We start from the raw sequence: 144,179 nt of genomic DNA, 5'->3' as shown, positions 1-144,179 counted from the left end.
CTTTATTTCTTGCAAATGGAAATAAAACCTAGTGTCCTTATATCACCCCGCATCATCAGGTTTTGTGCTGCAGTGGTCATTGTCACCCCTATTGTTCCGAGTCTATCTGCAACCACTGGAAGACCTGAATCACAAGTTTGTCTTTAAATTCTACAATTATGGCGACATTCACAAAATCCCTCCAGATGTGATACCTGAAAGCCCCATCATGACACTGAGGGAAACCTTTAGAGAATCTCCCCTCACTGTAGATCTCTGGATGAGTCAAAATTTGTTGAAGGAAAACCCATACTAAGTACGAGTATAAATTACAGATCCCCTCAAGCTTGTTTTTTAACACTGTCTAGCAACCTTTTCTAGGAATTTGTCCAACATCAGCTTCAATAAAAAGAATTCCCATAATCTTAGATAATAAACAATCCTCATAACCACAAGTAAACTAATTTCTCAAGATGGTCTTTTATTATCTCAGTATGCTAAGGCAAGTATTCATATATTTGAACAAACTCTTCAACCTCAAACACTCATTTCTTTGGCTCTTTGCGGTCTTGACTACTAAAATTGCTTCTATGCAGGGATTCACAATCACATGACAAAAAAACATTAAAGACTACAAAATGCGGCAGCTATACTACTTATGAACGATTATTTTAAAGAGCACATCCCTCCGGTACTCAAAGAACTTTGCTGGCTTCCTGTGGAAAACAAGTACATTATACCAGTTCTGTGCTTAGCTCAAAAAACCTTCTAGGGATTTTTCCCCTCAATTCTTTACTCTCGACCCAACAAATATCATTCAAATACATCTTTGAGGAATGTCGAATGATCTTAATATTTCAAGAAGTAACAACAGTCGTTCGCGAGGCTGATCATTCTCCTATATGGCACCCCACCTGCACCATCACATCACAATAGAACTTTGAAATAGAGGATGTGATTTCCCTATTAGAAATGTTCTGAAAACATGGGACTTCCATTGCCCTTTTACTTACCCTACCCAGGCCTAGCCAGAAACCTGGTGATATGGTATTTTTATAGCACCATTCCTCCCAGCGCCAAGACGCCCCTTGTGTCCTACATCACACTTTTAAAATAACTACATAACACAATGTAACAGACGTCTGCACAGGCACCTTTTTCCTTATTGTGCGCCTATGAAATGAACTCAGAGAGCAACGAAACTCAAACAGAGCTGGAAGTGAACCCATCTCTATAGTTCTGAATGTGCCAGAGATGATCATAATTGAGGTCATTGAGTTCGTACTACAGTCTTGCATTATGATGCAGAAACAAAATCTATAGAGCTGCTGAGCGTAGTTGCATTGGCGATCGATAGGGTGTGCGAGTTGGGGTTAGATAAGGTGGTGATATTTTCAGATTTATTGAGTGGGCTGCAGGCGATTATGGCGGGGGATGGTGATAGGAAGGACGTGATTATGGACATCAGGAGGAAGATTGATCGGTGCGTACATGGGGGAATGGATTTGGAGTTGGCGTGGGTCCCCAGTCACAGTGGTATTTTGGGTAATGAGTTAGTGGATCTGGCGGCAGGTGAGGGTATGAGAAGGGGAGCGGTTGATGTGATATTACCTTTGAATGTGGATGAGGTGAAGGCGGTGGTGGTGAGACGGGTCATAGATGAGTGGCAGGAGGGGTGGGTGAGTAGGGTGAAGGGCAGGTGGATGTTTGGTGTTCGTGGGAAAGTGTCTGTGAAGGTGGATGCGGGGAGTCTGGAATGGAGGAGAGGGGAGGAGGTGATGCTGAATCGGTTGAGGATAGGACATGCAGGACTGAATGATTGTCTGTTTCAAGTGGGGAAACGTGAGTTGAGAGATTGTGCGGTGTGTGGTGTGCCTGAGACTGTGGGACATTTTCTGCTTAGGTGTGAGAGACATGTTGAGGAGAGAGAATTGATGAGGGTTCAATTGTCTGCGCTGGGTGTGGCTGAGCTGAGTGGGAAGACTTTGCTAGGAGGTAAAGGGGAGAGAGGCAGGAGGAGGAATAGTGTGATGTTGGATTTTGTGAGGCAAACGGGGCGGTGGGAGGAGTTGTGAGTTTATGTAAGCTAAGTATTGATTGGTGGGTCTGGTGCACATCATCCTTTAGGATGGAGAACCGCCTGCGTGGGTCCACCCATGCATCCGATAATTAAGAAGAAGAAGCAGCGCAGGCAAATGAAACTCGTTTGACAAGAGGGAAGCGTGGAGTCCAAGAGGTTTCCAAGCATGCACAGAAATTGCCAGATACGCATCGCAGCTCCTTTTGAGCTGGGCGGAATGTAAATGAAAGGGTTGTCATGTATCTCAATGACTAAACGAAAATGTGTACTGCAGCATTCAATGTCCCATAGGACTCCACAGGAATGGGATCACGGAAGCCAGAACTGTTGCTAACGGTGCCGGTGCTTCCATGATAAGTCTGTGGGTGGGTGCCATTGCGCCCGACAGGTCAGACCTACCGGGCGTAACGGCCCCTGCCCACAGAGTCGGAGTGTGGTGTTCCAGAAAGGGTGCTGGTACATTGCTACCAGCACCCTTATTACCAGACCACCACACTCATCATGAGGCCAATGGGCCTCATTACGAGGATGACGGTAACCCGCTAGTGCAAAAAGCGGTTTGGCAACATCCTCATAACATCAAATCCACCACCTGACTTCCAGGCGCCACCGGGACATTACAAGTCCTGGCAGTGTGGGAAGTCAGTTGGCGGATTTGATATGTGCCCATTCCCGTGGAGTCACGTAGTACTCCACAGGAATGGGTTCATGGAAGCGCAGGCACCATTCTTAATAGTGCCAGTGGTTCTGTGACAATTCCGTGGGGGGGGGTGCCATTGCGCCCGGCAGGTCAGACCTGCCAGGGGTAACGGCCCCGGCCCACAGAGTCGGAGTGTGGCAGTCAGGAAAAAAGGGTGCCGCTTCATTGCTACCTGCGCAAAACAGAAAGGTGATGGCTAGAAGGTTTTGAATTAATCATAACCACGGGCAAAGCTCTGGGCAACCCTCCAGACAATCGTTTTTCAACCTGCCAAGCCATTACAGAAGGGGAAAAACCATATGCAAATCAGGCTTGGTCCTACCCCAAAAGGGGCAGTCCAGCCCGAACTGCTAGGTCACATCCCTTCTGCACGAGACCACAAGCATCCCCAGACATGTTTCAGCCTTGTTGGGCATCATCAGTGAGGAGTAGCTTGGGTCTCTAGGCCCGGCAGACTCCGGACCCACGTCTGGGCATACCCGTCCCACTCGGGGTGACTTTTGCAAAACAGAAAGGTGATGGCTGGAAGGTTTTGAATTAATCATAACCACGGGCAAAGCTCTGGGCAACCCTCCAGACCATTGTTTTTCAACCTGCCAAGCCATTACAGAAGGGGAAAAACCATATGCAAATCAGGCTTGGTCCTACCCCAAAAGGGCAGTCCAGCCCGAACTGCTAGGTCCCATCCCTTCTGCCCGAGACCACAAGCATGCCCAGACATGTTTCAGCCTTGTTGGGCGTCATCACTGAGGAGTAGCTTGGGTCTCTAGGCCAGGCAGACTCGGGACCTACGTCTGGGCATACCCGTCCCACTCGGGGTGACTTTTGCAAAACAGAAAGGTGATGGCTGGAAGGTTTTGAATTAATCATAACCACGGGCAAAGCTCTGGGCAACCCTCCAGACCATCGTTTTTCAGCCTGCCAAGCCATTACAGAAGGGGAAAAACCATATGCAAATCAGGCTTGGTCCTACCCCAAAAGGGGCAGTCCAGCCCGAACTGCTAGGTCACATCCCTTCTGCGCGAGACCACAAGCATCCCCAGACATGTTTCAGCCTTGTTGGGCATCATCAGTGAGGAGTAGCTTGGGTCTCTAGGCCCGGCAGACTCGGGAACCACGTCTGGGCATACCTGTCCCACTCGGGGTGACTTTTGCAAAACAGAAAGGTGATGGCTGGAAGGTTTTGAATTAATCATAACCACGGGCAAAGCTCTGGGCAACCCTCCATACCATCGTTTTTCAGCCTGCCAAGCCATTACAGAAGGGGAAAAACCATATGCAAATCAGGCTTGGTCCTACCCCAAAAGGGGCAGTCCAGCACAAACTGCTAGGTCACATCCCTTATGCACGAGACCACAAGCATCCCCAGACATGTTTCAGCCTTGTTGGGCGTCATCAGTGAGGAGTAGCTGGTGTCTCTATGCCCAGCAGACTGCGGACCCACGTCTGGGCATACCCGTCCCACTCGGGGTGACTTTTGCAAAACAGAAAGGTGATGGCTGGAAGGTTTTGAATTAATCATAACCACGGGCAAAGCTCTGGGCAACCCTCCAGACCATCGTTTTTCAGCCTGCCAAGCCATTACAGAAGGGGAAAAACCATATGTAAATCAGGCTTGGTCCTACCCCAAAAGGGGCAGTCTAGCCCGAACTGCTAGGTCACATCCCTTCTGAACGAGACCACAAGCATCCCCAGACATGTTTCAGCCTTGTTGGGCGTCATCAGTGAGGAGTAGCGTGGGTCTCTAGGCCCAGCAGACTCGGGACCCACGTCTGGGCATACCCGTCCCACTCGGGGTGACTTTTGCAAAACAGAAAGGTGATGGCTGGAAGGTTTTGAATTAATCATAACCACGGGCAAAGCTCTGGGCAACCCTCCAGACCATCGTTTTTCAGCCTGCCAAGCCATTACAGAAGGGGAAAAACCATATGCAAATCAGGCTTGGTCCTACCCCAAAAGGGGCAGTCCAGCCCGAACTGCTAGGTCACATCCCTTCTGCACGAGACCACAAGCATCCCCAGACATGTTTCAGCCTTGTTGGGCGTCATCAGTAAGGAGTAGCTGGTGTCTCTAGGCCCAGCAGACTGCGGACCCTCGTCTGGGCATACCCGTCCCACTCGGGGTGACTTTTGCAAAACAGAAAGGTGATGGCTGGAAGGTTTTGAATTAATCATAACCACAGGCAAAGCTCTGGGCAACCCTCCAGACCATCGTTTTTCAGCCTGCCAAGCCATTACAGAAGGGGAAAAACCATATGTAAATCAGGCTTGGTCCTACCCCAAAAGGGGCAGTCCAGCCCGAACTGCTAGGTCACATCCCTTCTGAACGAGACCACAAGCATCCCCAGACATGTTTCAGCCTTGTTGGGCGTCATCAGTGAGGAGTAGCTTGGGTCTCTAGGCCCGGCAGACTCGGGACCCACGTCTGGGCATACCCGTCCCACTCGGGGTGACTTTTGCAAAACAGAAAGGTGATGGCTGGAAGGTTTTGAATTAATCATAACCACAGGCAAAGCTCTGGGCAACCCTCCAGACCATCGTTTTTCAGCCTGCCAAGCCATTAAAGAAGGGGAAAAACCATATGCAAATCAGGCTTGGTCCTACCCCAAAAGGGGCAGTCCAGCCCGAACTGCTAGGTCACATCCCTTCTGCACGAGACCACAAGCATCCCCAGACATGTTTCAGCCTTGTTGGGCGTCATCAGTGAGGAGTAGCTTGGGTCTCTAGGCCCAGCAGACTCGGGACCCACGTCTGAGCATACCCGCCCCACTCGGGGTGACTTTTGCAAAACAGAAAGGTGATGGCTGGAAGGTTTTGAATTAATCGTAACCACGGGCAAAGCTCTGGGCAACCGTCCAGACCATCGTTTTTCAGCCTGCCAAGCCATTACAGAAGGGGAAAAACCATATGCAAATCAGGCTTGGTCCTACCCCAAAAGGGGCAGTCCAGCCCGAACTGCTAGGTCACATCCCTTCTGCAAGGGACCACAAGCATCCCCAGACATGTTTCAGCCTTGTTGGGCGTCATCAGTGAGGAGTAGCTTGGGTCTCTAGGCCCGGCAGACTCAGGACCCACGTCTGGGCATACCCATCCCACTCGGGGTGACTTTTGCAAAACAGAAAGGTGATGGCTGGAAGGTGTTGAATTAATCATAACCACGGGCAAAGCTCTGGGCAACCCTCCAGACCATTGTTTTTCAGCCTGCCAAGCCATTACAGAAGGGGAAAAACCATATGCAAATCAGGCTTGGTCCAGCACCTACCAAGGAGAGCATTGGGGGGCCTGATCCCCCGGAGGAGCGATCCGCCTGGCAGGCGCCCCCACAGTGAGGGGCTGTGTGGACATAGACTGCCTCTCTGTCCTTGGCCTCGATCCACCACCCGACCCGGCCCAGCAAAACCAGCAAGCGTCCGCCCATGCCGGAGGGCGACAGGAGGATCAGCCCCCCACGGAGGACGACATGGGCAGCCCGCGGCAAACATCAAGATAATCGGTCTATGGTGTGGGGGCTGTGACATACTGACCAGCGCCTCAGGCTCCATTAGCCCCACTGCTTCCAGCCTGCAGAGCCTTCATAGATGCGGGAGAAAAAAGAACATACCAGAACTGAACCACTAGACCCCCATTTACCAGTACAATGGGTAGACGCCCCGGAACATCTCCCCCAAGCACCCCCAGCATAAGGGCCGACCCCGCGGAATGCTAAGAGGTCCCCACATTACCTCGAGACTCAAAACCCAGGGACACATCGGGGGGCAATGTGCAAGGCTCCACTCCTCACAACGAACTGCCACTGTCAAGACACCCCTCACTGAGCTCCCCCGCGAAATTTCTAACAGGAGGAAGGGGGCACCAAGTGCCCAGCAAGTGCAAGATCGGCGAGACAGTCCAGGAGAGCCCCTCCACGCCCTCACCCATGGACTGATCTGCTGCACTCCAAAAATACAAATTTGCAGTGTCCCCCAGCCCAGCAATAGAGGGAAAGCCACACCAGATCCAACCATGTCGGAAGATGTGCTCTCAATGCAGCAATACATGGCAGCAATACTTGAGGAACTCAAGGGCTTCATGTCCGATATCAGTCGTAGACTGGATGGCCTGGATTTGAAGGTGGACAACATGGACGATAGAATTCAGGGGCTAGAGCCCAACCAGTCCTCTGTGGATGTCCTAGAGACCCAACTCGATATGAGGATCTCGGAACTGGAGAGAAGAGAGGAGGAATGTACCTTAAAAACTGATGATTTTGAGGATATTGAGCACTGCAACAACTTTAGATTCTTCAATTTTTCTGGAAAAAGAGGCAGAGACCCAGAGAGACATTATAGCAGCGATCAACAAAATCATCAGACATCTCTTTGAGGAAGACATGACCACAGACCAACCATAGACAGGGCACACAGAGCCGGTGGTGGAGGTAAGTGCCCATGCTCCATTCTGACAAGGTTCCATTACTATGCGGAGAAAGCAAAGATCTTGAAAAAGGGTAGGTCAGTGGGTCAGATGCAGTGGGGGTCTTCCCGCATCACCATCTACCAAGACCTCTCTTCTTTTACTTTGTTGAGGTGAAGACTCTGTCCCCCACTGACAAAGGCTGACTGACAAGGGCACCAGATCCGATGGGGGTTCCCCTTCTCCCTAAACTTCGAATGCCAAGGGTACAAGTACAACTTAGTGACAGAGGATGACGTCAACAGGGTCTCCCGAGAACTGATGGGTGAAACGTCTGTAAACTCAGTGGCTCGTCCCGCAGAAGAGGTGCAGGGACGAATCACGAAGAATGAAATGTCAAAGCCTTAAAGATCGACCGAAAGGAGACACATTAGGGGGGTTTGTAAATACAAGAAGCTTAACCCAACCTCCCCCACCCAAACATAAAGATTGGTGCCGAGTACTACACTCAAAGGAAAATGGAACCATGCCCAAGCACCCAGCAACACCAAAGGCGGGAGAAACCAGCTGATCTCGCTCTGTGCCTCAGTGGCGGGGCTTAGTGGGATTGATGGCTGGGGTTGATATTCCTGTGTGTGAAGCTGGGTGGAAGCCCATTAAAAGTGGTAATGGGTGGGGGGGTGTGTGGGTGTGAAGGGGAGGGAAGGGATAATAATTTGATTGGGGGCTATACAGGGGAGTTTTGAGGTGAATCAATTCCCGCAGAAGAAGGGTAGGTTGGTGGTCTGGCCTGATGGTGAAGGACGCATAAACAAAGGTCCAGGGTGGATGGGGGAGGCAGTTAAAAAACTCATGACAGTTGGGGACGTTTCCAGGGGGAAGGTTTTCAAAAATGTTTACACTGTTACAAGCTGCACAGGCACTTCACTGAGCTGTCACACCCAGGGCAAGGGTTTACACAGGGCCCATGGCAGGACCGCGAAGAGCAAGGACAGTTCTATTGTTAACAAACGAGGTCCCAAATGGCTGACTTAAATGTTGTCTCAGTCCTAGGTTCTCTCAATGTCAGGTTCTAAATTCCCTGCTCAAGAGATCCTTGTTGCTGTCCGAATTCAACAGGCTTAAAGCAGACTTGCTGTTCATACAAGAGACCCTTTGGCAGAGAGGGAGGTAACCATCGCTTAGGTCAAAGTCGATGGCAATGATTCCCCATGCCTCTAGTGCAACCAAGAAAAAGGGAGTGGCCATCATTAGAGCTAACAAGCTGGGATTCATGGCTGAGTCAACCCTTATAGACCCCCGAAGGGCACTTTTTATTAGTCAAAGGGTGGATAAAGGGTCAAAAAGTAACACTGACTTCAGTTAATTGCCACAGTGAGGGACAAGAACAGCACTGGGACATGGTAAAGGGGAAAATCCAGACCTTTGTGGAGGGGCATCTGATCATTGGGGGTGACTTTAATATGGTCTTGGACCCAGTAATGGTCAGGAAAAGAGCTAAAGCAGATGAGGCCTCCCGTGCCCAGCTCAACAGATTAAGACGCTTCTGCCTAATCAATAAGGAGCTCGAGGTAGCAGACTCGCTCATATAGGGTTCCCCTATTTACGATCTACTCCTCAGTCCATGATGCGCACTCTCGCATTGACTATGTCCTCCCAGGCACATCAGTGATTAAAAAGGTAACCAAAACCACCACCAAGCCCAATCTATGGTCGGACCACGACCTAGTTAGAGTCGAGTTGGGAAACTGGACTGGGGTGACCCGGAGAGGTAGATGGATATGCAGTGACCTGCTGTTGAAAGACAACACAACAGCCCAGGGGCTGTTAAAATTGATAAAATAATTCTTCCAGTTGAACGATTATAGGGAGGTGGGTCTGCCGACAGTTTGGGAGGCATTCAAGGCTTCGATGCGGGGGGAGCTGATGCGGCTTGGGGCGAGGGAAAAAAAGGGAGAAGGAGATGGTGGAGTCTAATCTAAGAGGGAAGATAGATGCCCTAAAACTCAAGGGGACCCTGAGATCCCAAGTCTCACTGACAAACTTTGCAAAAGTGCAGCAGTATGAAAGGCAGCTGAAGGCTCTATTGGTATACCAGACGGAGCGAAAGCTTGCTTTCCTCAAACAAAAATATATGGAAAAGGGGGAGAGTGCAGACAGGATACTGGCATGGAGACTGCATGAGCAAAGAAATGCTAGGAGGGTGGGGGAAAAACAACAGGCAGGGACCAAGAGGGTCTATGAGGACAATAGCATAGCAGAGGAATTCTCGATATACTGTGAAATCCTCTATAAAAGCGATTTCAAGGGAGACGGAAAGCAGATAGATAACTTCCTGTTTGGACTACCTATACCGAGCATATCCAAGGACAGCACAGTCATGCTTGATGCTCCAATTTCAGCAGAAGAAATAAACTTGATGATCAGGAATATGAAGGGAGAATGACACTGGGTGACAACGGATTTACTGTGTGCTGCTTCATATTGTTTTGTTCGACCCTAGCTCCGTTCATGGCTGAAATGTTTAATCAAACCCTAAACAAAGGAATGCTGCCTGACTCCCTACTGGGGCCTTAATAGTAGTACTCCCAAAGGACGTAAGAGACCCGATGCAATGCCAATCATATCGACCGATCTCCCTATTAAATACAGATGTGAAAATCTTCACCAAAGTGTTGGGATAAAGGTTAGAGATGCTGATGCTGTCACTTATTCATGGGGACCAAGTGGGGTTTATGCTAGGGCAGCAAGGAGCTGACAATGTCAGAAAAACATTTTACTTAATAGATATGGCGCAAGAGCAGATCTTGGAAGGATACGTAATCTCCATTGACTCAGATAAAGCGTTTGATCAAGTGGAATGGGCATACATTGGGAACGTTTTAAATAGAATGGGATTCGGCTCCAACTTTCAGAGATGGATCTCAGCCCTCTATAGAGACCCAACGGCCAAAGCATTACTCAATGGTACCATCTCCACTCCCTTCCAGCTAACCAAAGGCACCAGGCAGGGCTGCCCCATCTCTCCTCTCCTGTATGCAATTACGATGGAACCCCTGTCAATTGCGATCCGAGCTGACCCCGGCATCCAGGGAATAAATGACGGTGAAGTCGAATTCAAATTGCCCCTTTATGTAGACGACTTTCTATGCTACCTAACAAACATCGGCCGCTCCCTCCTCTGGCTGTTAGACCTTATATCCTCCTTTGGGTCATTCTCGGGCCTGGAAATCAACACATCCAAGTCCAGTGTCATGCCACTAAGCGCAGAGCCCTCCCCCACAATAGACTCAAACCCCCTGAGAGGGATGCGACTTGAACCCAGCAAGACCACCTACCTAGGTATCTGGGTTCCCAGGGACCTGGACCGGTTGACTGATATCAATCACAGGCTCGCATTGCACAAACATTGCTCAGATTTGACTTGTTGGACACCCCTGACCCTCTCATGGTACAGCAGAAAGACGTCAATCAAAGTGACGGCCTCCCACATTTCCTATTCCTGTTAACAGCCATACCCTCTCCCCTCCCAGATACCTTCTTTGCACAACTTCACTCCATGTTGTCCCAATTCATGTGGCCAGGGAAACATCCCAGAATAAAAAAAACTTCCCTAAACCTCCCCAAAGACCTAGGAGGGTTCAGCCTCACAGATTTCTTCCTCTGTTACAAAGCTGCCCAACTACGCATTTGGCTAGAACACATAACGTACGACATGGGCATGTATTGAGCTTACCTGGAGGATATCTATTTGCACCCTAAGAAATGTAAAGATCTAATAGGGTCCCCACTTAAATCTCTCCTGGCAAAGATTAAGCACCAAGAAAGAAAATAGGGTGACACCACCCTATTAGAATTGGCGCTCTCAGTTTGTCCCCAAAGGGACTGAAAAAAATAATAGAAAGTTCAAAATATAGTTATTCTGATTCTTAGGTAACTCAAAATTTGTTTCTTTCCAAGATTTCCCCTTAAAGGCATGGTCTAGTAAAATTTTTTATTGTCCCTACGGGTCGGCCATGTTTTTTTAAGCCTAAGTGGCTCGATTTTAGAAAACTTTCCTATGGACCTTACCCGAGTTTTCGTCCATTAAACGCACGCGAAAACAAGCTCCAGGGAGCTGCCATTTTGTGATAATCCTATCATTTCCCCCATCGCCCTGGCTGACCTGCTTTTGCGGCACTAACTCATATCCCCCGCCCCTGAGCCTGTCATCAGCAGACTCGTACCGCCCATTTCCCAACGCCAAAGCACGTCTTGTGTCAACATTCGCTGCGCTTCAGCTAATGACGTGTCGCCATGGAAATGGCAGGACGCCTCTTTCCTCAATAAGTATAAACAGACCGTTTCACAACACACAGCAGCAGATTTTCGATTCCATTCCTCTCTCTGTGTTACTTAGAGTATTCTGTGACTCGTTTCTGTGCTCTGGTCAGCTACCTTCGCCGCTTGTAGCCCGTGTGAACACCTGTACCATCTTGGTAAATTATTTTACTTTGTTTACCACACAATGGCTACAATAATGCCCTACATGTACGAGCCCGAGTTTACCGAGGAGGAACTACTGGAAAGGGAAGCACGCGTAAACGATGGGGATTCGGACGGCAGTTGGCAGGACGAATCAACAGATGAAGAGCCTGGGCCTAGTCGCATGGACGGCGTCTCCACCTGGTGCACATGCAATCGGTGCAAGCTAATGCCAACCGAGGACGAGAACTGCTGCTGCCGAGAAAACTCAGGATGCCTGGCCTACATTTCGGAAGGCGAGCCACGACCGCAATGCATCACCAAGCTGCCAGACTTCAGGGCAGCCTGCCTCACACGGGCCATGTTGAGAATAATGATGGTGCTTATGCACGAACTTCGCGCAACTGTTCGTCCTCGTAATCCGAGTAACAGTAAGTATACTCTGCTTGTCATTCCACTCCTATTTCATATTCTTCTACTATATCCAAAATTACATCTACATATCATTGTAACGCATGTTAGTCGTTCAATAGTGTGCATTGTCTAGATAGCATTTGTCCGTGCAGAATGCCATTAGTTACAAGAATTGTCATTGACAACACACGTTTATTAAACTTATCTTGGTCATTTAAAAACAGTTTGTTTCATTCCTTTTCACAGGTGGTACAGGCTGGTGGCCTATCGTTCCTTTACATGGTGGCTCCACGGGAGGCTTGGACACCGCGTTCGAAGAGTGATATCCGCCTGTGCCGTTCGTGCCATTAGAGAAATGTTCCCGAGTGGCAGCGATCAGTACAGTGGATTTTCTCTCGCTGTGCTGCAACCTGACCTGTATAATCTTTAAAGTCTTGTATTTTTGTGTCATGAAAATAAGATACAAAATAAAACACCACATATATTTTAACAACGGTTGTTTCGATTTTTTAAATGAATCAAGTGTGTCTCCATTCAAGGATGGACGTCAGACATCTGTTCTCCGAATGGGTGAAGGTCTGGTCTCTGTGAAGCAGGATGTCACTATCTATCTAAGCTAACATAACATATTCTCGATAATGCATGCACTAAATAACACTTGTTCAAAGTCTTTCAGTAGGTTATGTCTCTATAAAAGTCACACATATATCTATACTAACAATTACCATTGGATTATACAGGCCTTAGGGTCTTGACCACTATAATACACCGGTTGAAGTGTGGGTCTGTGCTCACAAGAATCTCCGGTATGTGGCATTTGTTATTGATAAGCAACGATATACTATCAAAGGCGGTTCACACCCGGGGATGAGCGCTGGCATGGGGGGCTGTCAGGGGCGCGAAAGGCCAAGGTGCCAAACTGTATGTACACTTCAAAAGGTATCCCACGCCAAGGGGCCATTGCTCACATGGCCTCCTCAGACCCCGTGTCTCCAGCCAGGCCTCCCCTTGAAGCAGGCCGCCCCCCTGCAATCCACATAAGTGTGTCTCCATTCAGCAGTCTTCCTGTGCCTTATCTGCACGCCCCAGGCCCATCCATCCCACCCCCCTCTATCAAAGGCAGTTCACAACCGGGGATGAGCGCTGGCATGGGGGGCTGTCAGGGGCACGAAAGGCCAAGGTGCCAAACTGCATGTAAACTTCAAAAGGTATCCCACGCCAAGGGGCCATTGCTCACATGGCCTCCTCAGACCCCATGACTCCAGCCAGGCCTCCCCTTGAAGCAGGCCGCCCCCCTGCAATCCACATAAGTGTGTCTCCATTCAGCAGTCTTCCTGTGCCTTATCTGCACGCCCCAGGCCCATCCATCCCACCCCCCTCTATCAAAGGCGGGTCACACCCGGGGATGAGCGCTGGCATGGGGGGCTGTCAGGGGCGCGAAAGGCCAAGGTACCAAACTGCATGTACACTTCAAAAGGTATCCCACGCCAAGGGGCCATTGCTCACATGGCCTCCTCAGACCCTGTGTCTCCAGCCAGGCCTCCCCTTGAAGCAGGCCGCCCCCCTGCAATCCACATAAGTGTGTCTCCATTCAGCAGTCTTCCTGTGCCTTATCTGCACGCCCCAGGCACCTCCATTCCACCCACCCTCTATCAAAGGCGGTTCGCGCCAGTGGATGCGCGCTGTCAGGGGCGCGAAAGGCCAAGGTGCCAAACTGCATGTACACTTCAAAAGGTATCCCACGCCAAGGTGCCATTGCTCACATGGCCTCCTCAGACCCCGTGTCTCCAGCCAGGCCTCCCCTTGAAGCAGGCCGCCCCCCTGCAATCCACATAAGTGTGTCCCCATTCAGCAGTCGTCCTGTGCCATATCTGCACGCCCCAGGCCCATCCATCCCACCCCCCTCTATCAAAGGCAGTTCACAACCGGGGATGAGCGCTGGCATGGGGGGCTGTCAGGGGCACGAAAGGCCAAGGTGCCAAACTGCATGTAAACTTCAAAAGGTATCCCACGCCAAGGGGCCATTGCTCACATGGCCTCCTCAGACCCCATGACTCCAGCCAGGCCTCCCCTTGAAGCAGGCCGCCCCCCTGCAATCCACATAAGTGTGTCTCCATTCAGCAGTCTTCCTGTGCCTTATCTGCACGCCCCAGGCCCATCCATCCCACCCCCCTCTATCAAAGGCGGGTCACACCCGGGGATGAGCGCTGGCATGGGGGGCTGTCAGGGGCGCGAAAGGCCAAGGTACCAAACTGCATGTACACTTCAAAAGGTATCCCACGCCAAGGGGCCATTGCTCACATGGCCTCCTCAGACCCTGTGTCTCCAGCAAGGCCTTCCCTTGAAGCAGGCCGCCCCGCTGCAATCCACATAAGTGTGTCTCCATTCAGCAGTCTTCCTGTGCCTTATCTGCACGCCCCAGGCACCTCCATCCCACCCACCCTCTATCAAAGGCGGTTCGCGCCAGTGGATGCGCGCTGTCAGGGGTGCGAAAGGCCAAGGTGCCAAACTGCATGTACACTTCAAAAGGTATCCCACGCCAAGGTGCCATTGCTCACATGGCCTCCTCAGACCCCGTGTCTCCAGCCAGGCCTCCCCTTGAAGCAGGCCGCCCCCCTGCAATCCACATAAGTGTGTCCCCATTCAGCAGTCGTCCTGTGCCATATCTGCACGCCCCAGGCCCATCCATCCCACCCCCCTCTATCAAAGGCGGTTCGCACCCGGGGATGAGCGCTGGCATGGGGGGCTGTGACGGGCGCAAACAGACAAGGTGCCAAACAGCATGTACACTTCAAAAGGTATCCCACACCAAGGGGCCATCGGTCACATGGCCTCCTCAGACCCCACGCCTCCAGCCAGGCCTCCCCTTGAAGCAGGTCGCCCCCCCTAAGACCACGACATACATACGTCATTCATTCACAAACACACCCCTGTTTCTAATACTTTATAAACCACTTGATATGTCTCATGAGAACATCTTTGTGCTTTGCAAGTCAACTCCTGAACGTGTTACCTGGCAACCACTGAGATCTACGCTAATCTGCTCGTCGTCGTGCTATCCGTGAACTTCTGTGACCGCTTAGAGCAAACCCATCAGTGTGCTACCTGTGGCCACCCACCTATTCTCCTGCAATATACTGCTCTGCTTCCTGAATCCAACTGTTTGTTGGTCAAGGTAACGCCATGTATCCTAGTCATATTTCGCAGATTTTTAAATTTCTCTCTATTTGCGAGTAGAGTACACAATAGTGCTATGTTCATTGGTCTCATTGCTATTGACTTGAGTTTCCATTGCTATGCTATCAATAGATCTATTTATTTTCATCTGTGTCTATTGTCATCGAATTGCATCCTTCGGGGGTCCAGTCTATAATGTAAGCATGTTTCCTTCTCGTGCAAGACAGAACATCCAAGGGACGAGTCACATGTTCAGATTTTAGTCACATCATTTATACATTTCTGCAACTTATGCAAATACTAAGCTGCACATAATGAACTGGTATAGTTCCTGCGACCAAAACAAACCTTGCATTGATCATTGTATGATTCATTTACTTTTGCATCAAATCTTTATTCCTGAAGATTGTATAATAATGTCGATATTTACTTTTCAGATTTATCAACAATGCCTGCCTGTTCGATTAGCGGTTGCCCTTCGAAGACCCATGCGAAATCTGAAGGCACTACAATGCATGTATTCCCGAAAACTATTGATCGAATAAGAGAATGGGTCAGACATTGCGGATATCCACTGGATGAGCTGAAAAGTGGAGTCCAACAAGTCTTACAGGACAAGAGGGGTGATCGATACCGCATCTGCAGCCGGCACTTTTCCTTGGACATGTACACAACATCTTGGGTAACAAAGAAGAATAAACGGCGAACGACACGGGAATTGCTCAAAAACGCTATTCCCACTCTATTCGTCCACATTCCGCCACCGGTGAGTCAAGTGTCCGGATTTAGCTTTAGGCCTTGCGGTAGTGTGTAGGTAGCCGAACGGATTAATTGATATTGTAGGTGTTCTATCCCTTGTAATACTTTCGATATTGATATGAGTGTATAGTTTTTTGAATAATGAGATTTATCAATATATTCTTTTTCGATTTCATAACCCACAAACGCAATGTATATATATGGGAACAGGGAACTGTGCTGTATTGAGCATTTTTCAAGTATTCTGTCGCCTTACATGGCTATTTTTAATATTGGCATTTCATTATCAATCATTAATTTACCTTTACAACTTCTTGACTATCCCTTGAATCTGAAGCAAGAACATTCTACATCCTTGACGTGGTCGCAGTTATCAACCACTTCTAGCGCGTATCAGGTAATCTTACTAGGCTAATCCGCTACAAACTTGTTTTATGCATGTCAAGTAATAGTTTTATTTTATTGTGTAATTATTTTACCGAATGTTTGGTTAGTGCTTTCCAATTGATATACACCTTCGTTATCGTCCACTGGTGTTTGTTTTCAGTTATAATTAGTGTTATCCATACTAATGCAAGTACTGTCTTTCAGGGAGATGCTGAAGCGTCGCCACATCTACAACATTTCTAGATGTTCTTCACCAGCAGGGGGTATGGATACTGACGGCTCCATCGAGCGTCATCATCAGAGCTGGAATTCTTGTCGTTTGATTGTTCTACACAATGTTTCCTTCGTGGTTAGCCGTTGATATGTACCTGTGCTGTCGACCCCAGGTGTGTGTTACGTTTTCACTATTGTAATCCTCACTAATGCAAGTATTATGTCTCAGGCAGTTGATGGAGCGTCAACCCCTGCACTTGATGCAGAGCCTGACATTCAAGTAATTCCAGGGGAAGTGGAAGCGGGACCATGTGTATACGAATCGGCGCAACAGCTTTCGGAAGTGCGCACTACATTTGCAACATCCATAGATATTCTTCAGCAGCACGAGGTATGGATACTGACAGCTCCATCATGCGTGATCATATAACGTGATTCCATTTGCTATACTTTCTTCCCTATTAACGCAAGTGCTGTGTTTCAGGGAGACGACAAAGCTTCCACTACAATCACAACATCCAATTTAGATGATGCAGATGTAAATAAATCAGAGAAATAAGTCGATGGAATGTGATCATATTTAGATTTTCCTTGATTCTTTTGGACAATGCATCATTTGTGGTTATCTCTTTATATGTACCTGTACGTTCGACCCCAAGTGTGTGTTATGTTTCCAATATTGAAAACCATACTAATCCAAGTACTGTGTTTCAGGGAGACGATGGAGCTTCCACTACAATCACAACATCTCATTTAGATGATGCAGATGTAAAGGAATCGGAGAAATAAGTCGATGAAATCTGTCTAATTAAATTTTCCTTGATTGTTTTAGACAATGCATCATTTGTGGTTATCTCTTTATATGTACCTGTGCCGTCGACCCCAAGTGTGTGTTATGTTTCCAATATTGAAAAGCATACTAATGCAAGTACTGTGTTTCAGGGAGATGCGGATGCCTCCTCTCCAATACAACCATTCATGGCAGTCCATGCAGAGCCAGAGGTATGGATACTGACAGCTCCATCGAAATAGATCATCACTGGTCGAATACTTGTCGTTTGATTGTTGCACCCAATGTTTAAATCGTGTTTGGCTATTGAGATGTACCTGTGTGTTCGTCCTCACGTGTGTTTTATGCTAACAATATTTTGATACATAGTAATGAAAGTACTATGTTTCAGGGAGACGATGGAGCCTCATTCCGTGCTGTCTATGCGGATACAGAAAATATAGTCGTTGCAGCTCAAGTGGAAGGGAGGACATACGGAAACGAATCGGAGCTACAGCGTGCAGATGTTGAAGGTCGAGTCAAAAAAGTTGCAAAGAAAAAAAACAAAAAAGGTTAGTTACAAACAGTTCATAACTTTAGAATTTTTTTTGTGCTGGGGACTATTTTATGTTTTTTTCCAGTCAATTGTACTATACTTTATCTTGTGTTTAAACTGAACATCCCTTTTCCGATCTGTCCTCTAGTTACCTGTGGGTCTACGAACTATACATACACAGACAGTGAAGCAAATGAGAGATGTTGCTTGCCAGACCATGTACACTATGGAGGAACTATTAAGTGAGGCGAGGCGTGTTCAGGCTCGAGATGCTCATGTCCAATGGCCAGAACATGAATTAACTGTGTTTGGAGACTACAGCAAAGTTGCATTGGACCATAGCTACAGTGCGACCGAACCACCACAAGAAGATGTTATTGAATGTATTGAAGATAGCTCTGAAGTAGTTGCAGATCAATTCACACAATCTACACCCGCCAAACATTTGCCACCAAAAAACCTGTCGACATTGTTGTGTTCTCCCATCAATGTTGAAGTAATAGATGTCGAAATGACAGAGAATGAACCAGCCGCAGCATCCATAGACGCATCAGAACTTGATATCAGCGATATTACTTTCCAATGTGTTAAAATCTCTACAACGTCACAGGCTGAAACAACGTTGATGCAGGATGACAGTCTAATGAAAGAGAGCAAATACATTGTATTCGACAGTTGTTTGATGGAAATTATAAGTATGCTGAAATGTGTGCATTCCATTTGAGGGAAAGTATGTGGGAATCCATTGATTAATGTGACTCATCAAATAAAAGGCAGTAATGTCAAAATAAATGCCGCCTGTAGATTAAATCATAGGTTCTCATGGTCTGCACAACCGATGCTGGGGAAACTGCCAGTAAGCAATCTACTGTGTGCAGCTGCATCACTTTTTAGTGGCTCCAGTTTTAGAAAGTTAGAGGCTTTCTTTCAGTTTGTGGGACTCCATTTCATTTCTAAAGCGCTGTACTCCATATACCAACGTGATTATCTGTTTCCGGCCATTAGTGATGCTTGGAAAATTGAACAATTGTCTCTAGCAAGTACATTCGAAGGCAACCGATTCAGGCTAGCCGGCAATGGACAGTGCGACAGCCCTGGATTTTCTGCCAAGTACTGCACCTACCACTTTCAGGACATGGATAGTAAGAAAATTGTGAGTTTGGTGGTCGTGCAGGTAACACAATGTACATCGTCAGTGGCCATGGAGAAACTAGGATTTATAAAATCAGTGGAATATCTACAATCAAGGGGAATGCACATCGACCTCATAGCCATGGACAGACACGTTTCAATTGCCAAGACAATGAGAGAGCAGTTCCCACATATTAAACATCAATTTGACGTATGGCATCTTGCTAAATCAATCAATAAGAAAATCTCGGCTGCAGGGAAAAAAAAAGGTCTTGAAAGTATTTTGCAGTAGTCCCATTCTATCACCAACCATCTTTGGTGGAGCTCAAAAACTTGTGAAGGGTCAGAGGAAATACTACTTGAAAAATGGCAGTCACTGATGCACCACTGTACCAACGTTCACCGCTGGACAGCAAATCAACATTTCCACCAATGTGAACATGGCCCTTTGTCCCCAGAGGAGGCACGGAAAAAGAAGTGGTTGATTCCATCTTCACCGACACACAAAGCCATTGAGAAGATGGTTTTCGACAAAACTCTATCAAGAGATTTGAGAGGAGGTGTTCCACAATATGTGCCTAAAGTACAGGCCAAAGCACTTGCATTTTAGCTTTCGGGGCATGAAACATCGCACTCTACTAGCGGTCTTGGCCCATAACAGCAATGTCGGACGTGAACAATCTAGGACTAGGGGTAAAGTAAGGATGCCTCGCTACACTAAGGTGTTTTCAAAACGAAGTAAGCAATGGGTGATCAAACCAGTCTATGATGAAATGCAGTTCGACTTTGTGAAAGGCCTTATTGTTGCTGTGTTAGAGAAGCACAGATATGGAATTTTGGACGTTTCTGTGCAGAGCAGTGATCCATTGCCACCGAACATTGCGACTGTGCCATGCCCACCCGAAGCACAGCTGGTTGTGAAGTACAAATCCCGGTTTAAATAATTGCAATACGATTGTCTTTTTGTAAATAAATGTTATTGTACAGTGTACCTGTAACCCTAACCCCTACCTTCACCATCATGGGTGGCGAACAAGCTGGATGTCATCTTTGAATTCTCTCTATTCACCTCATATATGTGTATGCATATATTTTTCTCATGTCTCATCTCATGTAAATGTAAATGCTGTGCACTGTTAACGGAGGGGAGGCGTGCGTATTGCAAATAATAAAACAAACAAACAAACAATAAATCTCACTTTTAACTCAACTCCTGTGGTACTTTATACTTTCCCTGACCTTCCGCCAAAAATTAAATGTCTCAATTTGGGCTGTAAAGCTCGCAGACAACGGGGACAAAATTGGGGCACTTAAAACGCGCCAAGCGGGCCGTGACATTTGGGAGAGAAGCCAGTTTGCATTTGCACATTGAGGCGCACTACATAGACGGATTCTAAACTTCAAGTTCTCACAGATGTCTATACTACGTGATGTTGCAAATAAAGAATGCGAAGGACAGCGGCTTTGATTTTCAGCTCGCGCCCAGATGAGGCCCACAAGTCGCACTGGAAGTATAACGGTCTATTGTTTTTTGACCTTGAGCCAGGGACCATGCCGAAAGAACTACATTTGAAGGGGGTGCGCAATAACGTAAGAGACGATAAGGCAGAAAATTCAGAAACTAGACCAAGTTTCATTTTAGTTCAGTATATGAAAAATCGTTGTCAAGAGCACGGTCCGTTTTTCAGACTGCATTACGAAGAGACACAATGGAAATTTCAAATATAATGTAAGTAAATCTTTACACGCTTTTATACCGGAATGAAAATTTAATGAATGGATGCATGAATAAATGAATGAATGAAGAGCTAGGAAAAACAAGGAAAATGTGTTCGTAGTGGGCACATGGGCATGCAAGTCCACTGGTCTCACCGATCTCGGTCCTTGGCCCAGCCACTTTTCCCTGCACTGCCTACCTGCACTACGGGACTGTCTCTGTATCCTTCAGCCCCTTCTCCTGGCATTTACCTTGCACTTGCCACCAGCTGGCCCTATTATTTAATTTGTATTCAACTAACCATGTACAGCACTTTTACCCCCACTTTCCCCCTTCCCCATGCGCGATCAGAAAGACACCTGGCCTAGTAGGATCGTTGTCTGTCTGCCCTTGTTCCCCACCTGCCTCGTCGCGCCTAGAAACACTTGAGTATAGGTGCATTACAAATGCCATATCATATATCATACCATTCCTCACGCATGTAGACTAACTGTCGTTTATCATTGTGTGTTGGCCTTGATTTATTTCGTTACTTTTCGCATTGATTTTAGAGCCGAACATACTCCATTGAACTATCCTTGCAAGCAAATAGTTTCTGATCGGCTGTAATAAATAAAATGAGTAATATTAATGAAGATCGGCTGGCGAGACTAATTATAATTTTTTTGTTTTCATAACAGGTATTTGCTCCCCTTCTGCCATCGGTTTGAGCCACCAGCAGATGGCTTTTACAGTAGACACCTACAGCTTCGTGTGAACAACTGGAGCACACTGACAATTTTATGGGACGATCGCCAAGGGCCCACATGCCCTTACGCTGTACTAGTGGCTAGAAGCAACATATCAACATTTACGATGGACTAGTGCCTAGTTGATGGAACAGCCTTGCGGTTCACCGTGCTTCCAAAGTGCTTCTTTTAACGAAAAGCAACACCCTGTGTACCATGGCGGATACAGATAAAAGAAAATAAATTGCTTCCGGAGTTCATATGGCAATTGCTGAATATTCTCTAAACATTTAATGTCAAATAAATGTACTTTACCAAATGTACCATGTTACTGTTTGATTTTAAAGTACAGTTTCATATTCCGAATTGTGGCGCGCTGTGTTGTGAGATGGTCTGTGTTGGTTTCCGGGTTCTGTGTGGAGTCGCGTAGAAGACGACTGGGCGTGTTTGCCTATGCAGCACAGTAACGTCACGGAGAGAGGCGGGGAATATGAATGTTTGGATAATGTCAGGCTCAGGGGTGGGGGAATTGATTTAGTGCCGCAGAAGCAGGTCAGCCAGGGCGATGCGGCAAGTGATTGTTTTCGCGTGCGTTTAATGGATGAAAACTCGGGTAAGGTCCATAGGAAAGTTTTCTAAAATCGAGCCACTTAGGCTTAAAAAAACATGGCCGACCCGTAGGGACAATAAACATTTTTACTAGACCATGCCTTTAAGGTTCCCTCTAGTACTAATGGGAACACGTCCTTATAGAGAAATAAAAGGAACTCCTTGCGTATATATCAGAAATTGTTTAATTCACAATCCTTAAAAAATGTGCTTTTGATAATGAGGCAAACAAAAATAGCAATAGGCCATTAAGTATACATGTGGCAATGCATTTTGGTAAAAACCATCTTCAGGGCTGTACACTTATCATGCTATAATTTGCAAACCGTTATTAATTTGCTATTGTATAGATATCACAGAGGGCTTGGCACCAGGAAGTTACTTTTGTAACTTTTAGTTCAACCATTGAATTTGGTTGAGATTACCCTGATTTCATACATGCTGATACGGCACTTCTTTGAATGATTTGCGTACAGCCCATTACGCTCACCAAGACGTCCACATGTTGCCATGGAGACTTGATATTTAGAATTTGAAATTCCAACATTTTTGAAAAAACGAACACTATAAAGATTAAGCACCACCCAGTATTAGGAGTAGTGTGGTCCCTATGGAAGAAGAATAGCCTCAACGAGAAGCTTTCATCCTGGCTCTACCCAGTGAGCTCTCCATGGGGTACGCCCTTAGACCTGGGGAAAAAGGGATTCAAAAGGGTTTCAAACACGCTCAAACATGATCTGATAGGGGGTTTCAAAGGGCAGAACAACTCTTCCAGGAAGGGGAATTCAAAGATTATGAAACATTGAGAGAAGCACTGGGAGGAGATGTCTTTAGTGTATTCGACTATCTGCATTTGAAAGGTATCTATGCAAATCCCAAACTTTTCCCCAATCTAGCTCGCCCCTTTACAGCCATTGAGAAGGTCATTAATGAGGCCACTACCAGGAAAGGGATTATATCCAAGATGTACAGGGTGCTGGTGACAGCTGACCTCTTGGGGAGACAAAACTTCAAACAAAAATGAGCTTCACAGATAGGCAGGGAAATACCCGAGGACACATGGGGGAAGGTTTATGAAATATTGTTCCATGACAATCTTATCACTGCCACAATAGAGCACAACTTTAAAATTGTACATGAGTGGCATTTATCCCCGCAGAGACTATAGAAGATGTTTCTGGAGTTTCCACGTTCTGCCCCAGGGCGTGCAGTCAACAGGCTTCATCGTACCATCTTTGTTGGTCATGCCCCAAGATCCAGATGTATTGGGTGGAGGTCCTTAGCTGGATAAAGGAGGTCGCAGGAGTAGCCCTACACCTAGACCCCCTGCAAATGCTATTAGGTGTCCCGGCAGAGGAAAGGGAGGAACACTGGCTACCAAGAATGTGCAAGGCCATGTTAAGAGCCGGAAGGGTGGCAATATCCAAGAGATGGAAGAGCAACTCTGCCCCCACGAAAGCGGACTGCATAAATAAACTTTTATAATGGAAAAGCTCATGGCAGTGGTAAATGATGGCTTGGAGGCCTTCCACACAGACTGGGGTATGCTGATTTTTAAGTGGGCTAACACCAAAACTAGCCCTTAAACTGGCGTCATGGGCAGGCAAGAGGCTGGTGTATGTAGTCCAGTAATATGTATGTTACCAAGGTGGGATTTGTGAAAGGAGACCTAGGCACCTGATATGGAGCGCCCTCGCATTCCATACGTTGACACGCACCTTGCATGTTTTAATTATTCGCGGGCCCTGTGACATATACCCTATCCACCCTGTCTAGTGCAAGTTTATTTCCCGGGGAGAGGGGTGGGAGGAGGGGCGGGGTGGTTGGGCATGGAACTCAAGTGATGATGTAAATGCTTTTGTATTTTGATCTGTGGTCCTGCTATTTACAAAAACATTAATAAAATCCAAGTTTAAAAAAATAAAGTTGGGGCCTGCAACTCGAGTCTCTCAAGATGCTTTGGACTGCAACTCCTAACATAATGCTAGCTATGACTGATAGGAGCAATTGTCCAAAACATCTACACTTATTGGTTTTCAACTTTTAATGTTGGATTAGACTATAATTAATTACATGGGAGTAAAGACCATTAAACAAACCACTCTAGTCTGTAATTGATCAACTTGTAATGTCGTAATGTTCATGGAAATGCCTTGTCCACCCCAAACGCACAACTCCCTCTGAGATCTTCAGAAGTTGGCTGCGAGCAGGCAACAAACACCCATTGAGCAGCTGATTAGTATCCACACAACCTCTGTGTCTTGGGGGGCAGGGTAACAATCCCTTTCATGGAACACTATCGTGGAAGTGAAGGCACAAATCTCATAGCAGTTGCCTCTGGTGGGGAAGGTCAAAGTCTATGGTGCCTGGTCCCCAATCATCCATTATCTAGAGTCCCATTAAAGAGCCATTAATGCCAGTGGAGCAATTTAGTTAGTTGTGAATGTGACTCTCTGCTAACAGAGTACTCAGAGAACATTCATGGGAAACAGTTGAGGGGAGGACAAGAGACAATAAGAGTGTGTCACCGTCTAAGTCATGCTATAACTACGTAAAAACACACCAGAATAATTCTGAATGTGTTACTGTCTGAGCGACATGGGGGTATGTGATGTACTGTAACATGGGGTGCTGGCAAAACTGTATTGTTACTGTATTATCCAGATTTCAGGCACAGCCAGTGATAAGTGACATATCAGCCAATACACAAGACACGTTGTTTCAGTGACTGAAATCTGGTTTCTGACCAGGTGCAGAGCGTGTGGGTGGTGTAATAAACAAAAACTATAAATTAAAACAAATCACATGGGCAGATTTATGATATAACAACTAAAAATACAGTGGCTACATTGTATGTGGGTATGGTAGCTCTCACAAGAGTCACACACGTTGATAACCTGTCTGTGAGGTTTATGGAATCATGGTCATAGCAACCTCAGATAGATCATGTTGCCTGCAGTTTAAAAGAATGGAACATGGTATTTTTTGCATTGCTTTACTAAATATGGTGGTCAGGCTGTTATTCCAGCTTTAAAAGGCTATGAGGCTAAAAGTGTGGGTCTTGCAATATATGGTTATGGAGTGTGGGCTATTAGTGGCCTTGATCAGATAGCACTTACAGGAGTGAACATTTCCAAAAGCTATTTTGGGAGTTTCCCCAGCAACGGCAGAGGAATTGTTAGACTACAGTTTCTTTAAACTTCATGTTGCGCCCCCACGTTTATGGGTTTCTGTATGGAGCAATGAACACACAACATTAAATACATTTATTTTAATTTTAAGGGGCGTTCCGAGCTTAGGAAATGCCCAGAACATTCCCTGGTTGTGAAAAGCACTTTTTCAGATATTGATCTGTCTCATTTGTTTTCAGAACCCGACTTGACCGCAAGAGTTCTGAGTGTGTGCTCAGCAAAGCTATATGTTTAAATAAACATGCGATTTTCATGTGTTCGGGGACCTGACACTAGCAGTCAGTGCTTATCTTCCGCAGCAACATGAAGTGGAAGCGGCAAGGGTGAATTATGTATCACTTGTATCTAATAGTTATGCAAGAATTAATCACTAAACCTGGGTTTCACCCGCTTCCCCTTGCCACTAACACAAGGGTTTGGAATACGTTGAAAGCGAATGTTTGTGCACGCGATAATATGTCTATAGATTCTAAGATGCACACGTTATTTTTTGTAAGTGATATGGATTACTGCAAAAACGTTACTTGATCCCTCTTCTGAATTGTAAATATTGTCGAGCATCATGTTTCTACGTTATGCAAGCTCAAGATTTTGGCGTCTGTGTAGCGTTGGGATGTTTTTTAATTAATGTAATGTATATTAGTAAAATGTTGTCTGTTTTGGTATAGTTTTATTTATTTAATATTTTCCTTGATCTAAACCGTTGGCAATATGCTGTGTCTATCACACGTGTAAGCCACTTGCTGGCTGAACTTGTGGGTTAACTGCACTTCCACCTTCCCCTCCCCCCTGGCTCTTCTCCCCTTCTCTCTTCCACACACTTGCACGATCTGAATGACAAAAGACCTAGTAAGATCGTTATTTTGTTCTCCATTGTTTTCCCCCTCCTTGTCTTGTCGCGCCTAGAAACACTTGTGAACAGGCGTGTTATAAATGCCATATCATATCATATGCCGATACTCTATAGGATATTGATTTTTATTATGTGCTTTGTAAAGTTGTATGAATTTTATATTCCAAATGAACTTAATGATAATGAACATGGATGGATGGAGCAGCAATGAGCCTTACATAATGTCGTATGGTACAATGTGATTGCCACTTTTGTAGCCAAGTACATTGTGATGCCCAGGGATGTATTGATGTTCTCTGATGCTTTGCTGGGCATCATCCTCATGGCATTGGTTTTGCCTCCGGTGACAAGAAGTCAATGCCGATGATTTTCGACTGTCACCACCACCAACACTTTCAGGAATAGACTTTTTTAAAACATGCATGTTGGTGTTTTTGTTTTGATTGCTTAAAAAAATGAAAATACAAAGAAATTATGGAGCAAATGAATGTGTATAATATGGTGCATACAGACACCACAGTTTGGGTTGCCATTTGTAACCATTCTCACAGAATGTCTAACTTGTTGGTATATTGGCTACCTGTTTGGAAGCATAATGCAATGTTAACATCCAGCAAAGTGCTCAACACCACCTCTGGCCACTTGCAAGGTATTACTGTGTGAAGTAAATGGTCCCTCTAATTAATTTTCCCTACATGTGGACATTGTTTGTTGTCTTTCACACATTGTTTCCAGTGTGAGCAATTGATTAATGAGGTAATGAGGTAAGCCACTTTGTGAAAATGCGTAGTGAGCTATCTTCTCTGCACTTCTCGGAAAATCGTATGAAAAGTGCATTTTACAGCCTTTGTCTTTCCAAATATATTGGCTAAAAAACAAATGTGTTGTAGTTCGTTCTACGAGAGATCATTAACCAATCCAAGACCTCATGGCCTGCCACAGTACCTAGAAAAAGTGCACCCGTAAAGAGAAATATATGTTTGTTCTAAAAGAAATCATTGCATGCTCAATATTTATAATTCGGGGTTTACCCTTGTTTCTTTATTTTTGTCCAATTCCCAAATACTGCTCAGAGACTATGCACACCTGTTTATGCCACTGGGAAAACAGACAATGTTTTATCACTTATCATAACTCGTGTGGCTGTCAAAATTCAGATATGCTACTTTTTTGCCATAAGAATGGAAAGCAAAGGGAGTATACCAGAACACATGCCAATAACGGTACCCTTGCCTTTGAAATAGAGTAATTTGGAGGCCAGAGAACATGCCTCTTATGTGTCAGGCAAATACTTGCATCAGAAGAGCAGCCCACATGCTAGCTACCCACACTCTGTACAGTGCTCCGCTGCTCTCGAGCTAGGACCGCGCTTTAAACAATCAAAACAGAGGCGTGGCAAAATGCACTTGTAACCAGCAATACGGATGTGAACCATACCAGTTACATTTCTCCCGAAAATCAGGCAAATACTCCCAACATAGAAGATTGGGAGTAAAAATATGTCCAACAAAAAATGGACACATACTGGTGCTCCAGCAGAGCAATGGTATGTGGTAAAGTGGTTTAATAATGCTACTGCCTAATCTGAATAGGAACCTTAAGGAAATAAACATTTTTAATAAACACAAATTAAAAGGTGCAAAGAAGTTTGGATTACCAAAAGCTATCAGTTGTAGAGTTACAATGTATTTCCACTCACCTAAACAGTACCTCGAATGGCAACGTGAATTACGTTTTTAGTTCCTGAGAAGTCATTTGATTCCATACTGCCAAGAATGTGAAGTAAAATATTATGAGAGCCATGCTTGTAACCCTGTTATGGGAAGTAAAATGACTGAACACAGAATGTAGCCTATAGTTGGTTGTTTTCCCACCCTTCCTCACCCCCAGCTTGAACAAAATTAAACAAATACCCAAGGGACACCCCGTTAAAGAAATCACAAAGGTTTGCCCTGTAAGTTTAAAGGAACACCACTCAGAGAAATAACACATAAATGCCTTGCCTTGTAACTAGGTGTCTGTCTTCTGTAATTCACTGTTAACTGTTTGTTAGGGAGATTTATCATTTTTATGCTTCATCCTCTCACTTTGTGAGACCCCAAACCCTTTTTGCAGAACCTCTGGACTTTTTTCTTTAATCCTGAATTAGTGGAGCATTTTTCCACTCATTCATTCTTCTAGGCTCTGTCTTTTGGAACTCTATCCTTTTTATTCTACCTGCACTATGGAGTCTATTTTTCACCATTGCTGTTAACGGGATCTGTACTTTACTATTGCAGCAGGCAGCCCCGTATGGGCAATATTGCTGGGGACCCTTGGGGTCCTCCTTTTGTGATTCTTTTATTTTTCTTAGAGGAACTACAGTTCTTACTTAGTTTATCTCCCAAAACTTTGTAGTCTAAGAGATTTGCATACCTTATGTAGAGGGTTCCATGTCATTTCATCGCAGGATGTTTTTTTGCAGGGTTTTTAACTGCAATTTCTTTTTAACGAAAAAATCCATCAATTTTTTTAACAATTATTTTTGGGGGGGTGACCCAACCCCCCCATTTTCTTTAATTTGTATTTATCCCCAAACACCCACACCCCATATATATAATTTACTAACTTCCCCTGAAAAATTCGATGGGTTTTTTCAAAAATAAATTTGCGGCAAAAAACCCTGCGAAAAAACATCCGCGATGAAAGGACGTCGTACCATGTGGAGTACCAAAGAGATACCTAGTATCCCCCTTCTCTCTGCGCCTGTGACTTTTTAGTTACATAGACAATTTTCTAGTTATGGCTGGTGGCAGTGGACATGTTCTACCAACTATTGTGTAAGGTTTATACAGCAGGCTATGTCTATAGCCTCAGTAGTGCACAATAGGGGCATCCAAGTACCAACTTCGGGCCTGTGTTCTTTTTTTCGCAATTACTAGTGTAGTTGTTCTTTGCTAGCTCTTCTTCTACCCTTCTGGGGGGGAGGCCTGTGGGTGTGCTTTGCCTTTTGCGACGAACCCTTGGGTGTCCCTGCCTAGGCTCCAGAGTGTCTGGGCAGGCAGGAAGTGGGGGAGGAGTTTTCCACCCCTTGTCCTTTGTCTGCCCGAGGGCCTGAATAGAGCCAGCTTCCACTGGTGGTCTGTCTGTCCTGATTGGACAGCCAAACGCTGCTTTCTGTAAAATGCTGAGAGAGATTGCAGAGAAGTGTGTGCTGGGATTGTATAAAAGGTGCGGCTTCTGGAGTGAAAAGCAAGTCGACCACTGGAAGCTGAAATAACCAAAGAAGAAGACAAGCACAGATGCCTGCAGACTCTTTCCAGCAATGTGAAGTGTCCACTGATGTCCTGACTCCATTTTCTGTGCAACAGAGGAGCTCTGAACAGGATGTCTCCTTCCCTTTGCCTAGTGGAAACAACTAGTCCCAAGTCAATCTTTGATTTGAGCCATTTCCCAAGGTCCTGTGAGTTTCCAGAGCTGTGGAACCCCAATCCCAGGAGACCTGCTGTCCATATTGAGTGCATTATTGTGGAAAGGCCAAATCCATCCAAATCTTTGCTGAGCCCTCAAGGAAACTCCACAGATCTGATCAAACTCAACCAGACCACCTCATCTGAGGGCGGGACTGCAGGAAGCTAAGAAGATTGACCTGGTGAATTGCGTCCTTTGTTGGTGCTGCACAAAAGGCAACAAAAACACTGATAGACCAGAGCAGTTGCTGAAAGCTGTGCCAGACAGCCTCCCTCAAGACCGCTGCTGAAAAACCACATCCATTTTCCTTCCTTCAGTAATCAGACCAAGGAATGCGGACGTCAGGCCCAGAGCTGCAACATCACAGAGCATCCATCACAAACGTTTTCTTCTAACCAAAGGTAGTGTGTGCAAAAAGGTATTGCTTACCTGATTCCAGAAAGTCACTCCAGAGCTTTGAGCCACCCCTCTTATCTCTGACTGAAGTCGCTGCATGTGTCCCTTCAGTGAGTCCTTTAACAGGGTCTCCAACATTGTTTAAGCCTTCTTGTATTTTCCTTCCTAGAGAGTAGAAAGTTTCCACAGGAACTTTTGATTTCAACTGCTTTGCATAACTTTAAGCGAGCTGCCTTTTAGCTAGGGTTGCGTTTTTGACTTTAAAAGACTTGCTTTGCTGCAAAACAGCCTCTAGAAACTGAAGCTCTAAAACACAGACATATTTAAAGGCTCAACGTGTTATGTATTTGGTGTTAAATAATGTAATGAATCTGTATATGCATAATTATTTTGTTGAGCAAATAGTATTCTTTGCAATATACCCTCACCCGATTATTGTTTAGTGAAACCATACATTTAAAGTTCTGAGTTACCAAAGCATTCATTAAAATGTATGCAGATTTCCTGAACAACAATGTAGATATATGAATATCTGCGGGCCAAGTTCTATGTATGAGTAGTTAGAAGAATATGTTCATATCCATAATACTTTGCAGGCCATGACAATGATATTGCAAAGTTGCCCTCCCCTTGTAGGCTACTGTTAGCACTGTTAAAATAGGAGAGGCTGAGCATTAAATATTTCTGCCCATTAAATTTAAAGGCCAAATGAATAGTTTTGCAAGATCGCCCTCATATAATTGGGCTAATGAAAATAGAGCTGAATGAAAATATTTACGAATTTAGATTTGCTAAAAGAGAAAGCAAAAGCGGGTATCTGCTGTGGCGTGTGCCATAATGATTGAGAAGACAACCTCTACCCATCCTAAACTCCATAATATGGGCCATACATTCTCATGAGCATTCTCCACAAAGTCTTTGGCGGCTCCATATTCAAAAGTTCTTTCCCTAAAGCCTGCATTTCTTTTTACTTATTTATTTTTACTTATTTGGGCTGTCAGGGGCCACAGGTGTATTTACCCCTCACTTCTAGTGTTTCACTGTTGATTCACAGTCCTAGGTGTATTTTTTCCAATTTGCTCCTTGTTGTGCTTCCTGGAGGATTGGATTTGCTGAGACCCTTTTGTTCAGCACTAGGGTGCTCAATGTGCAGCCCCCCAGTGCCCCATTCTGAGTGGATGCTTAGTTGCTAGGTTAAAAGTTATATGTTAGCCTTGCAAATATCATGTCTGCTCCCCACTTGTTCCACTGTGTTTGATATGTGGACCACTTGATAAATTATTGTTGATTTTGTAGGGTCTAATTGCTAGGTGGTGGGTAGGGTGATTTTTCTCACATTATAACATCTTTGTGATGCAACTGAGATATGTTGTACCTAGCCTAGTTGCTTACTGGGCTATATTATATGTACGGTGCTTCTCTCAATTAAAAAGAAAACATGGAAATAGACTGTGTGCACCGCCAATGCTGTTCTGACTGGCACTCACTGGCAAGCTCACATGTGCACAGCTTAGAGTGAACATAGCCACGCACCCTTTCAAATGGGCTCCATCGCTATTATGTGCGAATGATCAACACGCCTTGGCATTGTCGAACACTCTTACCGAACTAGGCCTTATGCAAAGAGTTAATCAGCCTACTCATGATAAAGGCAGAACCCTAGACGGGTCACTGATCTTAACTTGAGACAGCTATCACTTCCATTGAACCTCAGACTTGGACAGACCATTACTTACTGTCCTTCACTACACTAGCAAGTATACAGACTATCAGGTCTAACCTAATAGCTCCTTCACTCCTCACCAGGAATAAACTGAACATTACAGTGGACAAGTTATTGCCACATGTGTTCCCTATCCTAAACTGCATGCTGGCCACCTCTGACCCAGCCATGCTCTACAATACGATTCTTCTATAACACAAGCATTCAATATTATTGCCCCGCTTAAAATGTGTAGAGGTAAACCCAGAGCTCACCTGAATTCTTGTTTTACACCTAAACTAAAAGCCTTGCAGGCAGAAAAAGAAGAGCAGATAGCCCCGGAGACGGCACATCAGCCAGACACCCTGCTGGGGTTAATTATGAGGGTCGTAAGGTAGCTCGGAGGAGCAATAACTCTTTGACCCCCCCGAGCAACTTGGAAAGGGAGGATACTGCTCCCCAGGGAACAAGCGACCCTGTCGCCAGGCTAAAAAGAGCCTTCCTGGAAAAGAAAAAAGAATGCCAGGACAGACCCCCGGCCCCAGGGGTGAATAATCCAGGGGGCAATGATGAAGGCTACATGCCTGATGATGAGGGAGAAGAGGAGATAGACTCTTGTCAACAGATCGATGAGGAGGCCGACCCTCAAGAGGGATATAACACGGCTGACATGTTTGACCAGGAGGCCATCCGGCACCCGAAATCCTCTGGGTGGGTGCCACCCCCCAGAGTAGCGACGTACATGGCACAGCACATACAAAACCCGCTAGAGCGAGAAGTAAGATCTTGGATGAGAGCAGAATGCCCCAGGCCAGACCTACCGTGGAAGCCAGCAGAGATACCAGATCTAGACCCTAAGATGGTCACATTTGTAACTAAGACTGCACAAGACATTAGAAAACGAATTGACCGTGCATGGCGAGGGTGCCAGGACAAGCTCCTCGATATGGCAGGTCCCTTAGCCAAAATAATGGATCTGGCAGAGAGGGCGAAAAATACAGGTTCCCCAGTGGACGTTCCTGCGCTGGCAAACTGGGCCCAAAGAGCGGTTTGTCTCCTCGGGAACGCAAATTGTGCGATGTCATCAGAAAGGAGAAGAGGTGTTTTGCTTAAAATTGACAACAAACTAAGCGACCTAGCCTCGTACGAAGCGGGGGAGAACTCCAAAGGCCAATTATTTGGCGAAGCATTCGCTAAGGAAATGTCCCAGTTTGTGGGCACTTATTCAGCGCTGGAAAGAGCCCAAAGTTCTATAAAGAATTTTTTTCCAGGGCGAGTTTTTTACGGGACCGGACGACAGAGGGGTCGTGCGTCTGGTCATTTCAATTACAACCGCAGACCCCAGGGGCTGCGCGCCCAGTACTGGGAAGGGAAACAAGACACCTTCTTCCCGACCAGATCCAGGTTCCCCAGGGGTTGTAGAGGAAGAGGATTCTAGCGCTAACCTAGTGCATCAGGAGGTGAGTGCAGTGTGCATGAGAGTAGGAGGGAGAACCCTTAATTTTCTGGATGCATGGAAAGTGTTGTCGCACGATGCATGGGTGTTGCAAGCAGTAGCAGGGCTTCAGCTAGAATTTGTGGGAACCCCCTTTCAGACTTCAGAGCCACGTCCCATTCACATGGCAAGCAAAGAGTCAATACTTTTGCACAGCGAACTGCTCAAATTGAAAGACAAAAACGCTATAGAGCGAGAGTCGCAGGGCGAACCAGGGTTCCTCAGCAACCTGTTCCTCGTTCACAGAGGGGACAGGATACGGCCAGTAATAAATTTGAAAAATTTGAACGAGTGGCTAGTATACAACCACTTCAAGATGGAGGGTATCCATTTGCTTCGGGATCTATTCCGATAGCTCGGGAATATCGGAAGTATCTCCGATTCCGATGGAACGGCGAAACATGGCGCTTCTCATGTCTACCATTCGGCCTGGCATCGGCTCCCTGGGCATTCACAAAAGTGATGAAACCCGTGGCAGCTGCCATAAGAGAGAGAGGTATCCGTATTATAATTTATCTAGATGATATTCTCGTCCTAGGTGCGGATAGAATGTCTCTCACCAGGAGTGTCCAGTGGATCTTCTCGCTCCGGTCATCACTAGGATTTGTAGTGAACTTAGACAAATCCCAATTGACACCCGTCCAGTTCATAGAATTCCTGGGGCTCGAACTTCCACAGTGCAAAGTAAGAGCTATATAGAGGGAGTTCAAGCTCATGATAGCGAAGAAAGTAATTTCGCTCAGGAACCTGGCCAGAGTAGTGGGTCTGCTTGCATCCTCTATTCAGGTGATTTTTCCTGGTCCCCTTCACTATCGAGCCCTTCAGAGGCTAAAAATACGGCACCTACAAGGAGGACTGGGTTATCATCAATTGGTGACGCTAGATGCCGAAGCCATTACAGAGCTGCACTGGTGGCTCAAGAATATGGAAGCCTGGAACGGCTGAGCTATTTTCGGAGACTCCCCAGACCTCATCATAGAGTCAGGTGCGAGCAGATCAGGCTGGGGAGCCCGATGCGAGAACTTAGAGACAGGAGGGAAATGGTCTGAACAGGAATCTGCGCCTCCACATAAATTGTCTCGACTTGTTAGCAGGCTCCTTCACGGTCCACGCTTTCACGAAGGACAGAGTAAAGTGTTGCGTGCTGCTCAAGATGGACAACATCTCGGCAGTACGGTATATCAACAAATTAGGGGGAACAAAGTCCAAACTCCTCGCAGAATTGGCGAAGGACTTCTGGCATTATTGCCGCCTGAATCAGATATCAGTCTCAGCCTAATACCTACCAGGCGCTCTCAACGAAGTGGCGGACTGGAACTCACGATATCTTGTGGATTCCAGCGACTGGATGCTACATCCTCGAATATTCAAGGAGCTACAGAATCTCTGGAGTCCCTTTCATATAGATCTATTTGCGTCCAGACTGAACGCACAGATTCTGATTTACTTCAGCTGGAGAATAGACCCGGGTGCAGCTGGCACGGATGCGTTCCTTCAGCCATGGCACGGAGCAATACACTATGCCTTCCCTCCGTTTCTCATGATCACAAGGGCATTAGCGAAGATCCTAAGAGAATAGGCGCAAGTAATGATCATACTCCCCATTTGGAGATCGCAGCCCTGGTTTCCAGTAGCGATAGAACTTTCTATTGATTTTCCGAGGACAGTTCCTCATTGACCAGACCTTCTTCTCAACCCAGCCGGACAGAGCCACCCGCTAATAACGGAGGGCAAGTTGAGGCTGATGGCCTGCAAGGTTTCAGGAGAAAATGGGACTTGCCAGGCATTTCGCAACTCACTCCAGATAGCTTCAGAGACTCCTGGGCACCTTCCACCATCAGGAGCTACAATGCTGCTTGGAATAGTTGGACCCAGTGGTGTTCAGAGCAGAGTCTGGATCCCGTTTCTGCCCCTGTAGTGCAGATACTCAATTTCTTAGGGAAAAAATTTCAGGAAGGTAGCACCTTTAGAACCATAGGAGTATTCAGATCAGCTATTTCAGCAGGACACAACAGAATAGAGAATGCCGCCGTTGTCGAGCACCCCACAGTACTGGAATTATTGAAAGGAATGAAGCTTAAGAGGCCTCCCGAACCAAAATACGCAGTACTGTGGGACGTCAGGCATGTTTTCTCTCTGTTCCTCGCATGGCCCGAGAACAAGCACCTTTCTCGATCCCAGTTGTCAGGGAAATTGGCCATGCTGTTATACCTCACGGCGTGCCGTAGAGTTTCCGATGTCAAAGCACTAGAGATAGATAGGAAAATATTCTACCCAGAGGGAGTGGCCTTTACTATCGCTAAACGAACAAAAACAGATTCTAAAATGACATCCTATCCTTATTTTGTGGAGAATAAGAAGCTGTGCATAGCGCAATGCATTAAGGATTATGAAACCGCGACGGCGCATTTAAGACCGAGGGGAGTTATCCAGTTGCAACCGTGACAATTGCCAGATGGGTGCGAGAGGTTATGCATTGGGCAGGGATTGACCTAACCCTCTTTGGCGCACATTCTGCTAGGGGCACGATGGCTTCCAAGGGCTTTTCAGCAGGGATGTCCCTTCAAGATATCATGAAATCAGCGGATTGGTCCTCCAAGTCCACCTTTAAGACATTTTATTTCAAACCAGTGTCAGACATAACTAATAGAGTGGTGGCGAGCTTTGACCAAGCATAATGCGAGCCTCCTGTCTTGTCATAGAATAAAGATTGCCCACGCTTACAGGTCAGGAAGTCTTCATTCTATTAAAGACAAGGAGGCGAGCATTATATCCAACCCAAAGTAAAGACAAAAGTTTAATTTATATGTGATGCTTGACATGTTCATCTCTGTCCACTACCCTCCCTGATGTATTATTATATGTTCCTCGCAGGAGACGACCAAAAGGCGACCTGATCAGAAGCTAATGATTGAGACAAGTACATCTGTCAGTAGTTCGAGAGGTTCAGAGACAAGTCTGCCGGAGGCCCAGTTACAGTTCTGTTGAAAAGACTTTTGTTGATGGACATTAAGGTTGTTCAAGTTCTTTTCGAAGTTGCATGGAAAAAGAAAGAGGAAAGCACCTGGAGAGAGGGGTTCTTATCGGATGACCTGCAGGCTGATAGGTGCAGGTTGGGAGGTCAGGACTACATAGACCCGAAGGATCATGGGTTCGGTAGTTTCAGCAGGACTCTAGAACCTTCCTGGTTTTACAGAACTTTAAAATTCAAATTTACACATCTTTGTGTTCCAAATGGACAGAAAAAAGTTATAAATGTTGTATTTTCAAAAGTTATAGTTGAAACGCTGTCGTGGCAGTAACAAAGAAAGAAAATTATGATGCTCGCCTCCTTGTCTTTAATAGAATGAAGACTTCCTGAGCTGTAAGCGTGGACAATCTTTATTGGCCTAGTGTTTAAACATATTCAACAATAAGTCCATCATCCAAAATACTGTTTCTAGGTCTTTAGGTTTAATGAAGGTGCACAACCTCTGGCATGTAATATGATACATTAGTACCCTTGGACGGGTGTGCAGCCAAACAGGATGTTTGGAAAGTGGGCTGTATTCACTAGTTAAAACCCCTATTCCGGGCTCCCTGTGTGCTGCAAGCACCTTCTCATCACCACATTTACCCTTCTCACATTTCCCTGTAGCTTGAATATTCACCCATCCATAGCATGGGTGTGGTGGGCTATGAAAAATCACTGTTGGGCTGTTATGAATTGCTGACATATATTTCCTGTACTGATAAACACAGAGAAAGACTTCAGGGCAATCCTGGGGCTGACCTTTGCAAACATGTGTTAATTTTCTTAATTAAAAATAGCCCTCATCATCTGCATGGTTGATGGAAGGGCTAACAGCATTTTTCCCCTCCACGGCTGGCTGACCCTCTCTTTACCAGCACTGTTGATCAAGGGACCCTTGATTCAATCAGGCACTTAATTTAGACAGTGGGATAATGTCAACATAGTTGACCTTCTCTATTGGGGAGTGATGCCTCATTGTCACATATAATGGGAATTCTTATCAAATGTTTTTGTCGTGACCTGGGAGTCTATAGACCACAGCACAGAGAAATGTAGTGTTTAGACATCTTATACATGTTAGCTTTAGCAGGGTTTTGATTTCAGCTATTTGTATGATAATGGTTTAGTCCGATTGGGATGTCCCTTCCCCTGGTGTATTGGTTGTCTTATTTGTTAAAATGTTGATACACCAGTAGAGAAGGAAGTATAAAGAAGGAAGAAGGAAGAAGGTGATGCTAATAATGAGAATAATGGTTAATCCTGGCACCTTATATATTAGTGAGATGTCCATATTATCGAAACACATTCTTCTCTATATCCTGATTAAGTCCAGTAAATCATGTATCCATGTTCTGCATATTTTTGGCTTCTTTTTGTAGCAACAATAATTCTCGTTTGACTTCCATAAGGGGTAAATGTACTTCTCCCAGGCCCATGAATTTGATTTCTTGTACCAGATCTTTCTGATGTTCTGTGGTCCAATGAATGGCTAATGGGTATTCCAACTTAATTTTCTTTATGTCTCTAATTGCTCCTAACTTCATAGACATCTGCCTAATCAGATATAATGATGAACTATTTGAATCGTTATTATTCGTTTCTCTATTTTATTTGTACTTCACTGTAAAAAGTCAGATTGTTCTGTATGGACATAGAGAAAGTCTTTAACATTCAGTTGACACATTCATATTTATAATATGTACATTTACAAAAGCATTGCAATTACTAATGCTTCCAAATAAAGAATGATATTTAACTGAAGAGATATCTCAAGTAAACTAAACAAAAAAACATTATGCTATTTGCGACTTTGGGCCTCATTACAAGGTTGCTGGTCCGGTAAAATTGATGCCGGTAGAGTAATACTGGCATCGTTTACCAGACCGGAGCATTACGAGCCGCAATGCCAGTGTCACCACCTCACCCTTGCCGGAATGAGCGTCGACCCGCGGATGCCATGCCAGTGACACTGGCATGCTGCAGTTAAGTGCACATTAAGAGGTGCATGGACATGCAATTACCGGCACGGCCATGCCGGTAATAAGGGATTCAATGATGCCGGTAACACCGGCATTGCAGTGCAGGCTTTAACAGTAATCAGGTGTGTACAAGCCTACCACAGATGCACACAATGAGCACACGTGGAAGCCATGGAGTATGGGACAGCACAAAAGGAGCACTCCCATCCACAATGCTACCGTTAGCACTTGCAGTACTGGAGCTGGAGGACATGCCAGTACTGCTACTCATTGTCGAGGCAGAGACGCAGAGAAGGCAGTGGAGGCGCAGGAGGAGAAGGAGGGTGAGAATGAGCCAGCACATACCCATTGTGCAGGCAGTTGTACCCCACAAGCAGCCAATCCCTCGCCTAAGGGCCGGCCCATTCAACCTAACCCCTGCTCAGACCCACACCCTGTACTGGCTGGACAGGGACACAATCACCACAATGGTGGACCTCATTCATGATGACCTGGTGAGCCTGATCAATATCCGGAGAGCCACCCCCCTAACCCCTCCTCCTTGCTGAAGGTTTTCTCTGTGCTACACTTCTTTGCCACAGGCACATATCAGCACACAGTGGGGCGGCTGCAAGTAATCTCACAACCCCGTTTCTCCCGTGTACTGACGCAGGTGGCAGATGCACTCCTGAAACACACAAGCAACCACATCAAGTTACCAGGGACTGCAATGAGGTGAATGCAACCAAAATAGTATTCTATGCACTGTAAGGCATGCCAAATGTAATCGGTGCCCTCGACTGCACACATGTGGAGCTAGTTGTGCGGCATGCTGTGGAGGTACTGTACCACAAAAGGAAACTGTACCATTCCCTCAATGTACAGATGGTGTGCGCTGCATGCAAAATCATCACTCATTGCTGTGCTAGATTCCCTGGCTCCACACATGATGCCATGGTGCTCCACAACTCCACGCTTCCCTGCTACATGGCACGACACGCTGCAGAATGTACCTGACTGCTGGGTGAGTGTAACCACAGGGCCATGCGGGGTGTTGAGTGGGGGGTGGGATTCCTAAGCATAGTGAACATGTCTTCTGGCTGGGATATGAGGGGTGGTCATTGGGGGGGGGGGATTCCCAAGCATAGTGAACGTGTCTGCTGGCTGGGATATGAGGTGTGTTCATTGGGGGGGGGATTCCCAAGCATTGTGAATGTGCCTGTTGGCTGGGACCTGAGGGGTGTTGGAAGATAGCATAGGATTGCATGCATGAGGAGCACAAGTGCACACAGCATGCATTAATCCATCATCACTCCTGCAAATAGGCGTAAACATTACCAGGCACTGGGTCGGGCAATAGAAGACAAAGTTGGATGAGGAATCAGATCTTGCAACCTTCACATTCCCGACCAGCACAACAACAACCACACACAATAGAATGGAAGAACACCACACACAGCATCCTGGGTGACACCAACTGTGACCTCAGAAAATTAAACAGAATGTGCATCACAGCCAATACCTGCAGATGTACAATGCCTACACAGCTGTGTGCACATGCAATGAACAGACACATTGTACACACCAGCACATGCATCAGGCACATCAGAAAACATGGCCCACGTTTACCACAATGCACCACCGTGTAGTGACAAAGCATGAATTACATGATCTCAGCAAAGGAATCATGAGTCATGCTGCCCTGCCTGAGAGAAACACATCTGCCACACCGAATAATATCAGTCACACCACTCAGTCCACTGGCACACTACAGATCCGTATGCCCGTCACGCCATTTTAAGGGATATCTCCAAGTACAATGGGTCATGTATGATGAAGATTAGAACCAGCTATTATTGACTACCACCAGTATATATCTGATAGGAGCAGGACTCATCCAAAGTCCCTTTGTTCCACTGCTAGGACAGTTTTTCTGAAGTCCAACTAAGGGCTTAGTAAAACTATTCTACTGCGGCAGTACAAGACTCCACTCTTAGTATAAGGCTATACCACCTGAGTTCGGGGTAGCGTAGACAGAGCAGCCAGGCTTACCTTAGGAGGGAGAGAGGGCAGTAGATACAGTATGAGTGAAATTGTAATACAAATGATCCAAAGAAACACTGAAACACTATGTATTGTAAAAAATAAAGGATTTATTTAAATACAGGTAGGCCCAGATACATCTAAGAGTTAAGTAAGTACTAACACATTATATGAAATCACAATATAAAACACAACACTATACTTGAAAGTACACAGACCCAAGTATAGACCCTATTTGGAACACCTAACAGTAGTTCTAGGGAAGTCAAAACCTTGTTATACACATTTAGTATAGGTCAAGCCTAATCTTTGGGAGTAAAAGACGAATGGTTACTTTCAGATTACTTTTGGTAATACAAGGGCAGTAGGCCCTTCCATTTGTACAGTGACTCTTGGAACAAATCATATAAACAGTCAACTGGACAATACTTATTCTAGGTGCAGTAGAAACCTATAACCACTTTTGTCATAACACATAGTTATACAAAGTGAGTAAAACCTACAGATGTAATATACAATTACAGGGTTGTAGGTCAATTGGTGGAATATAAATGGTCGACAGGACAAATGGTCGACACCAAAAGGTCGACAGGTCAAATGATCGAATTATTTATTTTTTTTTTACTTTTTTTTAAATTTTGGGTGTGTCCCCCCTTTTTTTTTTTTTTATAAAAACCCCTTTTTTCCTAAACGAAAACCTAAAAAATATATATATAAATAAAAAAAAATCAAACATTTGTCCTGTCGACCATTTGTCTGTCGACCATTTGACTAGACACCCAATTACAGATGCTTTGGAAATCAGGGAACCCCAGATTGAGGCAAGCAATAACTCTGGTAACTTCTTTTGGATGGCACACAGCTAACAAAAGTTAAGAAAAACCCACATACTTTAACTTCACAATGAAGGGGAAAGTAAAACCCAATGTCACATTTTACTGAATATTTATTCTAGGTAGGCAACAACCTAATGTAGACTTATTAAGGACAAGCTAGCAGCAAGTCAGGGGAAGCAAGACCCAGTTGGGGGACACTCATACAGTTATCCTAACAGGACTAACCTGGTGATACCAACAGTTGGAGGACACTCATACAATTACCCTTCAGGAATAATCTGGTGAAACCAACACATTACTTTTGTAAAGAGGCATGACCTAATCACAGGAGAGTAAAATACCTTTACATCTACTTTCTTTTAGACTGGTAAAACAGTGGCTAAGGAAGAAAAGATGTTAACCATACTTTTAAGAATAGTGCATCACACATTCAAGGTCAGTAAGAACTTTTGTAACTGTTCACTCTGAGAATTACAGTTACCCACCAACTCTTTACAAGTAAGTAAAACGCTTGATTTCTTTTCTAGGCAGAAGTCCCAATCCCTTCAAAGTCTTTCCCTTATTCTTGGAGCATGAGTGTTCTCAGTGGCGGAAGGGGGGGTCACTAGGTCTAGTGACCAACAGGCAGTGTTAGAATATTTTCATTAGTAGCAAAAGTCAGAGTTTCCTTAGGGAAACTGGCAAACAGGTGAGTACTTTACTTCTAGGGTTAGAAGAGGGTCCAAGGGCTTCACAGAAGACACCCCAGCAGGATTCTAGCAGTGGGAGTGGGTGCACTGGATGAGTGACCTCCCAATCACAGAAAACACCCCAGGACTACACAGAAATCCCAACAGGCTTAAGGTAAGTATATACCAAAGCCAACATAGTACCTCAGCAATGAAGAAGATTGCAGCAGGAGAACTTCAGGGACTGCAGCCAAATACCCGGTCAGTGGATTCCTTGTCCTGGAGACTGAACACAAGACCTCAGAAGGGACTTTGCAGCAGGGATCGATGAAGAAGGCTCTAGGCAAGATTTCTCTCATGGCTGAATGAGGTTCTGTGGGTTTTCCTCCTTTCCAAGGAGCACAGAAGAAGACAGAACATTGTGGTTGAATTCTCGTTGTTTAAAAGGTCCAGCACTCTTGTGAGGGGACTTTTTGGACTTAATTTGTGTCTCTGGAGACACACCAGGAGACCCACAAAGTTTTAGCGAGGTTTGGAATTCGGAAGACCGTGCACCGCACAGTGGCTGGAGGTCGCAGGGTATTGAGGTATTGCAACAACACAAGGTTGCAGCAACCGTGGGATGACTCAAAATGCAGGTGTTCTTGAATCTAGTTAGTCTCACCAGGCTGTAGGTTCGGGTTGTTGTTTTCGAAGACCCCAGGTCAATTGGAAGGATGGGCTGCAGCAGGCTCTGGTTACACAGCAGGCTCTCCGATCGCTGGAAATCATTCCTGCCGCTTTTCCTTTGTCATCCTCTTTGGTTTTCTGTTCAGTGGTCGACATGACTTCAGCTTCCAGATTTCCAGTATTTATAAGGAAATACAGTACAACCTCTGCATTCTCTCCCCGCATTTTACAAGTAAGGGGCGTTTGGTTGTCCAATCAGGACAGCCAGCCCCCCACTGGGATTTGGCCCAGTTGAAGGAAGGCGTAAGACAAAGGAGGGGGAAGTTTTGGACTCCTCCCCCACTTCCTGTACTTACAGACTGACTGGAGCATGGGCTCAAACAAAGGAATTTCCCACCCTGGATGTCAGGGGAAGGAACAAGAAACGACAAGAAACACTAAAATGACAGAAAAAGAAGACAGGGCCATTTTGGTAAAATGAGCACCCTTGGGTGCCTTTACTGCAGCTGTGATTACAGCCTGCGGTAAAGGTGCACCAAATTAGTAAAAGTCACTGCCACCAGCCATTAAAGGTAAGCTTGTCACTGTAACAGAATTGTTAATGAGAAATAGTTTTAATGTGAAAGGGGATACATTTTATCTCCCCAGCACTCTGCATAAGGTGGGGTGTGCTGGTTTCACAGAATAAATTGTTAATGAGAAATAGTTTTAATGTGAAAGGGGATACATTTTATCTCCCCAGCACTCTGCATAAGGTGGGGTGTGCTGGTTTCACAGAATAAATTGTAAAAGGGATCCAAAGATCCGTTCTACCCTTGGGAACTGTAGTTCACTAAAGGTTAGCACAAGAAAGTTAAATGGGGAGCCCCTAGGGCAACCCAGCAACAACAGGCACTTATTGCCAGTAAGTTGTTAGACATGATAACTTTAAAAAGACACTATGGAGAGTCTTAAAAATGACACCCATAAAAGAGTGAAAAATTAGGTGAGTGTGGAAAAAGGTTCCCACTCACTGAGGTATTAATGAAAAATATCCCACTAGAAAAGCAAAAAAGTTCTGGAGTTGAACCAGGAAAGGAAGATTTAGTAGCTCTGTGGAAATCTTACCTAACATTCACCATGCCAAACACCACCAATGCGTATTACAGAAACGTAATCCTTCATCGTGGGCCATACCAGCAATGTAAATGTAACCAACTCATATGGGGGAGGGTGTCGATAGACATGTAAATGGATACCTGCATGAGTAGAATGCATACTGGGGAGACCATTGTGTGACATGAAGCCAATTAGGCCAATGTGTGATTGTACACTGTACATGCACAGTCCATTTCCATTGGTAACACATCAATTGAATCTGATCCCATCTTGGACATTTGGAATAGACATGTGAGAGTTTCGGTTCACATTGAGAGGTCTTTGGAACCCCAACTGCACCCATCCCCACCACCCATGCTTCACCCCTAAGCACACCTACCTGGCTCATTGTAAAATGGACATGTCATGTACAGTAATGCATCCTTAGGAGCTCTTGATGATGAACCCTGTGCAGGCAGTACCAACATGGGATTAGCAAAATAACCACAAGTATCCATACTCTTCCTCCCTTGCGGGTGATACCAGGTATCCCCAGAAGTGCTGGCTCATGACCCCCATCAGGCAACCAGCAAACAGGCACGAAGAGGACTACAACCATGCACACGTATGCACTTGTGTCACCATTGAGCAGACATTTGGCATGTTGAAGGCCTGGGACCACTGACTCAGCAGGTCGGGCGGGAGCCCTCATGTATGGCCCTGAGAAGGTGGGAAGAATTGTGTTGGTTGTGCCATGCTACACAACATGTGCATCTGGTGCAACGTCCACTTGCCCCCTGACATAGACATGATACCCCCTGAGGATGATGATGATGATGAGGAAGATGGTGGAATTCCCATGTAAATGAAGGACGTGCAATACAGCAAGATTTAATTGCCCTCTACTTCTGATGGGTCACACTGGGCACTATACACAATTAAATAGAAACACACTCAAGAATCAATTTCCAGTCATGTGTTTTTCTTTTTCACACCAGTTGTATTGAAGAATGTATAACTATTTACAAATGTGAATTACTATCTATCAATATTGACCCCACAACCCCTCCCCCACTACCCCCACACCCAACACCCCAACACTGCCTCCCCCACCACCCCAACACCCCAACACCCCCTCCCCACCACCCTCATGCCCAATACCCCAACACCCCCGCCCCACCACCCCCACACCCAATACCCCAACACCCCCTCCCCATTACCCGCACAACACCTCCACAACTACTCCATCCCCACGTGCACTGCTGATTAGTCCTATTCACACCCCCTTTTTGGAGGACGGAGTTCAGCATCTGTGTGGCGAATGAGTGGCTGTGAGCGTGGCACAGTTCTTCTTTGGGTTGAACTGGCTGGTGTTGTGCTGGTGGATGGTGCAGGTTGTGGGGTTGGGCTGGCGTTGCACTGTCCGGTCAGTTACCCCTCGAGGTCCCTGATGCCCTGTAGACCAGGTACTGGCAGGAAAGGTGGGCTATGAAGGCTTGTGCTGCTGAACCCAGCATCTTCGCTGTGGGTGTCAGGCCCACTGGCCTCCACTGTACCGTGTGCACCAGAGCCTTCTTCCGGTGTGCCAACTGTGCTTAACTGCCTGGGTGGCGTCGAGTTGGGATCCTCATGCTGGCTGTGGCCTAGGGGCACTGCCTCCTCCTCCTCACTATGGTGTGCTGATTGAACAGCCTCACCCTGCTCACTGTGCACTGCAGATAGTGCCTCCTCCTGATCACAGGCGATGGGGGATTCTGGCTATTCCAATGGAAGTGACACCTGTGGCTCAGGTGTAGGTGTTTGCCCAGGTGAAACATGGCAGCAGTGGATGTGCACCGGGGGCATTTCTGGACGCTGATGGTGGCTGATGTGTAGCTTGTGCATCATGTTGGTGGGGGGGGGCTGTGCCATGGATGTCGTTCCACGCTTCTGTCTTCCCATGGAGGTTGACGACTCTTGGCTGGAAGTGGTGTCTTGTCCACGGCGGTGACATGCAGCGGCTCTCTGTGAAGCTATGGCATGTTCACCCTCACTGTCTGTTCCTATGCCTGTGGGGGACAGTGAAGCAGGGAATTAGTTATGGGTGTGCATCCATCTGACATACATCAATGCTAGTACATACCGAGTGATGCGCATTCTCATGGTCATGTGTGAGGGACTGGCATGGTCCACACAGGAATGGGGGGTGGATGCAGGGTGGGTGCATCCTTCTGGTGCTGCCCTGTTGTGCACGTTGTCTGTTGGGTGGAGTACAAGTATGTAGTGGCTTGCGTATTGTGGCCATGCCACAGGGGCTGTATGGCATGTGCTATTTCAGTATGGGACCGATGTGCTCGCATTCAGTAGGTTGATGCATTCATGTTTACTCTGTGTGCATGCACATGGTGGGTGTGACAGGTGTGCAACAGGTGGTGATGATGTGTGAACCTTGCCATGAGGTGACATGGTGGTGACTCCTGCAGTTGTACATTGAAGTGTGTGTGTGTTTGTGTGTGCATGCAGATGGTGCTTGTGTTGGCAATACTGGGGTCATGTGTGGTGTTTCAGTGGGGTTTGTTTAATGTGTTTGTGGCAGGGACATTGCAGTTGTGTGGGAGGTGGCTTTTGGTGGGTGCAAATGCTACAGGAATCTGGTGCTGCCTACTTGGCTATTGTACTTCACCATTGCCATTGGGGATGATGGTGTGTGGTGTGCATTTGGGATAATGTTAAGGGACACTCAACATCATCTTCTTTTGTTGGAGCTCCCATCTCCGCATTCCCGCCACCCTTGATTACTTCCATATGGATCACTGTGCTACAGGTCTCCTAGCAGGATATCAATTTGAGGGGTTATGGCGGTCTGCCTCCGGTGGCCATTCTGTGGCTGCGCTCTGAAGCAAGGAGGATTCTGACCCGCAGACGAAGGTCATCCCATCGCTTGCGGCAATCACGGACTGTCCACAGTGTTGCCCCCACTGCCGACACCTTGCGGGCCATCTCCTCTCATATGGCTTTCTTTCGAAGTTGTGCTGGCCGCTGCAGAAGATCACATCTGCATGTTCGACCAGTGAGTCGCCAACATGTTGAGCTCTACGTTGCTGAACCGATGGTGCCTTGCCTGGATGCCATGTTCCTCAGGATACTTGCTGCCTACTCAATTCTCCAGTTGTACTGCTGTAGACTGAGGGTTGCAATGGATTGCGTTTTTAAAGATGACACTGGTGCATTTGCCGTTCCGACGCAATGATGTTGCTTCCGATGCCAGTATTTCTGGCTTCGGAATATCAGTAATCACAGCATCGTAGGTGCCAGTGCCTGCGGCATCGTGGATGCCGGTATCAAGGGTTTGGGGGCTGTTAGCGGCATGCCGGTGCTATGGTCACCGGCATGCCGGTATGCGCATGCACACTGACTCAGAATCTTCTGTAGATTCCGGCAGCAGTACTAAACGGACACAGTAGCACCGGCATGCAGGTAATTTCCTTTTTTTACCAGCTAACTCGTAATGAGGCCCATTATCTCTAAGAAACAATTCAACATAATTGAATGTTTGTAATCAATTAAGTGAATGAGAGCGTATCATATTTCTCAGTCAATGCTATTAGGTTTCGAGACAATAGAAAACGGACATCTTTCAAAATCAATATTACACAATATTGTTTAGTAATGGGCACTCGTTGTTTTTGATTCAAATAAGCAATATTTTAAAGTATGTTTCACTATTGAATTAACAAGCATGGCCTTTCTGTTACTGTTAAAATGTTTAACCCATGAGGAAGAAGGAAGAGAAACTAATAATAAAGAGAATGTATGACAGCATCATTGCACAAAATGCAATTTGGTGACATCATATGTCACATTAAATAGACACCATCTTGGAACCATCAGACACAAGGTTGTTGGCTTGTTCATCATGCGTCCTGAGAGGGGAGCCACTAAACTGCCAACATGAACGTTTTTTAAAATTCATAGACAATTATTTGATAGCAATTTGTTCATAGTTCTGCATCTCTAAACCTTTTTTGTGTTATGGCATAACTTGATTGAGTAACACTTGCAATAACTATTACCTTTTTCACTCCATATAATTTGTTCTATGTTCTGTTTTACATTTATGGAAGTAAAGTTCCCTAGTTTGGGAACTCGCTTCCCCTGCACATTGTAATTGGCTCAGTTAATAAGCCCAACTTTCAAGAATAACTTCACCCTGGTATAGGATTATTTATTGTCCACATACAACCTATGGGGTTGTTTTTTGAATGTTCAAATTCCTGCGATTCCAAAACAAACACTTACAAGTTGCTTTTTTCTTTAATACTCAATGCATTTCGAGACAGGTTATCTCTTCTTCAGGGGCTATTTAATCTATAAACAATAATTTAAAAAATCATAATCAGCAAATTAACTAAACTTGGTAATATTCAGAACATTTATGCAATCGTTACAAGGTAATTCACATTCTTGCAGGATTATAAATTCAAATTAAACCCATGTGACTGGTCATGCTTTGTTTTATAGGAGAACAACATAAGTCTTATAGTTTTGGTCACCACTAATCATTAATATGTGTATCTTTAGGACTTGCCAATCATAAATCAAGAAAAAAGTTCTGATTTAATTATTCACCACTGTGCTTCAAAAAAAAATCAGTTTTGTTGATATCATTGAAGTACATTAACATAAAGCACTGACCTGTGTTTTTCTTTTCAGTTTCTATCTGAAATAAAGATTCTGATCCTTTCCATTCCTTTACGATAGGGCTGGAGTGTCCATCCCCTTAAACCCCCATTGTGTCATCTCCTTTGTCCGCATATTCCCTGTAAGGATTGTATGAGATATTGCACAATTTGTAATAGTCTGACACTATTTAATATGTGAAGTCTAAAAGTCATTTTCCAACTAATTGACTACTTATATAAATAAAGGTTATCCAATATAAACTTGATAGTTGTGTCTAATCATAAATCCCTCAATTTCCACAAGTGGCTTTCTTTTTTCATGGATGGTCGGTAAATGTCACCTGGATCTGTCAAAAATATATATGTGATATTCAAACTCCATGCTATAAGACATTAAATAAAGATATCTCATCTTTAAGGTATCTGGTTGTTAAGTGTGTCAAAATTTCAAGCAGTATAATGTGATGAGGAGATTCTGTATTAGGCTGTAGCTCGTGGTATTAGCTGGAGCAATCCTCGGGCTGCTCTGAAATTAAGTATGATTCTATTTCAGTAAAGAACTGATTTCTAAATTCAAGTTCCAAATATTTGAAGGATGTTGTCTGATTCACAAGGATTTCTTACCGGGAGAAGTCAATCCTAATAGTATCCGATTTTCTGGAGATTTCTCTTCAGTGTAATTTCGGCATCATTAAGTATTAATGACGGCATCGCGTTACGCATGACGCGCGTGACGTCATTCATGTAAACAATACTCCATGTGACTGTGATTCGTTACGAGTTCAGATTATTCTATTTATGCATTCAAATAATGAGAATATTTAGAATATTAAGATGGTATATTTGCATGGTGTCACCATTATACAGTAATGGGTCATGTCCATCATTTATGGTTGATTAAAAGTTCTCATATATACCAGCCCATGTGTAATGCAACAAGTACATTCTGAATATATTATTTAAAATCAGTAGTAAATGGTCCACCCATAACCTCTGCATTCCCTATTGTAAGAAAATCGTGAAAGTCAGTCATCTGAATGAATTACCAGGTGAAGACTGATTTTGTGGTGCATCTTTGGCAGATGGGCCTATGTAGACCCAAAGTGCCTATTGTAAATGGAACTAAATAGGCATGTACATGATCCCATGCATTACACTTGTACAGATTTGAGTTCTAATTCATTAGTTGTCTATATTCCAAAATCATCTCATTATTCACCATTACTGTACCGGATTCCAACTATTAAGTTGTCAAAATGTTAAGATCATATCCTGATTACCCTTTTCTAACTTAAATCATATATAAGTGTTATCAGATTTCTATACACTAAGTCGTGCATAACTGTATGCTGTAGTGAAGGAACATATGTAATCAAATTAGGTATTGTCAATTGTGTGTTCCATAAACAACCAAAGATATGATATTTAAGATTACTAATCAATGTATCTGGTCCAGCAAGGGGTTGTTATTAAATGTTACAATCGATAAGAATGATAATAATTGCACAAATTTAGGGGCATCATCATGAGTCTGGTGTTAAGCCTTAAATGCGGCGGTAGCACTATTACCGCTGCATTTAAGGGTCTGCCAGATCATGACCTTGGCGGATTTCCCCCCAGCTATGAGCTGGGGGGAAAACTGTGGCAAATTTGCCGATTTTTGGCACGTTTACCAGCGGCGGGAAATCCGCCGGCGGTAATAGCGCACATTTTCCCGATTTGGCCCAATGGGAAATGAAGAATTCCTGAATGGACCCAATGGGGAATGGGCAATAATCGTTCTGCCAAACTTGTGATCTGGCATTAAAAGCCCAGCTCGTGATGAGGTCCTAAGTAATATAATGAAATACCATGTGTTTTCACGTGTCATCATTGTGTACACATGTTCAAAGTGTCAGGATTGAAAATCTATGCAACAAGGTTCATAATAGCTTATTTTTCAATGGTTGAGATGTTGTCCTGAAACTAGATCATCACATTCAGGTAGTTTTCTACCTATATAACTGAAGAGTTATATTGTGTTTGACAGGAATACGCTTATTAGTTAGGGTGTACTCGAATATATGAGACCAGGTAGAACATTGTCCAATGGCTTTGTGCTGTCGCACATATTCTTGTTGGTAGACTAATTTAGAAGTACGGCCCTAAATAATACTCCTCATTTAATCCCAAAGAAAACGGCCTCATTATGAGACCGGCGGTAGCCGGGCTGGTAAATCCGGGATGGCTGCCGCGGTACCCTTTTTTTTCCGGTGCCCGCAAATGGGCAAATACCAGGTCATTATGGCCCTGCCAAACCCGGTAATTGCCCACTCGCGGGCATCGGAATGAAATGCTCCCCATTCCCTTTTGAGCCCCATAGGGCTCAATGGGGCGGTCGAATGCACCGGCACCATTCGTGAATGGTGCCGGTGCATCTGACATGCTCTGCTCTAGGGTGCCGGTAAGCCCGCCAGCTCAGACCTGAGCAGAACTCATAGTTTTCCGGTCCAGTAACAATGGTACCAGCAAGCTTACCGGTACTGTTGGTACCGGACCGGAAAACTTATAATGAGGTCTAATTTGTGGTTCCAGTACAATTCTCTTTGGGAAAGTATTTTGGAGCTGTTGCCACCTCTCGGTAGAGGGTGCAGTACTTCAAAAATTAAGCATCTCAGTTGAGCTATTGTGTGTTTGTTGTCACGGAAGTGTCTGTAGATAGGAGATTTAATCTTATTTGTCCTGATGTTTGATTTATGCTCTGTACAGCGTTCCTTTGCTTCCCTCACTGTTTTACCTACAATTATTGAGATAACTGTGAAATTCATGAAGTTCTTCTTCTGTGACGATGCTGCTGATGAACCCATTGAGGTGCCGGATATTTGTAGGTAGTATTTGTCATTTTACCTGAAGTAGTTATTGTATAAGATTATATTTAATAGTTCAATGGCAAACACTTTTTGAATGGCGCAATTCTCTTAGGTTTGAAACAGTCATTCCATTGCCTCTATTCCTTATCCATGTGTAATTGAAGTATAAAGACTGGTGTCATCCAGTGTGAAGAGTATAAGTGCAGAGTCTGTCAAATTTAATTCACTGAGTAATTGTAAAAATGTTTAAGTATCCTTAAGATATGTTTCAGTGGCTTATATGAGAGGTTGTATTACTGCATCCAAGTTAATGGCTAAAGGTTGCAATATGCTTTCCGTTCCAGCTACTATCGGTCTGAATGGTGGTTTTGTTGGATGTCTGTGGATTTCTGGTAAAGGGTAAAATACCGGTGTTATGGGAGTCTTGTTTATGAGAAATTCCATGGTGCGTTCTGAGATCCATTCTGAGTCAGATGCTTTCATTACTGTGTTTTCAACCAACATTTTTATTTCCATTATTGGATCTTGACCCAATTGTAGATAGGTTTGGAATCTACAGTTTTACATTTATAACAGAAGACAAATCTTGTCTCATCTCTCATCTGGCCCACATCATCTGTGGTCCACATATCCCCTTTCCCATTCAAACATTACAATGGTGAACTTTATCTGTTACCTGGCTCACTTCCACTTTAAGCTGGGCCAAATTATCAGCACTGTCATTAAGCAATATGCCCTGAGCGGCGTGGGCATTACTGAGTCCGATAATGTCCTGGGGCCCATAGTTATAGCCCATAGTTACTTAAAGAAGGCCCCGAGGCATTACCTGACTCGGTAAAGCCCCTTCCGCTCCGGGCATATCGCTATTAGTACTCTGGGTCGCAAGATCTGCGTGACCAGGTTACTAAAAGCAGTTTTTTCTGCCCCGAAATGGGACAGAAAAAAAAGACCCATAAAATGGCTGCCGGGGAAAGGGAAAACGGAGTCTGTTTCCCCTTTCCATAGCAGCCATCGGGAGCTGACGAGTTGGGAACAGAAGTGTTCCCAGCGCGTTCGCTCTCGAAAGACGACAGAGAAGAAGGTAAGTGGGGCTGGGAGGGCATGGGAGGTGGGGAGCGGGAGGGAAAAGAAAAAAAAATAGATGTACCTGAATCCCTGGTGGGGGGTGAAGGCAGCTTCTCAGCCGTGTGGAGGCTCGGAGCGGGGATAGCCCAGCTTCAAGCCTTCTTGTTGGCTGAGGGGCTGCAGCGTTTCATTCTGATTGAGCCCTCGCCGGGTACTAATTTCCTATATTGTCAGAATCCCTTTTGATTCAGCCCCCTTTATTCCTCAGAAATAGCATCCCTATAGCACCGTCCAGTGTCAGCACCCATGTATTCTTCATTGTCAGAATCTCTCTACTCATAAGGCCAAATACCCCCTATTTAATTGGACCAACCCCCATGCTTTTCATCATTACCTTTACTGTTCTATTGGCACGAATGAACACAGTTCAATTTGTAGGGTCAAACATACAACTTTTCCTCAATTCCATCATCCCCATGTTTTCCAGTTTCACCATCTCTATTATGCCTGGATGAACTTCTGTAATTCTGCTCCATGTTAGTGGACAAATCAGATGCTAACGAATCTTCGCCAAGTTTGCGGTGGGTTTCCCTGATGCTGCCCACTTCCTGTTTCTTTGTGTGGTGTGCTTTGTTGTGAGAAAATAAGTAACACATGACAGACTTAACCTTGGAGGGTCCTTCAGTATTTTGTAATTTTGTATGTTTTAAATACAAGTTTATTTTCCTCTTTGACTGAGTGTTTGCTCAGTGTGTGTTAATGCTTCTGTTCGTTTCTATTTTCCTCGTGTGCCTCCCTACTTGCGTCTTTCTTTATAAATTATAAATAAAATCCCACATATGTGTGCTAATACAAAAACACCAATAACACAAAAAATACACTTTCGTCTATTTATTTCTTGTGTAACTGTATTGTACTGTGTTGCAGTAGTTGTAGATTGCTGTTGCATTTGTAATTATACGTTGTAGTTGTAAGTTGTAGTTGTACATAGTGATTTGAAATGTACATTGTGGTTGTAGAACTTCGTAGTAGGTTGCACCCATAGGATTGTTTTCTTTGTTGTATTGTTGTTATCAGGGATCTCAGGGACCTCTGGCTCACTTGGTTCACATGGTTCTCAGCCTGTGTGGTTCTTTCAAAGGCTCAGAGTCTGCCACATGGCGTAGGGGAAGAGGAAGAATTCTGGGGCCGAGGAGGATATGCAAGAGGATTCCCCTTTGATTGATGATGTGTGGGGAATTCTAATTCTCTTTTCAGATGCCAGTTCTTGCACCGGTACCACAAAGCACTGCCAATCCTCAGAGTCAGTGGGGGAAATGGTGGCATCAGGAGAAGCCTCATGAGTGGGAAAGGCGGGGGACCAACAGAGGAGGACCTGGTAGATACAAGGACAGAGGCAGGGGATTGAGGACCACTTGTAGGTGTACCTAATGAGGTAGTAAAGGAGCATCCAGTCTTATCTGTCCTGTGGGATGCATGGACTACTGCAAGTACCCGTGTGGATAGGTTTGGATTTAGTAATGTCTGGGTGGAGGGCACAGAGGAGGATGTTGTCTCCAATTAGCAACATGAGGGTGCAGCTGTCATTAAGAGGCAGGACTGTCAGTATGAGGTGCAGAAGGGTGACCAGCCTGCAGAGGTACAGCAAGAGGAGATGGACCGACTTGATGGAGGAATAGAAGGGGCAGGTACAGGAAGAGGTTGTGATCGAGGAATGTCTTCCAGATGCAGCAGAGGGGTACATCTAGGTGTGACCTCAACAACCCCATCTTAATAGGGTCCTGGGTATAAGACTAATTTGGCTTGCCAACAGGCAAGAACATGAGAGGATAGGAGCCTGAGGTCTTCTGCATGATCGAGGGCTCTGGGAAGAGGATCAAACAGGGGCAAAAGGACAACGCCTGGGGACCCATACCATAAGGACCATGACAGTAAGCAACCTTGTGCACTGGTTGCACAGGAGTGTGTACTAGGTTGTTGTGCACTCTGATTCTCCGAGTCTAGATACCAGGTAGCCATGGCCGCTGCCCCATCCAGTGTGGTGAGGATGAGTAAGTGAGTCCTAGCACTTCCCAGGGTTGGCGAACAGCACAGATGGGACATTGTGAATGCGATGGCCAACTGCCTACAACCACCCAGCCTGCCCAATCAGGTATCTAGGCACCGTCTCTGGAAGTTATAGCTCCAACCATCAGCATTAACTTTTCTGAACACTGCTGTTATGAACTTAAAAATCTACAACATCACAACTTTTCCTTATTTACAAATAAGAGTCACAAACTATATATTTTTGAATTGGTCTGATCATGCCGGATGTAACACACTGTGGGCCTCATCACGACTTTGGTGGTAACCCTTAAATCCGGTGGTCGCGCTATTACCGCCGGATTTAAGGGTCCGCCAAATCAGGACTTCGGCGGATTTCGCCCCAGATCTTGGCTGGGGGGAAATCCGCTGAAAATGTGCGCTATTACCGCCGGCGGGAAATCCGCCAGCGATAAGACTGTGAATTTTCCCCATTGAGCCCAATGGGGAATGGGGCATTCCCGAATGGGCTCAATGGGGAATGAGGAATTACATTACCGCCGAACTCCTGATCCGGCGCTATTAGCACCAGGGAGTTCGGCAGTAGGGCTAATACCGCCAGCGGTAATACCGCCGGCGTTACCGCCAAAGTCGTGATCAGGCCCTCTCATGTCGGCACGCAGTTGCAGGTGTGAATGGCAGATTTGTATGATTTATTCAAAGAAGAGTCAACTCAGAATCCTCACATGTTATAGACAAGCATCTAGTTCCATTAGCTAGAAGGGATTTATTCTGGGAAGCTGCAATCACGTTTTAGGCTGTAACTCTTGTTCTCATGCTCTAATTTTTAGGGGAGTTGAATTATCAGATGGGGCTTTTCAATAGCTTTTCGATTATAGTTGAACCAGGTGTGTAAGTGTCATGGTCTTCAAGTGAATAGGCAAAATACAATTCTCCCATTTAAACCTGAGGCATTCTATTAGGTAGATACATATTATTAGTACAGTCAAACAGCACATTTATCTTCCCATGACTTGTGGGTAGGCCTGGCCTGTGGCCTCTGTTGACCCAAACTTGCACGAAAACACTTCAGATTCCTGCTCCCAGGTTTGATTCCCAGCTGTGTCCTTATCTTCCTTGAGTAGAAGGGATAACTCAGCCCCCTGACTCATGTGACATTCTCCTGAACGTGTCAGTTGTCATTGTACTCACGGAGAGACTACAAATTGAATTTTAATTCTGACTATTATTCATAGTTCACATTCATTAGCTAGGTCCTTGTTGACTGAGTGGTCATTGTTCATCACTATAAAACGTTGGTCAGGCACAAGCTCCAGCCTCTTTCCAGCTCTTCAGAGCTTCAAGGGAATTCACAGATATCCTGTAAGTGTAGGGGGAAGGTCGCTACTTGGCCTTTCAATCTGATGTGGGGGAAGACCTCTTTGAATGTAACCACAGGTTTTAAAGACAGCTCTGATGAACAGAAATCAGTGCTTTAAAATGCACTTATTCTTTCTGAAATAAACATTTTGCTTCAATGTCTTACATCACACAAGATGCATTTTTCTTCCATCATCATTCCCACCACTTATTTTAAAACTAGTTTTTTGTAGCCACCAGTTTCCCTAATGTGTGCTTTTGAAGTTACGTTTGCAGTGGAGTTTCATCTCTGCATGTTAATTTCCGTGCTACAGAATGTGCACATTTCCATGGTAGCTCTCTGTGTTAGCAAAGTTGCATTTTCAGGTACTGGGTCCATGTTTTGGATACTAGGCCTCCGGTTTTAGGCTTTGTCATTCGAGCACAGGGCCCATTTAATTTTACATTTCCTTTTTCTAAAACCAACATTCAGCATTCAGTTACTTGATAGTTCAGAATTACATGCTGGTCTTGTCTCTGTTATCATTGTGTTTTCATACGTTTGCCCCATTTGGTCTTAACCCAGCCAGAGACAGTTAATTTGTATCTTGAGTAAAAATGTACCCTACAGAACACCCAGACCCAACTCCCCCCCCCCCCAGCTCTTCTCTCATGTTTTACAACTGTGAAAGAGCAGGGGAGAGTGAGGTTTGAATGGCTCGTTTCAGTTTTTTTCATTAGTGGGTGGTTGTGCTTCTATCTATCTACTGGTTTCCCAGAGTATGGAAGGGGCCCCTTTCCTTTCTTTCTCTCCTCTTGCCGCTTTTTATTCCGGGTTCCTGGGCCTTTTCTGGACTCCTCTTCTCCTGGTCCCCAGGATGGAAGGAATTTATATTAATGGTTATAAAGATAGGAGTAAAAAGAGTTCTTAAACATTTTTGTTTAAACCGTATTTCCCCGGTTATTATTTCAGAATAAGAACATGAATGTTCAATCACAGACAATATATATTGACAGATATTAATCATAGATTACCATTTTAATTTAATTACTCACCTGTTATATATTTTAGTATCCATGCAGGTTTTGATCTTACCTTTCATTCCTTGCATGGTTCCTCGGCTCTAAGTTCAGTGGGCTCCTCAATCACTCTGAAATGACAGCTTTTTAACTGATTCATATGGGCCCATTTCTCTTCCATCTGTTCTCCTTTTGGGAGGTGTTTCTTATAGGCAAGAGGCAATATGTTATCTACAATCTCTAAACTCCCGCACCAAGATGGAAGAAACTTCCATGCCTTGGTTTGGTTTCTCTGAAAGTTGCAAAGGCAGACCTTCAGCCAACTTATCCAAGTCTTGCTGGGCATAAGTAAACACATGCTGGGGGTGTTTCCTTAGTTTCTCAATGTACTCATGAGTGGTGGATGCATTCATCAGTGTCTGCTCCTTAGTTCTATAGAGCAGATGCTGCGCTAACACAATTTCTTGTCTGGTCATAAATTCAAATGGAGTTATATTGGTTGCAGAAGATGGTGTAGAGCAATGTTCCCTCTAATTATTTTTCTCTACATGTAGAAGTCATTGTCTTTCGTGTACACATTATTTTCCATGTGTGCAAGTGACTAAGGGTAAGTATTTTTGTGAGCATGCGTAGATAGCGCTTAAGTGTTAAGCGCTGTATAAATAAACTAAAATACAAATAGTGAGTTAGTATCTCGAAGAGCGTTTTCAGTGGAATTTCCCCCTCCCCAACCTCTGCAATGATTTACAAATCATTGTAAAAGTTAGATCTTGCCACACTTTTTTCCAAAGACATAGGTTAAAACATTGTTTTAGATACGATTATAAAGAGTTCATCACACAGTCCGCGATTTCAATATCTGACACAGTACTGAGTAAAAGTACTACACTAAATGCAGAGTGTGTTCTATGACATTGGAATAGAAACACTTGTGTATTATGAAAACAAGTTCTTATCACAAGTGATGTGGCTGCCAACAGAAAAAAACACACATTAAACAATCGTAGCTAAAAGGAGTGTACCAGAAAACACGCCAATAAGAGCTAAGGCCTCTCATAATGTTTGCCAGGATGATAATTGCATCAAAATAACTACACCAAAGATTATGATAATCAAAATGCCTGTGCCACTTCTTACCATCAACATTACATTGTGCTGTGGACAGGGCATTGACTACACTTTTCAAAACCAGCTCTTCAGATAAGAAGCATACATACCACCCAGTGTTACTCCAACGAAAACAGGAAAATTTGCCTAACAAAAAATAGGGTGTATAAATAAGCCCAAAAACTATTTGAAATTGTGAAAAAATCAGAGTCTACCCTCTGATTCTACCCACAATGTTTCTGGGATATTTTTAAATCAGTGACCAGCACACCTTTACCATAGGAAGGATCCCTAATAACAGTACTGCCCGATGTCAAGAGGAATTCTAAGGGGAAAGAACATCTTTTAATAAGCATTTTAGCAGAGCAAATTACTTTTTTACTCCCTAAAAGATAATTTGATTCAAAGGAGGTACAATCTGATCTTTCTTTCTACAATACACTTACCAGTTAAACAAGATGCATGAGGAGGCTACAATACTAAACACAGAAAACATTATTTTGAAAAACCCTCAGCAGCTGAGCATGGAAAGAAACAGTAGATGCAGTTTCCTACACTGTTACTACAGTTTACTATCATTTAATGCAAATAAATAACATTTCCTTTACAGTACTGCACTGCCCAAACATCTGACTTGGTTGCTGATTTGTCTTTCACCCCCAGCAGGGTTCACCTGTGCCTCCCACCCTCACTCCTGGATCCTGTGCTGGCTTCCAATACAAGTTGGAATAGCTCTGCACAAAGTGAGGGAATATAGCAGTAAAACACACACTGGGGTATTGGCACTCCCACAATACTTTTCAAACAAAAACGACTTAAAGCCTCATTGTGATATTATGGACAGTTTAAGAAAATGCCATGAACATGCACACACACAATTATTTTACAGTGCAAACCAGATGGTTTACAAACTCCCCTAATATTGTTACGTAGGATTGTACAAGTGCTCAGTGAAACCAGCAGAGTCTTACCATAGCATGTGTTAAGGTATATTCCCAATGGATGTCTGAAAACCTGGAAAGCATGCAGGTTGTGTGAAAATCAATGCAGCTGTTTGAATATTCATTACCCTAATGCTATGCATGTGTATTGCCAGGCATACTCAATACCCATAATCCCTTGTAGATCCAGTAGTTGCTTTTTCAATATTGCTCTCCACTTATAGGGTAAGATTAGCAATGCTACAGTAGAAGAGGCTGCGCATGATATTTGCCTACTGTGATGAATCCGTTATGTCGACACTTCTCCCAGAGGGGGAGGCCCACCCCATGAAGCAGGAAGGTGAAGCCGCTACCTGATAGTCCCCCCGAGGGAGGTACTTGGCGGGAGGATCTCATGGGGAGAGATTCCCCCTCTAGGGACAAGGACGAACATCCAAGGAGATACGTTTTAATAACCATCACCCACCACCCTATACACCTCCCCATCTTGTAAATCCCAGTCCTATACCAATCCAACCCATGCATTTATGTAGGTACAGAGACTTGACTGAGATGAGGAAGAACATGGACTACCCAAGCTAGATAATAACGGAAGTACTGGGACGAGGAGGAGGCACAGAAGAATAAGGGTTGAGATGCCAAAGACACTGAAAAGGGACTTAGTATATTATGCCAAGCTTTGCCAACCAGGCGATATACACATTTCTGAAGGATTCCATGAGGAGAGCCAGCCACTAAGCAGGAGAAGCAGTCCATCCTGGGAAATTCAATGTGAAGATGCCAATGGAGCCGCAAGCAAACCTGCTGCCCTAGTCAGGAGGCTGGAGAGGGGAACCCTAGTCCCGGTGGACTGGAATCACTGAGGCAGAGATGGACTCTGAAAAGCAATGGTGTGACCTAAAGTGGAAGTACCAGGTGTTCAGAGAACAACACCATGCCCGCCAAGAATATCCTGCAGCAGAGCCATGCAATATCACCCAGAGCATTGAAGAGGAGCGTGAACCAAGACCCGCTGCTCTGCAGAGATCCGGTGAAGAGCTCCTGGGAAACAGGTAAAGAGGGAGAAGGGAAAACCAGATGGGGACATGGTATGAGAGCCATAGTCAAGAGTGAGAAAGAGTTCATCAGGAATTAACTTCCTCAGCACAGTGGTTGGTTGCAGGCCACTATTGAAAATGTGAGTGAGAAAGGATGCATCAGGAATCATCTTCCTCGGCACAGTGGTTGGTCACAGACCACTCCCAAAGTAAATAGTGAAAGAGTGTGCATTGGAAGTTGTTTTCTTTGTGTCAGCACTTGGCAGGAGAGTGAAACAGGTCTGCCAAAAACAAGCCACAAGATAAGGTTACAAACCCCTTCTCGCATAGCAGTACATGGCAGCTGAGTAAACCAAGTACATCTGGAGAGAGAAGAGAAACCAGGGTCAGTGACCCTTAACACATTTTGGTTTGCTTGTTAAGAAAGGCAAGGGGAATGGAGTCATTCCCTCTGGTGTTGTGAACTGGGAAAGCAAAACTAACAAGGGTCAGGAAAAGGGAGTGATTCTCCTGGCAAACCAACCCACAAGAAGGATCAAACCAGGAATCCACGGGAAGGGTGTAATTCCCCCGGGGATATATAGTAACACACTTTGTGATGCAGAGTGTTGGCAGATCTGCATCCTTTTTGTTTGTGAACTGCTGTAATCAGGGGAAGGGAACCATTCTCCCTGCTGGAGAACTTTCAGCCAGAACTGTGCCACCTAGTCCAGGAGAATGGGAACCATTCTTCTGGACCAACAACTTTGATACAAGTGTTTAGTTTAGTTAAAAATATAAGGGACAGAGATAGGGACATTTTGACACGGGACAATAAGACATCCTGACAGACTTATTAGCACTTTAGATGAGTCAAGGAACCCCCTCGTAGATATAGGGAAAGGCAGATTTCCCTTTATTTTCATTTAAAAGAAGTCTATAGCAACCACTATGCCACCAGTGTGTCAGTCTCCCCCTTCTGCACCCTTACACTACTCAAAATCCTTAGAGGGCAAATTAACATTGGAGGCACTGTTTAATGTGCCTGTGTAACATATGTACAAAGAATATGAATCATGGTATGAGGTTGCACATCCAAGTAGCCTGCTCACTTACAGTCAGTAACCAATATTTGAGCTGACAGTTAGGTTTGATGGTGCAGGTGATGCGTTTACTAAAGCACCATTGGCTATGGAAATTCTGGTACTTGAACGTTAATCATATTACAACCAACATAAAACTACTGATGTTCAGGCATTTTTAGTTCTTCAGAAGATGGTAATTTTCTGTGTGCGCTGCTAAAACTCTTCTGAGCGGCATCCAGAGGGAAGCTGTGCAAGCGCACATGCACACAGCTTAGTGGGAACACTGGTGTAGACCTAATAGCTATCAGGACGAGCCATAATCAAATGCCCAAACTTGGATCAGAGTCAGCCGCAAACTTATCATATCTCCCAAGCCCTTCCCTCGATGCCGGGTGATAGGCAATGCAGAATTTATTTTACCCCTAGGATCTCCCACATCTTGATCCTCACCTCAATGGTCAAATGACTTTCTCTGTCCAACTCAATCCTTTGTGGGAGGCAGAGAATATGTGGCTGATCATTAGCATGGCAGCTGTGTCCGCCTTACAATTCAGGGCAGGAGGGCATTCTACCCTTTGTGAACATGCTTATTACAGTCAACATATACTTGTTTCCTCTTAAAGAGCTAATCAATGTCTCAATGAAATCGACTTTCAAATCTGACCAAGGCAGTGTCATTGCCCTTTTTGGAGGGGAGCTATGTGTGTTGGGGAATTTGGCTGAAATTGTGTACACACAAGACACCCCTTTTCATATATATTGAGGTCCTGGCCCATGTGTGGCCAGTATGCAACTTCTCGCACGAATTCTAAATGTTTTTTGAAAACTCAGATGACTGCCAGTAGCCAATTCATGGCTGTGATTCAATATCAGGCTGTGGAATGAGGTAGGGACCACCCATTGCCTCACACTCATATAGTGATCTCCTTACTAACAAACCAGCTTGGATTCAAAACATCTTGGAACATTTCATCAACACCTGGAGATCCTCTTTTCCGGTATAATCCCATTCTGTTAGAAGAAAACTCACTGGGTCTTCAATGTGTTGATAGAGCTTTCCAACAATCAAGTCCGCTTTTTGTGCAGTGATCAAACCTGCATCTGGAGTGCCTTTACTCCACTGAGCAGTTGAGAGTTCACCTTTGGCAAGAGTTTGGGACATGGTCACAGCTTCAGTTTGGATTTCACCCAGCAAGGATTCTGTATCTATAAAATCCCCCTGCAGCACACCAGTTTTAGCCAGCTTGTAAGCCAGGTCGTTCCCAGTCTTATCCTGACCCTCTTTTTTGGAATGACCCCTAATCTTTTTCCAATAGATGGTTATCCAATTAGAGGTCACCAGATCATCAATGGACTGGATCACTTTTCCATGTTTTAAGGGTTTTTTGTTAACACAAAGCATGTGTCTATTCTTCCAGTTGATCAGGTGTTCACAAACCCATTCCTGACATATTCAGAATCAGTAATAATCACTGGTTCTTTGAGTTGGTGGTGTACTGCAGTGAGGATGGCTTGTTGGATGGCCATCAACTCTGACAACTGACTACTTTGGGGTCCTATTTTGTAACCAGCAGAGGGCCCCAGGGTATCATTCACCCAGGCCTTCCCAATGCCAGCCACTAGTTATTTTTCCCTGTTATTGGCAGCATGGTAATAGCACCCGTCTACTTAAAATGTGGGTATTCCCTGACAAATGTCTTCTTCATAGACTTTGTGTGGGGAAGTAGGTAAGCCTTCATATTGTCTTTGGTTATTAGACTTTCATCCTCGAGACGTTATTTTTTAGCACAATCATTCAAGTCCACCAATGTTTGCGATACCACCAGAAAGCCTTGCATGGACAGAATCTTGGAAGTAATTCTGGAATTACTTACTTTTCCAGCCCAGATTCTGTCACTTTGTAAATACTACAAAGGTTGGTGAAGAGTCTCTTCAGTGATGTGCTCCCCTGGATAAACAGGCAGTCATTTTTCAACACCCATAACGATGCCGGGAGTGCTTTTTCACAATCGTTGAATTTTCCTTTCAAAGAGGACAAAGTTTTGCTTGCATAAGAAATAACTTTGTTGACCTTGTGCTTTTGATACAATCCCTCTGTCAGGAAGGTACCTGAAAACCCTGTCTCAAAGAAGAACGCCTTATTTTTAATGGGGTAAGCCAAACAAGGAGCTTGAGACAGGCTTCTTTTTAGTTGTTTAACTCCCTTGGATGTTCCGGAACGCCACTCCCACATGACTCTGGACTTTATTAAATAAACCAGGGTCCGAGTGACCTGTGCACAGTCTTCAATTAACTTTCAACTGTAGTTAGTGAGTCTAAGAAAGCTTCTCAATAATCCTGCAGAATAGTAGGGACTTTTAATTTTAATAATGCATCCACTTTGTTCGCCTGGGGGTTGAGATCCTCAGTGGTGATTTCATGCCCAAGAAAATTCACTCTCGTTGTACACCATTGTGCTTTATGAAAGGACAATTTTGCTCTTGCTTTCTGCAATTAGACCAGTACATAGCAAATTTGTACATAGACAAGTTTTCCCATTTTGCCCAAGTCAGGCATGGCCTTATGAAGGAATATATTGAACTCATTTCCAGAGTTATATATCCAAAGGGTGTGCGGGTCCACATACATTGCTGCCCACCAAAGGTAATGGCAAGCTTGTACTGGTCTTCCCTAGTCATGGGTATTGTCTAGTAACCGTTGGTCAAATCAAGGACTGTGTATACATTTGACCCTTGGATCTGCACCAGCCATTGGTCTATGTAGGGAATAGGCCATCTTGACATGTGTCCTGGGATGGTATCCTCTTCTCCCACTTGAACTTCAACTGTATAAGACAGCACTTGAGCTGACTAAAACACCCTCTCTCTGTTGTCAAAGCCCATTGGGTCACCCCTTAGTTGTGAACATGATTTTTTGATAATCAGATCTAGGCTAATTGTGAATCGATTCAGAATGTCACTACGGAAATAAAAGTCAGAAGGGACATATCTAACGACCCAACAATGATGTTCTATAGTGTTATAACCAATGGACATTTTTAGTATACATCTGCAAGGCAGGAAATGTTTAGAATTTGGTGTTTTCAAACCCACTTCCCATTCATCAATTTAAATGTGGGAATGGTATGATATTTTTTGAGTTTCCTGAATAATCCTTTGATGATTCAGCTTTTTGTCATTGGTCAGGAATACTCTGGCGAGCACTGGCTCCTCCCCCTCATTTATCTGAACGGGCAAAAACAAGTGTTGGCCCTTTTTCTGCATATCGATCAGGATGTGTGCAAACTTTTTCCCTTGTCCTCTTTCACAGGACACAGTGTTTCTTTGAAATGTTGATCTGTAGAAAGTATTCCCTTCCAGTGTGGAGTGCCACTTGGAACTGAGGGGGAAGGTTAATTTTCAAGAGTTGAGAAGGGTTCCCTTCGCCAGTTTGTTCTCAGACAGAGATGATGATGATGTCTGGTACTTGGTTGATTCTGGAAGTGAAATTTCATGGGTTTGGTACGTCGCTCAATCAAATGGCAGGTGCCATTCCGGCTCACATAATTTGTGAGGACCTGTTTCACGCAGTTGATAAGAGGTGATAACCTGCGAAGGAAATAGTTCTGCAGTAAACATGGAGTTCTCTCTGGAGTCATGACTATCACCAGGTGTTTTAAATGGTATTAGCCAATTTTTATTTCTAGATCAGCAGTTTCTTTGACGGAAGTATCATTCCTATCTAAGTGTTGGAGTTGTCCATAAAGAGGTATGAAAGTAATCTGGTGATTCTCCCCCTAGCTAGATTCAGTTGATCAGAAGCCTTTTTGGACATGATAGTAGCTTGGGATTCAGTAGCCTGAAGAGCTGATAATTCACAATGACCCTGTACCTTGTCTGGGGCATAGAATGTGCCCTCTTTTTCTTCAAGAGTACAAAGAAGGTGTGGGTTAGTTGCCAGTTCGGCTGTAATTTTCGTAATGTTGAACTCAGTCACTGTGTGAGCTAGGGTGGTTTACAGTGTCAGAGACATGGAATCTGTAGCAATAAATCTACATTTTGAAATGTTTGTAGTTGGCGGATCCTCTTTCTCCCCAGATTCTTTGCTGCCTCGCTGCTCCGCTTTGTCGGTAGCCAGTTCTCAAAGCCTGTTTTAGGGGAAGATACCACTACAGTGTTTGTATGATCTAGCTTGCATGGTTGTGGTCTAGGAATTTCTCTTTCTGGGTCGGCCTCCATATCGTCCTTGTCGGACGAATGGTCTCTTGTGGCCCATATTTCTTTGGGAGCGATTCGCCCAATCCTGAAATAGAAGATTTTGTTCCCTGAATCCTCTGGGGATTCTTCTCTCTCAGATAATTTTGTTTTCCTTCTCCCCACAGTGAGTTTTTCTTCAATCTTTTCTACCTATCCTCTGTTTTTTGGGTTTTAGCTTCCTTTTCAAGTAAGAAAGGAAGCTTCCACCAGAGCTTGTCATCTCCCTTCACCCAGGGCCCCATCCCCAGTCACTTGTTGATTTTCTGGACTTTCATCCATTCATTTTCCCCCTGGGGTATCAGACCCAGGTGCTGGGGCATTCTGAGGAACATGGTTGGTCTGAGGGTTTGACTGAGCCCTCATCATGTGCCCCAAGTCTTCAGTCAATTGTTGGACCAGTCGCTTCAGTAGTCTACATTTTTCCCTACCTTCAGGGTTTTAAGGAGGTCTTTGCTCATTCCTCTGTTTCTCTATAAATGAGTAACTATCTCTTCTAGCTTTGTTCAGGAATATATTGTCCTGAAACCGGGGAGAAGGAGGATTGTTTGCCGAATTAAGTTTTAGAGGGTACCTGTTTGTGAAATTCATGTTGAGGGGTGGTTTGTTACTCCTTTCCTGTGGAAAAAGCAAAGGGAAATTACCCGGGGAAGAACTCACCTGGTTTGAATCCCCCGTTTATGCTGGAGGGGTGTAAATAATCCCTGGGATGGGCCTCGTACCTTTATACTGACGACTTATGTAGGTGGTGGGGTCAGAAGGGTCTTTGTTCTGATACCCATGTTGACTACCATTTGATTGAGCCTGGGCAGAGGGTCTCCTCTGCCTCTCGTCCTGCTTGTCAGATGAATGAGTATTTTTAGGCCCCCCATCTCGAGGTCCAACAAAGGGGTAGTTTTCACCTCTGCACTTTCGCAGAAGCAGGTGAGGTAGTAGGTTTTGAGGTTTTTGAGTTTTATTATCAGTGGGTTTATGTACCTCATAAATCTGGCTTGCTTGCTCTATTACCCAATCCAGTGTCCTGCAGTCATGGAAATCTCAAACTAACTGGGTAGTAATATATTTGAGTAGTCCATGGATGTTTATGCTATTGGTATTCACTCAGCTAGAAGTATGCGCAAATGCACATTTTATTTCCTGTGTAAACTCCATTGACTCCTTGCATGCCTATTGTGGGTTCCTGTGAGTTGACATTTCTTTTTAAATGGCCACCTTATAGGTGGATCATTGTAGGGTGTGTGCGAAAATGAGCTAACAATAAGGTGCCGGTGCTCATCCATTTTGGACATTCACTTCAAAACTGCAATGAAAGTCTACGGTTTGTGAGCTCAGTTAGAAGGCTTAATCATAAAACAAGAAAGGAAGTACTGCTACGTGGGGGGGTTCTACCAAAACAGATTCAAATTTTGAAAAAAAAAGAATTTATATTCTGGGGAACCCTTTTTGATTACTAGTGGAACGTATCCAAACAGGCATAGCCTGTAATGATGTCCAGAAAGAAACACACAGAGAGAGTCTGCATAGTAAATAAAGTTGATTGTAATGTGAAGCAAATGGTTCTCTTGTATACACTTGTACATATAAAGAAGGGGTACTTTGAACAGAAAATGTGTATAGTGTGCATCAACACAAAAAAAACCTACACAATATAGTGGATCCCTAACAAATGTGGTTAACTGGGGAAGCCGAAAAAACAGACATAAAAACCAATACATCAACCAAATAATAAGTCTATCTGTGTATTATTGGTAAATTATAACCTGGGATTTGGAAAAACAAGAAAAAGAATGAAAAGATATATATATAAATATATATAATACAATGACATGTTATTTGTATTGATAACTCAGATAACCAGTCTTTGTAGCAATCAAAATCCCGATAAACGCATATCAAAAATTCTCTAGACATATGTCGTATCTGTGGCAGTGAGAAATCTAGTCATCAAATGCCACACCTTCAGTCAACGGATGGCAAATGTCTAATGCATAAAAACTTCTCATTTGTATCGGCCAGAAACAGATGCCTTAGTGTGCATTGGCCATAGGATAGGTGCCAACGTTGCAGGGGGTGGGATCCTGGTTCAGTTAGTAGATGGTTGTAGAACATGTGCCAGGTGTCCATCTGTGATCCCTCTAGTTGGGCTTGTTGGTCCCCCTTGCAGGAAAATCTGTAAATTTCAGCGGCAGTCACGTCCTGGTGTCAACCGAATCAAAATGATTTCTAGTTGAACATGGCGGCTGCCTTCTTCAGGTCACAAACTATTGGCTCCTGTAACATAAAGAAACCAAAAAGAGTGAAAAAAAATAAGTGAAAGGGGTTGTCCTTTTGGAGACAAATTGTGTGTTTTCTTGCTGGACATTTAGGCAGCTAGTAATGGAGACATGCAGTAAATGCAATGGAAGTCTTGCAAAAAATTGAAATGTATTCATATGGTTGGGCTGGGAGTAAGAGAGGGTCAGAACAGAAAACCTAAAATTGAACTGCCTGTGGCCCAATGTGGTCGGCATACATCTGACTTGTATTAACTCACCACAAATATCCTTGAAGCTGTCTCTTATTGAGGCCCGCTCTTCTGTCAGGCAACTGCATCCAAATCAGGATGTCAAATTGAAAGAGAGTCCCACGTCCCCGTTGGGTGCCACTGATAGTGAAAGGCAAGAATGCCGTGGTTGTGATTCGAAAACGGCAAAAAACCCTGCAGGAAAAAGGGGGGCAGGAAAGAGGGGCAGAGAGAGAGAGAGAGGAAAAGGTATGTAGTTACATACACATCTCACTGTATTAAGCACATACGTTTAGGAAGAGCCCTGAGCTGTAATCAAGCTCTTCTCCTCACCTATATTAAGTAGGTATGTCGCCTTTGCTTGTAAAGATTATATTGGATTGTACCTTAAAGGAGGTGGATGCATGTGCAGAGTCCCTTGTGGTAGTTCAATTTGGAAAAACATGACAGATGTGCCATGCATTATATACAATGTCGTAGGGCGTGATCCTCATGTCAGTCTAGCCTTTGTAAGTCTACTACCTGTATATAAGGGTGAAAAATGAAAGAAAACCAAATGAGGGTGCTGTGTTATCCATCTGGTCTAGCTAGCATCCGTTGTGACAACAGGATGTATTTACTGAATCTTTCGCATTCATCCATCACATTTTACCTGGGATGGTATGTATTGCAGGCTGGATCCGTTCAGTGGCCCGTGTACGTCTCAGGACAGTGGAGTTGGTGAAGAAACGCCCCTGTCTATAGAGCTGTGCCTGCCGCGTGTGGAGCGGCTTTGCTGAAAAGCTGCAGCTTTGCTGGATGTGGCTGTGGGTGTGGCATGTAAGAGGATTCAATTCAACACTACAGCTAAGTCAATGCCTAGTCTGGGATACTGAATGGAAACCCTTATTAATATATCTTTATGTCCAGTTCATGCGTTCTGGATGACTACCCCTATATAACACCCCTCTCTTGGACTCCCCCTGACCCCACTGAGCCAAGAAGTAGTTCTGTTTTGCAAGTTAAAAGGTTTATTTGATAATTTAAACAATAGATATATATATCACACTTTATAATAATTTAATAATTGAATATCACACCTAATCTGAGCAGTAATCAACAATGGATAGTCCGGCACTAGCACACTTCTTTATAATCAATGATGAGTGGTTATAGGATGGATAAGATAGCAACAATACTTTATGGTTTCAAATGGATGCAAGGTGGAATGAAATTGCAGTACAGAAAATACTCAATATGCGTTCAACAAAACAATGTAATCACTTTTCTCTGGCACTCCCCTCCCCCCTTTATGCAATGCAAGGAAATGGAAGGAAAGCACACAGTTCTCAGAAATGCAATCAAATATAATTCAGTTCACCCCAGCAAGCTTACACTACAGAAGTTGGAAACACAGGCCCAAAATGCTTTTATATGTGCTGGCAATGAAGTGAAAAATACGCTAAAATGCTTTTAATTCCCTCTAGAGGTTCAGGGTGAGTGGTATCAAGTTAATATTAGTCCAGGCTCACTTTAGCAAGGATCTAGGAGTAACTAGCAGGTTAAACGAATTTTTGGCAACTGAAAGCAAGAAAACTTCTGTTTTCACACGTGGAGAAATTTGCAAATCGCGGTAAAATTCGCGAGTGCGTTTTTCGCGATTACAGAGGAACTACAAGGACTAGCACTATCGTTTTGGGGTCCTAGGACAGCCTAGGATCTCAGCTTCCCGATGAAAGTCACTGCAAGTCTCTAGGACAAACGGTCACGGGGATATGAGCGATATGGTAAAGGTCGTTTTTCAGATTTGAAATTTTAAAGTTCAAAAAGACAAGTGACAGCTAGCAACAAGAAAATGACAGGTGACAGCTTTACAAATGACAGGTGACAGTTTTACTCAAGTTAAAATAGCTTGCATTAGATTATTTTAACTAAGAGATTGGTTCTGCACAGTCTGCTAGGTACTCACAATGTATTTTTGAAATAGAATGGGCCTCGCCACGGATCTGGTCAGGTTTTAGACTGGACTCTGGTCTGGTCTCTGCGCTTCACAGTGATCTGGGTCAGCTCTCTCTCTCTCTCGATTCTGGAGATTGATGGATTTGAAGTCTGGATCTTTCTGCACAGCTTTCTCTAGAGATTGATGCAGGTAAAGTATGGATTTTCCCGGCAGAGCGTCCCGCAGCAAATGGATTTGAAGGTCTCTATCTGTCCTGACTGTCTGCTTTTATGTGTTTTGAAAATGGGTGTGTGTGCAGCATCACTAAGCTCTACCCCTCTCCACTTGTCATTGGCCACTTCATCCGCTTCCCCTTGATTGGGGGAATGAAATGAAGTGTCATCATGATGAGGTCTGTTTATGATACAGAGAACCCACCCCTGTCAACTTTACACACAATCTATATTTGATCCAAAAGACATATTTGCACAGGTACACATTTGTTTAAAATTACATGCACCCATCACATATCACAGGAGGTATCCCCTGTTCAAAATCTGCTCTTCCTGGGAGCTTGCATTCAGAAATGGCAACATTTGCCCTTTTTAACTGGTTTCGTAATATCGGACATTACCCCAAATTTATACACATGTGCACAAGGAGTATGGACATTACTTGATGAAGTATCAGACTTTTAACTTGCATACATTTTAAGTAATACCCTCTTAACTGCTAGCTTGCCCCCAGATCATGCCACCGGTTCTAAAAACCTCTTAAAATGTGGGCAGAAAAATCACAAGAATTATGGTATCATTTAAATAATTTTCACAAGTCCGCTCTATGAGTTATTCATCTTTTTCTAAAACCATATTCTGGCTACAGTGGTGTGGTTTCCCCCCAGCACAAGGTTGAATTTCTGGTTTTTCCAGTTCTGCCAGGCCAGCTTGCTCTCACAGGCAGTGCTCCTCCCCTTTGCTTCAGGAGGAAGCCACTTTTTACGGCCCCATAATAAAACATTTGCCTGAGTCAGGACAGGGCTTTGTTCAGTTTCCTGCAGAGCCCAGGTAATTCAATCAGGGAAGTGTCATATTCCTTTTGGTGGGAGCAGCAAAAGGGCAGCTGGGCCTGGGAACACAGCTGTTGTGCAAGTCTCATCTCCTGTCGGGGGTAGCTGGTGGGCAGAATTCAGTTCCTTAAGCCAGGCTTCAGATAAAATGTCACTTTTTGTTACCCAGTTTAAGTCAAGACAATGTTTACATATGCAGCTAGAATGCTGATTCTAAGTTCAAAACTATGGCATTTCAACAGTGACAACTTATGTGACACTCAAAAGTAGGTCACTCATTTCTTTTAAACATTTCGATTTTTGGTAGTTTTAAATCCAGTTTCAGTTAGGCTGCTGCAGACCTGCAGAGCTCAGCCAGTCTTGTTAGGAACATTCAAGTCACTTCAGAATATAACTTTACACTGCCCTTCTGTGCCCATAACATCGGCAACAATGAGTGGCAGCCTATTCTTCATGCATTTCCCTGTGCATTTTCTGGGAAGCTCTGGCCATCATGATGTTTTCCATGTCAGTACTGCACAGTTTTGAGGTAGGGCTTGGATGCATGGGTAAAAACATCCCACAGGCATCAGCATCCAATCAGGTTGCAGCAAAGTCTGGGCCCCGTTTGGATTTGACGTACTCACCCCGGAAGTCGGTGCAACTGTCTACAGCGTCCATAGAAAAAATGCTTTCTGTACAGAACTCTTGCACATGCGAATATCGTGGGGCTAGTTGCTGTGTCAGTATATGAAGAATGGTAAGGCCATACCATGTGAATGTTGCGTGTGCGGCAGCAAAGTCAGAGAGGGGCCGTACAATAGACAGGCCTCCTGTGGGTGTGTCACCAGCATCCAATCAGGGTCCCAGAATATCGGGCCCTGATTTGTGTCGTCATGAGCATGGTCGGGAGGGATTGGCGTATAATGGTGGCAGGGGACAGCACAAGTCTGTACCCCCACCTAGACAGTACTAGAGTTGGACCCTTGGTTACTAGAACTGCAGGGAGCCTCTACATCAATCCGCTTGTCGGAGAGAGGATGGGGGCCTGGTTGTAAGACAACCCCCATCTGCCTCAGTTGTGGGATGTGTGTATTCTAATGTGATGGGGAGACCAAAGCACTGGAAGACATATGTGAGGGTTAAGTCTAGACAGGACAGGGTTGTGGCTCAAAAGTGCCTCTGTTGGTGTATCGGACATCATCTGTATGCTGGGTGAACACATTACCAGGAACTTGTCTGCTGGTCCTCGAATGTGGTCGGGATTTATTCAGTGTTGAGGGTGTACGGTGATCCTGTAGGACTAATTGCCATGGGATGCTCGTTAGAAGGTGAAACTACGCTTCCCTCTAAGGACCACATCCAGTGGGCATGTTTATCTAGCAAGGGACCAAATGGGGGAGCCTCTGGAGCTCACTGATGGGGAAAATACTGTTAATTGAGTCCCTGGGTCACTGACTCCATCCTGTGAATCCATCTGCACTCCAAGTTGAGAATATGGCCTTGGATGTTGGTGCCATTCCGAACTCGTTCAAGCTCCCACCATTTCAGAAGGCTGACATGATTTATGCAATGGTTGCGATATTGTAGCATGAAGCAGATGAAGTCACTATGGAGGATATTTATTGGATTGTTTGCTCAAGCACGAGCTGAGATGGGAGCCAGGGATGTGCAGGTGCAGGGAACGGATGCACGAGAGACAAGCTGTTTTTTTCCACTCTCTGGATTTTTCCCCTCTTGCCTCCCATGCATGCTGGTTGTCCTTCAGCCGGGGGCAGTCTGCAACTTATGAGGGGCGGGGATTCATCCCCTTAAGAGGGGAGGTGCAATCCCCATGAGGTGACAGAAAATTGGAACCCTGGGTGTTGAAGTCTTGCTGAGAGGGAGGATGCTCTCTCCAAACCCTGTTAGTTGATGCATGATCTCTCTAACTGCCTGCCTCAGGACTGTGTAGTGTTATCATGGCCGAGATGAAGCTTTCTCCTACAACTGCTATAACAGTGATGTATACTTTTGCTGTTTATGCTTTTTCATGTATTAATGTTTAACCAGTTGGACTTATTTCGTAGTAATATGTATACTTATGGAATGTGAATAAAGGGCCTGTAAAGAGCCAATTATTTTCTAACAAATGGTCTAAGTGTACATCATTGCCTTTCTGAGTTCAAGGACTTTTGGTCTGTGTAATAGGGTAAGTGCTGAGGTCATTACACCTGTCTGAAAAGCAAAACAACCATTTATAATGATCCTGGTCTTCCGTTCCTGCAAAGAAACTGGAGCTCAGTGGAAAACGTCCATTTTGCAAACTCCATACAATTGACATCATTTTTTATTTCAAATGATTACATCATTTCTTTGTACATTGGCGGGTGCTCCTACACTGAATATTTAGCATTCTTGTGGTATGGGGTCAAGAAGCTTTTACTGGTTTTAATTTGTCTAATGGGGTCCTTAACAAAACATTTTCTGTGTATGGTATTTTTTGTTTGCCTCTGAACCTGCGTCCATTAACCCTCAGAATCTTTGCTGGTGTTGGGACTCCAGTCCCTGCCTTCTAGGTGCTCTCTATCTCTCTGAGATTGGTAGTGTTTTCCAGAATCAGGAGATCTGGACTCCTCCTTTGGAGCTGTGCCACCGTGAGCTCTCAGGATCACTTTCCCTGTCGTCCTTTTTGGTTCAGGATAGAACACAGCCTCTTCTTCAAACTGTTGCCAATGGGTACTATCACTGCTTCCAGGTAGTCTGGGGGAATCCACCCCCATTCACCTGAATGGGTGAAAGGCTTTTAAAATGTCTTTCCTATGCTGAAGTTTTTCCTTTCTCTTTCAGCTAAGTGGGCTATGTGGTCTCTTTGCAAGATTATTTTCTGGAAGTTTTGTTCTCGGATCTTTTCATCAAATGCACTTTCAGGTTCAGAAGTATTTGCAGGACTGTCTTTGACCTCCCATGACACACTGGTCTGGCCACCTTCCCTGCTTTTTGGTAGTGGCGGATCTCAATGAATATCAGATCAGGACTGGCCTTCCTGATCAGACTGACTGTGCATAGGTGCACACACCTGCCTCATGTCTCCCTGTTCTCTAGAGGTGGCATGCATGAGGTCAGTTCCAGTTGGTACATGGAATGTGGTAGGTAAATGACATAAGGGCCTTGATGGGAAGGGCTGTTCTCGCCCATCATAGAACCCTACCCCATACTCTGTTTAATCAGATTGTCTCAGTGCCAGTTTATATTTTGTTATTTCATTATTTAATTTCTCACACTTGTTTCTCTCTAACAGAATGTCCTGCTTACATTCAGAGAGCAGAGGTTTTAGATTTGACACTTCAGATTAGCTGGCTTAAAGCACACTGCACTGAGCCACCAATCGATCACTCATTTTCTGCACTTCATCTTGAAGGATTTCATTATCCCTCTGAGAGTCTTGCATTATATGCTAATTTTCATGACATTTTCCAATTAAAATGACAAGATTTCTCTCCCAAGTGTCTCTACGATGCGCCACCTGTAACAGGTCACACTTTGCTTGTCTCAGACGCTCCTCTGCTCTATATTTTCTTCCCTTATTCTGGTCAGTTCCTGATCAGGTTGACCTTTTTGAACATCAATGTTCAATTGTAGAACGTCTTTTTCTTTGATCAGCTGTAATTTCTGTTGCTTCAGAATATTTCAATCCTGATGAATTTCATCTAACTCCTTTTGTGTGTCAATCTCTTTTATAATGAACTGACTGTTTTCATATGTTCGTTCATTTATGGAACTTTCAAGTCTATAATTGTATCCAACAATGCACTATTGTATGCAGCTTGGTCATTCAACTTGTATTGCAGCAAACCTAAAGTTTCAACACTTTCTTTATGTGTGTCCTGCAACATGGAGAACATCATTTCTCGCTCTGCACGGGCATGTGTGTGGGTTTTTACCTAATTTTAAGTTGCTCAATGAGGTCTTCAAGTTTAATGTAAAAAATGTGGCCTTGCTGTAATTTGTCCTCTAACTGCATGAGTGATTGCTGGACCTATAAGATACTAGAATCCGTATTTTGCAAGCCCTCTTCTATTAATTGTAAATGAAAATACAACTTAGCCGTGAGTTGGGCAATTTTAATTTGTTCCTCATGGATATTTTGGGTCATGTAGAATTCTGCTAGGGCTTTATGCAAAATACCACCTTCATGCCAAATATCTATACCTGTCACGCTCACCTGTGTCTCTGCAGGAGTGATGGACGAGCCTCCCTTGACCCTGAGTCTTCACTTCCTCTGTTTCACCTGGAGGAATACCTGTCAAATACAAGGTGTACACTCAGACCTGAATTCACCTGATTCCCCTGGGCCCTTCCCTTCTCTTAACTGTGTGCTGTGATGTCCCCCTATGGGCTTACCTTGATCTTTAGTAGGGTGTGTACTCCATCCTGCATTTGTAGGGGTGCAATTCACTCATGTGATTGGTGCCAATGTCTGTAGGCTGAGTTCAGATGCCAAACGCTGTTTTATGCCTTCACAGCGAGAACGAGAGTTCAAGGGGCCAGTTTCTTCACTGGCTAGAAAGTCCTTCCCACAAGTGAACATTGCGTGGAGAATGTTGAGTGTCCAAAATTGTCAGTTTTGTCTTTGTTTGATGGTATTTTTGTGGGTGAGTAGCGCTGCATGTAGAATTTAGCTGCTGGTAGGTTTGTGCAGCGCCTTCAATTCGAGCGCGCCTGATAATGTCTCTCCCTTTCCCTTGCAGGAGAAATTATGTGGTATTAGTGCCTTGAGTCTGGGTTCAGCACTAATGGAGACTTGGTGGTTTTGCACTGCGTAGAGAGAGAGAGTGCAGTGAAAGAAGTGTCCAAGTTATTGGAGCGAAGGCAATGAATAATGTCTCTTCTTTCTTACAGGGGTTTGTGCGCGCGTGCAACTAACCTGGATTCCAGCATCGCGGGATGATTCAGTGAGTATGCACAGCGTTACTGATGTGCGCGTGTTAACGCTGTTCTTCTTTGTTCTTACAGGTGCCGGTATAGAAGTCCCCTCTTGACTGGAGATAGCTGCGGCATGGAGTAAGAACCAGGTAAACTGAAGCTGAATGATCCGGAGCGGGTAAGCAGAAGGTGGATGATCCGGAGCAGGTGAGCAGAAACAGGATGATCTGGAGCAGGTAAGCAGATGCTGGCTGATCCAGAGCACAGCAAGTGTGTTGCTGAAACAGCTCACAGTAAGCAACACGAAGCACTAGAAGAATCTTGGGTGTGGATTATATAGCCAGCCACACCCAAACACTAGAGAGCTCATGTATCATCATGTACTTCCTGTTTGCCAACAGGAAGTGGTAACCAGGAAGTTGCTACAAACACTAGGAAGGGATTAAAGGAGGTGATTTGCACCGCGTAAGTCTAGTTTGGTGAAAATCTTCACTTGTCTCACCTGGTCTATGAGTACTGGTACTTACTTTTTATGGTGACTTGATTTAGGTCCCAGTAATCCATACACGTTCTTAAGTCCCCCTCTTTCTTCGGTACGAAGAGGAGTGGGGAGGCGGCTGGTGACTTAGATGGTCTAATGAAGCCATTGGCCAGGTATTGATCCAAGTAGGTCCGTAGAGGAGCGTTTTCTTCCTCGGTTAATGCATAAATGCAGCTGCACAGTACTTGTGCCCCTGGTTGCAGGTCGATCTGGCAGTCTTAAACTCGATGTGGTGGTAGTTTATTAGCTTGCTCCTCATGAACACATCCTGGAACTCCTGGTATCCCTCTGGTAAAGTGCCCACCAAGCCTAAACCTGCTATCTTTTCCTGTGAAGCTAACAATGGGCTTCCTTGGATCCATTTGTTGTTGTAACAAGAGGCGCATTCCTTGGAAAAGAGTAAAGTTCGAGCTCGCCAATCTATCTTTGGGTTGTGCGTTTCTAGCCACGGTATCCCAAGAATCAGCTGGAATTGGGGTGTAGCAATAAGGTCAAATCTAATACTTTCCCTGTCTCCATCTTGGCAGATTAAGGTGATGGTGGAAGTACACTGTGTTACTGGTCCCGAAAGGAGTTGTGTGCCATCCACAGCTGTCACGCTTTCTATGGTGTCCTTACGGTGGAATGCCAATCCCAAGGTCTTTGCGTTGTTTATGTCCAGGTAGTTCCCAATAGCCCCACTGTCTATGAAAGCCTTGAGGGCATGCATTCGGGTGGGCTGTGAAGGGTCTACCAAAAGCACAGGAATACTGAAACGTGAGATCTGAGAGCTCCGTTCCTGGCTCGACAGACCGACCTCTACATCTGCCGGGCGTTGGAGTTTTCTGCTACCTCACCTGTGTCTTCCCCTGTGTTCTCTAGTACCCCCATTGTCCTTCGTGGGGGTTTAACCATGCAGTTCTGGGGGAAGTGACCAGATTGGCAATATAAGCAAAGTTTTTTCTGACACCTCTGTTCTCTCTCTGCCTTGGTGAGTGGTCCCCTGCATGGGCACTGAGTGTGTTTCAGAAGCCTGTCAATGGGACACTTCCTTTGGTCGGAAATACACTGGTCTATTCTCTGATCTGGTTTGGTCGGCCTTGCGATCCTGTAACCAGTGGTCTAGTTGCATAGTTAGGTCTATGTATTCACTGCAATCTGCGGGAGGATTAACTACTTGCACCAAGATTTCTTTTAATTCTCCTCTCAGTCCTCGATAAAATAAAGTTATTAATTTCTCCTCTGGCCAACCTGATTCGGCTATTAAGTGATTGAATGTGGCTACATATGAGATAAGAACCTGACCACCCTGTCGCAGAGAAAGTAGCTCATCATCCAGGGCCTGACCTCGACTCCGATGGGCAAATAGTTTTTCCAGTTCACGCTGAAAACCTGGGTAATTTCTCAGTAAAGGGTCGTCCCTAAGCACTAACGGGACAGACCAGTCTGCCGCCTGCCCTCCTAAATAGGAGAGGACGAAAGCTACTTTAGCTTGGTCGTTCAGAAAAGTGTCTGGTTTGCATATGACGTGTAGCCAGCATTGATTCATGAATGCTCCAAATTTCTTGGGATCCCCAGAGAAGCTTTCTGGGGGTGCGAAAGGGATGTTGCCTGGAAGCAATACCTGAACGGGTGTGGCTACAGGTGCCATGGTAGGCTGCCCCTGAGGAACTCCACCTGGTAGCGGTGCTAGACCAGCTTGGTTCTGTAAAAGCTGTCTTGCCAAGTCGTCTGTTTGTCCCTGTTGACTACCAGTTCACGCCATAAGGCATTTGTCTCAGAGTGGGCTGCATGCACCTCGGCCCGTAATTCACCTAACAATAGGCAAAGCTGGGCTACCTCGGAGGTATTGAGGAAGGCTTTGTGTTCTGTCACACTCACATGTGTCTCTGCAGGAGCGATGGACTAGCCTCCCTTGACCCTGAGTCTTCACTTCCCCTGTTTCACCCGGAGGAATACCTGTCAAATACAAGGTGTACACTCAGACCTGAATTCACCCGATTCCCCTGGGCCCTTCCCTTCTCTTAACTGTGTGCTGTGATGTCCCCATATGGGCTTACCTTGATCTTTAGTAGGGTGTGCACTCCATCCTGCATTTTCAGGGGCACGATTCACTCATGTGATTGGTGCCAATGTCTGTAGGCTGAGTTCAGATGCCAAATGCTGTTTTATGCCTTCACAGCTATGCCGAGAGTTCAAGGTGCCAGTTTCTTCTCTGGCTAGAAAGTCCTTCCCACAAGTGAAAGTTGCGTGGAGAATGTTGAGTGTCCAAAATTGTCTGTATTGTCTTTGTTTTCCAGTATTTTTGTGGGTGAGTAGCGCTGCGTGTAGAGGCTAGCTGCTCTTAGGTTTGCGCAGCACCTTCAATTCGAGTGCACCTGGTAATGTCTCTCCCTTTCCCTTGCAGAAGAAATTATGTGGTATTAGAACCTCGAGTCTGGGTTCAGCGCTACTGGAGACTTGGTGGTTTTGCACCGCATAGAGAGAGAGAGAGTGCAGTGAAATAAGTTTCCACGTTATTGGAGCGAGCGCAATGAATAATGTCCCTTCTTTCTTACAGGGGTTTGTGCGCTCGTGCAACTAACCTGGAATCCAGCATCGCAGGAAAGATTCGGTGAGTATGCGCAACATAACTGATGTGCGCGTGTTAACGCTGTTCTTCTTTGTTCTTACAGGTGCCGGTGTAGAAGTCCCCTCTTGACTGGAGATAGCTGCGGCATGGAGTAAGAACCAGGTAAGCTGAAACTGAATGATCCGAGGCAGGTGAGCAGAAGCAGGATGATCCGGAGCAGGTAAGCAGAAACAGGGTGATCCAGAGCAGGTAAGCAGATGCTGGCTGATCCAGAGCACGGCAAGTGTGTTGCTGAAACAACTCACAGTAAGCAACACGAAGCACAGGAAGAATCTTGGGTGTGGATTATATAGCCAGCCACACCCAAACACTAGAGCGCTCATGAATCATCATGCACTTCCTGTTTGGCACCAGGAAGTGGTAAACAGGAAGTTGCTACAAGCACTAGGAAGGGATTAAAGGAGGGATTTGCTATGGGTTCTTTGTGTGCCTATGCCAGGCCTGCCAAGCCTCCACCCAGCTTGCCCCAACTACCTGCCTGATACCCATGACAGTACTTACTAATGAAACATCCTGTATCATTCTGGCTTGCCGGCCCTCTTTCTCCTGCTCTGACCACTAGCCATGAGTAAAAAGTTTGGCTAGGACATGTTTTTCTGGCATCCTCAATCTCTAAGTCACTAATTTTGAGTGTGTTTTGTAGACAACTCCCTAGAACTTGCGCTACATAGGACCAAAAACCTTACGGCTTAGTCCTGTTAGGTTTTACGACAACCAATGTTAAATAAAATGATCTTTGCATTAGCTCTGCACAATCTTATTCCTGTGGTTACATCCCTGATTCTCTTTGGTCAAGCAAACAGTGGCACTTTTAACCAATGCATCAAAAACATGCCACGCAAATCTCTAACACTGTACTGAAATGAATAGCCTGGTAACAATACAAATTGTCATGCATCAAAATCAGATAGCAATATTCCGGCACAAGCCCCCATTTATGGTGCAACAATTAATGCAGCGAGTTTCTTCCCTCCCCCCAAATCAAAAGCACCACAACAATATCTAAATATTTTTGGGTTTTTCACTAACACTGTGTTTAAAACATATAACACCACTATTATCCCTCACCCCTTTTCCAATAGGCAAATCAAGAATCAGGCTGATGTGCAGAAAGAATATATATTTATTATTTAGTAGACACAATTCTTATCCCCCAATAAGTATCCAAATGCGCACAACCTTACTCTGTGTCTCAAAACCTTTCTTTCCAAAAACTTCAATAGAAACTAGTTGGACACCATTCACTTTCAGGAGTAAAATTTGCAGAACATTTACGACACAACAACATGTGTATTTGCCATGTTTACTTTCTATTCCCTTGTTAAATAGAATACTTCATATACTTTGGTCACTCGTAAAATAGTCTTAATCTCAGGTTAATTTAGGCAGCGCCCCAGAACATGATATGACAGTTTTCCTTTACCATAAAGATTGTAAGTGGTCTGACTTTAAATAAGAGGTAATGCTTTTCTATTTGGCAGCAAAATAGGCATTCGTAGCACTCATTATTTCGGACCTCCCTGAGCACTTTTCAGTTCTAGCTCGATTCTGGCACAAAAACATTAATCAACAACCTCTTTGCTCAATATATAATGGGCCTCATTAGGACCCAGGCGGAGTGGGTTTCCGCCAGCGCTAATCGCGGCGGACCCGTCCGCCGTACTACGAGTTCCCTTAGCGCCATGGAGGTTTTCTCCGCCTGGTTTTACCAGGCGGAGAAAACCATGGCGCTACGGGACCTCGTTGTTAATTACGCCACCGTATTTTACGGTGGCGTAATTAACTCCTTCCCCACTCCCATTATACCCTATGGGGCAAGAATGGGAATGGGGAAGGGCAGAATGGGGATTGGGGATTTACCGCTCCGCCGAGGTCGGAATGGGGCGGTAAATCCGCCAACCCCCATGGCGCTATCGACGGCTTTCCGCCGTGCTTCGCGGTGCATTTAGCACCGCGAAATCCGCCTGGGTCCTAATGAGGCCCAATGAATGCTTTTCCTTTACCCTGAGGCAGTGAACAATCTCATTCAATTAGGAATCTTTCTCTCACTCTCATTAGACTGTATGCTTTTAAATCAATTGGTTCACATCGTTTAACCTTGAAAACACTTTCCTGAACTGCAGAGACCCAGATATTCAATAGGTATTTGGTACACTGTCTGCTTTAATGCAAAGCACAGGGGTTGTTCAACAGTTTGAAATTTTGTTTTTGCATCCCTCTTCCCCTAGGGGAAATTCTGAGGTTTGCAACAGGAATACAGGTTGTCGAAAGTTACTTTATTTTGACTGTGCCATTATTCACAGTGGGAGAGAGATTGGAGATTTCAATCTTCTCCAAGATCACACTGTGTCATTTGGCTATGTGGGTATACATTAAATTACTAATACATTACAATGTTTAGGGATCTACTTCTGGATGTCCTCCCCACGAATGTCCATATGGGAAAAGATAACAATTTAACAAAACCCCCATTATTGGTTTGTTCTGTTTGGATTAGGTACTCATCAAGCTCCAGGGTCAATGTATGGGAAGCATAGGGATCTGGTAAGACTACCCCGACAGACTCATTTATAGATCACCTCCGGCATTAATCCCTCTTTCCTGGTTCTCTCAGAATCATAGTATTTCTCCGAGTCTCATCCACCTTCTTCTGTCTCCCTTCCAGTAGTTTTATGGAGCTGCAGTCAGCTTAGCTTATACAGCTCAGATCATTTCAGACAGCTCTCCTCATTCTGGACAGACACTCCTCATTTTGACAAGAGATCCCGTTTTTCCATTGTGCATCTACTTTTAAACCCATAATCACACCACAACATATCTAAATGATGAGGTGCCAGCTTATTGGCATATGACTTGGATTGGACATCTATGTGTCCTTCCCCTTAAACAAGGCCTTGCCTCACCCCCCTGATTGGTCCTGGGGGTTTTAGGCACCATCTCGGGGAGTTATAGCTGAACCCATTTGCATAAGCATTTCTGAACAATCCAGTTATGAACTTAAAAATCAACATTTATTTATTTATATTATTATTATTATTATTATTATTATTATTATTATTATTATTATTATTATTATTATTTCATCTGTATAGCGCACCCATACTCTGAGGCATCTAGACACTGTTAGCAAAAACCAGTTCCATGTGGCCCAGATGCAGCGAACAAGAATAATCAAGTACATAGGCAGTTACATACAGAGTGTACAAAGCATCAGATTCAGATTCTGAATGGAAGGATGACATGGTGAGCAAAGTTTGGGCAACAACAAGGTATTGAGGGCTCTGCAGAAAGGCCCAGAAGGATTCCTCGGCCCTTAATGCATGTGGGAGAAAGCTCTATTGTTTACCAGCAATGACTGGAAAATGTTTCCCTCCAGCTTTGGTGTATTTAAACTTGGACTGAGCAGGTCTATGGATGTACGGAATTCTGTTAGGTATGGACAAGGGGGTCTTTGCAATCGTATGTGCCAGATAGAGCACTGCAGATTTGGATATGCACCTGTGTGCGATAGTGAGTGTCTTGAAAGTGATTCTCTCTCGGATGTGGAGCCAGTGGGCTGGTCTTCAGGCAGCCGAGATGTGTTTGGATCTGCAAATGTTCAGGGCAGCACACATGGGTTATTATGGATGGTCCATAGATGTTGTATGTTGTGAGCAGAGGTACCGGCGAACAGTACATTTCAATAGACCAACCTAGCACCTCCCACTGCTCATTTGATTATTAGACAGCTGTCTTTGGACAGGAAAGATCTGGCACCATTTATCAATTTGGTTGAATAAGCCTCTTAGGAGGTAGCATTTACTTGACGGGTTAAGGAGAGTGTTGCATCAAGGTAGACCCCTAAGGTTTTGACCACTGGTGAGACTGAGATCAAGGTGACATTTATGTTGAAGACTGAGTAGTTAGGGTCAAGTTTTTTAGCATGGATTAGGGTCCAAATGGAAGAAGTTTGGTCTTCTCATTGTTTAGACAGGGGCCATAGGTCGCCATCCAAGCTTGGATGGTGGTCTAGGCTGAGTTGAGCGTGGCAACATCGTTGGTGTAGTTGCCTGAGAGGGGGAGGATAATTTGCGTGTCATCGGCATAGTTAATGTATGCTTTGATGAGTTAGTCCATGAGGTCAAAGAGAGGCTTAGTGAATATGTTGAATAGAGTCAGGGAGACTCATGACCCTTGAGGTACTCCACAACTGATAGAGGAGAGTGCAGCGCAGGCAGATTGTCAGAGAAGACTTTCATTACTGTACCTTCTAGGAAGGAGGCAATCCATGATTCAGCTTCCGGGGAGAAGGAGACTGCGGTGGTGAAGTGGTGGCAAAGTATATTATGGTCGACTAAGTCAAAGGTCATTGAGAGGTCTAGGAGGAGGAGCATGGCAGGTTTTCCCTTATCCCTGATTTCATCAATCTGTTTTTTCAGGCCTAGGAGAGCTGGCTCTGTGTTGTGGCCTGGGCGGAAGTCCCTGACAGCCAGACTCCTAGGATGTGGTTTACTTCTAGGTGACGTTGAATTTGTACATGTGCTGCTCTTTCAAGTATTTTTTAGTAGGAAGGAAACTGTAGTGATTGGGCAGTAATTGTTGGGTGGAACAGAGGTGAGTGAGTTGTTTTTAGTTGGGGTAAAACCCAATCTTCTTTGAGGCTGGATAAACAGGGCCAATGATTCTGCAAAATCTTTAATGAGGGGGGCCAGACAAAGATCCCCTTTCCATCTTGATGGTTTCAGACTTCTTGAGATGTGTAGGGTTTCCTGTTCAGTGATTTCTCTGAAGTGAAACAGTGTGGTTCCTAGGATATTAGAGATAGTTATGTTTGTTGATTCGGTACCCAGGCAGGCATGCTTTAGGCTGGCTTGTTTGGAGAGTATTTTTTTAAGCCCGTACATTTTTAGCAGCCTGGTGTTCTGCATGGAAGTACACCAAGCTGTGAATTTGTTCAGGGTGGATGTGAGGGGGGGCAGGGGCTTTCAGTTGCCTAAGGATGGAGAATAGTTCTCTGGTGTCAGATTTCGCATTAGCCATTATTGTGTTTAATGCAGTGGCTTTGGCTAGGATAAAGGCTTGTTTGTAATGTTTGGGTAGGTTAGTGAACCTCTGTTTTGAGGCATCAAATTGGTATTTCTTCAAACTGGTTTCAGAAAGTCTTTTTTTAGTTCTAAATTCTGAGAGGTCTTGGGTGTACCAGCAGTTGATATGAGCTACAGGTTTGGCTTTTTTAGGAACTAACCGGGTGATGGTGTCAATTGCTCTGGTTAGTATTTTGGTGTAGAGATCAATTAGTGTCTTGGGATCAGTTGCATCCAGGATCTCCAGTTTGAGGACATCAAGGAATGGTAGGAGGCAGTCTTTAGTTAACTTACAGGAGCTGTGAGCCAACGATGGAGGTAGCAACTTAGTGGGTGTCTGGTTTCCAGGCCAAGGGGGATAGTAAAGGCAATGATGTGGTGGTCCGACCACAGGCAGGGAGTATTGGAATTGACAGAGATATGGCAGTTGAGGTCAGCTAGCCAATTAAGGATGTGCCTTTAATGTGCATGGAATTGCAGATGCAGTGGTTGAAACCTAGGGCTTTTAGTGAGGTTGCTAAAAGAGGTAGCTTGTGGGTCGGTGTGGTCATTAAGGACTAGATTTAGATCTCCCAAGAGAATCACTTGTGAGGAGGGCTTTAAATTGTCTCCTAGTGCATGGAGTAAGTCTTCTTCGAAAGTCAAGATGGGGCCAGGTGGGCAGTAGATAACATGGACAGTGATCGTGTTGGTGGGGGAAATGGTCAGTTTTTCAGAGAGCATGTTGCAGTTCTTGTTGAGCAAGGTGTTGAATGGCCTAAAGCAAAGGTGGTTGTTTGTTATGAGGGCTACTCCCCCTGCTCTGGAGTACAGTCTATCGCACCTGAGACCTGTGTAGCCTGATGGGATGGCAAGGGATAGGGCAGGACCTGATGTTGCATAGAACCAGGTTTCTATGATGGCAAGGGTATCAAGATTTCCTACTGTCAGGGGGTAATGGATGTCAAGAGTGCTGGCAGGTAGTGAACAGGCATTGACCAAGGCTAGATTGAGAAGAGAACCGGGGGGTTGGTGAGTGCCTGCTATGGTGCTGCATGCTGCAGGTGGAGGTTCTGATGTGCTTATTATCATGTTTAGAGTAGGTGGGCGTATAGTATTGTTGTCAAGTTATGGGGTGTTGTGAGTTGAGGCAGAGACAATGGTGGTAGTGCTAGTGGGAGCCAGATTAGTATGCGCGTTGGCAAGGTTATAGTTGTCAGACACATTTGAAGTCTGGGAGAGTGGTAGTACAGTTTAGATCAATTTTAGCAATGTTCATCCCAATTACGTCCTAAGTGGGAGTATTACAGGGTGCAGTGGCAATATTTGCAGAAGTGGACGAAGCTAAATCACAAATGGGAGCAATATTGGCAGAGATGGGCACATCTGCAGCACAAAAGGGAGCAAGCATGGCATCATTGGGAACATCTACAGAACAAACAGGACCCATATTGGCAGAGATGGGTGACCACTCATGGCAGCACTGAATACATCTGCAGCACAAAAGGGAGCAAGCATGGCATCATTGGGCACATCTACAGAACAAACAGGACCCATATTGGCAGAGATGGGTGAGCACTCAGGGCAGCACTGAATACAGCTGCAGCACAAATGGGAACAATCATGGCATCATTGGACACAGCTAGAGCACAAATGGGAGCAATTATGGCATCATTGGGCACAGCTACGGCACAAGTGAAAGCAATCATGGCAACATTGGACACAGCTACATCACAAATGGGAGCATTTTGGCATGCAGTGGTAATATTGGCAGTATTAGGTACAAATGTATCACAAGTTAGTACACAGGCATTCATATTGGCAAATGAGACTGGTTTATCAGAACTAATATTGGAAACTGCATCCATATTGCAGGAAGACTTTTCATGTCTGAGGTTTTTGAGTCTGCGACCGAAGGGCACCGGTCCAATGCCAGCTGCAGTGATGGTCTGAAGATCGGTGGGGTGATGGAAATTGATGCTTGATGATGGCAAGGAGCATTTAGCACATGATGAGACTGAGGAATGTTGGTGCCTTCTAGGGCACAGATTGCGGTTCCTTAAATGTGTCATGGGGTGAAAGTATGGTAGCCAGGCATGTGCCCAACAGAGGTCGTCAAATTATTATGGTCACAGGGCTTGTGCCCAAGACTTCCCAGTGCACCTTGCAAGGTCGGTGGAAGTGGGCAGGGTGTGAGTGGTGCCTGATTTGCAACAAAGTGCGTTGTGAGGGGAGATACAAATTGCAGTCTGCGCGCTGACCTTGATCAAATGGTAGGCTGTGAGGTAGCCTCTGGGCTTCCTTTCAAGGTAACGGCTGGGGTTTAAAATGTCGTGGAGTATGGCAGGAGAAAATGAGTGGGGGCTGGTAGGGGATGTGGTGCGTAGCGAAGCGGCGGATTACAGGTGCGGGCTGATTAGAAGCTCTGAGTGCGGGCTTATCCAAATGGACTTTGCCCTCCGCACAAATGGCCCAAGGCTTACCTTCACTCTGGGGAGATCTCGAGTGCGAGCATGAAGACGCATTAGGGGCTTGGACCACTTGACTGTGGGATTGGCAGGCTAGACAGAGGCAGTCTAAGGCATGTTGCAGCTTTATATGCCAGCCAACTGCACCTCCTGTCTGGGGGCTTCCTGGGCAAATGAAGCAGGGTCCAGTCAATGGGCTGGCAGGTTGTTTGGAGCTTGCAAGCTCTTCTGTTTTTGCCTGAAAAACGGTGGTGTCTATCTTAGGCTCCCCAAGCTCCTCCATGTGCTGGTGGGTCAGTCTTTGTTGCTGGGGTCCGGGTCTCCTGGTGGTCTCATCATGTAAACAGGGCAGGCTGAGGCATGTTGCAGCCTTAAACGGCGGCCTTCAGTGCTGGTCGCTGCGCCTCCTGGCTGGGGGCTTCCTGGGCAAATGAATCAGGGTGCAGCCAATGGACTAGCAGTCTGTTTGGAGCTTGCTGGCTCTTCTGTTTTCTCACGAAAACAGCAGTGGCCATCTTAGACTCTCCGAGAACTTCCATGTGCTGGTGGTGCAGTCTGTGTTGTGGGAGGTCTGCGTCTCCTGGATGGCACCTCGTGTAAACATGACAACATTTTCCAATTTAGAAATAAGAGTCACAAACCATATATTATAGTTGGTCTGATCACGCAGGACATAACGCAGTATGATGTCAGCACACAGTTGCAGTTGCAGATGGCAGATTTTTATGATTAAATCCAGATAATACTGAGAATCCTCAGATTGTATAGACTAGCATCTAGTTCCATTAGCTACAGGGTATCTGACTCTTTAATCTGTAATTTATTCTTGGGATCTGAAATCACATTTTAGGTTATAAATCTTGTTCCCAAGGACTCAGTTTTAGTGGTGTTCTGTTAACAGGTAAGGCTTTTCATAAGCTTTTTGGGCATGTTTGAACCATTGTTAGAAGTGTCACGGCTCTCAAGTTAATGGACAAAGTATGATTCTCCATATAAACCTATGGGACTCAATTATATACATATTATTAGTTCAATTATACAGCACATTTATCTTCCCATTACCTGTATGCAGGCATGGCCACTTGGCCTTTGATTACCTAAACCTGTAATAAAGCACTTAACATTTCTGCTCCCAGGGTTGATGCCCATCTGTGTCCTTATCTTCCGTGAGCAGAGGTGATAACTCCACCCCCTGACTCATGCGACATTCTCCTGGAATATGTCAGTTGTCATTGTGCTCGGGAAGAGACCACTAATTGAATTTTAATTCTGACTATTATTTAAAGTTTACATCCATTAGCTGGGTCTTTGTTGACTGGGGGGTCATCTGTTCATCACAATAAAACATTGGTCAGGCACAAGCTCTGGTCGCTTTCTATCTCTTCTGAGCTTCAAGGTAATTCCCAGATGTCCTGTAAGTGTAAGCGGAAGGTCACTACTTGGCCTTTGAATCAGATATGGGGGAAGGCCTTTTTGGGTGTAACCACATGTTTTAAAGTGAGATGTGATGAACAGAAATAATTTCTTTAAAATGCATTTTCTTTCCACAATATACATTTTGCCGCAATGCCTTGCATCACACAAGATGCATTTTGGTTCCTTCTTCTTCCTTAACCACCAGTTTCCTCAATGTGTGCTTTTGAAATTACTTCTGCAGTGGAGTTTCATCTGAATATGTTCATTTCCATGTCACAAAATGAACACACATCCATGGCAGCTCTCTCTCTGTTTTAGCAAAGCTTTATTTGCAGGTATTGGACCCATGTATTGTACATTAGGCCTCTGGTTTTGGGCTTTGTCATTCAAACACAGGGCCCATTTAATTATATTTTTCTTTTTTTCTGAAACCAACATTCAGTTACTTGATGGTTCAGAATTGCATTCTGGCTTGGTCTCTACCAACAGTGTGTTTTCATATGTTTGCACCATTTGGACTTAAATCAGCCAGAGGCAGCTCATTTGTATCTTGGGGCCACATTTACCACACACAGTTATGTGAGAGAGACTGGCTTGAAGTGGCAGCAATATTTGGGAGAGATTGAGAACTTTATGAAACACTATTGAGCTTGAGGTCTATAGGTGGAAGTTTGCACTTGGAAATACCTGTGACCCTTAATTTGTGGCTGTGCTCTGTGAAAATATTTGATAACCTTAGTGGGTTCCTGCACCCTGTGAGAAAACCCAGAGAACACTAGTGTATGGCTGTCCCTATGAAAATACCCTAGAGCCATAAGGAGCTGCTGCACCTTGAGAGAAAAATGGGAGAGACAGCCACTGACCAGTTCGTCACCTCCCTACCTAAATTACTGATACTCCTTCCCTGGTAAATTAGGTTAGCATGAGTCTCCCACAAGCGACCCACACGGATTCTCATCTCATCCTGCTCCTCCTTGCAAGTGTAATTTATTTCCACGCGTCTTTCCTACTGGCATCAAGCGACAGACACTGACTGGCGTGTCACCCACATCCCTGATTCTCTGCTCGCTCCACCAGGTAAATCAGTGGGAGTAACTTTCTCCCTGCCATCCTCATCCTTTCTGGTATCACAGCATAGCACATTTCTCACCTGCTCACATCAAGAGCCAGACAGTGGCTGGTGTATGCCGTGCCTCCCCATACCTCTGGCGAGGGAACTTGTGTTGTTCGCCACTCCAATTCAGTGAAAGTGTCACACAGTGCTGAGTAAGGAAAACCAAACTTAAATAGCACTCTACAATTTAGTGCCAGCCACTTAATACATCTTCCTACCCTTCTTACTATAACTACTCTAAACATCCCCACACTTGCCTATATATCATAAATCTTCTTCCAGTAACAATCTCCTGCCTCTCAGAAAGCTGCCATGGACTTTATGGAAGCTAGAGCCATGTGTACCCTTCAACCATGTGGACAAACTTCAGGCAACCGTTCAAAACATGCATCCAAACTTTGTCCTTGATAAATACCTACTAACATTTCAGATGATTCAGTTTGGTTGCAGGAACGTTCAATCATGCCACTCTCTAAATCACAGTTCGCTCACCACTTTATTTACCAATCAAAGCACCTTTCCATTCCCAGTGTCCAGCCCCTTTTTTCACCAGTCATCACTCTTCTACTTTCCATTGTCAGTACCATTTTCTCCTGAGGATACACACCCCTGAATTCCCCAGCCTCCATTTGCTAGTGTCAACTACCGTTCTACTGGTAATGGATAAACCACCCCACTACTTCCCAATGCCAATACGCATCCACATTACTTTGTCATTGCCTCTCCATTCTTTCATACACCCTCTTCACTTTACTCTGATTATAGTTGTTGCTCTAACTGTCCTTCGCCAAGTACCAATGAAATCTTATTATTGATCCTCCCACCCCTGTTAATAGGATAAAATTTGCATTTGTGTCTAATAAAATGGGTATCCAGCTTACTAGAGGCCCCAACCACTTGATCATGTTTATAGATCTATGTGTTTTATTTCTGGAAATACTTCTCTCCATAAGAAAGAATAGTGAGAAAGATCCCTCATTAAAATGGTGACCTTGAAGATATCTAGTGGCACTCATCAGGATGGCAGCTTTCCAAAAGCCATGAACAGAATGATCAGGGGGAAAAAAGAAAAAATCTCTCAATTTCTGACTCACAAACTTGTATTCGGGATGTCAGGCAGCAGAAAGTGTGAGAGGACACGGAAGCACCGGCAGCGATGCCAATGCTGCAGTGCTTCTGTGAAAATCATACTCGAAGGGGCCAACACCGACAGGTCAGACCTGCTGGAACCAATGGCCCCGACAGGCATACTTGTAATCTGGCAGTCTTGAAGGGGTACCAGTACGCTGCTACTGGCACCCTTATTTCCAGACCACCAGACTTGGAATGAAACCCAATGTTTATTTATTTATTTTGTCATTTGTAGAGCGCACCAAACCCAAAGGCATCAAGGCAATGGTTACAGTAAGCACAACCTTGTGAAACATAGAGTCATAATGCAGACATATAGTTCAAGGGACAAACAGTCAAACACTTGAGAATCACAGTGTCACACCTTGCTGTGTTTGAGGCTGATTGCGAATTATGAGTCTTGTGAGAAGAGCCACATTTTGAGACATTTGTGGAAGGTCCAAAATCTATTTTTTGATCTTAGCGAAAGCTGTAGGGCATTCCAATGTTTGGCAGCCACTCCCAGGAAGCTGTGATACCCCTGTTCTTTGCAATTTGAATCTAGGGATGGATAAGAGGTGAGAGTGGGAGGCCCGAGTGGATCTGTTTGATTGTGATCTCGTAAATGTTCTAGACAAGTATCTAGGTTCAGTGTTTGAGAGGCATTTGTGAGTTAAAGTGAGAGTTTTGAACAGTATGTGCTCCCGATTTGGCAGCCAGTGAGCATTTCTTCTGGCCAGTGAAATATGGGGCATCATTACAAGTTTGCCGGTCCCGAAACAAGGGTGCTGATAAACTCACTGCCACCCTTGTGTCTGGATGGGCAAACTACGTGTTTGCCTGCTGCGGTCTCTGCGCCAAACAGGTCTGACCCTGCCGGGCACAGCGGCCACGGTAGGCAGACTCTTCACGGTAGCGCCAGCACTTCTGAGTCCCCTCTCACATGGGAATGGGGACTTACATTTTACCTGCGCCTGATTTCCCGGACCATCAGACTTGTAATCTTCCGGTGACACCAGGAAGCCAGGTGCCAGTAAAATGTTAGAAATCTGGCGGCAACCCACCGGTACTTAACACCGGACTCATAATGAGGCCCACGGTCTTTTATGGGGATATTCAGGGCTGCTCTTAATGCATTATATTATATGATCTGTAATTTTTGGATTTTACAAGTGGTGGATCCTGTTAAGATGGTGTTGCAATAGTCTAATCTTGAGACGATAAGGGCTCTTGCGATCGTTATGCAACTGTCAGTGGTGAGGAAGGGTCTGCAAATGTTTATGAGTTTAGTTTTGTAAGGTGCTGATGAAGCAATTGCGTTTGCATGTCTAGTTAGCAAAAGGGAGGATCCTAAGTAAACCCCTAGAGTTTTTACTACTTTTGAGACTGGGATAGTGTTAACATCAATGATAAATTTGTTTAAGAGTGTTTGTGATCATATAAGAAGCAACTCAGCCTTATCTTCATTTAGACATAGAGAGTGTAGAGCAATCCAGGCCTCAATGGTTTGATATATTTTTCAGAGTAAATCGGAGTCAGACTCATATGTTCCTGACAGGGGAAGGAGGATTTGGGTATCGTCTGCATAGTTAGTATAAGAGATACTCAAAGAGTGAAGGAGGTCAGAGAGAGGCTTCGTGAAAATATTGTAAAGTGTGTAAGAGACGCAAGAGCCTTGGGGATCTCCACAGGTGACTGGACCTGGGAAGGCTGATGCAGAGGTAGAGATGACCTTCATTGTTCCATTTGATAGGAAGGACGTGATCCATGCTGTTGCTTTTGTGTAGAAATGGGCTGCTGAGGAAAGGAGTTGGCAGAGGTTTTTGTGGTCCATCAAATCAAAAGCAGCTGTGAGGTCTAGCAAAAGGAGGAGGGCAAGTTTTCCACTGTCTTTGAACTCATCCATTTGGATTTTCAAATCTAAAGGTGCTGATTCCATTCTGTGACCTGGACGGAATCCATATTGGTGCAGTCCAAGAAGATTGTTGGCTTCCAGATACTTTTGTATCAGTAGGTAAGCTGCTCTATCCAGTATTTTAAATAGGAAAGGGACAGTCATGAGGACAGTCATGATGGAGTGATAGTTAGTAGGGAAATTAGGATCTGGTATGGGCTTCCTGAGGAGCTGAAGGAACCAGGTGTCCCCAGTTGTTCAGTGTTTGCATTCTGTAAAGTGCTTATTGCCACAGGAAGATCACCTCACAACACTAGGACAGGGAAGGTCATTGTCAAGGCTGCATGACAACAATTTAATCATCTGTGTTATCCAAACACCAGCACTGGGGGACACCTGAGCTCTAAATGCTCTCAAATATCCAATTCTATAGTAGGAATGAATGAATAATCCTGAAGACAATTCCAAGTTAAGGTGTTATAAATAGGATGGTACCCTGCTGAGGTTAAACAACCTCGAGACATCTGACCGAGCAGTCTTTGTGCCATGCTAGCACGTTTTTGAGAATTCTTTGGTTGTTGGTGAGACTGGGTCCCTCTTAGGTAGTTCCTGGGTGCCTCTTGAAAACCACCCATTTCTAACTCCTTCCCTTAGCTTCAATTGCCTATTAAGTTTAATAGGTGGGTGAACCCCAGGTAGCTTTGGGGAAAAAGCTAAGCTTACTGGACAGCATGCTCTTTCTACAGCACTGAGCAGTCTTCAGGGCAGATGCCTCAGGACATTATTCAGTCTCAGAATGGAGAGAACAAGCTTAAAATAGTAATACATGTGCTCCAAAAAATGAATTCAAATGTAAGATAAATAGTAATTGTTGGAGTTTATAGACTGGAAAAGCATAAAAGCAACATGTGGGTTTGCATTAAAACTGGTCACAACACACATTCATTTACTGCAAGGTTGACTCTCAGATATAGGGTATTTGCCAGCAGCATAATAAATTGGGATATGGGCAGTAGATAAGATAGGGAATCCTTCAAAAAGCGTTCAAAACCCAAGTGGGTTTACATTAAGTCTTATGGAAAAAACATATTGATATGCACCAACACAAACCCACTCCCAAAGTAAACATTTTCCAACAGCAAGAAGTTTATTTTACTTCATAAATCCAAAATGTTTCCAAATAACTTTATCCTTTAAGGCACTGCCAAAAAGATCAAGGTAGAACATGCAATCCACTGTGTAATAGATGCAGGGAGAAAGCAGACAGAGGTTTGAATATTCTCCCTACCTTTTCTACCCGTAGATCTCCCTTCACCCCGCCCACACACACACACATACAACTGCAACTCAAATGCATCCCTTGCATCCAAGCTTGCCACAAATATTAAGCTTTCAATTTCAAGCTGTTATGTACTGTCTTTAAGGAGAAAAACTGAGAAGTTGATTTGTGCACTCCTAATGCAAGCTAATAGCTGAATTTTCCTGCAGCTGTACAGTTCAACATGCTGATGGGAGGAGTGGGAATGTGTTCACTGAAACAGATAATGGACACATGGTAAGATATGATGGTATGATGATGGGTTATATATAACGCGCTTAATACCCAGAGGTTTCTAAGCGTGGACCCGGGGATCGAACCTGTGTTGCTCCGTGTTGTCTTGCTTCCAAGGCGAGCACGTGGCCGCTGAACTATCCCCCCGAGAGATACTGCAATAAAGTGTCTCAAAGGCTGTCTCAAAGCAGTACAGTTTACTGAAGGGGAGTGCTAATAAGGGAACACAAATAAGTCTATATGAAAGATGTGTCCTATGTTATATTTTGTTTTGCGTTTTTATTTTTGCCAATCAATAACTTTATTCGGCCGCCAGCCATAAAAGTACAAATTCATTATAACATCAAAGATAAAATCATGTGCAATAAAATGAAAGACCATTGTGACCAATACATAGATAAACACAGCTGCAGGGACTCTCTTTTATGAGAGTAGTCACCCTTAATACGCAAAAAAGTAACTTCATTAAAATATACTGTAGCATAGCTTCGATGAGGCACCATGCTCTGGCTCTGCGCAATTGTTGCTATAAAGTGCTAATGCTTCATGTGCAGATGTATGGACAGGAGCGTATTGAATACGCTTGGGGCCATCATAATCTCTATGCCAGTAGGTCATCCTGAATGTGGTGGAAAAGTGTAGTTTGCCTCTACAGTCGGTCTCAAATTGTGATGCGAGATCGGGCGCTTAATTAAACTATAGACATAAAATTAATGTGGGAAGGGCTACTTCCCAACCTAAAAGAATTATGGAATTTTGCTTGGTAGTTTTACCAAAAATTAAGTTCATCTGATGAGCATCAACAGGAAAGAGATGGACCATTCATTAAAATGTGTTTACTCCTGCTCAGCAATACCAACGCTCTCATTCGAAGAATGGTGGTAGCCATGGAGCAATTAGCTCCATGGCTGCCTCCCATACCGGTACCGCCTCAGGTGTTGTTCAATGGGGATTTACCGATCCATTCCGACCCTGGAGGGACCGGTAAATCCCCATTGAACAAACCATTCCCCATTCCCATTGAGCCCCCACAGGGCTCAATGGGAATGGGGAGGGCGCAAATAACGGGCTCGCGAATGGCAAGCCCGTTATTTGCACCCTGGTCCCTTAGCGGGACCTGTAAAGGAGGTGTGGTCCGACCACAGGTACCTTACAGTTCCCGCTAAGGGACCTCGGAATTGGGCGGTAGGGGATTACCGGCCAGTCTGCTTACCGGTGCCCGGTATCCCCTGCCGCCCAACTCGGAATTATGCCCCATGTATGTATAGGGGGGGACTGTGCATACCACTAGTTTGCAGGATGTGGACTTGCATAGGGCCACAGCTAGACGAACTTGTTGCATGGCAAACTTCTGAATTAAATGTTTAATAAAACATTCCCTTATGCCTTTGTACAGTGGACAAACTAAGAGAAATGTAATGATGTCACTTTAGTCTCCAGGCATGAGCAACATCTGTCTGTAGGGCTCATTTGCCATGACAGCTGAATGGCACGAAGGGATAGGGTACCGAGACACTCTTTTATGTAGCGCAATCCCACATATCCAGGGGAGATAATGTCTAAGTAAACCTCATACCCATAATCCCTTTTTATGTTCCAGCATACAGCTGCCACATTCGACTGGAAGCAGGCAATAGTTTCCTGGTTTCGCAATTTGGCGTCAAGCGCCTGATGGAATATGAGGTTTACATGCAGGTTTATATGGAACGGGTTGCACCATAAATATTCAAGTCCCACCATGGGCAGTTGGGACCTGACATGTCTGCACCATCTTGGATTGGTCCCTTCACTTTGTGCCAGAAGATCTAGATGTGTTTCTCTACATTTATTTAAGCGAGATGATGTGCATAGCCAAAGCCAATAACAAACTGGACAAGCGGCAATCACGTCTGTTATTTTCCTCTAAGTGAACTCAAGATGGAGTGTGGTATTGGGTTTACTGAGCGGTAAGGACAATGCTTTTTTTAGGGATTTATTTTCTATAGTCACCATACTGTTGGTATTTGTGTGTCCCCACAGCTATGCACCAAACATTGCAGTGGCTCTGGCCTACTTGTTATAAAATTGTAACGCTGGCAAAAAAGCACCTTTCCTGTGTTAGGGCAAATTTGACTATGACATTACTATGCCATTCTAAAGTTAAAAAGGCCTTATCCATCAGTTTCAACCAACTGCCATTACTTGTAAAATGAATGCCAAGATAATCAAAGCTCTCCACCTACTCGGTGGTGTGACCATTGATCATGATATTAAACTTTTGGCTTCATTTTGAAAGGTGTCGGTGTACTAATATTGTTTTGGATTTATTGTAATTTATCAAAAGCCCAATATCAATGCAGACTTCATGGGAGGTTTTCACCTGCCTGCAAAGACCGCTTGGTGTCGGAGAGATGAGGACTGCATTGTCTGCAAAGAAAAGTAACAGAATTTTATCTTCTGCCAGTTTTGGAGCACTTGAATGCATGCGCGAAAGGCCTCTGATGATTTTGTTAATGAAAATACAAAATAAGGTGTGTGCAAGGACGTATCCTTGTCTCACCGCCTTGTTAAAGCATATCAGTGCTGTTTCATCACTTGCCAGATTCCACCTCACTCTCTCTTTATTGCGATTGTACAGACCCATAAAGCCATTCAGCAGTTGCAAGGGAATAGCTACGTCACCCAAAGCTTCCCACAACTTGGCCCTAGGTACTCCAGTAAATGCACATTTCAGGTCGATGAAGGCAGCAAAGAGTTTCATCTTTATTGTGGTGACATATTTCTGTACAATCATTTAGAATCTGAAAAACTGATCTATGGTGCTAACGCAAGGATAAAAGTTGTCCAGGAGATGGCTGATGATGTTTTTCCCTCACACCCAACTCTCAAGGTGCATTAACAAAGTCCTCGTGAACACTTGACCTTACTTTTATTTTAATCTTATATTGATTAAGTCATGATTATAATGGTACACTTGTGTCAATCCCCTGTTCCCTATCGTAGAGAACACAGAAACACAAATCAGTGGAACACACTATGTGAGTGTGTGACAGAAGGGCCACCAAATTTAAAGATGTATTTTAGTTAGACAGTTCCTCGGCCCAAAAGAAGACATGACACACCAAGAGGGAAAACAATAGAACCACAGTGAAAAATTAAAAATCCTTACACCAGTGTCACTTGTAGGAGATCCGAAGTTAAAAAACGTGCCCTATAGGAAACAACAATACAAAGGGTCTCATTATGAATTTGGTGTTCATTCTACAGTACATGCACTGAATTATAGCCATACACATTTACCATTAAAACCACTTGGTCCTGTGGGTTTACCATGAGATTATGAGTGGTGGAAGGGTGATGTAAAGCCCGATTTTTTGAATCCATAGGACTCGAGGGGGATTTGGGCAGAATTACCACCAGTGGTAATTCCGTAGCAGTAATTTTACTGATTTCTTGAGGGAAAGTGAAGGACTGTTTTTCCGTTTTTTTCTGGAGGTGACTCCTTGACTTTCCCCCCAAATTCGGAATTTGGCAATGAGGTAAGAATTGGGATAATTCCTTTAACACCCAAACATTGGGCCATTTATACTGTGTTCCTACACCCAAAGTGCCTTGGGTTAATTTGTTTTGCTCCTATGAGTCTGCTAACATGTTTGAAATATTTTGGATTATAACATTTTCATGGTGCTGTAAGAGATTTATTGGGGTTATAGCTAGTATTTCATGGTATTTTGTGGTATTTTGCAATGGCGGTATTTTGAGGCATTTAATTATGGTGGTGTTTTTATAGTGGTGAGACTAATTTCAAAATAATGCCTAATAATTATTTCCCCAGGGTCACTAACAGTAAACACATTCTGAACTTAATGCACTCTGAATAATTGGCTCATGCTCTCTGTGATATCTTATTTACAACATCACTTTATGCCCTTTTGGCTGTGTTTTGAAATATATACAAAGCATGCAAATGAAATACAAAGCATTCATCCAGCCTCTCTTATTTACTGTGACTCACTTTGGTTTGAGATTTCTTAGCACACACTCTATCCTCCTATACATGCCAAATCAATGAGACGGAAATGCAGAAAAATACAATGAGAATAAATGACCAGGTTGAAATGATATTTTTATCATAAAGTAGAAATATGCAAGTTACACAGATTGATACATGAGCCCACATTGTAATTCACAACATAAGCAAGGTTTTTCCTGCAATGGATTGCAATGCTCTATAGGCGAGAATGTGCAAAGTTCTGCACGTTATCAGTGTTTACTTCACAACACAAGTTGGCATGATAAATACACGTTGACTTGCAGCAAAACTTAGGAAAATAAGAAACACAGTTTTACATGCACGTTTAACTTTCTCATTGCTAATGCAGAGTTGACAGATTAACTGAATTATCTTATCTGTGGAAAATAGTATCATTCACTTCACACACACCTCAATTAACCTCATAATTATTTACATTAAGCTGGCAATATTCCCTGACTCAGCTTGGCAGTCATTCACATCTAAGTTCGCTCAAGATATCACAGCTTTTCTAAGGATTGCCAAAACAGGAAAGAGATAGCCTCAGCCCAGCAGATAGTCAGCCCAGGAATCAGCAGAATGCTGCCTCTGTCATTGAGTGCAAGAATGCCAGCCCTCTCACCCTCAAACCCTTTTCATAAAACCCTGTCACTCAAAGGCACTTCCCTTTGACAAGATCATCCCACTAAATTATCACAAGATTTCCTCTGTGCCCATAGCTGAAACACACACTGCATTGCTGAATAGAACTTGCTACATGTCTTCCTGCCCCACAACAATGCCACTATTTTAGTAAAATGGATCTTCATATTCTTCATCTTACAACACAGATCCAGCCTGCACGTGTAAATACTTTTTCTATTCCATTTCCAGAGCATCAAGCATTTCTCTCAATCTACATCCAGCTTATATCATGGACTAATTTGCACTAAATGTTATTATGGGAATCAGTTACATGCTAAATGGGGTTGGGTTAATTAGTATATTAGTTTCATGTTAGTATTATGTTTCAGTGCAACTCATCCCATTAAAATAGCACCATGGAGCAATGTGATCATTTTCTTGGATGTACTCTGTGCATTGCCATCTATTTAAATTCATCCTGAGACTCATACACTTGAGTCCATCTATAAGTCTCAAACACTTGGTTCTAGTTAAAATTCAAACCCTTGCCTTAAATGTGAATGATTAAATGCAGGGTCTAGATGTTGAAATGCAGAGCCTATATTCCTACACCGCCAACGTATCCCATTTTATGGTAGCTGAATTAATGCCACTTTTTCACCACATCACCAAACTCATAATGAGACTCAAAGTCTGTAGGCTGACCTGTGTTTAGACTGGCAACCAGGTTCCTCCCCACAAGTACCAAGAAGAATGTATCTGACCATAGCGAGGAAGAATTCCAGTTCAGGGTTCGAGAGCCAGCAGTCAAGGAGCAGAAAAGCAGAGCAGATTCAGACCCCAATGTTTACCATTTGGGAAATGCATTGGAATGGGACCTACAAAACCCAATAGCCACGGTCCGCGTGGACCCCTGAGGATCTCCAATAACCCACCAGCTCATGTTAAAGAAGAAAGTACTTTGAGTTTTGCTCCATGAAAACCCTTTGACAGGAGAGTAGAACTTCCGGATAAGTAAGTAATTTTTAAAGGGCAAAATGAAGGATTTGGTCACCTAGGAACTTTCCACCCTGAGTCAACGATGATGTCAATGCCCCAAAAGATAAACAATCTTCCTTCAGAATTGAAGGGCACAACATCCAGAAGTAGAATCAGTGATGGAGATGGCTCCAGGAAGACGCAGGAACTTGCACAATGCTGACCCCAGCGGCTCAGCAGGAAAACGTGAATGGCACACCAGCAAAATCACCTCCTAAAGCAAGACAATATTGGTGGCGATTAGACATGGCCCAGAAAAGCATATGGGGCACGGACCTCAACACCCTTCTTGGCATTGCTGGCTTCCAAAACCCATGCAGAATACCCTGGAGTTAGGATGAGGTAAGCAGTAGTAAAATGGCACAGAACATGGTCTGAGGATGGAAGGGCTGGCACAAGCACATGACAATGACCAGTAGTAGAAAAAAGAGGAATCACCTAAAACAAAATGCCATCTGACCCACTTAAATCAATGTAGTGTGCAATAATCACTGTACAGAAACTGAGGTGCTTAAAAGGCACCCCTAGGACTGGGTGCTGTATGGGCACCCCAATGCAATGTTACTTGAGTAAGGTAAAAAGGGATGTAGTGGCAGGGGGACTTCAGCAGAAGTCCCTCAAATCACCAAAATAAATTAGAACCCCAAAAATAATGGGGAAAAAACAAAAATAGCAGGGTACCATAAAGTGAGACTGTATTACAACCAAAAATGGAATTGTGCCCCATCATTGGCATAAAGCAAAGCTTTTATTTCCAAACCTCCTGCCAATAGTAACATTGCTTTCTCCTCCTGTGTCATCTGGTCAACATCAATCATCTAGGAAACGGAGAGTGTGAGAATGCAACCTTGCCTTTCTCCTCCCTCTGTCAGAAAGCTCAATGGCAGTACACCTTTTAGACCAGGCATTGTGTTGCCCACCATGTTTGCCCACCATATTCCCATGTAGTTTTTGGATTATTGTAGTCACAGAATTAGGGCACCAATTTCACCAATTTAAGCCATAAACATTGTACATTTATCAAATTGAGATTTTTCTTTAGACAATAAAGGCAAGCACACATATGATCCCCTTTTAGTTTAACATACTTGCTTCTGCTCCATGATAGTAGGAAGGCCTAATCTACCTTAGTTATACCGCTCCAGAAAACTGCTTTGCTCTCCTCCTTCCAGCTAACATAAATTGTGCAATCTACGTTTAAAGTCTGAATGGTGTAAACAATGAGAGGTCTGACTTTTCACCTCATATATACTGGAAAGATAACCCATTTGGTTCATATGAAGGAGCAAGGAGACCTCCACAAGTATGTCAAAATACACTAGTTAATTATGATCACCAAAAATATACTGCGCCTTTGAATTAATTACTGGCCAGTCTCTGACTGTCCTCCACCTTAGGTTTCCCGATCCCCACTAGGGGGATAAATGCAGATGTGGGCTCAGTTACGATAGTACCTTTGGCCAGAAGGCCTGCTTTTCATTAATCACCACCGTAAGACGAATTCCCTACAGTTTGACTATTAATACTAATTATTTCTTTCTTAGAGGTTGTATAAACTGATTGTTCCTGTTGACTAATATTCTGCCACATCCACAGATGCTTCCCTGGGTCTACACATGTGTGACAAATCTTCTAGCCTCGCTTTATTTTTCTGCATTTCTTCTCCAGCCCTTTTACCTTTACTTGTATCGCTCTGGTTTTATTTAGTTTTGTTATCTTTTTAGAGGCACATATACAACTATATTTACATATAAACCCATTGCTACTTGCAGTATGGAGATATTTAAGTAACCTAGCTGGTTTGGGTCATTGTGCGTCCCATCTAAAATATTACCATCTTCCTATAATAGTTCACCGGTAGTAAAGCTTCCTGGACAGTGCCATCAGAGTACCCCCTATGCCGACACAGGCTTATCATGGCCCCCAATAGGAAGTGATCAGGTAAGGTGCTCAGAAAACTCTAGATAACTATGTATCGCCCAACGTTATGCTGTCACTAAAACATACTCTAACCATATGTGGTTATGTAAGGATATTTGGCGTGTTACAGCACAGAGTACAGCACTACTGCACAGGTAGCAATTTTTTTTTGATGCAGCACCACCACATGGGTGTGGTGCATTGCTATATGGGTTGCCAGAGTGACATGGACATATAAGTAAAGACAGGCTATTCAGTCAAAAACGATTTTTACATATAAGACGCAAATCTATTTTTACAGTTAAAAGCACACGTGCACATTCAAAAATGCACACTATTTTTCACCTGAAATGCCTATGGTGCAAGAGACACATTTGAAAATTAATAACTAACCTTATTAATAACTAACCTGACTAATAAAACTGCATTTAACATAACCCACTAATAAAAATGTGTCTCCACTGCAGAATTAGGCCTACTCTGAAAGTGAACTTTTAAACGCGCATTCATTTTTTTTTCTTTTTCTCTGCTGCTCTGTCCACATAACTACAGGAAGCAAAGGGCTCGAAGGAACAGGAAATCAGTTGGTTACAAATGGTTACTTTAGAAATGAGCCATTGTGTAGTGAGGGAGGAGATGGCATGATTGATTCTGATTGGAGCAGCGTCATAGCAAGTATCATGCTAGAGGCAGTGATTAGAGTTTTGCTGGGGAAGCTTGAGGAGAGGGGGAGGACAATCGAGATTTGGCAGAGCTGGGAGAAGGACCTGTTTCCTGGCTGAAGCATTACTGCTGCAAAAGCTGAGAATTCCAGGCAATAACCCCGGTTTGAGAACGAAAGACGCTTGTTTTCACTGGGGTTAATCTTCAAGGGAGCCAAATTCAGAAAGAGAACAGCCGGAGAAAACTCATTCTGAACAGATAAGGTAATTACAGAAGTGTGGGGGCTGAGTGTGTACGAGAATATTCAGTCAGTGTAGGAAAGGAGATTCCTGTGCTTTATTCACGTGTTTAATGTTGCAAATTGAGTTCTTGTCTCCGCCACTCTCTTTTCAGTGTATCACAGATAATGCTGTTACTGTGCTATTTTATTTATTTCTGTAAAGAGTGAGATTGTGTTTAAATGCAACTTTTATAATACACAAAAATATTTGAAAGCAGACGGGTGGTGTGTTTTATATTTACCAATACAGTGCTGATGATGTGGGGAGATGTTTAGACAGTGCAATTGTCATTTTCAAGGTAGCTAAACATCAAATTTGGCTGCAGCCGTGTGTACAATGTAATTCAGTATGAGCAATTATAACTAACTGTGTGTGTTGTAGTTTGTCGGAGGTCTATGAGTCGGCAAAAAGGGAGGCCCGGGACATAGTTCACTACCGTATATAAGATAGTGAAAATACCACATGATAGCTCGCTGCCGTAGATAAGACAGAGAGAAATTGCCCATGGTGGCAAACTAAACATGAAAATGTGGTGTTCCTGAAATGCAAGCCTGAGGTCTCTCTAGTGATTACACGAAAAATCTAAACAAAAATAAGGGGTTCTGGATATTGGGGCCACAAATAAAACAAGGGAATTATGCTCACCAAAATACCACCAACCACGCATACCAACCACGCATACCAAATACGCATGTCTGTGTGCTGAAATAATGCATGTCCACTGTATTATTGTTGTACATGGCCCAATCTGAATACAAGGAGTGATTGTTGCTAAGTTATTTTTCGGCGGTAAGAAAATACCGTCAAGCCCGAAATCTCCACAAAATACCCTACATATTTATGGTGCGTTGCAGGCCGGGAAAGTGATCATAGAGTACCTACTGGGCGTGGCAAGCGTGTCTCACACTGCCATTTGCACATTAAAGGGAACCCATTTTATAATAGCAGTGTGCCACTAAAAACGAATTTCAGAATGTCACAAAGGGAAACCACATTTTCAGACCTAGTGCAATATTTAGAGGCAAAGTTGTTTGCACATGGGACGTGGTCGTCGAACAGCATGTTAGAATGGCGTGACCGCATTCAGGGTGAGGTGCAGAAAGAAAAACTAGACAATATTTTTGCAGAAGGCAGCATAATTCAGGTCTGCCTTACAAGATTATTGAATGCAGCCGATAAAAGTGCAGAGAAAGACTGTTTAATACGGCTATGCGGCAAAATATGGTTTATTTTGAATAAGTCCCTGCGAATGCAGGAGAATGATACTCAGCTAATTAACAGGTTAAAGACTGAATTAGATGGGGCAAGTAAAAATCAGGAAATGTTAAGAGCAGAATTGGATGTATGCCAAAAAGACATGCAATTAAAATGCAGAGACTTTGATGCTCAGTTATCCAAAAGCAAGAAACAATTTGAGGATAGTGAGCAAATATTGGTACACTTAAAAGCCTTAGTGGACCACATTAGACAGGATAAAGATGAGGTTGTTTCAGAAATGCAGATTTTACAAAAAGAACATTGTGAAAAAGAATGTGATCTCCAGAGTGCAGAACAAGAAATGATTAAAATGATTCAAGAAAGAGACAAGAGAAATAAAGAGTTCAATGAATGCCAAATGCAAATGTGCGACATGCAGGAGGTGATTAATAAGATGAGTGATGAAAACAACTATTTGCAAAATGAAGCAAACAGACTCCTTAAAAAGTGTAAGGACTTAGAACAGCAAATGTGCATTCCCAGGTCCCAGGAGAGGCGGCAGGGTACCACATTCAATGGAGTGGAGGTGAATTCTAGCTCTGCCCAAAGAGCTAGTGCTCCAGTGACTGGGCCGGTGACTGAACTTGGTTGCAGCGCCCTTGGGGGATTTGATACTCCCATTGGGGGCAGCCACCAATCTCATACACCAGAAAACAGGATTGAATCACAAATTAGTGCAATTCCATGCATTGCAACAAGTAGCCCCATAAAAATAAAGAAATCCATTAAAGCCCTGATCAAACCATTTAAAAAGGGAGGTGAATGCTGCAATGAGGATCACTTAGAAGTGGTGCATGACATTTTTAAAGCACTCCAGATACCTAAGGAACAGTACAGACAATATTTTCATTTAACTTTAGATGCCCCGACGGCCAGCATCATAAGGGGATTAAATGAACAGCAGAATATGACCTGGTTGGAGTTTGAAAAAGAAATTAGGCGTCATTTTTCTCCTTTTCAGTCATTGCAGGAGGCAAAGAAAGTCGCTTACACAATTACTGCTGGACCTAATACATCCCCTCGCCAATTCTTACAAGACTTAAAAAGAGCATTTTCTCGCTTTGATGTATCTTTTGACTCAAATTCCAATGAGTTTAAAACTGCATACTTCTATGGGCTACAGAAAGACATCATATCCCAATTGGTCCGTGAATTTGACCGTGACAAGTCCCTTGAATGGATTGTACATCAAAGCACAAAACTATATGAGGTACTCTATTGTCAGGGTAGAGAAAGTGATAAAATGAAAGATACTAGACCTAAATCTAAAGAACCCTCAGCCACAGTAATGGAAATCAGGTCAGCCAAAATGTCCCTTGAGTCTGCTCAAAGCCAAGGTAAAAATAATGTGACACCTGAACAAAGGGGTAATCAACAAAGATCGCCATTTCCTGTACCAATGTTCCAATCACATGATCCTAGTAATAGAGAGAGCTACATCAGCCCTAGGTATTTAGGGGACAGACCCCGGGTAGGATATCGGCCTGATATGGCAGGTATGAACAATAACCAGAGACAAAATCAAGATCAAAGAAATGATGGTCCCTACCAGTCATTGGGGACACAGAGCAGATTTGATCCCAACACCATGATATATGGTAATCAGGATAGGCCCCGATATGTGTATCGATTTACTGATAATGGAAATCAACCTAGGGGCCAGTACCCACAATCTGAGAGACAGGACATGAGGCAAAACGTGAACTACAATCCACGTCAGTACAATGATTCCCCACCAGGGGACTATAATCAAAGGATGGGTGCAACCCGCTCCTCTCCACAAATGAATCAAGCGTTCAGAAACCATCCCAACCGACATCAATCACCTGAGAGGTATCAGAATAGATCCAATCAGGGGGAAAACAACCAATATCGACCTAGGCCACAGAAAGAGGATCCTAGAGAGATGGAAAGGTTCCAGTGCCTTGAGGCCCAAGTGAAAATGTTAGCTGAGCAAATAGGAAAGCTCTGTACAGCGCAAAAACAACCTTCCAAAGAGGGGGCTGATGGCCATAGCAATGACCGGGGGGCTTCCGAAAAGTGACTAAGTACTCATGATAACTGCAGTGCCAAAATGACAGATTGCTCTGATATAATTTTGCATAACGACTCTGAGATGCCTAATGGATTAAAAGTGAAAGTGCCAGTAAATGAACTTGTGACAGAAAGTGCAAATACTTCTAAAAAAGAGGTACGGTTTAACCCAGAGCTAAATAAAACAGTAAAGATTTGTACAAATGAAAAAGAAACATTAGGAATTCCAAAAGAACAAAGGGACAGATTTAAGAAAAATGACTCATGCATGGGGAACACCAGTGAACAGGGAGTAAGTGGGGATGCTATAGCTCCTTCCCTGGGCAAGCAAAACAATGACCAAACACAGACAGAAAAAGGAAATACTCAAAAGGAGGGTTCAAGTCAATCACCTGAAGAATTCTTTGAGCCACATATTTTTGAAGAGGCTGAAAGGGCTGGTATCACACTAAATGATCACAAATGCACAGAATTAAAAAATGACAAATTGCTGAATGATGTTGTTACACATGTTCAGTTGGAAGGTTGTAATGTGGTCTCTGATGTTACCCAGATGGATGGGCGAACAGTGGCCACACTCCAAAAAACCTCTGATCATGGAGAAATGAATAAAGTCTCTCGCGCAGAAATGGGTAAAAAGGAGGGAAAAATGTCTTTCCATTTACCAATGTGTTTAGCCAAAAGTGAAAAAGATCTGAGAAAGGTGAGCCCTGAAATCAGTAAGAATTCACATTTCTTATGTGTACTAGAGGAAGTTGAGGACAGATATTATGCACCCATCACTGTAGAAGAAAAATGCCACACCTTTGCTATGATTGACACTGGCGCACAGGCCACAATTATGTCCAAGGAGCTGGTAAAGAGTATCAATGAAGGGAGACCCCCACAGAGTCAGATCACAGTGAAGGAAAATCAAGGCCCAGTGCATAACTTTAATGGGGAGGAGGTGCCCATCATAGGTGTAACTGAGGTTGACATAAAAATAGGAAAGCACAGAATGAAACAAGAGGTATTGATCACATCTATTTGTGAAATTCCATTTCTGATGGGGACAGATTGCCTGAAAAGATTGTCTCCTCTCATAGACGGGGTGAATGGAGTGCTGTGGTCCTTAACCAAAAAACCATTGAGGCCTAAGAAACTAAAATCACAAAACAGCAATATAAATGAATGTCACACCGTTGCCAAAACAAATGATGCTGTGGAGGTATATCTCCAGAATAGCTGCATACCTAGTGTCACTGTTATATTAATGTGTCAAGACAAAATGCAGAGCGACAATGAAAAACTACCTGTACAAATATACTTGGACCCAAGGAAAAATTGGCAGACTGCCATAGATGAGCACACATTACGTTTTTATTTAAAAGAGAAAACATGCAAACAGAATATTGCTCCTAAAACAGATTCAGATAAACACATTACCACTCTGGCAGAAATACACATGGAAGATGAGCAACCATGGGTTCATGTTGGTATAAATGACTATTTTAAAACAATAAAAGCCACTTTAGCGCTTGGACATGAAAGGAGTTTCATTAATGAGAAATTGTTGCAAAAAATAATGGAGAGGGAAGAAATCCCGAAATTTAGGATTAAAAACCAATATGTTTCTGGGTTGGACAGTCCAGACTTTGAAAACCGAATTGCAGGCAGATGCATGCTTAAAATTAGCATTGGGCAGAAAACAATTTACCATAATGTATGGATAGTGAGTGGAGCACAAAATTAATTTTACATGGGCAATGACATCATGCACAGAATGTGTATGGTGTTAGATTTCCTTAATCAAAAAATATGGTCACGCCTAGGTGGTCCGGCACCTGAATTTGAAGACAAAAGAAGGGCTTATCATTGTGCACAACTGGTTCCTTATGCAATCGAATTACAAATGAGGAAAGATACTATTATTCCTGAATTTACAAAACAGTTTGCAATAACACTGAAATGCAAAAATGGACAGCAGATGAAAGACTCTGATGCATTTGTATGCCTGAATGAATCCATAAAACAGCAAGGCCTGTATTATGAATACATTCCATTGGTAGACATTGGTGAAGGATCTGTAAAAATTATGGTAAATAATAAAGGTTGTCAGGATATTCATTTAGAGGAAAACTCCCCATTAGGAATGGCCATACAAAAATCACATTATATGGCAGATTTAAATAACATGGTGATTGGAAATATTCCTGAAAAGTGTGAGTTGCCAGAACACCTGGACTCTCAGCCCAAAGGAATATTTAATATTCATTCTGTGTATCCTTATGATTCAAATGAGACAGTGTGCTGCCATCAAGAGGATTGCATAATATTTAATTTAATTTAAATGAAAATGAAACAGAAAATCAGCCCATTGAAGTGGAAGCTGATATGCCAAAATATTTAAAAGTGGGAGCTTTACAAAAAAACACAGCCACACAGTTAGAGGAAAGCGCCGAGATTCCCTTACCAGAAGATTTTCCAGAATTTTCCAAAATGGTAGAAGAGCAGATCTCCTTAGCGGATGCGTGTGAAAGCAATGAGGATAGGGACAATCTGAGGGAGATATTTATGGAGTTTAAGGATGTATTTGCAAAAGATGCTTATGATTGTGGTTTAACTGATTTACATGTGGCCACACTACCAGAAGGGTGTAGCAGAAATGCAGTGTTTGTACGCCAGTATAGACTACCGCTGGCATGTTTAGAATCATTGGCAGAGATTATTAAAAATTTGGAATCGCGGGGAATCATCACGCCCATTCATAGCACATCCAATACACCTATTTTAGGTGTGTTAAAGCCAAATGGTCAATGGCTGCTATGTGCAGACTTGAGAGAGTTAAATAAAAGAGTACCAGTATCTAGATGGCCACTGCCATTCATTGATCAGGGCCTAGCTCAGGTACATGGTTCAAATGTATTTACCACATTAGATCTCACCTATGGATATTGGTGCGTGCCATTGGCAGAGGAGATACAACATTTATTTTCCTTTACATTTGACAGGACTCAATATGCCTGGCTTAAAGCTCCGTTCGGGTACATCAATAGTGGGAGTGAATTTGGCATATTTTTGAGAAAGGCCATGCCGGATGCAGCGGAAAGAGGAACAATAGTTTATGTGGACGATGTCCTGATAAAAAATGAAAGCCTGAAAAGCCATTTTGATGAAATAAAACATGTACTTGGCCAATTGCAGAAAGCAGGCGCCAAAGTATCTTTGCAAAAAGCACAATGGTGCAAGAAAAAAGTGAACTTTCTAGGGCATGAAGTGACTGAACATGGGCTAAATCCACAAAAGAAGAAAATAGAGGCCATACAAAGATGAAAAGATCCTAAAAATGTGAAAGGAGTAAAAAGTTTATTAGGGATGACAGGCTATAACAGAAAGTTCATTGAAAATTATGCAGAAATCACTCAACCATTGACTAAACTGCTTAAACTGAATACTCCCTGGAAATGGGGAAAAGAGCAGTCTGATGCAGTGGCTAAATTAAAGGAATGTCTTGTAAAGGCACCATGTTTAGCATACCCCATAAAGGACAGGGATTTCTTTATAGAAATAGGTTTTTCTGAACATTGTATGTCAGCAGTGTTATCACAAAAACACAATTTGAATCACAAAACCATTGCCTATGCAAGTAAGGAGTTTTCCCGAGTTGAAATGAAATTTTATGAATGTGAAAAGGCCCTATTAACCACTGTGTGGGCGCTACAACATTTCCGCCCCATTGTTCAGGGAGAAAAGGTGATTATTGAAACAAATCATCAACCTTTGCAATTTTTAGAGAGTAAAAGAATTAGATCAGGTAATCTAGCGCAATCCAGAATCACTTCATGGACGCTGGCATTACAAGGTTTTCCCGTAGAAGTGAGATATGGACAAAATAAAAAGAACCCAATTGCTCAAGGGTTAGCTGACTTACATGACTGTGCAGCTGAACAAATACCAAATGAAATGGAAGTGGAAACTAGTCTGCAGGAATTTGAACAATCACCACACAAATCTTTTGATGAAAAAACATGCAAGGATTTGCCAACTGTATACGTGGATGGTTGTGCTTTTCACATTGAAAATGACAGTAATGAACAGTTAGTGGCAGGAATAGGAAATGTCTGGTTGAAATGTGAAGGCGTCCCCAGTATAGGGATGAGGATTGGAGATAGGAGCAGTCAGGTGGCGGAATTGGCAGCCATTTATAAAGCAATTGCTACTGCAGTTGATAAAAAGTTCAGTGAAATTGTCCTGGTGACTGATTCTGACTATGCACGGAATAGCTTTGTGGAGTATTTGCCTGGTTGGAAAGCAAGAGGCATGGTTACATACAACAAAAAGCCACTTAAACATGGAAAAATGATACAAGCCATGGACAAATTGGTGTCAGAGAATAATTTAACAATATACTGGAGAAAACTTCGTGGGCATTTAAAAACAACAGGAGAGGATAAGGAGGGAAATGATAAGGCAGACCACCTGGCTAAGATTGGGGCTGTGATGGGAGAATTGCTACCTATTGATTATTTAATGGGTGAAATACAAATTGATGCAGTGACACGTTCTAAAGCACCAAAGGAGGTAGATCAACCGGTGGTGCAGTGGAGTCATGACACGCCAAACCAAGATTTGATTGAGGCACAAAAGAATGATCGAATTTTGGGAATCTATTATAATCATTTGATAGATCCTGAACAAAATTCTTTAACAGAAAATGATTGTATGGGAAAAGAAGAGTTGAGGGTGCTATTAAAGAACAAAACACAAATTAGATTACAGGATGGACTCATGATTAGAGAGTCCATAACAGGACAAATACAGTGGGTAGTACCCCTTTCATTCAGAGGACTAATGCTACACCATGCACATGATGCCATAACTGCAGGCCATAAAGGTTCACAAAAAACATTAGAAATACTAAAAGATTATGCTTACTGGCCACATATGTCCCAAGATGTGGTATTATATACTAGAGGATGTCTAGTATGCGCCCAATTTAAACCTGCTTCACCAATGCATAGAGCACCATTGATGAAAAGAGGCCTAATTCTCCCATGGTCACATTTGCAAATAGACTATGTAGGTCCTTTAAAAAGGTCGAGCAGGGGAAACCGTTATATTTTAAGTGTGGTATGTTTGATGTCGAAGTGGATTGAATGCATTCCTGCACCAGATTGTAGTGCGCAAACAGCAGCCACATTGCTGGTGAACCATGTGTTCTCAAGGTTTGGGTTGCCACAAAAAATTGAGTCAGACAGAGGAAGTCATTTCACAAGTACTCTAATGAGTAAGGTATGGCAAATACTAGGTGTGAAAAGGAAACTACATATCGCATATCGGGCAGCGTCTTCAGGTACAGTTGAAAGAAGCAATAGGTCTGTTGTGGATATTTTAAAGACATTTGTGGCAGAAGCAGGTTCCAGCTGGGATTTACGTTTACCGTTGGTTTTGATGGCAATCAGATCAACTCCTGCCAAAGCAACAGGTGTTAGCCCCCATGAGATCTTGACAGGTAGGAAAATGGTGTTACCACAACACCTACTATACAGAACACATGATCAGACACTTGTGAGTGCATCCACAGTTCATGAATATATTGATGAACTGAGGAGGCATTTGCAACATGCATTTGCTTTTGTGCAGAGAAATCTGGAAAGAGTTGTTGACAGTGCAAAGTCTTATTATGAAAAAAAGACATCAGTAAAGGAATACAGTGTAGGTGATCAGGTGTACAAGTTTCATTTTGGAAAAAGTAAACAGAAAAATTCTAAATTTCTAGCAGCCTGGCAGGGGCCATTTCGAATTATAGATAAGGTCTCTCCTGTAATTTATAAAATTTTGAAAAATGAAGGTGAAACGGCAATAGAGCAGTTTGTCCATGTAAATCAAATCAAACCATGCCATCCCAGACATGAGATCAGGCAGCTTGAGCATGTAGAAACAGATAAAGTCCCTTGAACACAAAAAGAGAAAATAAATGGGTACAATCAGGAGGCAGTGACAAAGAAGTTAAAAAGTTGATTGTTATAATGGCACATAAACACTGTAATATATGTAAAAATATGTAATATAAAATAAATAAATAAATATATATAATGGAAGCTCATGGTTGGTGTGCAGAGAGAAAATGTATTAAATATTGAATGCTGTTTTATATGTGCTTGTTTTCTTTTTAACTTGTGTTTAATTTCAGAAAAAAAAAAAAAAACGAAACATTTTTACTAAGCATGTTTTATTGTTGGCAAAAGGTTGAAGTTAGTATTGTGCTATGTACTTAATTTGTTTATTTTCTATTTGATTTAGAAAATTAACATTATTTGGTCGGAGGTTCCGGGATCAGAGCCCACGGGAGACGATGGAGTCCTGGAGCCCACGTGGACGGATTCCGGGAAAGCCCCAAAGAGGGGTGAAGACCAAGGCTGCAAAGTGATCAGCATTGAAGATGATACCGATGATATGGTTAATGATGATGATATTTGGAGGGATCTTCAAGAATTCAGAAGCACAGGTTGTCATTGAAGCTGGACCAGCATCTGGTATCGCGGTGGAAGAGGCACCAGGATTCATCATGAGTGATAGAAGGATGATTTTCCAAACTATATACATACCATTGAATCCTGAGATTTTGATTGAAAAACACTTGAACAATACCGGAATTAAGATTGAACAGACTAAAGAGTGGCTGGAAATAAGAAAAGAGGACACTAAGCAGTCAATAAGAGATATATTAATGCAATTGGAAAAAACATTCGTGAATTCAGCAGACATTAAGAAGAGGAGAGGAAAGAGAGGTGCGGTGATGCTCGCGATATCATTGGTAATGTCTATAGTTGGAGCCATAATAGGTACCACAATATCAACAGCCAATTCTATTTCGGTAGGAACACTGAGTACTAAAGCGCAACAACTGAATATTGACCTAGAAATAATACAAAAAACATTAGATGGAATTAGATGGGGACTGGATGAACAAGTAACATTCATAAATGAAACTGCAATCATTCTAAATGAACAAGCGGATGTAATGCAACGGGCGACTTAAATAATACTTAAGCATGACAGAACTTTAAATGAAATATTGAACATAATGAGTCCTGTTGATAGACTATTTACGAATTATATGAGAGAAGTTCAAACTGCAGTTTCACAATTGATTTAAGGACATATCCCCTTGTATTTTGTTTCGCAGGATATTATTCGTCAAATGATAGAAAGATTGACCAGGAGGGAAATTGATATAATACAGGTAAAAATTGCATTCGAAATGGGTAATGCAATGCCGTTATATGTGGACTTGGAAAGGCTAGAGATCGGATTTTTGCTATGCATCCCATATGTAGCCCCTGAACTTATTTATCAAACGAAGTGGGTACACAACATGGGATTTTGGCAAGAGGACAAATTTATTAAGATTAAGACTCCAGAAGTGGTGGCATTTCAGTTATGGGAACCTGAAGTTTATTTAATACCAAACCTGGAAACGTGTAAAATTTAAAGAACAAAATTATATGTGTCCAGGTAAACCGTTTGTTCCTGATGCCACAGATGCTATTTGTGGTTTGAACTCTGACCCAAGTATATCAGAAGGATGTGAAGTGATTATTAGCAATATGGGGAGTGAAGAAATGGCACAGGCTAAGATGGTCAGAGGTAAATGGTTGGTCAGCACCTGTTTAAAGAACATGACGGTAGTACATTTAAACCATGGAACATACGTGGTTAAACAGGTGAAATATAATGTTTTTTATTTACAGGTTCCAAAGGATACAATTGTGTCAATTGGGGGGTTAACATTGTTTCATGTAACAAATGATGTTTGGGAAAGCCAAGTGGAAAATATAGATTTTTTTCAAAGGGATACTTTTCCAATAGATCCGGATGTGGAATATTTATGGAATCACAAAGAAAGACATGTTATAAAAATGAATGTGTGCAATATATGGAAGAGTTACGCTCCATTGGATTAATGCTTTATCCATTTGACTCAATTGATGATGCTATTTCATTTAATGAAACGCCTCTTGCGCCCCCGCCAGTTCACTTGCCAAACATGGCTTCTGGGGCTCCTTTGACTGGTGTAAACACTGATGTAATTGCACAATTGGTAAGTCTATCTAACTCCAGCAAGGACTGGTCATGGTTATCTGCCCTTCAAAATACTCAAAACTCAGCAATGAATAATATTCCTCATTAAGTAGCCTGCTGATTTATCTATCCTATCATGGAACTCATGTGGATTCAATAATCTGAAGGCATGGTTCAGCAATCCGCATAAAGGAATCAAATGTGATATTATGATATGTCAGGAGACTATGTGTACACACGAACTTTTGCTGCCTGGATTCACTGTTCTTCAAACTAAGGCGAAACGGGGCACCAATGGTCGGCCGTATGGGGGGTTGGCGATATGTATAAACACCGACTTAAATATATTAGTTTTGGATGTTTTTTATGCAACTGTAATGATGGCGGCCTTAATTATGTTCCGGGGCTTCCCACCAATGCTTATCTTATTGATATCTTTATACCATAACCCAGTAACGCTTAATCAATCTGATGCCTTCCAAGAACTTGGCACACTATTTGATGAGGTTCTGACCCAACATCCCACATGTGAGATTATTCTGGGAGGAGACTTTAATGCCCACTGGATGGAAGTTAACTTACCCTACACAAATCCTGTGATACTTAGTCAAGCACACCACAGAGGGAATTTATGGCATGAATACCTGAAGTCTTGGGAACTAGATATTCTCCCCTTCGTTAATAGTGATTGTTGTAACACCTGGCGAAGAGGGCATAGAGTTACCTGTATTGACTATTTTGCCACCTCACGTGGTATTCAGGGATGTGCTGATACCATCTCAATCTATGATCCAGGGGCTAGCGACCACCATATGATACATCTAAATTTACACCTATGCGTAGCCCGCCTCCCAATTGATCCGCAGCACGAGTTTTTAATGGAGGACCGCCCCGGATTGTCACTTCGATGGGATACCAAACTTTGCAATAGGGTAAATGACATGATTGCTGCACGATTACATTCATGCTATGGTTCTTGCTTCCTTCAGAACACCCTGACTCAACAGGTTTACATTATAAATAAGCTAATAACTGAGATAATGAACTCGCTGAGGACTAGACCATTATATCCACGTGAGTGCATGCCTGGGCAACATTCAAGTTTTATTCCTGAAGCAAAAATAGTTAAGAGGGTAGCTTTGCGGACACTTCTTAAAACTTCACCGACATGGGGGCAATATATGATTGAGAAAAAAAGTGTCTTGAACAATTATCGTAATAAATGCAGGGATCACAGGCATTTTCTCCATACTCAGGAGAATTTAAAAATGTTTAGTACATTATGTCATCGGGATAGACGCTCTACCTGGGGTCTGCTCAGGGCCGGAACCACTGTACTCTCTTCTGTTCAGTCCTTGTCCATTTCGGCCCAGGCCTGGCGAACCTACTTCGAACACAAATTTGCCCTCCCCCTGATATATAACGAAATCGAATTCAAATGGACCTGTCTGGCTCCTGCATCCTTCGCGCCATGGGATTTTGCGCATATTGAGGCTACGATAGCTGCACTTAAATTCTCGAAGGCTGCAGGCCCAGATGGGATCCCCCCGTGTGTTATCAAACAACAGCCAACTATGTGGGCTGGTTACTATGTAAAACTGTTTCATAACATGCTGACAACTTCACTTACTCCGCCGTCATGGCTAAACTCTATAGTTGTGCCAATTTATAAAAAAGGGTTAAGATCACAACCATGTAATTACCGTCCAATAGCATTAATTGATACTGCTGCCAAAGTGTTTGCCATCTTGCTGTTGGGAGAGTTACAAGCGTTAGTTGAAGAGCGTAACATTTTATCAAAATATCAGATTGGGTTTCGTGCAAGGATGGGTACGCCATTAAATGCAACAATTATGGCGCATCTTATAGCAAAACACAAAATTAAAGATTCAGGACCGCTATACATGGCTTCTATAGACCTCACTTCTGCCTTCGATTCTGTTATCCGTGCATTATTGTGGAAAAAAATTATTGCAATGAATATCCCTTTGTATGTTATACAACTGTTATCAAAGCTCCACACAAATACTACCTATTTAGTAAGAGTGAACAACGAAGGTGCAACGGCACACCCAATACAGATACATATTGGTGTTAAGCAGGGATGTAATCTGGCTGCCACGCTGTTTAATCTCTATCTATCCGGAATTAATGATATTTGGGAACAACAAATCTCCTATCCAGCAAGGCTCGGTCATCTCAAAATTCAATGGCTGGCATTCGCGGACGATATTGTAATATTTGATCGTACGCCAAAAGGCATGCAAATCAAATTAGATTTATTTTCAGCCTACTGTTTTACGCACAATCTAAAAGAGGAAGAACATCACTCGTAATTGGAGAATTGATAACTTCCCTCTAACCATAGTTCCCCAGATTCGCTATTTGGGCTATAATATAACAGACTCGCAGTCTTTAGCAATGTGGAGGGACGTACTTAATAAAAAAGCTGCTCCACTTGCCACGCAAATGCGGATAGTCTATTTGAAGTTTTGTAAATTTTCCTTGCTTCCCTTACTGCAATTTTACATCCTGAAAGTAGAGTCTATTATTCTTTTTGCCTTAGATATGTGTTTAGTGAATATCAATTGCTACCTTGATCAACTGCAAGGATGTATGTGGAAGGGGGCAATGAGGATAGCCAAGTCCACACCTAATATTGTGATAGGGCAGGAATTGGGTATCACTGCTTTGTCTGCAGGTAGGAATTGGCGTATGCTGGCTAACTTTGCTAGGATGCTATATCCACCCGCTAATTGTCTTTATGAAGACTTGGGACAACTAATGATCACATCCGAAAGATCGTCCCTTACGACCTAGTATGCGAAAATGACTGCTCTCCTCGACGAAATTGCACTTACACCAGCTGATTTAGAACATAGACCTAATTATGTGAAATATCGCATTATTGAGAATGATTGGTGTAAAACGGTAACTGGTATGGCGGCGCTTAAGGGCTATAAAGAGGCAGCTCGTTTTTGTTCATCTAGACGGCCGCACAAACCATACCTAATTCAATTCCCTTGTAGCAAGGCAAGGGACATTTACTTGCGCTTTAAAATTAATCAATTCCATACCCTAGAACGAATATATGCCTGGAGCCCGCAATGGAAACAACAAGCAGGGCTAGGATGCAGATTGTGTAAGGATGGTTCGATCCAGGAAACCTTAAAACATATGGTTCTATTCTGTCCTTACTTTGAGGCAGAACGAGCATTAACAATCGCACCTCATTGTATGGAAACTGATACAACAAGGGAATGGTTATGGCTAGCCTGTATGTGGGGGACTCGAACAAGCTTCATTTTAGTCCTTTGTCGTTTTTTGAACTCCATAAATAATCAATTGGAGAAACTGTATAAATTGAAAAACGGATAGGCAACTCATTGATGTGACCCCAACACAATTACATATTACCTGTTGTTCTGAAACCAAGAAGTTTGAAAAACTGTCGTAACACTCCTCTAATGCAAGCACCATGCAGGTCCTTATAATATAACAAAACTTGAAGTCTACAGATGAGCTTATGTGGCCCCATTATAATTGCGTACCATTTGTTTTCCTGAAAGCATGAAGTTTGGAAACTGTGGGATACTCCTCTATGTAGGCACCGCGTATGCCTCTCCACATAACAAAACTTGAAAGCTATGCATGAGTTGTTTGCTTTCTCCATTTGAACCTCTGTTACGAATGATTATACAACTAGGATTCCACAACTGAATGCAAATGGAAGGATGTCAAACAAAATACAGTTTATGAATTGATGGTTACATGAGTAAAATATTAAACCAGGAATTAGGTTGACTAGATTTAGCTAATGTATTTATAGATAAAATGAAATTTATGACCTAGAAAATATTGTTCTTAAATATGCAAAAGGAAGAAAATGTATATATTATACAAGTTGTAAAAGTTTGTTGATCGAACTAATAAAACAACGGTTTGAAATAAAAAAAAAAAAAAAAATGAATTTGAGAAAATTACAATTACAATTAGTAATCTGGGGATAATAGAAGTGGAAAAATTTAATTGGGGAACCTGGGGGGAACGCTCAATAGTGGGTTTGGCTGTCCTGGTGCTAATCATGGGTGGATGGTTGATTGTGCTATCAGTAAAAATGAAAATGTTACTGATTTTACTAGCTACGTCAGGAAGAAAAAGATATCCCAATACACATGCATTTTAAAAGAAAAAAAAAGAACAAGTTGTTTTTAGGAATTGGCTTGGATCGTAGCCAAGTTCTAAAAACAAAAGGAGGGTATGTAAGGATATTTGGCGTGTTACAGCACAGAGTACAGCACTACTGCACAGGTAGCAATTTTTTTTTGATGCAGCACCACCACATGGGTGTGGTGCATTGCTATATGGGTTGCCAGAGTGACATGGACATATAAGTAAAGACAGGCTATTCAGTCAAAAACGATTTTTACATATAAGATGCAAATCTATTTTTACAGTTAAAAGCACAAGTGCACATTCAAATTCACCTGAAATGCCTATGGTGCAAGAGACACATTTGAAAATTAATAACTAACCTTATTAATAACTAACCTGACTAATAAAACTGCATTTAACATAACCCACTAATAAAAATGTGTCTCCACTGCAGAATTAGGCCTATTCTGAAAGTGAACTTTTAAACGCACATTCATTTTTTTTTCTTTTTCTCTGCTGCTCTGTCCACATAACTACAGGAAGCAAAGGGCTCGAAGGAACAGGAAATCAGTTGGTTACAAATGGTTACTGTAGAAATGAGCCATTGTGTAGTGAGGGAGGAGATGGCATGATTGATTCTGATTGGAGCAGCGTCATAGCAAGTATCATGCTAGAGGCAGTGATTAGAGTTTTGCTGGGGAAGCTTGAGGAGAGGGGGAGGACAATCGAGATTTGGCAGAGCTGGGAGAAGGACCTGTTTCCTGGCTGAAGCATTACTGCTGCAAAAGCTGAGAATTCCAGGCAATAACCCCGGTTTGAGAACGAAAGTCGCTTGTTTTCACTGGGGTTAATCTTCAAGGGAGCCAAATTCAGAAAGAGAACAGCCGGAGAAAACTCATGCTGAACAGATAAGGTAATTACAGAAGTGTGGGGGCTGAGTGTGTACGAGAATATTCAGTCAGTGTAGGAAAGGAGATTCCTGTGCTTTACTCACGTGTTTAATGTTGCAAATTGAGTTCTTGTCTCCGCCACTCTCTTTTCAGTGTATCACAGATAATGCTGTTACTGTGCTATTTTATTTATTTCTGTAAAGAGTGAGATTGTGTTTAAATGCAACTTTTATAATACACAAAAATATTTGAAAGCAGACAGGTGGTGTGTTTTATATTTGCCAATACAGTGCTGATGATGTGGGGAGATGTTTAGACAGTGCAATTGTCATTTTCAAGGTAGCTAAACATCAAATTTGGCTGCAGCCGTGTGCACAATGTAATTCAGTATGAGCAATTATAACTAACTGTGTGTGTTGTAGTTTGTCGGAGATCTATGAGTCGGCAAAAAGGGAGGCCCGGGACATAGTTCACTACCGTATATAAGATAGTGAAAATACCACATGATAGCTCGCTGCCGTAGATAAGACAGAGAGAAATTGCCCATGGTGGCACACTAAAAATGAAAATGTGGTGTTCCTGAAATGCAAGCCTGAGGTCTCTCTAGTGATTACACGAAAACTCTAAACAAAAATAAGGGGTTCTGGATATTGGGGCCACAAATAAAACAAGGGAATTATGCTCACCAAAATACCACCAACCACGCATACCGACCACGCATACCAAATACGCATGTCTGTGTGCTGAAATAATGCATGTCCACTGTATTATTGTTGTACATGGCCCAATCTGAATACAAGGAGTGATTGTTGCTAAGTTATTTTTCGGCGGTAAGAAAATACCGTCAGGCCCCAAATCTCCACAAAATACCCTACAAACCATATGTGGTCGCTAGCTAAGAAAGGGGTTGCTAACCCTTAAGAGGCCAATCCTGTCGTTTAGAGTAATCATCATTCTCTCATTTGAGGATTCACTAAGAAATGTTCTTCTCTTCATCTGTTTTGGGATCATCAAATATTTGCAGAAGAATTGCCATTAGTAATTCCTATGGTGATATTTCATTGGTGTCATGATTGCTGGGTGCCATATCGGCATTAAAATCACTGAATATGAGTATGGTGCATCAATCCTGCAGCTGAATAGCTGGTCAATTTAATTTATAATCTGAGTCTATACCTCCTGCTCCATTTTAAGTTTACGAGGGGGTGATTTAAACATTTTCTAGCAGTACAATACAACTACTATACACCGTTTTAACAAATATAGACCCTCAGTATACATTCCTTGTTTTTTTTCAATATGGTATGATAGCTTCATGTTTCAATGTATTGAAATGTCAGTACTATGCCCGGTAGGATAGCTCAGTGGCAACAGGCTCGACTTGGAAGCAAGAAGACACGAAGCAACACAGGTTTCATCCCCGGGTCCGCACTTAGAAACCTCTGGGTATTTAAGCACGTTATAAATACGCAACTAAGACAAAAAACAATTACGCAACTAAAAAACAAACAATAGTTGTAACAGCGCCTCGATGCCTGCGGGCTGGGTGAGCGCTTTAAAAATGCAAAATGAATAAAATATGCCAGCCTGTCTTTGTTTTTGTGACATGTATACATAACACTTCAAATTAACATATTTTAAATGGAGATTACATCTATTTTTTCTGCAGAAATATAAGATCATGTGATCTCACATAGTTTAACCAGTGTTCATATTTGAGTTCTTGCATTCCAGATACACGCATGGAATTCGCTTCCCTGGTCACCTGAGAAACAGTCCACATGGATATGTTCATAACCAAATGAAAAGCCCACCTCCTCGCATCCGAGTTACCCTATTAACTTGCCTGTCATTTTCCTGCTAGCTAACATTTTTCCGTCTAATCTAACCTGCCTCTGTCCCTGACCTCCTCTGCTTCCAGTCTAGCATTTCATCCATCATGGTCACATCCGAGCAACGACTGTGGATGGCAAAGTCCGTTACGAAAGATTGAATATAACAGCCAATGCAGGCCATACAACATGATTTTGGTGATAGGTATACTAACCAGGAGAACTCCTAAGATTACTAACGTTTCTGACTAGAGTTTACCTTAGATATGCACGATGTGCTGTAACCTGTAGTAGAAAAAGACTTCTAGAGAATCACAAGCGCACCAACAGGGGATATGACATAATGCACGCTCTTCACTCTGCATCAGCATGAAAAGACAGTGGTTTGCCTAAGAACGCTCATGATGCATCATGTTTCATACATTTCTTTTGCATGTTTCTATATGTTGTTCTTCTGTTGTATATCTTGTGGCCATTTGTTCATTATAAGGGAGCTATATTGGATTAGTGTTGTATTTGATGCATAATAACGATACGCTGCCTGAAGTTTATTTTACTGAGGACGTGGGAACTATTGCTCGACATATATCGGTACAACTTTTGGGGAATGTTGTGTGATTTTTTAGCATGGTATGTAACACATGACTTTACTTGTATGACTAAAGATAACCAATATAAGACCTGAAGAAGGATGTCATGGTCCAAGATGCATCGGCTGTAGGTAGATCTGCAAATGATTTCAATTAAAAGAAGCCAATCTTGGCATTAACAAAGAAAAACAAAATCAAGTTTGGTGTAATAATGGACAGAACGATTTGAATCGTTGTAAAGAATCAAAGATCTTTACAATTACACCTACAGAGTGTATCCACATAGTGATTTTTGGGGAGTGCTGCCCACACCGCAGGCTAACGTTCTTGCTCAACTACAAAGCCTTCACCATTGACGGTACAACCATAACTGTCTCAAACTTCAAAAAAACACTGGGGGTATACCTGGACGCCACTCTTACACTGAACAGACAGGTCCTGGCGAACGCCTCATCAGCAGCATACATGACTGAACGCATGCATGCCTCCACACCGTTCCTATCCCAAGAAAGTTGCCTCACGATTGCAAGAGCTCTCATAGGTTCCAGACTGGACTACACTCTTTGCAGGCACCACCACACAGAATCGTAACAAACTCCAGGTAATTCCAAACAACGCCCTGAGAGCTGCACTCAATATTCCAAAACGTGAACACATCTGTGCGGCCAGGAAAAAGGCACACTGGCTACCCATCAGACAACACATCCTCTTTAAAACACTAGCCATCTCACACAAATGCTTAACCAACAAAGCGCCTAAATGCCTCTCTCAAACATTAGAAAAAAAACAACCTTCCAGACCAAGCAGGCCGATCCACTCCAACCCCCTAACTATCCCACCCTAAAAATTGAAAAGAGTTGAAGGCGTCAGCGTCCCCGCACTCGCAGCACAACAGTGGAACCATCTCCCACACAAACTGAGAGCAGAACCCTCACGTGGGGTCTTTCACAAACAGCTCAAAACCTTCCTGTTCTCCCAGGATGCCGAACGAGACCTAGACACCAGCCCCTACTCTCTTCCCACATCACTGCAACACCTGTACCTCCCCCTCTGTCCCACTACACATCCTCGCCCCAGAGCTACCTGTCTCTTTGCATGCAGCTCTCTCTACACCTCTTATCTGTGTAACTGCATTACTGCATCCATGTGACCCTCTCTCTGTACATGCTATCCAGGTAACCTGCACCCTGATGCCTCAGGGTTTGGCGCGCAATACAAATGTTAAATAAAATAAATAAATAAAATAAAAGTATTAGCACGCCCAAAGCGAGGCTAACTATAAATACTGGCAAGCTCGAAAAGACATTTTAAGTCAACCGATGTGAGGGCCTCTGTTCGATGAGTACGATTCACTGACAAAAATGATGCATAGCCTTCAATTATGGGAGATACCATATGTGAGATTGCCTTTAGAAAAACACGCTAGGCTACCTTCAAATAGGGAAAGCATTATGTAAAGTAACGCGGGTGTCGCTGTAAGCAGCATTTCTAGCAAATTGACTCAGTTTGTTGTGATGCAGCCCCCGTCTGTTATGAGTGATAATGCAGTGCATTGTATTTTGTTGAAGCTGGGAAGACATGCTTTTGTTGAAATGATTGCTTTGTGTTCCTAGCTTAAGCAAATTCTTCTTTCTGGGCACTTACAGATAAAACTTCAAAACCTATTGCATCAACTCTGCTAGGTGCTCTGAGTGAAGTTGATATTTCATTAAAATATGAACATTCATAACAAAATAACATGATTTCAAAGTCATGTGTTTTTTTAATATGTATTTAAATACACACTTTAAATATTTATGATGACAAAAACGGCGAATACGTCTGCCTGTTATGTTATAATAGCAAGCCTGAGACGTATGTCTCTTTTAACCTGATTTTGTTTTCATTCCCCTTATAAAGACACTCACGCACTGCTGCAGGCTCCTAAAGAGAGGTTAGACGGCAGCACTTGTTATGCAAAAAAAAAAAAAAAAAAAAATCCAGTATTGTGTATGCTTTCGATGCAGCGTGTTTAACTTGTCTCATGTTTGCTGAAGGAAAATGTGTATCTCAATAAAGCATCGCGCACATTCGTTTTAAAATCCAGCACACACTGGCTGGGCTTATTTGAGAAATTCCTGGCACGTGTTTGTTGACTTTGCTTACCATTTGACAATGTGTAGGCCCAAATGGGTTCATGGTTTAGGGTCATTGTGATAATCACAGGCCTGGAAAAAAATCTGCCCTCTGGTTTACCTAATAGGTTTATAAATTGCCAGCCTGTGATTCCATTGTCAAACATTAGTCTGGAAATGGGAGATAAGGCAGCCCAGACTTTGTCGAAAGATCAGGCGAGTTGTCAGTCAAAGCAGGCAACCGATAGCTGAGGAGCCTCAACAATTGAGTTCAAGACCCAAGAGCCGAAGAGAAGAAGCGGCCCCTGAGCCAATTAATGAAATTCAAATGAAGCCGTTTCCGCGGGAGGTGGCTGGGGGCGGGGGTGGGCATTCGCTTGAGCCACAGCAGGAGGAAAAGCCACTGCTTGATCCAGTGATGGCGTAAATGAACAAAAGGGCTAACGATGGTGGGATCAAGATACCCTTTGTTAGCGATGTGTGAAGAATCAAAGGACATTAACTTGTGATAGCTGGAAATGAATTACAACCCATCAGTTCTAATTGGGTTTGCTCATCCTTTGAACACATTTGCTAATCAGAGATTTCATTTACAAAGGAAATCTGCTCGTCGTCTGCAGGCTCAGGATACCTCTGAAGCTGTGCACTGTGTGGCTACCATCAGGGTTATACATTAAAACCAAACTATGAAGTTTATAATATTACAGTATTTTTTATCTATTTATGATGACAATTTTTCTAAATCTAGCGTGTTTCGTAAAAAAAAAAAATCACAAATCCCTCTCTCCAGAGCATGTGTACTTTTAATTATTCCTACTAATTTACAAAGGAGGGTTTAGATTCTGTTATGGGCACGTTGGCAAATAATATGCACTTCTCTTTTCATTTATTCAATTAGACCAATTTGACCAAATCCCTCCCTGGTGTCGATAATCCCTAGTTCATTTGCAGTCTCAGTAGTCATTTCCCTGGTGGGACACCCCCTTCCACTTGGCATGGGCGACCTCTTAAGAATACTAAGAGGACACTCTGGGAGGAAACAGTTAATGTTAATGTTAGTTGGTCTTGTACAGTGCACTCCTGCCACTTGCGTGGTCTTTTAGCGCTCTGGCGGATTTGCAATGGAAGGAGGGTGGGGGGTTCTTAGTGGGATTGAGAGGGAGAAGAGCAAGATAAAGTTGATGTGCTGTTGGCCGCATCAGTTCAGAGAAACTGGTCACTGATCGCAGCCGCATTTTCAGTTGGTAACCGTCATGTGTTGTTGAGATATGGCTGTTCATAGTTTGGTTTCATGGTGGGTGTTGTGAAGTGTGTGCAGTTTGTGGTGCGGTACAGGTATGGTTGTGTTAGTTCAGTGTTTGAAGGTAAGTATGCAGAGTTTTTAGTAAAGTTAGTTAGGAATAACCCATTTCCTACCCCAAACAATCCATCTAAGTGCAATACATTTCCTACCCCCAACATTCCAGTTAAGTTCAGCACATTTCCTGCCCCCAACAATCCATTCAAGTGTGACACATTACCTGCCCCAACAATCCATTTAAGTTAAGTGCAGTACATTGCCCACCCCCAATGGTCCATCTACGTGCAACACATTTCCTACCCCCAACAATCTAAGTGTGGTACATTCCCTACCCCCAACATTCCAGTTAGGTTAAGTGCAGCACTCTTCCTACCCCCATCACTCTATCTTACTGCAAAACATTTCCTGCCCTGAAGATTCCAGTTAAATGCAGCACATTACCTACCCGCAACAATCCATCTAAGTGTGACACATTTCCTGTCCCGAGCAATCCAGTTAAGTACAACACATTTCCTACCCCCAAAAATTCGTTTAAGTTAAGTGCAGCGATTTGCCCACCCCAAACAATCAATCTCAGGGAGCAAAACCCAACACAATACAGATGTTAAACAATGCCCATCTCAGGGCACAAAAGGGAGCATATGGATAACTATACAAGCAGACTGGATGCACAATATGGATAACATATACAATTAGGCCAAATGCAAAACACGGCTAACCTGCACAAATGGGCTAAGTGCAAAAAGACGGATTGAAAACAAGTTGGAAAGTCTTGACTGCCATAAACCGAACAGTTGCTCCTGTAAGTAAACACTTTAGCCTGAAAACTGTTATATCCATCCACTGCTGTAACAAAAACACAATAAGAGGAACCAAGATAAAGTGTGGGATTATACTCTGCTCTGTGCCATTAATATAATCTTGATTCTCTGACCATAATTGCTAGGAATAACCAACATACTATTCCATGGAACAGAGACTTTCTGTTATGCACATTAACAGGGGATTGAAAACCACAACTGAAGCATGTGTTAACATTTACAAGAACAGGTTCTCACTGGACCAGTCACCTGACATAAGAATGCCCGCAAGCTCAGCAATGGACACATATGCCATGAATGTCATGGCTTGCCTACAAGAATGAGCACAGAACTAAGCCATGTCAATATTGGCCTGCAACATGATCTCCATAATCAATCTAGAAAAAGTAGGGGAGGAGACAGAATCAAATTGTCTAATAAATGAAATAAAGATTTGGTAGGCCCACCAGATAGCATGAGAGGGGTTTGAGATTCTATTAAAATACAGACAAAAAGATGAATATTTTGAATTTTCTTCTTCATCTACTACTCCAGCAGCATCCAAAAATATAGTTTTAAAAACAACGTGCATAGAATGTACACTTTTGAAGGATACACCTGAAATGGAGTCTCCACTAAACCTGGGCCATAGCCCGCAGCACAACCTATTATATTAAATCCCCAGACAGAAAGGTTTGTGTATTCAGTCCTTTTAGCTCCTACAAACAAGTTGACCACTTCTCAGAAAACGAAGATTTTGAAGACAAAATATACCAAAATCAAGTAACAAGGCCAAAAAAAGTTTTCCAAGGCCTGTTGTCACCTCATCATCCTTGGTTATTTGATCAAGGAGAAAAAACAACCAGGATCGATGAGGGGTACTTCCCTGCGATCCCCCCAATAAGCTACATTATGCGAGATCTGATGTTTTCTTGTAAGAAACATCCCAAATGGTAGATTGGTAAGATTCTAATGGCTCTTGTAAGTGGGGGAGACCTGTCACAAACTGCTACGCAGGACGCAATCAATGATCATTATTAATTGGATATCTTCAATAGACAGTATTTAAAGTTATATCACAGCTCTGAAAGACCTATCGACATTTCAGCTGATAATATGTTTCTATTTGTAGGAAAGAAAGACACAGCATATCTGAGAAAAAAATATATAAGAAAGAAATGTAAAGCCATGTGGAGAAATGCATTAGTTGAAAAGAAAGCCTTTCCAGTGATATTACAACAGTGTTTGCAAAAACAGGAAGTTACTGTTAAAAGAGAACAGTTTCCATATGGCCTTTCCATGGATTAGGGAATTCATTAGCACAGGATAATATATCATTAATTTGATGCATTTACCATACTCAAGACATATCAGCCAGAGGAGAACACTTCTCTGATCTTTGTCCAACTAACATTGGTTTTTTCTTGCCGTAAACTGCTACTTTGTTTTTCACAATTGATCTAGGAAAGCATGTTTTGTCTCCAGAGAATCCAAAGAGATTACCAATAGGGTACATAAGATCACTCTCTTTGGAGCTGCCCGGTGTTAGTATGCACCTGATTAAAGTATGGGGCTCGAACGGAAAGCCATCCATGAGTGCTAGTGCTAGTTATGGTGCGCTCAGAAACTAGCTAGGGGTTGCATGAATCACCTACTCAGAAGCCGCATACTCAGTGAGAGGACAAGGTTATATAACAGTTTTAATAGCACTTACAAGGTCCAGATGTGGAGAATATAATGAGCACATGAAGTAAATGTAATCAATTTTACCACAATAAAATAAAGGAAGCCATAGAAAGCCACCAATTCGTGAATAGGGACGAGACTTAGTAATGTCTATTCTGATTGTGGTGGGATAACCAGAAGAGAAAGCTGATAGTGAATGTTTGAAGCATTACAAAAAATGTCATTAGGAGGTTGAACATTTCAGAAGAAAACAGCTAGAATACACTGACCACCATCAAACATCTTTGAAAGTAATTATACAATATACCCGGCTTTAACATTATCATTAAAGACTTAAATATTTAAATGAAGGATCTCATTTATTGAGATCATTGTGCCCTCCGTGGATACCTTCTGTGTTCATAAACTTTACTTTACCAACATGAGTAAACGAAACATAAGTGTAAGTAAATATATTATTATAGTTTAATGTATCTGTTAGTATGTTCCATCCTCTCTTCAGACAGCCAAGAGTGAAGAAATACTTACGCATCTGAGCATGAATCGAGGAACAAAAACAAAGACATCTGATGGAAAAGAGCGGGCAATCTCACAACATTTGAACTGTTCCGATTTGTGTACTTTTAAAATGCAATCCTGGAGAAGGGGGAAAAAAACGTACTTTATGACAAGAGCCTTTAGTCAGCACAATTAAAATAACTTCTAACCCCTTAGCTTCTGAACACCCCAAAAGGGATGAAGTATGTGCCACCATACCAGGAAGTCTATAGGCACAGTGCCCACCTCTGGTCTTCAATCATATATGAACCCCCACTCACAATAGTGGGGAGTTAGTCATTCTATTGCAAGACTAGAAAGTATCTATTATGCATGTTTAAAGAATTAGTACAAACTTGCATGCAATATGTTAGGTATGTGTACAATTAAGTACTAGAAACATGTTTTTGAGATCCAACCTGCACCAGCAATATGAAAATGTCATTTTGATGTGGAGGCCTCGAGTGCAGTAACTCCTGTCCACCGGGCTGCTACAGTGGAGGAACGAGACAGCTTGATAGATGAAGTGATAGAAACTGTCAGAAATCATGCTGAGGAGACAGAAGGAGGAACATGAACAACGTTCAGGGAACTCCATTCTGTCATCAATATAAAGCGAAGAGAAAGGAAAAGCATAAGGCACACACGTTCCAAATTGGATAGCTTTCAATGGCCAAAACAGCTGATGCTGAAAAAAAGACATCTTTCCGAAAACAGTTGACTATATCAAGCAGAGACAAAACAGGAAGGGAAAGAGAAAATCCAGAGAAATCCCCGGAACGTCCAACTGTTTATAGAAAAGAAACAGCATACAAATGAACTTTTGAAACAGGAGCTCAATTCCCCCCTGAAAAAAGGAAAATTGGTAAGCAAATATTAAGGGGAGGGAAACAAATACTATTTGATAGTTTGAAGGAATACAAAGATCATTGTTACCAATATACATTTTCCATGTAAAAGGTTCAAGCATTGGAAAAGCCAACAATGTTTGCTATTGTGTAGGCATCGGATAATCTGTGCATGTGATGTCAATGTCTGGTATACGGCTAATACATATATACACATCAAAAATGCTGGCTTTGCCAATGTTTGTTATACCAGGTCTTTGGTGCAAAAACAAACGTGAAATCATATTTTGCTTCTAATGAAGTGGCTGAGGCCCCACTTGGTTGAGGCATTTTTATAAGAACAGAAGCTAATTTACAGCAGCAAATTAGCCATTAACTCTCAGAAGACTTTTTTTGTAGAGATAACACTGGCAGATCATTTAAAGCACACGCTTTGGTGTTAATGTGTGGATGAGCTAGCTCAAACGAATCCCAGAGGATGTGTTTTGGGTGGGGAAAGGTCATTAGTGTGTGTGAACGCTCATAGGCATTAAATTAGCATGGCCATGGGTGATCCTCAGGTTGCTAAATAACCACACACTGCCCGAGAATCCACAGAGCTTACCTATAGGGTGCACAAGATCACTCTTTTACCTAGTGTTAGTATGTACTTGCTTAATGTATGGGGCTAGCATGTCCCACCTCACCTGTCAATTCCGTCCTATCTGTATTTCAATGCAATAGGTTCAGCTTATCGGTGGTGCTAGAGCACTACTAACAGCAAAAATGCAATGGGCCTCATTCCAAGTTTGGCAGTCATTTTGTGGTAAATCGGCCGGAATACTACCAAACGGAGTTACCTTTGCTGCCACATGATCCTGTGTTTTTACTACAGAGTTACAAATGATGGTAAGTGGTGTAAGTCCCCTTTTATTGGAGTCCACAGAACTCCAAGGGAATTCCTGCAGAATTACAGACAGTGGTAATTCCACAGCTGTTGTCGTCGTTTGGCGGTAAGCTGGAGGATTTACCTCCATCATTTTGCTTGAGGATAATCCTTCAGCTTTGCACCAAAGTTGTAGTACGGCAGAGTTGCAGTACTCATAATGAGGCCCAATATTCTTTCTGGAATAAAACTTTATCAGAAGCACACCAGAAAGGGAACTGAGCCTGGGATGGTAGTGGGTTGGTCTCACAGTGTAAAACTATCACAGGTTGTCACAGATAAGTCACAGTAGGACCAGAAATGAGCATAGGCTTTAAAGGACAACCCACCTATGAATCCTTGGAAAAAAAACAATCTAAAAGAAACAGGTCTTATAAAATGAAGTAAACTGAAAGGAAGAACAGAAGAAGAGGGTAGGAAGTTCAAGCTGAATAAGAGCACCAGGGAGGTTGACGGACTGTGCGGATGAAGAAGAATTTGCTTACCGAAGGAGAAGCAGACTATTTTGGACCCATATAGCTGGGGCATATGAACATCACAGAGGAAGCGTAAGAGGGCAGAATGAAGATGACACAGAGAATAGAAAGAGAGCACGAGAGGGGGTAGATAAAATAGAAACCTAGAGTGGAATACGACAAGGAGAATTTGAGAGAATGTCCAAAAGAGACAACCCAGCGATGGACGCAGCAAAAATAAACCCCAAGAGAGAGACTGGACAAAGAAAGCACACCCAGAGAGGGGCATAAAAAAGAGAAAACTCAGACAGTGAAGAGTGAAGGCTACCTCAGAGATTGGCAGGTGAAGAGTAACCAGGAAGGACATAACAAAAAGGACCCAAAGAGGGGTAGAATTATGATACCTCTACAAAGGAAAAGAAGAAAAGATGCTCAATGAAGAACACGAGGAGAAGAATCCTGGATGAGGGTGATAAAAAGGACTACCAAGGAAATGAAGAAAGCCAAAGACAAGCAGCAACAAAAGAATCTCAGGGAGTGGAGAAATAAGTGTTGTAAGGTGACTCTCCATAAAGGAACAAACCAGGAGGAGCTAAAATGGAGAACTCAAACATGAATATTGAAATAAAAGGTTGAACAGGACATGCAGAGAGAAAATGTGGGAAAACTGGACACTTGAGGAAAGCCCTTAGCAGAAGAGGCTGCACCATATCATATTACAGATGAAAAAAGATTGTGGAGAAACAGATCATAACTTTCATCACCTGAACATACTATATGATCTGAGCCAGTTTACTATAAATGGTGTACACATTACACTATCTCAGTCTCATATGTGATGGGTTGAAACAGTGCATGTACGTGTACTGTGAGTGTCAATTGTGTTAGGCACGCCAGTGGAAAAAAGCAACTTAACTATTTAAAATAAATGGACATTTAGAGAGAAAATAATAACATCAATTTACATCTACCTTTATCTCCGTTTCCTGCAAGTTCAGAAATGATGGTGATTCAGCTCAGGATGTCCTCCCTCAGGTCCCAGGTCTCCGGCAATGCAACAATATCAAAAGCATCTATTAAGTCTAAAAAGTAATCTTCCCCAAACAGTTTGTTAGTTACATCTGTGTTCTAGGAAAGAAATAGGGCCAACGCCTTTTTGGGAGGGATCAGAATTAGTTGGGCCCCATTTAGTTTCTTCTGCAATATTACATCATAGCAAGGACCCAAGCTCACAAAGTTAAGCTACAACCTCTATTCGTATTCAGTTGTAATTGAATACATAGACTTTATTTTGCAAATCTGTCAATTTCTGAATAATAACAGCTAGTCGGTCTGTAGCTTTCGGTCTGTACAAAGTGTGTAAGCATATAATCTATCTTGTCAGTCAGTCAGAATACGGATCCAGGCACGTGCGTTCGGGGCTCGAGTTCAGTCATGCTTCAACTGGTTGGAAGCACAGACGTTTTGTGGATCTCTCCTGGATGCTAACTACCTTTAAGTATTTTCCGTGTTGATAAAAAGTCATCCCAGGTGTGCAGGGTCGGTGCGTGAGTTCGGGCACGAGTTCAGACATGCTTCAGTAAGCCTGAAGTAAGGCTGAGACTGAACTAAGGCTTTTATTTCTTAAGAAGACATCTGGAAGCCGTGTGTCATCTCTAACATTGATGGCTGTGGAAACAGAGGGACTGTGCACTTGCCGGCTTCACAACTCGGCCGTGCAGGCATTTGAATTCATGGTGAGTGCTGCTGTGAATCCCCCACTTGAACTCTCCTTTGTGAGGCAAGCCTGTGCTCCATTTCTTGCATATGTTGCAATCACCCGCTCAGTGATCTTCGCTGTTTAGGGATCTAGACTTAACTGATGCAAAGCTTCTAGAAGCCAACATTGTTTTTGTTGACACAGTCGTGAAGTTACGAGTTGTGGAAAACTACTCAGTTGGGGTCTTAGACATTTAAGCTAGTAGTTGGGTTGGAGGAACCCTGTGTACAATCTGGGCAAAGCACGGACATATGAGGGACATGGGGTAAAATCCTCAGAACCTGTCTCTGATAAGGAGGGCTGAAAGGTTATTTGGGCGGCAAGATTATCCCTGGACATTGCAGTGATAAGAATACAAATGAGGGGGGGGGGGCTCAAGTGGCACAATCCTCCTATCCCAAAAACTGAAGGACTTGGATCATGTCCCACCTCCCCCCATCTACGTTTTGGAACAATTGATTCCTTACACTCAAACCAATTTGTAAATGGTAGCAATTTCATGGCTGACTAAGTGGTCGAGCAGCAACATTTCTCCACTTACTAAAATTCTTCGGTGTCTACAACTCTAAATGAATCAGTGTTCTCTCCATTGGTGAATTCACATGCAGACCACCTCTTTGCTTCAGCGGCTTTCCAACTATAAAATGACATCATGTCAGCATTAACTATCTCATTGGCTCCATTTTTGAAAATGTATGAGACTCCATTCTAAATTGATCTATCTGAAATCATTTTCTATAGCTGTCCACACAAGGTTAAATTATGTAGCAGAAACCTCTGCCCAGTGGCAGGGAAGACTTTGTGACCTGGCAAGAGGTGAACGTAATGATAAATCGCTAATGATGGAGACAATCTTTGAATCTCTAAAAGGGGTTCGGCCTTGAATAAAATGGGCCACACTGGCAGTAACATGAAATCTAAAACGGAGAGTGCCAACAATCAATGTAGCCCATTTAAGGAAAGTGAATAAAGTGGAGGATGAAACACAGCATTCAAAAAGGCTCCGGCTTCAATTATTAGTGAGGCTAGATCCGCAAGAGACACTGGCACTGCTGGTCTTGTGCATCAGGAATTACCTTCTGGAAAGGAAAATCAACAGCTTAACATCAGAACAAATGTGCAAGAATGCTGGATGAGTCTCTTGTCCTTGGGACTGCATCAGAAAAGAGTAATGCCCACCCAGCCTCTAGAGCAAGCTTTCCTATATTTGCTAAGCCAAAAGGGCAAATTTGTACCAGTAATAGTGATGATGGCAAAAATAAAAATAACCCCACAAATATGCAGAAGACAAAAAAATCCAAAATCCAATGGGTCTAGGGCTTTCTTGGGTAACTTGACAACTCCTTCCCTGCTAGGAACAGATGGTGTGGTTACGTTACGTGGATATGGGTTATCCTTGTCCTGTTTAAAAAATAAAAATAACATTAGAACTCATGAGATGCAGTTGCCCTGCATAACATTTTGCCGGATGAGAAAGACTCATGTGCACAAGCAAATAATGAGGATATAAATACTTTCCTGGACATATCAATGTATTCATACGAGAAGGAGGAGGCCGATATAGGTGCAGATAATTAAATATCTCTGCCTTTAAATAAATCCAATGATGGTAACCAAGAGAGAATCTCTACTTCTCCCCTTCTTCACCACATCACACCATTTGTCACAGCGCCTCTTACCTATTTTCAAACCTTAGCACAGAAACAATGTGCGGCAGATGCCAAATACAAAGCCAAAGCTCGAGGCTGTGTTTCCAAAGATAAATATGAAGTGTTGGCTATACGTAGAAAAACTGTACTTACACATGGAATAACTTTATCTTTATAAAGATTACTTTTTGCTTATGATGACCTAATACTAAATCGGAGGACTGTCCTACAACTTTTCCACCATATTCCGAAGCTACACTTGATGGATTATGAAGATATACAGGTTGTAGAGATAGTGAAAGAATCGCAGTCAGATTGGGTCATACTTCACTTAAGATCATCCTGGGTGAAATCTTCTCTTTTGGATGCTACGACGCCCTGCTCTCATTGGGGTTTGAATTGAGAGAATGTGCCACACAAAGCTGTGCCCCTTCCAGATTTGAAAAATGACCTGAATCCCTACTTCAATCAGTGAAATGTGATGGCATGGAGCTACAGAACGGTTGGGGGAAAGCCTTTAATGAGGAAGGTAAAACCTGTGCTATCAGTGATGGAAAGAACATAATTAACCAACAAAAGAAAAGGAATACCCAACTGAGAGTGACATTCACGTGTGGTATTGGTTGCGAAAGGAAAATGACTGGAAATTATGATGCTCATTCTTTTCCAAGAGTGCAAGAAAATTGGTCCTGGCTAGCTGGGGCACTAGGGGCACCTACTAAGGAATATAATGAGGATGTCGATGACCAAAGGACTTTGGTACTGGTCTGTTGTAATACCCAGGGTTTCCAACATCTTTTTAATGACAACCTATTTGATCTGGCCTCATATCATATGTTGTGTCTGGTTTCGCGTATCTCCAGTGGTGATGGGCTCTCTGTTTACATCAATCCATCCCAAAAAGGAATAAAGGGAAGACCCTATTCAGGCTTGTTAATCCTGATAAAAAAAATGGCTAGGGTCTGCCTGTGGTAGAATCAAGAAACCCCAACCCCTTCATTCAAATGTCAACACTGAATCTTGATCAAGGTCAAGGTTGAGATCCTAAAGGTATGATTTTGTTTAATCTATATTCTTATGCGGCCATGATTAATTCAAATATCTTTTTTGTTAAATGGGTATGAGATCTCATGGATGAATCATACTTGCAATTGAGTGACACCCAATTTATCATTTGTGCTGACTTGAGCATTAGATATTTGGATTAGATGGGTAATCCTTTGCCTCTCTCTAAACACATTGGTTCTCCGATTCGATTGAAGAGAGGGTAGCACTATGGATGAGAGAATTGAATGATAGGGAAGTGTATCTGTTATATGGACAGACTGATGGTGATATACCATGAGGCAAATGTTCGGGTCGAAGGCAAATAAAAGCCACTTTGGACACATTTCGTCACCTCAGGGAGTCTCCTCCATCGAACAGAATTTCTCTCAGGCCTCTCAATGAAGAATAGCGACCACAACCTATTGAGGTTCACTTGGAAGAGCTCAAAGTGACAAGCTGGGGTTGCCAAATTGGTAACCTTTCATATTTCGCAGAGGAGAAACAGAATAATTGTGAAACCTGATGATCTCCCCATAATATTATCTAAATATTAGAAGATTCTCACTGCTGGTAAATCTGGTCTGAACTATGAAGTAGTGAAGGGAAGAAGGGAAGATATAGAAAACCAGAATTTCTCCATAAGCATCTTTACAATAAAGATTTTGTAACACAAAGGAAATCTTTGCAAGCAGATCTTAGAACGTTAAGATGTAAAGCAGCAGGGTCCTTCATTTCAAAAATAAGGAAAAAGAAACAGAAATATCGAAATTGGTTAAACATTTCAGAATGTTAAGAACCCAGCAGGATGCAGGATTTATGCTTGCAGCAATCTGTAAAAAAATGTGCTAAACACCCGGGATTTAATCAATCATAATGAGTCACTGCAAGCTTCTTTATTGATTAATGCAGTATCAGAAAGTGGTTGGATTACTCATTTTGAAACTCTTTTCACCTCTATTGGCCCTTGCAATGAGAAAGATCATAGGGAATCTGGTGGCGATTGGTCTTTTTTGTTTTCCAAAGATGATATTGAAGGCCTGATCAAAAAATGAAGCTCTTCCCATGCACCCGGCCCTGATGGACTCACTAATAGCATTCTTAAAGAAGCTCTAGGGCTGTGGTCATATTTCCTGTTTTTATTTTTCAAACAGATATTAAAAGCAAAGGATATCCCCTCTTCTTGGAAATCTGCTATAGGAGTACCAATTTTCAAGAAAGTGGATAGGACGAACCCATAAAACGATCATCCAATTGCATTGTTGGACATTTTGGGAAAATTGTTTGGATTAGTGCTATTACGAAACCTGACAACCTGAGTATGGGAAGTAGGTCAGTTTGGCCACCACAAGCCAGATTTGTCAAGGGAATTGGCAATTATCTGAATCTTTACTTACTGAATGTGTTAAAGTCACAGGCCATGAAGGGAGGTACAAAGCTGCTCTTAGCCGTCATAGAACAAGCTTTTGATAGCGTGAAAAGATATAATCTATGGAAAAAGCTGGCCCTAGAGATCTGCTGCATGCAATGTAAACATTGTATTCAAAAACGGTAATGCTTGTCAGACTGGACTCCCAGGGATTGTTATCTAATGAAATGAAAACCTACAGAGGACTGAAGCAAGAATACCCTCTGGCACCAGCCTTGTTTACTTTATATCTATAGAATATTAATTTCACATTGGACAAAGCAGATGCTTTCCCACCAAAGATTAATGGGAAATTAGTCCTGTGGATGCTTTATGCAGACGATTTGGTCCTTAAGGAGCAAACGCCTGCAGGATTGCAGAGTGGCTGACACGACTGCAAGAATATATGACAGATAATGATTTAAAGATAAATGTAAACAAAACAAATGTATTGCTCTCAAGTACACTGAGGGGAATGCTAAATATACATTCTAAATGCTATATTGGCTGTGAACATCTAGAACAGGTCAATAATATGCAGTACCTGAGGATTCAAATGAATAGAAGTTTCAACGAGAACCCTTGGGCTGAGGAATGAAATCAAATGTTAAGATATTGGCCACCCAAGGGAGTGCATTGCATAGACGATATGTCAAATTAACCATGTTGCCTATCTTGATTTTTTATAAACAGAATGCAACTGAGGTTCTAACTTATGAAGCCGAGGCAGGATTACATTTAGTGCGGCAAACATGGGAAGCTTTGAAAGGGACTTTCTGGAGGAGGGTGCTTAGAGTCCCTAAGGGAGTACCGATTGCATCAATCAGAGATGAACTGGGCTTCCAGTCCTTATACTCGGTGACCCTTTGGAAATCCTGGACTTGCTCAGAAGGCTGCCATGACAGATTTCCTGCCACCGTATGACATCTTAAGAACTCAAAATAATGTAGAGGCTCCCTGGCCTATTGACCCTTGGAAAGACAAACATATTAACTGCCTACAAGATATGAAAACTTCAATGGAGACATTGATAACAAACCCTGGTGCAGTTAAACGAAAACTCAGATGTCAAGACTGGATTGATACTCAAACTAAAAGAAATCCATATAGAATGTCTCTAGATCTTTGAACAGAATATCGGGCTATGGAAGTGGTGCCGAAATACCTGTTGAAATTCCCTAGCCCCTATGATATGATATGATATGGCATTTGTAACGCGCTTATACAAAAGTGTTTCAAGGCACGATGAGGCAACGAAGGGGGAACAGAGGGTGGACAGAGACGATCTTACTAGGCCAAGTGACATTGAGATCACACAAGTGCAGTGGAGGCGGGAGGGAAAAAGTGACAGGGGAAAGCGGAAGGGCAGTGCTGTACATAGGATCAAAACAATAAAAAGAAGAGCGGCCAACAAGTGGCAGGTGCAAGGGTAAGTTCAGACAGCAGTTGTCCAAAAGTGCAGGATGGAGGACTGTAGGGCTAGAGTTACAGACCCAAGTGCAAAGAATGCTGGGAGGAAGTGCGGATGTGCAACTAGGTGGGTAGGGACCTGGGCCCGAAATCAGAGGGTAGCCAGGTGACCACTGCAGTATCAAATGGGAAATCAGCAGAGGAGAGGAAGAGAGAAGGCAGGAGCAAAGAGGAAAGTCTTGAGGTAGCCCTGGAGATGGTTCTCCTCATGTTTCAGAAAGGCAGGGAGGCTGTTCCATGGGGATGCCCCAGAGGAAGAAAGCGATCTACCACCACCATGTTGCTTGGAGAAGTGACTGACCCTGAAGGAGGTGGAGGTGGAGGAGCGAACAGCTTGAGTAGAAAGGTATTTATGAAGAGTGATTTGGAGGTATTTAGGACCCAGGCCCCAGAAGGCCTTGTGGACAATGCTGAGGGTCTTGTACCCAATCCTTGCAGCCACTGCAAGCCAATGCAGAGATTTCAGGGATGGAGAGATACAATCCCGGGCTTGAGGCCAAGGACAAGTCTTGAAATCCTGTTCTGGATGAGTTTCAGACGGCGGAGAGTAGAAGCAGGCAGATTTAGAAAGAGGCTGTTGCAGTAGTCCAGCCTAGAGAGAACCAGAGCTCGAGAGACAGTGAGCCTCTGGGGGAAGGAGAGGAAAGGAAGAATACCTTTGAGGAGGTGCAGTTGGTAGTTTGACTTCTTAGAGATGTGAGGAGAAAAGGAGAGTGTGGAGTTGAAGATGACCCTGAGGTTCTTAGCCTAACAGGTGGGAGCAGAAAGAGGGCCAAGGAAGGCCAGCCAGAGAGTACCAGGAAAGGAAGGTGCAGGTGTGCCGATGAGGAGAATCTCTGTCTTACTTGCATTAAGGCAGAGATCATTGGCGGCACACCACTCCTGGATAGCAGACAGTCAGAGATGAGAGAAGGAGAAGAAGTGGCAGAGGGTAGCCTGAAAACGAACTGAGTGTCATGTGTATAGCACTGAAAATTAGAGCAGAGAGCGTCAATGCAGTGGGTGAGAGGTGATAGGTACTAGTTGAACAGCCAGAGAGAGAGAGAGAGGTTAGACCCCTGGGTAACACCACAGGTAGAGAGTGAGGTAGAGGAAAGGAAGGACCCGAATTGGACCTCAGAGGCTCAATCAGTGAAGAACTAGGTCAGCCAGGCCTGGGCCTGATCGGTGATAGCTAGGTCATCACATAGACGATTGAGCAGGATGGCATGGTTGACCATGTCAAAGGCAGAAGAGAGATCGAGTAAGATGAGGAGACAGGGGAGATTACAATCAAGGGTAGAAAGCAGATCTTCAAGGATGTTCAGGAGAGCAGGTTCTGTGCTTCTGGCTGCTATGAAGCCAGACTCATGGTCATGGAGACACCCAACAGATTTAGTGTGAAGTTTAAACTGGGAAATGGCCAGCTTTTCCAGGCGTTTGCCCAGGAAAGGAGTGATGGAGATCAGGTTATAGTTAGCCGTGCAGGAGGGGTCGGCTGAGGGTTTCTTGAGAAGAGAGTGTGCAAGTGAGTACTTCAGCGGGGAAGGGAAGCAATTTCTGAGACTAGCCTGCTCCTGACAAAGGAGGTATTGTTCTGCCGGAACCAAGGTGACTGGAAAGATAATGGATGTAGGTTTTGTCTAACCCCAGGAATAATAGAAACACTAAAACCTCTTATAACTTTCTGTCCAGACTTGACGTGTCTGAGAACGTTTCATCTAAGGACGTTTTTCAAGGAGACAATATCATTGTCAGTTGATGAATGGAGGACAAAGTTCTTTGTGGGTGAAAACTCACCTTTGGTTTTTGCAGGGATAATATTTTTGGTGACGCTTTTAAGATGTAACAATGATATGTATGCATGTTGTGCTGAAATTAAGAGTTCTTTTTGATATAAGGTCCAACTTGTATATTTGGTTTTTGATTTTAGAAGTATACATTAAATGTATTTAAGTTGTTCATATGTGAAAGGTTTGTAATAAGCCCAACATTAAATAAAAGAAAAAAGGAATACATAGACTTTCCTTTGCTCATCTGTCAATTTCTGAATAATTAGGGAGCTGTGACAGCTAGTCTTTCTGTTGCTTTCGGTCTGTACGATGTGCTTAAAGATGTATTGTATTGTATTGTATTTGGTTATTTATATAATGCTCTTTCCCCACTTTTGTGGTCTCAATGCGCTTTTTTCCTTGTTTGGAACGCCCCTTTGGTGACCATAGTCGATGTGGTTGGAAATTCTAGGGAGTTTGGCTTAGGGGATGCATGTGTGCATGTTGCTGTTCTAAGACTTAGGCGGCTGGCAAGGCACGGCTAAGCAGCCCAGGAGATGTCAGACACATGGATGGGTGCTGTAGAGGTTTAGAGATAGATTGCTATTGTTGAGAGAGTCTATGTGAGCCCAGCTATACCAGGTTCCTTTTGGGAGGTGGTCGCTGTATGCTAGTGGCAGAGGTATTGAGGTACGTCAGGTGTTTCAGTCTGGATGTCTATGTGTGAAGCTAGACCAGATGTGCTTAGCCGTAGCTTTATTCTATCATGCATGGATGCTTGGCCGTTCCTGTGGCCTGTGTCCACACTAGTGGTGTGAGTTATACATACTGTTGGCTGCGAGATTGCTTACTTGGCCAGTTCTAGAATTGAGAGTCCCATACCAATGGGCCTAGGCTTCACACTGTAGCAGGTATCCACGTATAACAAACAAAGATGGCATCTAAACCTAGATCTGAGGATCCCGTACAGTGGGAGAAAGGCCTATGCTTCACAGTGCAGTAGGTTTAGGCACACAGTAAACAAAGACAGAGGCCACTCCCAGACACAAGAATCATGTATAGTGGGAGAGAGGCCCAGGCACCACAATATAGCATGGTTCATCATATAGTAAACAAAGATGGAGGCTGTATCTATTATCGACAAACCTGCATAGTGGGCAGGAGGCCCAGGCTTCAGAATGCAGCACGCCTCAACATACAACAGACAAAAGGAGCGGGCTACACCTAGACCTCGGGTGGGAGTGTTGTTGTGGGTGGGTTGATAGTGGATCAGGAGTGCCACAATGAAAGCTGATGGCTTACCTGGAGTACTAGTTGGCTAACAGCGTTGTTGAGTCATATGTGGTGTGTCAGGTGAAACTGCTGTGAGAGCTGCCGGCCCCTGAGTTTTTATTGGAGTGGGGGAGTTTATTATTGGTGCATTCACAGGGTGCGGTGGATTAAGAGAGTATTGGGAAGAGCCAGGTTGTAAGGGCCTTCCTGATTTTCAGGTGGTTTACAGTGTTGTGAATGTGTAAGGGAAGGGAATCCCAGATTATTTGCACTTGGACGGAGAAGGAGGAATTGCCAAGCATTATAGAGCTGTGGGGTGGGATCACTAGGCGGAATGCAGTGCGAGATCTGAGGTTCCTGGAGGTTATTAAGGAAAAATGTTGACTCGGAGGAATTCCAGGCTGGTGTTGTGGATAGCGCGATGGGTGATACACATGGCTTTGAAGGTGGTGCATCGAGCAATAGGGAGCCAGTGATTGACTCTCAGGGTAGGCCTGATGTGTTCTCTGGTGGGCAGGTTAATGAGCAGGTGTGCTGCCGCATTTTGGATTCTTTGGAGTTTCCTTAATTGGGATGCTCGGTCTCCTAGTTTGCGTAGTCTAGGCGGGAGAGGATGATAGAGTTGATGGATGAGAAACAGTGGGGATAGGTGATGTAGGGGAAGATTTGTTGGATGATACGTAAGTGAAAGAAACAGGTTTTTGATTCTTTGGTGGTGGATTGGGTGAGGGATACATTTGAGTCAAATTTGCATCAAAGGTTTTTAACCATGTTAGAGGGTGCCAGTGCTTGTCCTAGTGATTCAGACCATGGGATTGGTTGGGGGATGAGTGATATTTTCCCGCAGGCTAGGATTTCGGTTTTCCCACGGTTGAGGATGAGGTGGTTGGTCGTCATCCAGTTATCAATGTCAGAGAGGCACGATGACAGGTCCAGGCTCCCAGATTCTTCAGAGTTTGCGATTTTGAGGATGATCTGAGTATCATCTAGAAAGTTGTAGCAGTTAAGCTTGTACGAGCGGATTATTGCGCAATGGGTTGTATGTAGAAGTTGAAGATTAGCGGTGATGTGGACACTCCTTGGGGGACACCATTACAAACTGGATGTGATATGGATATGAACTGATCAAGGTGCATGATTTGCGACCAGTTAGAGATGAAGGAAGAGATTCACTAAAGGGCTGTGCTTTTGATTCGTAGTGTTTGAAGTCTGACTAATAGAATTGTGTGATCGTTGATATTGAAGGCTGCGGAAAGGTCTAGCAGGATGAGAACTGCACAGCTGTCTGCATCAGCTGCTCTTTTTAGGTCATCCCAGATGGAGACTACGGAGGCTTCTGTTTCCCTTAGTGGTCTGAAACGTGATTGTGCTGGGTCTAGGAGGTTGTTGGCTTCGGCAAATTGGCCAAGCTGTTTGTAGGTCACGTGGTCAATCTGCACAGGTGGAGGTTAGTATTTTCTTTTAGCATTGTGGGTGGGCACGGGTCTTCCGGGGAGCCTGCCGGGCAGCTGACTGCTACCAGCGATAGGAATTCTTGTTGTGTGATGGGAGAGAAAGAGTCAAAAGAAGATTGTGGTTGAGACAGGGTTTGTGTGGGGCGCTGCGGGAGAGTGGGTGGTGGCGGTTGGATTTTTAGTTTGGCGATGATGGAGTTGTGTCTTTCGTTGGCAGCATTGTAGAATTGGAGCGAGAGGGTGTCGAATAAGGCTTCGGAGCTTGGAGCGGACAGGCAGGAGCATGAGAGGGATTTAAATTCTGCTATGAATATATGTAGTTCCTTACTTGGGTTGCGTGATTTGGATGCGGTTCCCATAGAATGATTTCATGTTTTTTCTGCTTTCCCATCTGTAAATTCTGGTTGTCATTGCTAGGGCGGTTTTGTTTTGGGCTGAAGGGTCAGCTCTTCAGGCCCATTCCAAACAATGCTTGAGAGTTTTGAGAGGTTTGACTTTAGGGTGAACCACCTCAGCGATGGTCCAGATCTCTGTGATGAATCTTGTCAATCAGTCGAATACGTATCCATGCCATGATGGAGCTAATCTATTGTGCTATATGCATAAGTCCATGGGGGGGGGCTATGTTCAGTCAATGGTTGTGTTCCCTGTGATAACCCAGCAAATTTCACTTTTTAGGAAGCTGGAAAAAATAACTATTCATTATTTATTTTATGTCATGGTCCTACTGGAAATCTATTCACTATCTTGTTATTAATGGGTACCATGATAGTGACTATACCACACTGCCTCTCCAACTTGACATAAGATGCAACATGAGTGTGTATTTATTTGTTTATTATTTATTTAATGCAATTATTTATTTATTCATACAGGAAGGAACAATGCTCTTGTGATCACAGAAGAACGTACAATAGATAAGAAATCTGCTGTGATGGGAAGCAGTGAGCCTCTCACAATGGGGTAAGATTGAGTCACATTCTAACCAGGCTGTGGGGATGAGTAAATGGAACAGTTACCAGTGACAATGCATGGGTGGACATACAAAGATTAAGGACAACCAACATTAGGCAGTACTGTAAATGTAGCCCTCCATCAAACCACATACATCTGAAATATGAAGTGCCAAATGTCGAGCACACTCCAAGATGGGATTTAATTGATTTAATTGAATCTGGAAAGATTTAGATGATCTGCACAGAAACTATGCTTGGCTCTATAGAGAATATATTGTACGTGTGTCTATCAAGTAACAAAGAGATTTTGGCCAACCGATCTTGTATTGATACAATATATAATTAGCCTATGGACTGCTGTGTATAAAACCCAGTACACCAGATCTAGATCAAAGAAGTCTTGGCTTGATAAAGAGTCAAAATTAACCAAGGAAAGGCTACTTGCAGCCTTAATAAAACCCACACAGTACTAGATATGTTGTAAAGGATAATAGAACCCTATTTAACAAAGGCCTAGCCCATAGAAGAAAAAAATGTATGCTATCTGCCTCAGACCATGTAACAGGTACTGCCTTCCTTTCCGAATCTAAAATCACTGAGAACTGGTATCCTCAGGACTAGTCTAACTACGGGCCACAATCGCTCATGTCTCTATCCTTTCTATACACCAACTCTTCGCCATTAAACAACCCATCACAGGATTTAAATGTCAGGTGTTCTGAGCAGCACTACCTTGCTAAGTCTTTAAAGAAACAGCACTTTTTTCAAAATCATTTGAGGCTTGAAAAGTCATATAGGTCTGGGCCTAGTCTTAGACCCTTCGGATTAGTTCCAGAACAGCCACGAAATATGGGATTCAATATTATGCAATTATTTTAATTCCTTTTTATGATTGGGATTTATTCCTGAATCCAGTCACAAGGCCACTGTAGCTGTTATTTTTCAAAGAAGGAGATTGGGATGATGTATCTAGTTATAGACCCATTCTGTTGCTAGACACCTCTCTAAAAATATTCAGTAACACACTTTTGGGGGAACTTATGAAATGGGACCAATTAGGCTACTGTGAAGGTCTAGGCGTTTCCCACCAGTGTCTGAACTGATACCTAACTGCCGCAAAATCATTGCTTTTAAACAAGAAGTAGTATATGTTGCATTTATGTCCTATGCTATGCCCTTTTACTCAGTTGACCACAATCAACTATGATCTTGCCTTTCTAAGCTACCGATGCTAGAGAATATTCTTTCTATTTTGATTGCACAGTACAATTCTGCCTCATTCCGCAATCCTTAACATGATAAATTGACCAAATCATTTTCCATCACATGTGGCGCCTGCCAGGGTTTCGTGAATACACCACTCCTGTTTTATTTATTTATTAACTCCTTATATGCTATGCTTTTCCAAACACCCACTGACACCACACGTTTTGCTAATATTAAGATCCCCATTTTAGCGTATGCTGATGACTGTGCACTAGTGTCTCGTGTTTCATACTGTGAAGTCGTTATACTTTAATCCTATATGAACTACATGTCAGAAAGAGAGGGCTATGCATTAATGCCATCAAGTCTCCAGTTATGAACTTTTCAATTAGAAAGGTCTCATGCAATTGTTTGTATAATACAAATGCTGAAAGCACACCAATAGTCAAAGGATTCCACTATCTATATTTATAAAAACTGAATATGTGTGGGTGGCTGGGTTTGTGGCAAAGCGTTGTTCCTTATACAATTCCACACCGTTTCAACTACCTGCACCAAACTTTGCATAGTTACCTGTTAGAACTATTCGGACAATACTGGTGACATGACAAGTGCACACGTGGACACACCACCCCTTTCCTTGGATGTCAGCAAAAGTCAATATTAGTTTATGGGTTTGTGGCTTGGTGAAGCGTTGTACAATTCCACAACGTTTCACCAATCTTCACCAAAATTTATATAGTTACCTGTTTGGACTCTCCAGACATTACTGGTGACATGACATTTGGACACCCCACTCGGTTCCTCAGATTTCAAAATGTGTGTGTGGGTTTGTGGTTTGGCGAAGTGTTGTTCCTTATACAATTCCACACTGTTTCAACAATCTGCATCAAGTCCTGTTAGGACTCTACATGACATTTGGACACCCCAACCCTTTCCCTGGATTTCAGAACCTTCCTACATGAGACAGTTCCCTGAAATCAGCGAAACATCAATGTGGTCGTAGAAGGACTGGCCTCAGCGTGAGGAAAAATACAACCATGTTTCAAGGCCTTAGGATGCACAGTTTCTGAAATATTTGCACCAAAATGAACTTCATCATGCTAGGGTGAGGCCACAGCTGGTGAGAGAGCACAGAAGGTCCCAGTATGCAGCAGCACACCAACTCTCGCCTCCCCCCAATGTCTGCTCTGGGATAGTTCAGCCAGCCACATGCACCCGTTCTCGGTGCAGTTTACTTCAGGGTGCAGAGCACATCCAACCATGAGTGAATCTGAAGAA

This window comes from Ambystoma mexicanum, chromosome 5q (assembly GCF_040938575.1).
Source record: "Ambystoma mexicanum isolate Mex_15411 chromosome 5q, UKY_AmexF1_1, whole genome shotgun sequence".
In the NCBI taxonomy this organism is placed as follows: Eukaryota; Metazoa; Chordata; class Amphibia; order Caudata; family Ambystomatidae; genus Ambystoma; species Ambystoma mexicanum.
Note: the sequence above shows the minus strand (reverse complement) of the source record.